This window comes from Eurosta solidaginis, chromosome 4 (genome assembly GCF_040869045.1).
Source record: "Eurosta solidaginis isolate ZX-2024a chromosome 4, ASM4086904v1, whole genome shotgun sequence".
Taxonomy (NCBI): Eukaryota; Metazoa; Arthropoda; class Insecta; order Diptera; family Tephritidae; genus Eurosta; species Eurosta solidaginis.
The window spans coordinates 233,788,042-233,932,220 of NC_090322.1; the positions used below are offsets into that span (position 1 = coordinate 233,788,042).

General features: G+C 37.3%; 2 protein-coding genes, 1 long non-coding RNA gene and 1 pseudogene across 5 annotated transcripts; 3 read left to right on the forward strand and 1 right to left on the reverse strand.

Annotated features, from left to right (window-relative positions):
* Nucleotides 1-1,436: 1,436 nt before the first annotated feature.
* Ypel (Yippee-like) lies at nt 1,437-96,327 on the reverse strand. 3 transcript variants are annotated; one of them, XM_067785037.1, is made up of 4 exons: nt 95,281-96,327; nt 13,034-14,056; nt 12,896-12,958; nt 1,437-9,844 (listed from the first exon to the last, which is right to left on the reverse strand). In XM_067785037.1, exon 4 carries the CDS (start codon nt 9,716-9,718, stop codon nt 9,374-9,376), a length of 345 nt encoding a protein of 114 aa, XP_067641138.1. In that variant the 5' UTR covers nt 9,719-9,844; nt 12,896-12,958; nt 13,034-14,056; nt 95,281-96,327; the 3' UTR covers nt 1,437-9,373. The 3 variants fall into 3 exon arrangements, with proteins under 3 accessions (XP_067641138.1, XP_067641136.1, XP_067641137.1); XM_067785035.1 differs by lacking the exon at nt 12,896-12,958 and having other exon boundaries at nt 95,281-96,326; XM_067785036.1 differs by lacking the exons at nt 12,896-12,958; nt 95,281-96,327 and adding an exon at nt 30,836-31,029.
* On the forward strand, nt 40,267-40,938 carry LOC137249192 (uncharacterized). Its single transcript, XR_010952283.1, has 3 exons — nt 40,267-40,551; nt 40,619-40,778; nt 40,866-40,938. It is a non-coding gene; the product is annotated as an uncharacterized lncRNA (long non-coding RNA).
* A 3,681-nt stretch (nt 96,328-100,008) lies between the features above and the next one.
* On the forward strand, nt 100,009-104,109 carry LOC137249193 (uncharacterized). Its single transcript, XM_067780489.1, has 3 exons — nt 100,009-100,264; nt 100,320-100,861; nt 102,217-104,109. The coding sequence occupies exons 1-3, from the start codon at nt 100,139-100,141 to the stop codon at nt 103,577-103,579; spliced, it is 2,031 nt and encodes a 676-aa protein (XP_067636590.1). The 5' UTR covers nt 100,009-100,138; the 3' UTR covers nt 103,580-104,109.
* Nucleotides 104,110-113,080: 8,971 nt separating this feature from the next.
* LOC137248804 (pickpocket protein 28-like) lies at nt 113,081-114,122 on the forward strand (annotated as a pseudogene).
* Nucleotides 114,123-144,179: the final 30,057 nt, after the last annotated feature.

Sequence of the window (144,179 nt, forward strand, 5' to 3'; positions counted from 1 at the left end):
ACGGCTTTTTTATTGCAGTCAACTTTGAGCTGTCATTTTTTTTTTTCTTTTGCGTTATTTTGCTTATACCGAATCTCGAAAAGTTCGTCCTTTGAAATTGCCATATTTCCTGAAAGCAAACTATTATATGAAAACCTGCATTTTCCTGCAGCTAAGGGTGTACTATTTTAGTTATACGAATTGTAGCAAACAAGTTTAGATAAAAATTAAAGCGGACAAACGCGGATAACGAGATTGCTGGTCTTATGAATTCAAAACATTTCAAAAATTTTAGTTAATTTAACATTATCCCACTATAACTTAAAAAACTAATTCCTGTTCAATTAAAATCACAAAAATGTATATTTACTAAAATTAGCACACCTCAGAAAATAAAAACAATATAATATTTTAGGTATTGAAGTATAACTCACAGCAGGCCAGCAATTTAAACTTTCACATTCAATGGCAAAAATTCGAGTTAAAACTTTTTCTCAATTGATATGCTTCCAAATAAAGCTCCGTTAGTCAATTAAACTTAGTTAAAATTTCCTAGTTTTTTATTTTTTCGCTTAATTACGCATTTGTAAATAGAATTTCAAAAGAATTTTTGAAATTCAATGATATACTTTTTTTAATAAATATTTTCTACAACATGAAAATAATACACTGTGCGGCGATCTTAAAATAATTAAATTAAACAAAATATAATTGAATTAATTAAAAGCCAAGACAAAGTGAACTAATATGAAATAATACTCTGAAGAAATTTTAATGATAAAACTAAAAAAAACACTGTTTAAAGTTCAATTTCCTTATACTTAATATACTAAATTATGACAATTTAAATTAACGCCCGCGGCACTATTTCACTGCGCTCCAAAGCGGTTCATTGTGGTTCTAAAACTTGGAGGGTTTCCGTCTACCCGTGTCTACCTCGTATTAATGTACAGTGTTGGGCAATTGCACGAAATGAATACAAACAAGATAACAAAGTTTGCAGCCCGGACGAAGTTTTACAGTAGCGGTATTCCACCTGGATTGATTTTCTGAGCTTAAGTCGGATGTTTCCTTTTTAATATTTTATGCCAAACAATTTTTTTAAAAACCTTTTTTAATGTTAGATAAATTTTTAAATCCTTAGAAAGTAGATATCAAACTTTTTATTGCTTTCTCACTTTTCCTGCTTTGCACATTTTCTTTTTTTCACATAATTGTTTTAATAAAATTATTTACTGCATCGTTTATGTATGTTGTTCAAAAGCAAAAAAACCAACAATAGACACACAAAATATTTTTCCCATTTAAATCATTTTAATATATTTTAATGATTGCACGTGCCCATATTACAGCCGATTAACGCGCGTTACAGCGCTTACAAATTTCCAATACAATTTAAGCGCTATCAATAGAACAAGTACTACTACTACTAACCATATTTGCGCTCTTTTATAAGAAAAAAAAAAAAAATTTGTAATATGCGCATTTGCTTGATAAAGGCTTTAACGGCACTTTATCAGTGGTTTTTGTTGCTGTTTTTTCTACTACAATTATAACACAATAGAATTTAATTTATTATCATTTTATTTTGTTATTGTTGTTATTATTACAAGAGAACTAACGACGCTTATGATGCGAAATCGTTCTTGGCAGTTCTTATTTTTTTGTTTTTGCTTCTCTATATTTTTTCCACAATTTAAAAGTTTATGTATAGGTACTAAATAAAATTTAGTTACAATTCGTTCGGCTATTACCATTATATTTTTGTTTTAGACTCAACTCAAGCATATTTATCAGCCTGTTCAAAGTTTGCTTACTCTTCTTTAAGGGTCGTTCGAATTGCACTTGATTTCCTTCGTTTACACAATCATTTATCTATGCAACAGGCTGCAACAATACAAACAAGTACAGTAAGGGCGAAATCAATTTTTATGTGGGTATTGGATCATCCCAATTTTATTAAGAGACTGAGGCATAAACCAAAAATTGATTCACCCGTTTTTCGAAGTTAGCCTCCAAATTGGACATTTTAATTTAATATAAGCTGTGTTTTGCAATTTCGAATTCAGATCTTCGCAAATATAAAAAGATATAGGTCTACGATTTTTTTCGGCCTCATATTTATAAACTTGGAATAAAGAAAAAAAAGTTCCAATTTCGAACTTCGAATGCCGATACCTAGCTTTGTAGCCGAACTTGGAAACATAAATTACTTTTTTGCCAAGAGGACGGAGTTATTTTATAACATAGGTCCAGGTTTTTGATAGGGTTTTTCAGTTTGGTCGTTAAAACAAACTTCTGATAACACTACGGACTCATTCAGTCTATGTGAGGTCCTCATGGACCGGCCATTCAACTAACCTACTTTTTTGCACACCCATATTTATTTAGGTTGTTTTAAAACAGTAAAATAATATATTTACAATGACTGTTTTGCAAGGTAATTTCCAAAAATGGCGAATTAACTTCTTTACATGCCCATATTTTTTCTTTTTCGAACTTTGAAAGCCCATATCTACATACGAGTATATTTCTTTTGGAGGTAAACTTCGAATAATGCATAAATAAATTTGGTGCATGCCAATATTTTTTTTAAACAATGTCTCCAATTTCGAACGTAAAAAGCTCATACTTCTTTTAACTAACATAAATACATATATAATATAGTATATCGACTGCTAAGTCCAATATCATCCTATCTCGGGGCAGCTTCGAAAACGCCCTCTTTCAGAAAGATTTGAATAGCTCCCTATTTCAGAATTTGTTTTAAAAACGTCTTATCTCAGATTATTTTTCATAAACGACCCAGCTAATGTCAAAATATTAATTTTGCCTCAGATAGGGTGTTTGTCAAACGATTTCTGAGATAGGGCGGTTTCAAAACTGAAGCCGAGAAAGGGTTATATTCCACGCCGCAGTTGATATATAGTTCCAGTTTCAAACTTCGAAAGTCAATACGTACACATGTCGTAAACTTGTCTTAGAATAAAACAACAACTTTTTGCTTATGTTTCAAACAATGTTCAAAAAAGTTGGTTTGATCCAATACCCAGCCGGATGCCGTTTAGAAAATGATTTATTTCAAGATTTGTTTCAAAAACGCCCGATCTGAGAATTATTTTAGAAGATGACGGCACATCTCAACCAAAACTAGAACTTATATATTGCAGGATGCACTTTAAAAAAAATAAATATAAGGCGCGATAACCTCCGAAGATTTTCCCTACAAATTGGCCGGACGGGACCTACATGTTTTATGCCGACTCCGGACGGCATCTGCAAGGCAGATGAGTTTTCACTGAGAGCTTTTCATGGCAGAAATACACTCGGAGCGCTTGCCAAACATTGCCGAGGGGCGACTCCGCTTAGAAAAAATGTCTTCTAATTGAAAAACCTTATTTCTAAAATTTTGATGTTGCTTAGCCCAGGTTGTGCACCCAGGGCATACGGTGTGGTAGGCGAAGCACGCTACCATCACACCACGGTGGCCGCCAATGGTGGTGGCCAATGATGCACTTTAAGCTACGCAATAAGAATCGATTCGCTTTAAGAATCTACTTTCGAATTTTGATTCAGAATAGATTACATTGCTAAGGCTGACGGCAGAGTGCTCGCTATAAGTTATACTGGGCGAGAAGCAATGCATGTGAAAATAGTTCTAGGATAGCGCGTTTCTCAACCGTAGTGTGAGATAGAAAGTTTCTGGAAAAATTTCTGAGATAAAGTTCTCTTCAAAAAAAATTCTGAAAAGAGAATTTTCGAACTGCCAGCCAAGATAGCCATAAGTAGGCATTTTCATTATTTGGCATACGTATACAATTATCATTTTTTTGTTTTCAGTTATTGTTCGTTCTAAGTGATAATTTCAAAACCGATTTTAACTGTCATTACATTATGCACTTACAAATACATACATACTTAAATACAAACATTAATTATAAGATGTTGCTAATTTTCTCGCTTATCTATTACTAAATACAACGTTTAAAAATTACATATTTAGTACATTTAAGTGTATTCGTATACAATCAAGCAACAAACAAATGTGCTTAATTAAGCAAATGTTACATTCATTAAAAAAAATGCTCTTGTGTTCATAGATTTTTGTATGTATTGAAGTATGTTTCTTGTTATAATCATGTAGCTCGTCATATTAAAATAGATTTGAACTCAATGTGGAATTTTTTAACTACTTAGCTTTGATGTAAATATATAAAGGGAGCTAACTGCTTTGTAGAAACTTGCAAAAAAAATATAAAAACCACAAAGTTTTTCACGATCCTGGATTGATTTCCAGTATAAAATAAATAAAAGGGTGAGCTCCCTTATTGTTTTACAGAAGTGAGAATACAGCAACATTACAGAATGTTTATACAAGTACGATATGTCACAAATAAAAAATATCACCGAAATTATTTTTTATTTCCGAAAATTTCAAAATTCACTTTTCAAGTCTGTTCGTGTAGTTTTTTGTTTCCGATATCGGCGCCAAGAAAAAGTTTCCATGTATGAAAAACGTCATTCGAAATGTTTAAGAATATCAGTAACGCATTCGGTTATGTATCAAAAGTTAAACAAAGTTCTGAGCCTAATCTTTATTGGAACAATAAGGATATTTGTTTACTTAAGTTTTTATTTGGGTCACTCCAAAGCGATTTGAAAGCCATACAGGCATGATTCGCAAGTCGTGTCCGAACATGGGCGAATCGGTTTTCCACATTCTCTGCATAGGGGCTCTTTAAAAAGCCCTTCATTGGGACTTGTTGAAGAATTATTTCAATACGTTTGCCAATTAAGAGGTAGGGAGTCATAGGCGGATTTACCTAATGGCTTTTTGGGCATCAGCCCAGGGCCCCGTAGATGGTAAGGGCCCCAGCCACCAATAAAAATAAAAGACGAATGCCCTACAAGACGCACTGATATTTTACTACCACACTCACATTATTTTACTACTACAAACACTAGACGGCCAGAACCGTTTAAACGGGATTTCCTGATTGGAAACACATATGAACGTCTTTAGAAAATCACGAAAATTCTAATGAACATAAAATTTCTATGTTAGCTTGGCTGACACGAAAAAAAATAAGTCTGTTGTAGATAAGCAGCTGCAGGATCAATCAAAGAAAGGAACAGAGTACTATCATAATGTCATGAAACGGGTTATTGCAGTGATAAAATTTTTGAGTATAAGAGGCTTACTCTTTAGAGGTTCCAAAGAAGTATTTGGTTCACCACGTAATTTCATGGGAGCTCTGGATCTATTGGCAGAGTCTGACCCATTCATTCGGGAACATATTGAACAACGAGAGCTGCGACCGAAATCGACAATATCGTACTTATAAAAAACAGTATATGAGGAAGTTATTGATATTATGGGCAAACAGATAGTGAAACAAATTATAAATGAAATAAATAACGACGATACAAAGTATTATTCAATCGTGATGGATTTAACTCCAGATCTGTCTCACAATGACCAACTTGCTACTGTATTACGATAATGTTTTCAGGGAAATGTGTACGAAAGATGTGTCTCGTTCATCAAAATTAGTAGTCATACTGGTTTACACTTATTTAATATTCTACAAGACTTTTTAGAAAAAAATGGGCTGATACTGGATAATTGTAGGGGACAGTCTTATGACAACGCAGCCAATATGTCGGGTCAGTACAAAGGTGTCCCAGCATTAATTAAACAAAAAAATAAAAGTGCGGATTGTGTACCATGTGCTGCACATTCCCTTAACCTAGTTGGTGAAGAATGTGTTAAAGTTGCAACCGAAATTGTAAATTTTTTCGAGTGGTGCAAAAAATATATGTTTTCTTTTCATCTTCAACCCATAGGTGGGAATTGTTACATCGTGAAATGCAACTAAAATTTACGTTAAAAAGTTTAAGCCAAATGAAATGAAAATGAAGACGAGAAAGCTGATTTCAGAAAAGAGGCACGAAGGTTATTTAATAAACTGTCGAAACTCTCATTTGCAATTTTGATCACATTTTGGGTAGAAATTTTGGAGAGATTTCATGTAGTAAATAAAAAAATACAGAGCCCAGGCTTAAATATTTACGAAGGCAATAAATTGTTTTGTTGAAAGAGTTCGTATACAACGTACGACAGCATTCATATCAGAAGCTAAAAGAGTACGAAGAGAAAGCTAAAAAATTAAGTACTAGTGTGGAAGCAAATTACAGCGACGTTTACAAGAGACAAATTACTTCAAAATTTGGCGATAAGTCTACAGCTGAAGTCTCAGTGTGCGGCGCAGAAAAATTTAAAAGAGACACGCTAAACGTTGCATTGGATAAGCTAATTATGGATTTAAATGAAACTAGTCAAGTCTATGAGACAACCAGCAAAAAATTTAATTTTTTAATGGATTTCCAGAATAAAAACCAGGAAAGCGTGGATCTGGAAAGTGTACGCAATATTGTAAAATATTATTCAGATGACGTAGATGAAAACTTAGTAAATGAATGCATTCAATTAAAAAAACTACAATCTAAATCAGACTACTACACATCTTGCAGTGAAATTTATAAGCTGACTTATGAAAAGTAACTTGTTGGTGTATTTCCTAATTGTTACACCATTTAAAAAATTTTGTTTGACGTTGCCCATCACCAGCTGCGAAGCGGAGCGCTCTTTCTCCAGGATGTCATATATTGAAAATAAGTATAGGATAACAATATCGAACGATCGACTTAATCATTTATCTCTCCTTTCTATAAATTGTGATCTAACAAAGGATTTAGCAGTTGATGAGCAAATAAAGGAATTCGCTGCACGAGAATGCAGAAAGGTTGATTTGTAATTTTATATTCTTTATTGTCATATTTGTTTTGATAAATAAATGTTTTTAATAAGCTGATTTTTTTCTGACAACTATATACTGCATCACCATAGAAAACAGGGCCCCCCGAGTAACATTAGCCCAGGACCCCACAATGTCACGATCCGCCCCTGTAGGGAGTTGTCGAAATAACAAAAAGTGTGGGTAGCAAACCAACTTTTGAAATTCGTAGATCAAATCAAATGAATCGAATTAGTTTAAAGCATACAATCAATGAGTTGCCAATAGATGATGCTGTGATCCGATCAATGTTTTCAATCATGCAAACTTTTCTAGCTCGTACGCTGATCGCAAATTTTAAAACTTGAAATAGTAGTTATGCCTAAAATTAGAAGCACATTGGCGGACCGTGGAAATTATCTCGCAGAATAAAACAGACACAAGGCGGCATGTACCTCTGAGATTTTGACCGCGCTTCTTTAGCGGGACTTACTTGTTCTGATCCCACTAAGAACGGTATCTGCACTAAAGATAAATTTCCGCTCAAAAACTTTTCATGCAGAAGTACATTTGGATTGTTTATCAAAACACTGCCAAGAGACGGCCTTAGAATTTTTTGTTCTGATTGAAGAGCGTTTATCTAAAGATTTTAATGTAACTTTTCCCTGACCTTTAATCCAGGAACCTCTGTTAGGTAGGCGAGCACGCTACCACTACACCAAAGCGGCCGCCATCAGCTTAGTTCGGAATGAAGTGGACAAAAACCGAAACAAATGTATCCATCCAAGAACAACTCAAAGAGCTGTGAATAGTTACGTCTAACACAGTAGCACAAAGCTTCTTATTTTGCAGGCTTTCGAATCACATACATTTCAAATTCCGAAACAAATTTCTTTCGAATCGCATTACATAACAAGGTCCCAGTAATTTAACTTAAATAATATTTCAAACAAAAAAAAAAAAAAAAAAGACCATCTCATTTCAACTGTGTGGGACTATATGTAACTTAACATACAAATTCTGTATCGATTATGTACATAAGCTAACATACATGATTACATGATATTTTGGTGTATTACAAGAACGTTACTTGTGGTATTACAACTGTAAATAATAGTGACTGTATGAATTTTACATAAATAATAATTATTAATAATTGATTTTCAAAGCTTAGAAGTAGAAACACAGATTACTTGATTTGAGAATATTTCGAACTTCAGTTAAAAGCCAAATAGTAAATTCCACTTGCTCCAGTATCACGTATACATCCTTGCATGTAATTACCATATATTGAAATTCAATTGTACCTCGACCTTGATATGTTAGAAAATGTGTTGCTGCATAAACGCCTTACAACTTTCGTTTTCAATTTTTTTTTTTTTTTTTGGTGTAGTTGCATGCACAGCTTACAAAGTGCGCGAAATAAAAAGAAATTCAATAAATTCCAAGGTCGATTGAAAAAAAGTGAAGAGAAGAAATGGCAGTGGCAGTAGCAACAACATCGATTGTTTCCAGGCACTTTCAGCTACCTGTGCTCAACGTTTCGACGCACGCCTTCAAATTGAGGTAATTTTTTTGCGCGCTGAATCAAAAGTTGTCCCTTTTGATACAAAATTGTGTTTGTGTAGCGCAACCAGCACTGCGCTAAATATAACCAAATGCATATAAAAGTTCTAATTTTGAAAATTTTTTGCACGCAGTGGCTTGTTTCCGTTTTAGCTTTTGTTTTCGTTACTTTTTTTTTTTGCTTTTAACAGTAAATATTTATAATTAAATTTTTGACTGCGCGTGCGAGAGGGCTTTTGTAGGTATTTTGGATTTGGTTTGAAAAACATCAATGTAGGCACGCTTTTTTGGCAGAGTAAAGAGAAGAAATTGTGTACATGTATGTATGCGTATGTGTGTTACATTAAAGTGAGGATATTTGCGGTTTATGCGCAAGTGTGTGTGTTGTTTTTTTTCGTAAATTAGCTAAATTACTTTATGTACTTAATGCTTAAAAGAAAGCGCTTTTTTTAACAAAATTGCGTCTTAAACTCATACTTGATTTTAAATTTATTTTTAAAGCATTATTTCGTTTGAATTAAAAATTACTTCATCTTATCAGCTCTGCTCTTTTTTCGTTTTTTTTTCATGTTAATAAATAATTGAGCGCATACCAAAACACAACAACTTATTCTCTCTTTCAGTATCCATATTAGCAATAAATCAAATACATACATCACTACAACGATACAAAAGTTCTTTTCTAATCAATTTCAGTCATGATTTCAACTGCATTCGCCAACTCAAAATTCAACACCATTCCATACACCGTTGCCAAACATCATGATCACCATTTTCTTTACTTCCTCATCTCTTCACTAACATCATTGTTTTTTTTACAGTTGTCAGTATATTAGTATGCGCCCTCTCATCGCCATTACACCACTCACTACTGCTCTGCCTAAGCTTCAACCTTCAACTTCGTCCAACATCTTTCCGACTACATTTATTTTATCATCATACACTTCTTATTTATCGCGTGCATGATCACATCAATACAACCAACTCCCTCTTAGCTGATCTTGTTTTCTCTCTGCTCCTTCTCATATCGTTCAATCCCAGCCATTTTCTTTGATCATATGCGCTAACTCAATTATATATTTTCCCTCTTTATATTTTTGACTTGATTCGTATGCATGCTCGTACTTCCAACCCAATGGCGTTTTACAACATTCGCAATAAATATCGGCCACAGCGTGTAGGCCTGTAAGTAACACTCGCTCTTCTGTACTACCGCATGCTACATTAACTACAGAATTAAATAGATACGCGGGTCCTTGACTACCCTGAAATGATTTGGAGATAAGCTCATCGTGTGAAGCCAAATGCGCACGGCAATGAACACATGAATATGTCCGATTTGTGGACGGTAAATAAGCCTGAAATGTTTTCACCATTTTTTTTTTTGTTTGTATTGCGCGAATCAGGTGCACCTTCCTCTCAATAAGATCGATTGTTTGATTTTTTTATTGATTTCTTGTTGATCTCGTTAAACGTCCCTATTGATATGGTCTCGTCCTTAGCTGTGTTAGAAGAGAAAAAAATTAGTATTAGTATATTAAAGTTGGTCTTCAAATTAGTAGCGATAGAGAGCAAAAGAGTGAGAGTAGGATAAAGCCCTAACGAAACTTGGTTCTACTCAAAAAACTGAATTAATTTGCGAGCTGAGCGAGGTGACGAAGCATTGCCCGAACGTGAACCTGTTTGACCACAGCAATACCCAGGAACTAATATCCACCCTAAGGTGAAGATGTGTAGATGGAGCTGGGATGGTACAACGAAGTTAAACGGACTCCGTGTAATAATCCAGTTAACATAGAATGGCTGAAGGGAGTAGAAGATAGGAGACAAGGCATTATCGCATGAATAGAGGTGACGGATAGAGAGGTGATGACAAGAATATCTAACGACTAGAATCCCTAGTGTGGACGTGAGTATACCGTGCCTGGCTGGACTAAAATATACTTTTCGTAACTCGACCAATCCTCCAAGTTAGCAATGAGGCCGAGAATATGTTCAGAGTTTGGAAAAATATTTTATAGAGATAAGCTTAAAGGACGATATTCATAGCCCGTTCGAAGCAGGGGAAGAAGGTTCGTTTGACGTGGTGCTAATCTAGGATCCAAGGCTGCTAGCCTATTAAAGATTTCTGGCTCAGGGCATATTAATTCGATGTCTACCACGCAAAACCTAAATACAGGGTAAAAGCTGCAATTGCTAAAATAAAACTGCTATTCTCATATATATATATGTATGCCTATTACAGTACAGAGGACCTAGCGGTGGTGGCCATTGATCAAAGAAAGACGCAGGCGCTTATCCTGGCAACGTATTGCTCAAAATTCGAAGACATCACAAGGAGAGTTTAAAAGATGCAGGAACGAAAGCGCAGATGCATTTGTGCAGCACAATGTATGGATAGGGGGCGACACAAAATAGCCAACATCAGTATTGTTTCTTTGAATTGTGATCAAACATTTAGTACTGAATTTGATACCACATTGTGATCTATATATAATATGTATCAAGATATGACTGGTAATCCTCTAAATATCATTCATGTATTAGTCCAAAAACCCTCCTTAAGAGTGCAGAGGAGAGTAAGGCCTTTAGGAATTCGAGAGAAACGGAATGACCAAATTTTAGACATTTGCGTACAGTAAACTGAGCCAACTTAAGAATGTGGCGACCGTTGAAGAGTTGTAGCAGTGCATTAACATCGTGGCCGAGGCTTTATAAGATGCATACGCAGAAGCAAAACAAAGCTACCATGATTGATCAACAGAGCTAGGTACTCTTCGCAAGCAGATGAGGGATAGTTTTAAGCTGGAAGAAGTCGTAGAAGGCGGGGAGTGCTCGGATGAATAAATATAGTGATATGTTGAAAACCCACAAGCAATTAAAAAGGAAAACTTTTGTGATGAAACGTTTATTATGAAAAATACCCTACACAAGGGAAAAGTAGCCCAGGAACTGACAAAGAGGGAGAACGGATGAACGGACGGAACTGGTGGTGCCAAAGTTGGGAACTAATACTAAGACCGAAACTAAGAGGAAACTTTCTCCATGATAAATTACCAGCTCCATATGGTATGGAATATGGTAGCAATGTAGGCAAGAACGATAGTGGCATGGCTCAAGATAATCTTTGAATCATGTTCTGCACTCATACAGAACTGATTGTGTGGTTTTCCTGAAAGAGACGGGAATATCTGTCAAATATACACCAACAGTCCTACTATATTAACAACATTTCTGTTCAAAACCTTTTCTAAGACTACCAGATGTGTATATTAAATCAAGCATAGATGAAAAGCTGTTCTTCTCAAGAATTAACTCGCACCACAAAAGCAATTTGATAGGCACTACGCTGGAGTCTTCTGAAGTTTTCAACAAAGCCTTGATGTATTAAAGAACACCTGGCCTTAACAAGATGAATCAGTTGCTTGATTAGTTAAAAAAGGACAAGCCGCAAGGCGGGGTATTATGATATCTGCTGCCAAATTGGACTTGTCCTTAGCAAGGAGGGATAACCGTGCAGGACAAACACTTTAAAAATATCTAAGAATCAGAAAGGAGGAACAGAAAGTAAGGGCAGTACCACAATTTATGCTTGCAAAAAACATGCTAAGGTCTACATGTCACCTTAATTACGAAACTAGTTGTGTTATGCAAAATATTAATGAATAGTAAAACCACAAGTAAAACTGCAAGCCAGCCCTAACAAAGCAATGTTTCCTATTCTACTCCTCTGAGCCCTTGACCTATTGAGCAAGATCATGCATAAACAAACTGTATGCTTTGGTGCAGTTTGAGCACAGACGGTTCCCCGTTTATTTACAGGACAAAATGAAGCGTGGCCTGAAATGGGATCGACAAACTCAAATTTAGAGGTCGCTCCTGTGGAAGATTCACATTTTTTCCAATTTTGAAATTTTATATAATAGTTTTCCCAAGTTAAAAAAAATAAACGACTGTGAAAAAAAATTAAAATTTGGAATTTGTAATTTAGAGACCTACTGAATCGAATATCATCCTATTTCAGAAAACATTTATTTTAGAATTTATTTCAAAAATGCCCTATTTGAGCTCACATTCAATACATTTGGACATTAGCTGATGCGTTTATGAAAAAAATTCTGAGATTTAACCGATTGCTGAAGCAGCGCGTTTTTGAAACAAATTCTGAAATAGGGCGTTTTCGAAACGGCAGCCGAGATAGAGTGATGAATTCGGTAGAATAACGCTATATTTCAAAAACGCCCCATAAACCCCCCGCATAAACTCAATACATTCTGAAACGGGGCATTCTTCAAACCGATTTCTCAAATAGTTCAAAAGTTTTTTGATATAGGGCGTTTTAAAACGGCAGCCGAGATGGGATGATATTTCACTCAGCAGTCGATTTATAATCCCATCAAAATATTATTTCGTTCCTTGTTTAATTATTTTACACTATAGAACGTTTCATTTAAGTTTCTCTCCCGATATGCGGTAACTTTTAAGCAGTAAAAAAGCTATCCCACTGCAGCGACGTTTAGATTGCATTTTTCGAGCTCATCTGGGGTATTTACCTCTAAATAAACGGAATCTTGAAGTATATCGATAATTCAAGCAAATTAGCCCACGTTCCACTGCTGTTGGGTATGAAAAGTAAGAATAAACAACAATTACGCTCGCTCATCTGTTAAACAAATCATTTTTTAACTTACCAACAAAAGAAATCACACACACGTTCGTTTGCCTTTGTCTTTTTTGTTTTTTTTTCTTTTTCTTTTTGTTTTTTTTCAAAAACAAGATCGCTTTTTAGCTCTATGCTTGAGAGTCTATGGATGCATATGCCACACAGGGCCAAACTCCAACCAACCGCACACTACTTGCAAGAATTAGAGAGCAACACTAGTGAGGCAAAGCAACGACCACAACAACTATTTCAACGCGAGCATTTACTTTAGCCAACTTGCAGCTCACCACAGCTCGACAGTTTAAAAACAACTCCAATGGCATTTACAGAGCGATCGCTTATTTTGGTCTTAATTTTGTTAGGCGTTTTGTGCGCTATGATGGTTTGCTATTTAAGATGGTTTTCTTCTACTTTATTTTTATTTTGTTTCTTCTACACTTTGTGTATGTTATTTGTTTGATTTTTTTATATTTTCAAATCGGCTGTGTTTACTTCGCTCGGTCTATGGGTTTGTCTGTTGTGTTGTTGTGCTGGTTCCAGCTCTTTTTGGTTGATATTTGTTTAATGATTGCTGCTTTTATTGTAGAGTTTTTATATATGTATGTATGTATGTAAGTTGAAGCGCAATACCCTGCGGTCTAATATATCTACGCTCTGATAAATGTTTTTGTTTATTTGCTCCACTTTCCTCACGCTGTGTTTCTACACACCAACAGACCTAAAAATAATACGTCGTAGAGCTGTAGTACAAACAGCACCGATAATAGGCAGTGTTGGGTGGCACACCTCCCGCAAAGGCTTTGTTGTCTGTTGTCGTTTTTTTTTTTTGCGCTGACGCTGAAACGTTATCGCCTAATTGTCTGTCTGTGGACCTCAGCGCTATCAGATTGACTTTGTCACCCAGACACTGACAATATTAAATATAAATATTTTAAATTACGTATTTGATTTGATTTTTGCTTTTTCTTTAGTCTATATATGAACCGATATTGTGGTGAGATCTCTGTTTGTTTTGCCAGTTTTTTTATATGCTGGTAATATATTAAATTTCCTGCAACGCAAATAAGAAAAACGATTACTCATAAATGTATTATATGAAAATAAAATAAATACAATTAATCGTCTAACTAAAACAAACTAATAAAATTAAATGCTGTATGCGTTGCATTTAAATAAGGGTTGTAAGCCCTTTGCAAACTTTGTTTAACTTAACTGTAGTTTACACCAGTTAGACTTGTTTGAGTAGTAAAAAATGATCCCAGTATAGTTTCGAAGTTATCCCGCAATGGTTCCTAAAAGTTTCTGAAATTTTCCTTAAAATAATCCGAGAGTAAGCTGAAAATGATCCCGAAGCATTAGAAAGCATCCCGTTAAGACCAACATTCCCAAAAAGGTCCTGAAACTATCCACAAAGTTATTCCGAAAGTATACTGAGATTGTTTCGAAACAGTGCTGAAAACCATCGGGAATGCTATTGCCAAAACAATTCCCAAAATATCCCGAAATAGTCCCGAATTATCCTGAAACAGTCCCAACAACAATCCCGGAACGATTCGGATATATGTAGTTCCGGCCACGAAATGTAAAAATTATCCCGAAAACAGTCGCAGAAACTGTTCTGAAATAGTGCCAAAATGATTGCGTAAACAATCCGGAACTATACCAAAAATAAAATAGCTAAAAAAAAAATTGTTAGTTATACTAGGTTCAAACACACACCAAATTGGCAATTTATACTATTTGGGCAATTTATTACGCAATTTGTCATATAATAAATTGTAATATTAAATTGCCAATTTAAAAAAAATTGCGTAATAAATTGTTTGAAACTGCAAATGCAACATTGTAAAGTGTGTTTATTGAGTAGATTTAAACGTCAGTTGCGCATGGCTCAACTACATGGTTGGCTCATCTCATCAGCTGATATAATTTTTTTAATTTCACTGGAGTAGGAATTGTCAAAAGAGGATGGCAAACTCAAAATGAAACCAAAACATTGAACACATTTTCTTACAACACACAAAAACTTAAAAGTTTTATGCTTTCATTCCATTCCATTCGCCTAATTCCAACACGCACATTTTGACATTCTGAACAAAGGTATGTTGTTGCTGTAGAGATGAGCCAACCGGCTATCAAATTACTATTGTGTAAGCTAAATTGAGTTGTATGAACACCACTCAATTTAAATTGAAATTGCCTCAATTTATTTTTCTGTTTGAACATAGTATTAAACGGTTTTATTGAAAACAATACTTGCATGAAGTAATAATAATACTAAAAGCTAGAAAATAATTAGGTAGGTCCTGGGTACTAGCATCACACTCCTCATCAATCTAGGGCGTTGATCAGACAATTAAATAAAAGCGTTGGGTGTCAGTCAAGTCAAGCTAAATAAAACCGTTTAACAATACCCAAAAGAGCGGTAGATAGTCTTTTTTATAAAGATAGTTCTATTTAAAAAAAAAAATTGTGTCCCGAAATATTTCCGAAACAGCTCGAACTTAATTCTAAAATAGTCCCAAATTATCTCAAAACAACTTCAACTTTATTCAGAAATAACCACGAAATGATCCAAGATAGCCCTGCTTTCGAAATGATTTCCAAAATAGCTCCAAAAGTATCCAAAATAATAACATAGACCAAATGACCTGAAAAATAAATCCGAAATGATTCTGAAACGGGTTTTATTATTGTATTCGAAAATGATTGCGCAATGAATCGGAAATAGTTCCTAAATGATTTCTTAACTTTCTTGAAAATAACCCAAAAGTTAAAAAACTACCCTGCAGTCAAACCAACTAGATGTATACTAGATGAATACTAGTTTGCCAAAAATTCCAACTAGTATGAGTTCTGTAATTTTTTCATATTAGCAACTGGTATTTTTAACATGGCGATGTCCTACGAAATATCAATTGCCCGTCTCTGCATCAGCATCATACCAATTGACAAACTAGTCATTATATACATCAACATTGTACCAGATGCCATACTAGTCAACATACTCACCAGGCTCATACCAATTAACATACTAGTCAGCCTTTGCGCCAGCATTATACCAGATGGCATACTAGTTACATCAATATCATACCAACTGTAATACTAGTTAGTGTATTCAACATCAACATACCAGTTGGCATACTATTCAGTCTGTGCATCATTGTAATACCAGTTGACTTACTATTCCATATTTGCATCAGCATCCTACTACTTAATACACTAGTCCTAGTTGGGTTGAAAAATTGATAAATTACCTCAAATTCATTTTATTCATTATATTTCATATATATAAAAAGTATGTATATTATACTGGGTCGATTTATCAACCGATATCGCGCCATTGATTTTTACAACAGTTTTTTGAAAAAAAAAAATATTTTTTGGGTTTGGGAAGTGTCACTTCAATACATTATACTTTGGAAAAAATTTTGATAAAATGTACGTATTTTTATATATAAAACCAAAAAAGTAACGGAATAACACATGCCGATTTTGTGATTGATCAGCGGAGCCGGCGGACCATATCCTGTGACGCAATCTCAAGACACAGGGCTAAGTTTATGGGCTCACCATGGCCAGAACATTCCCACATTAAATCCCTCAAGCCAAGAGAACGGCTAGGGTTCATCAAGGAAGTCGGCTTGGATGATGTGCTGTGAAGGAGGTGAGGGCACAATAGACCAATGGCCGCAGTGCAATCTTCAATAAATTATCTATCTATCTAACGTCAAAACAGGCCAAGCTGCACTAGCACCGTCCTATGATTAGTGTTAATGGAGTTCAGAACGGTGGTAGTGATACGCACTTTACGAAAGTCATGCTGATGGCTGGATAACCGAAGAATTTCATTTAATTGAGAGAATCGTAACGGCTTCAAATGTGTTCATTACTGACCATAGGCATAATATCGTTAGGTACTGGCTGGGTTTCCGGTCTTTGGTAGTGGTTTTATCCTTGCCATTCTCCGTTATTCTTAACGCCAAGTAAAAAAAATGTGGTAGGCTGCTGATGCCCTCATGGCCAAGGTGTTTTGACATCGGCATAGGTTATCCGTCTGGGACTATTGATATGGAAGGCTTGGCGTTTTCGATATCTTCTTTAACCTCTGTTGAGGCAACGGTGAGGGTCGACTCGTCATGCTTGTGTTTATGTGCCCGTTGATTTGGACGATATCTAGCATTGTCAATTGAAGTATGGATTGCCAACTGGCACTCGCGCATTTCCTCGAGTCCGACAGACGAAATTCTAGTCGAATAAATTATTCAAATACTAACTACTATGAATAACACCACAAAATCATAGTCAAAGAACCATTCTAAAACTGACTAGTATGATGAACGCCACAAAGTTCTAGTCAAATAACTACCCATACACCAACTAGTATGAATAACCCCACAAAATTCTAGTCAATGAACTAGAATGTTTGCTGACTACTTTGGCTTTTGATTGCAGGGATATATGACCCATACACGAAATATTATTGGTCTAGTTTAAAAATACCCAGATTTATACCAATTAAAAAATTCTTGCTAGACCTCGATTTATGTATATCATCAAAGGCTTCATAGTTTTGGTCATGACGAAAGTTATAACGATTAAAATTAATTTGAAAAAATGTTCCCATGGGGAGAAAATCACCTTTAATAAAAAATATAGCCCGTATATAGTTCATGACTTTTTTCTATCGCCGCCCCAGATTGCAACTGTTTTTTCTGGGAACGTGGCATTGCTCCCTTTTCAAAAACATAAAGCAATTTCATCTGGCAAGATTATTATAAATTTATCATTTTGTGTGCAAAATTTCGTCCGTCTTTCGATAGAGCGACAAAAACGGTTTATTAGAAAGGAACATTTACCAGTGGACTTGGAGCAATTTCCCTTTTCAAAAAAAAAAAGACAGTAGGTTCTTCTGGACCGTAAGCTATATGTATGGGAAATTTTGTAAAAAAAACAAACGTCCAGCTTTTTACGCTTCCACACTTATAACATTTTATTTCTGAAATTAAGAAAATGTAGAGGCTTCACCAGATTTTGTTTATTTTCAAATATCATTCTTCAGTATTTGTTTGTTTTGGAAATGATGTCAGTACCCTCAGCGGAATAGTTAGAGATAAATTAGGAATAGGTCAGGTCAGGTCAGGTTGGGTGGTAGCTTCCCTGATGAGAGGAAGCTCACTTGGACAACATGACGGTCCGTTGTGATACCACATATAATAAACTAAACTAACGGTGACGTAGATATAACTACTTAGAGAATCGTTGGGTAGCAACGATAAAGTTCCGAATGATCCCGATCTCAACCTTGGATAGCTCCTCGGGAGATCCAAGTGAGTCACGACCAAAATACTTTCGCCTAGTTCTGGCAAAAGCTGGGCAGTCAAGCATAAAGTGATTTGGTGATTCCACCTCATCATCCTCCATACAGCTGCAGCAGGATGGAGTTTCCAATATATTGAGACGTACCGCATGGATACCCATGGGACAGTGCCCTGTCAAAACCCCAATGACCATTGATAGGTGAGCCTTAGTGAACCCAATTATTTCAGCAGACCTCCTGCCATCCACTTTCGGCCAGAAAGATCTTGATATCCTACAAGACGTAGTGTCCGCCCAACGTTTGCTGAGCTGACTCGAGGCCCAGCTATGGAAGAGCAATCCACAGGTGGCTAGCGGAATCCCGAAATCCCTACAGCCATCTTCATCCGGTTCAGTTGTACCGATTCGGGCTAAGAGATCCGCTTGACAGTTACCCGGAATATCACTATGGCCCGGGACCCAGATAATATTAATTGTAAAATAATTCGATGCAATCGCAAGTGTGGTCAGGCACTCCCAGACCACCCTCGATCGCACTGTAGTTGAGCTCAAGGCCTTTATAGCCGCTTGGCTATCAGAGTAGATGTTAAATTCCCTAACCGTAGTAGCGCTGGATAGCATTTCATCCACCGCATCCTTAATCGCAGCAACTTCCGCTTGGAATACACTGCAGTGATCAGCCAACTTAAACTTGCGGCTTACATTTAGCTCTTGACAAAAGACCCCCCCCCCCCCCCCCGCCAACCTTTCCGTCCAACTTCGACCCATCCGTGAACAAGTTAACCGGTCCCATGCCCCAGATAATTCCTCTTCTCCACTCCTCCCTCGGGGGAATGACTGGGGTGAAGGTTGTATAGGGAGCGGCCACCGGCATGCAATAGTCCGTCCTGTCCGGGATAAAGTCGAAACTAGTAAGAAGGCTAGAGTGTCCGAAATCAGAAAGCATATAACCCATATCACGAAGCCTGACCAACGACCGGGCCGCGGCTGCCTTTCCCGCAATATCTACTGGATGTATATTCAGCATGACATTCAGTGCCAAGGTAGGTGTTGTTCTCATAGCGCCACTGATAAATTAGGAATAATTTCGTACTGTTTTGGAATTAAATTGGGACTTTGGTACCATTCCCAATATTTCGTAACGCCGATGCTACTTTTAGATTAACTTGGATATCTGTGGGATAAATTCATGTATACTTCAAGCCCATTTCATTGCGGGATTACTGCCCGTCTCGTTTGTTACGATCCGTGATCGAAAACTAGTTTTTAAATCACAATAGCTCTAAATTAGTGAATCGCAGTAATAATATATGCGATATGGGGATAAATCACACTTATAACATCCATAGCTGTATGTCATTATTAAAACAAAGGGCTGACCGTTTCATATCTATCGTTTGAGTGAAAATGGTTTTTGATCCGTGATCGCAAAACACTATATGGACCCAGGTTGTTTTTGTGATTATTTCAGGTTACTTCAAGACAAAAAATTGCACTGAATATGGCATAACGCCGAGCCGTATTGAATCGAAACCAAATTTGACAAGAGATGACTGAAATGTGTTCCAACAAATGAAGATCAAAAAATGGCCAATGAGTTTGGGAACAGAAAAATGTAATTCAAAAAATGTATTTGGGAAGTTCTAATAATTATCAGAAAAGATTAAAGATATTACATATTTATTTTTTTTTAATTCTGAAATCCCCTTGCAGCTGAAAAATATTAAAACAGTAAATAACACCTCTAGGCAGTTGACTCTCTAGTTGCTTCTGGTTTTATACCAGTTGTGAGTTACCTTGTAACTTGTTGGTTTCAGTACATGGTATTCAATGAATCGCGTACAAATAAATTCTGAAACCATATTTATGTATATATTCTTGAACGCTTTTCACTTTGCCGGTATTGTAATTTATGTACTTTTATATATACATTTGTATATGGTATATTGTAATTATTCGATTATAAAGGCTCACATACATACGTACACGGAACAAAGAAGGCAGATATCCAGCAACAGGAATGGTGAGACAAAGTCAGCACAAAGGCTACTTATAAATTAATCAATTGTTTATTTTTTTTTTTTTATATACATTTTCATACTTGATGGGCGCATGTGTGTATAATTGTTTTTGTTTGTTTTTATAATAATGCAGCTGATATAGATTTAAAACAGAAGGCAAACACCAAAATTATTGTGGCTACATTTTTATATGATAAATGAGTTTTCATGAATACTCCATTAATTCCAATCTTACATCATTTTTCTATATTGTTTGGATTGAATCTATAATTTTGTCGCGATACTTTTAAATAAAGTAGGATCCAGCAGTGATTATTGCATAAACAGTTTTACTGGGTAAAAAGTGGAGCGATGGGCAATGGGTATACCTTACGGGTGTGATTCTCGGCATGCGGTTACAGGTACTCGTACCTACTCTAGAGGTTTACGCCGATCACTTTGGCGGCGGCGGCGTGGGCGGCACGCCGGCATACGCCGGTGTTCTGACTTTAAAAGGCTTGATTTTTCTATTTAAAAAAATATTTAGGAAAGGTTTTGGGTAAAAGTCTAGTTAAAGGGTCGACTGCTAATACGCTACCAAAAATATCGAGAGAGGTGTCAAAAGACGCGTATTGACCTCGACAACAATAATCCGAAGGCGGAAAAGAAAAATTGTATCTCTGTTCGGAGATATTTGCAGTTGAAGTTGGCGATTTTCATGTGGTTGTTGTAATGTTGTTGTACCCACAAAAGAAAATTGTGAACAGAAGTGTTTTGCGCGGATATAGTTTTGGTCTCCAAACCGGTGTTGGACCCACCCAGGGAAATTTTTTATAAGTGCGGCCATAGGGCAGGTGTTCTGCGCAAAAATACTATTAATCCCACCCCCCCGTTTCGGAGGGACCTGCGGGTCATTTTTCGGTTTTTCGTTAATATCTTTTGAACGAGTTAAAACTTTTATTTTCCGCCTTCAGATTATTAACACTGATTCAAGACGCATCGTTTGACACCTCTCTCGATATTTTTGGTAGCGTATTAGCAGTCGACCCCTCAACTAGACTTTTACCAGGTTTTGTTTGTATGTATTTAAGGAAATAAACGTTTTTGCCATTTCGGAAAGATCCGGGGTTTTTGCCTCAAAATCTCACAGATCGGTTAAAAATTTTCAGAAGTAGCTCTTTGCGAAGGGATTGTGCCTCGTTCGCTTACTTCAGAGAGGCTTCGAACCTAACCCCGGTCTTTGGAATTGGTACTGCTGCGTTTGCTGAAAAGAAATAGAGATACATAAAATGGTCACACTTTTGTCTGTATAGCTCGTGTAAAGCGTAGTTTCACCTGGGGTTAACTCCTAACAATCGTCGCGAACACAATTTCTTTAAATCATGTGCGAACAGTAGCAATCCCAACCACCAGTCGCTACCACGCCTCCTGACCCTCATACCATATGCCAGCACATCATACCTTCGTCGACGTCACTTTCGTAGAAGCTCTAGGTGTAGCTCCGCGCTATGCTGTCTAGCTACACCAGAGAAACACCTTGAAACGTTAGGGAACGACTATTCGGCCAAGGATGCCGTCCTCGAAATCATAAGCAGTAATAAGTGGATGTCATTGCGTAACTAATGGGTGAAAATCGTATAATCCTCGGCACTTCTCCATAATTAATTAATTAATTTTACAAGGACCCTGGATACAATTTTTAAAATGTGGACCAAAGTTTGCAGACGTTTGTGTTCACAACATTGATTTCAATAGTCTCGGTTAAATCAAAACGATATTTTAGGATGAAAGTCGACCGATTTTAAGTTGAAAGATGTTAACTGCTGTTTACCGGCCTTATGATATAAGAGCTCATTATGGATGGCCGCGTAGCTTCAGTTTTCAGACTTGTTGGACTGTCCACTAAGTTAGGGTAGTAACACACACGGTCATTAGTTCGACTGTCTTGGGAAGGTTTTGCCGCGCCGATATTTTTGACATTCGGTGGCGGCGTGCGAAAAACGACCAAAATCAGCGGCGGCGGCGGCGTTTATCGGCGACGTATATCTCTAACCTAATCGTACCCTACTAGAGGCAATCAGGTCACTGAAACTCAAGCGTGCAGAAGCAACCGATTTGTTATCTCAATGAACTTTTGGAAGAGTTTCCCGAAATGCGATTACAGATTTATAACGTATGCCAATAAGGCTACGCAAACTGATTTTAATAAGCCAAGGTTGAGTGGATAAACTAGGCAATTCAGACGAGATTGTATACTCGTAGGATGTATATCTAATAAAATGATAAGATCTCTCTGCAACATTTAACACCAATAAATGCCTTAAGCTAGAGCCGATGAAGGGTATGTTTCGAATATGGAGAGCTTGCGCTTAATGTACTGACACTTCTGCTCATAATTATAGGAACAAATTTTGAAAGTGTATTCGTAAGCAACAGAGTAATAGAAAAACAGCAAAGGCAATTTGTATTAAATTCCATTAATTAAATCACTTCGATGAATTTCGAGAAAAGTTTAACGAAAATTTTGAAGTTTTTGTGGGACATACTCTGAATTTTTTAGCCCAATCAATTTTAGTCTAACCAAGTACAAGTAATAGTCTCCTAAAATTCGGATTGATTTTGAAAATTTTTTGCTCCACAACAGTTGTAAATTTTTTGTTATATGGAAGAAAATCTGAAACAGCCATCGGAAAAAACCGTTAAAAAAATGGTTTACAAAACTGTATACTTAATCAAAAAAGTTCGAAGAGCTCCAAATAAAAAGTCCGAAGGTTTCGTAAAATCATGTAGAATTTTCGAATTTTTCCGAAAACGGTTTTGAGATGGGTTCGCATAGTTTCATTTACAAAATTCATAAAAGTTTTTTCTTAAAATATCGAGAAAAAAAACTCTAAAATTTATTTAATTGACGAAATTTGAAAAAAAATGCTCCTGTTGGTTGCTGCTGTATATTTATTTATTATAACCCCGGGCCCGGGGTTTCTCAGGGGGCCCGCGATTTAGAGGTACTAAGACATTTCTTTTTAATTCAGGAGTCTTTAGTTGTTCCATGTGCAAATTTTAAGCCGAATTTCAAAAGCAACGAATCTTGATAATGATTTTTGTCTGGGCCTGAGGAGACAATAAAAACATCAAACAAAAATATATGTTTACATGAATCCGAAATCGTAAAGTATTCGTGGCGACACTTATGAAGGTTAATCTTCAAAAAGCCTTCCAACAATACCACCAACTGTGTATCAAAGTCCAGATTATTTAAACGACTTCGATATCGGTACCGTGAATGAGTTTTTGCGATCTGAAGAAGTCAACGAAATAATTCACTTGAAGCGCATTTACGAAGCAAAGTTTGATAAAGGTCTGTCACCATCGGAATTGCTAAATGCCATCTATGTTCAAAATCTGTATACAATTCTCCCCAACATTTGTGTTGCTTTACGTATCTTTTGCACTATACCTGTCACTGTAGCTAGTGCAGAACGTTCCTTCAGCGTCCTTTCAAGAATCAAAAACTTTCATAGATCGTGTTCATCTCAAGAGCGAGTTTCAGGAATTGCCAAGCTTTGTGTTGAATCCGTTTTGGCAAGACAGTTAAATTTTGATATTTTTATAAAAAATGTTGCAGCGAAAAAAGCAAGAAAAGCCATTCTTTGATATCCGAATAATTAAAATTTATAATCATCATTAAATTTATCAGAAATAAATTAAAATATTACCAAATTACTAGAAAAGATTATCTGAAACAATATGTGGCTTTAAAAAGAGAATTTTATTTCTGCGTTACAATATAATAGTATAAATAGTAAATATTCTGTGTTAATTTTATTTTCATCTCTTAGTCCAAAAATCACTTAGTTGATGTGGCAAATATTTGTTTGATGTAATCCATCAATAATGATTTATGAATGAGACGTCATTAATTTAAATTAATCAAATGTATTAGTGGATTTTTTATAGGGGGCCCGTAAATTCTTTCGTCCCGGGCCCGGATTTTCTCTCTACGGCCCTGCATAAGAGTGCCGATATATTGCTGTTTGAATGTTATTGTTTTTGTATTTAATAATCGCATGTACCTAAATTTCAATTTTTTCTTGTCACCCTTATGCTGCTACAATCACAAACATTTTGTAGGCTGTCTTGTTTTGATTTCGAATTCAAAACTCGTTGCGAGCGTTTTCTATTAGCAATATAGGAGTATTACATACGTATATGTTTTTAGCCCATTTTACTCGAGTATAGTACTGTGTAGGCTAGAAGTAGCTCAAAAATGTATCTGAGTTTTTAGAATTTAATGTAAAAACTGTTCAGAATTTTCGTCTATACGCATCTATAGAAAAATTGCATTTTTTTCGTGCTTTCTAGAGTTATTTTCTTCCACCATCTTTTACAAAAAAAAAACTTTTGAAAGTTCTATTTCATTTTCTTAATATTGTATAAATTTTTTAAAAAAGTATTTTCTGTTGTATGTTCGCTATTTCTTAATTAAATGTTTTTAGAAGTCTAAATAAGTATAATCTACGAATAGATCCATTTGTAGTTCTCACCAAAATAATTAAACCGTATGTCTTTATACATATATAGGACATACCCCAGTGAAGTGATAGGTGTCTTCGGGTACACATAAATTGCACATAGAACAGGTTTTGGAAAAAACATTTTTAAAACATCGAGCATAAAGATTTAGCAAGCAATCCCTTGCTCGGAAAATTAGACTTATGGCGTATGTAGAATACTCATCGTTAAAATAGGTAGAGTACATAGGGAGCAAGTCGGAATAAAGATCATGTGATGACTGAAAAGAACTACCGGCATAGAAACTATTTTTGAAACAATTTCTGTAGTAAAATTGGTATGCTCATATTAAGCGATGCGGAAGAAAAGTCAGACAGAGGCACCATATCGACACTTTCATAAACGTTTCTCCACTTTTTGACCCAGTACGACCCTTGTCTCACTGTCTCCTTTGCTACAACTCGGAGCAGTCTATTTGCTGGCCAACTTAAACAGCGCGCAATATAAAGCATGTGAATGCGTAAGGTGTGACTTAATAACGACGATAAACCTGATTCAAGGTGTAACATATAGTTTGGTATATTAGCTGGTAAAAACATTAACTTTTTTAAAAAGAAGCGAACTAGTTTCCCTACGCATTTAAACTTATAAACACCCCAGACTTGCGCACCATAAAACATAATGGACCTACATGCTGCGTCGAAAATTTTCATCTTATTTGAGATACAAATGCTAGGGTTATTTATGTACTTTGACCAGATAGCATTTATCGCTGTTTTAACCTCAGCTAGATTTGTCTCGAGGTGCTTTGTAAAGGATAGTTTGTAATTCAATAGAACTCCCAAATACTTGTAGTGATTTACAATATCAATAAACTCGCTACCAAAAAACCAACGATCAGGTTAACTCTCAAACCCCACTGCGTACTATACACGTAAATCTCATTTATCATTTTCTGTAAGACAGTGACAGAGTCAGCTAAAAGAACGATATCGTCGGCATACATAAGTACTTTCACTGTTGTGTCAGCAATCTTTACACCGCCGGAGAGACTACCACTTAAATCGTTGATGTATAAAGAGAACAGAGTTGGACTCAGCAAACAACCTTGCCGTACACCGTGGTTAACAGTAAGCGGATCTGAAAGCACTCCATCCATCCATACCTGACTGGCTGTTTCCTCATAAATGGAGCGCAAAACCTCTATAATGTGCCTGGAGAGGCCGAGCTGTGCTTCCATTTTAAATTGTGTACCTATTAGTTTGAGCAGGAGTGTATATCTTTTTCTGTGACATATGTCGTTATATTTCGTTATCTATTAATATTTCGTTAATCTTTCAATAGAAGTCATCACCATAATGAAATATAACACTTTAACGCAATAAGTAGAATATCGCAATAGATGAGTTGGAAATTCGTTGTGAAGTGGTCATAAGGTTTTCATCGTTTAAGTCAGTTGAAGTGATAACAGATAAGATAACAACTGTCAGCTTTATTGCATGTAAACTCAATTTCATATTCAGAACGTACGATTTGGGTATATGTACGTACATACTGACTTGAAATTATGAGGGAAAACAAATTCTAAATAACAACGAAAAAGGGAGATATTCAAATTCAGTTAGTTTTTAAGTAGACGTACATATGCATATATGGATTAAGGTATGAATTAATATTATTCTCTGACAGGTTTAGCAATTATAAACAACTTATCTTTACTGATGTACTGACCGAGTCACCTTTCATGTTAAAATCTCATGTTTATAAATTTTTTTAAATTATTACAGTAATTACGTCTCTCACGAACAGTTCTGGTAATTATAATAGAATAACTCCCTTTTTTGACAAGGATGGTCACGATATTGAAATGCACGATGCATGACCATGTGAATAATATTTAGTGGATACAAATATGCCAGGTGATTATATTTGTCTAGTAGATCTTTACGGTTTAAGAATGAATGCATAGAAGATTTTCCACGGGTCACCCCCAAACTGTGAGTTACGGATAAAAAAAGTTTTTTTTGAGTATTGGTTATAAACCGATTCCCGGTTCCTTTCCGGATCTTATCTAAAACTATTTAGAGATTTCCAACGATAGACATGAATATAAAGTGTACATACGTGGAAAGTAACAATATTACCTCTTTTTAAATGTTTTCTGGGTGACACAATGGAACATTTTATAGTTTTTGAAAATGATATGTAATACTGTCTTATTTAATGAAAAACAACAACAAAACTCTTACAACAATAAAGGATAGGGGCGAATATCGGAAATACTTCATATTTTTGGTGTCAAAAGAGAGTGTACAAAGGAACAGGTTGTCAATTTCCAGTACTTTGTGTGTTTTCCATTTACTTCTATTCATTTACTGCGGAGGATGATCTTACTACTTGGGGCGCAATAGAGCATCCGTTCTTTGACAACTTTCGCAGTGATTTCGGGATCACTATCCTGCTAAAACACTCATGATTGATCTAAACTGAACTTTCGGCACTCAATTATTCTTTAACCTGTTCAGAAAGTCAAATTTATTAATGGCGTTTTATTCGGTTGGGTTTGAATGTATGGAATTTTTTCAGTAGAACTTAGCCATGTAGACTGTTTGAATATAATGCAGGCAGCACTGTCTGGCACTTAACGCCAAACCTGATATTTTTGAAATAGCTGGAGTTTTAGCCTGAAGAGTGCAGGACACGAGCACACAACGTACTCGATGGTTTCTCCTGCAACCCGCACTTTTCTCACTCTTGCCTTCTTTTAATCTGGCTCAATCTGATTGGAACCTCTACGGTATAAGTTTCGCCCTTTTTAGCCAGAAAATACCTCGTAAAAATAATTGTTTTTGTTTTACCTTCGTAAATAATAAAATTTGCATTGGCGTATCTGGAGGAGGCGATCAGTTTTCCCATTTTCTGAACAATGAAAGTTCTCCCATTTTAATGAACACAGCTGTTTGTGTAAAGGCAAACACGTATACCCACACGTGAGCTACTTGTTCGAATACTTAACTCAAATACATAACGGTTATCACATGTATGTATATGTAGCAATATAATTAAACGCAATAATAACTGTAAAAGGACAACGGCACAATACATTTGTATTTGAAATGAACAATAAAGAATAACCGATAAACAAAGAAAGAAAATAGTTCGATGAACTCATAACTCTTAACTGGACGTGAAAGAACCCAAATGACTAATGGCCGAGACACAATACAGTTTTTCACATACATAGATACGTTCAACGCAATGCTTTCCAGTAACATCGCCACAATCACACAAGCTCTTGCGTTTGTAAATATGAAGGAACTTCAGACTTGGCAATTGAAGTTTATTTTGCTTTGGCAATTCACATACAAAGTTTTGCGAATCACTGTTATAAACATTCCAATCATACAAGAAATATACTTTCAAACATATTTTGCGTCGTATTCATCTGGTTAGTTGCGGTTTTTCACAGTTAAAATGTTAGAAAAATTACCAACGAGTGGGAAAAATTATTTCACTTGCAAAGTGTGCCAGCACCTTTAGCAAATTATTCTTCTTATGCTTGACTTGCAACAAAAGTTGCAAGTTGGCTACTTTTTCATGTCAGGTGGCGCCAGTGTCGTTCAATCTACCGTTCTCCCAAGAAATACGTGCAATCTACTCATAATGCATAACATTGAGTTAAACGCATCTACATAAATACATATGTATATGAAATAAAATAATTAAAAAAAATTTTTAAGTTAAACGGTTTTATTGAAAAAAATACTTAGAAAATAATTAGGTAGGTCCTAGGTACTAGTCATCACACTCCTCATCAATCTAGGGCGTTGATCAGACAATTAAATAAAAGCGTTGGGCGCGTAAAATTTCTAAAAATGTGAGGCGTAGCATAACCTGATTAAGGTTCAATTGGTCTTGCTCTTATATGACTATCAGTAGAAAATTTGACGCGTTCAACGCTTTTATTTAATTGTCTGATCAACGCCCTAGATTGATGAGGAGTGTGATGGCTAGTACCTAGGACCTACCTAATTATTTTCTAGCTTTTAGTATTATTATTACTTCATGTAAGTATTATTTTCAATAAAACCATTTAACTTAAACAATTTTTTTTAATTATTTTATTTTCAAGTTTTTAGTCTTTATTTAATTGTCCATTATTTCTCATTCTATTTAGTTCATTTAATGCCTCATTATTACAAGGACTCTTTCCTGACAATTTGTTACTATCTAAGTCCTCAATACATAATCCTTCCAAAGACTTTACTCGACTCTGCGCCACGTATGCTTGTCCCTCCTCCAACTCCAAAATATTTTGATGTCACTTCTACCGGACTGTATGTAATATTTGTTCCAAATATGAGCCAAACCGGACATCATAGGTCGCTTTCTATTCATGTATGTATGTATTATGTGTTCCAAATATGGACCAAATCGGACCACAAATACGATTTTTTTTGAATATCTCGAACTTTGTATCACCTAGCGGCAATTTTTTTCATAAGTCGGTTTCTAATCTTGTATGTACTATGTATTCCAAATATGGACCAAATCGGACCACAAATACGTTTTTTTTTAATATCTCGATCTTTGCGCCACCTAGCGACGATTTTTTTCATGGGTCGCTTTCTATTCTTGTATGTACTATGTGTTCCAAATATGAGCCAAATCGGACCACAAAAAGGATTTTTGTGAATATCTGGATCCTTGCGCCAGCTAGCGGCGATTTTTTGACAGGTCGCTTTTTATTCTTGTATGTATTATGTGTTCCAAATATGAGCCAAATCGGACCACAAATACGATTTTTTGAATATCTCGATCCTTGCGCCACCTAGCCGTGATTTTTTTCATAGGTCGCTTCCTATTCTTGTATGTATTATGTGTTCCAAATATGGACCAAATCGGACCACAAATACGACTTTTTTTTAATATCTCGATCGCGCCACCTAGCGGCGATTTTTTTTCATAGGTCGCTTTCTATTCTTGTATGTATTGTGTGTTACAAATATGAGCCAACTCGGACCACAAAGACGATTTTTGTGAATATCTCGATCCTTGCGCCCCCTAGCGGCGATTTTTTCTATTATTGCATTGTCATCGGGTTCTGAACATATTCCAAGTTTCCAGCTTGTAGCTTATCGGGAAGTTACTTAAATTTCAATTACAAAGTTCGTTCACAACGGCCGTGCATGCGGCCTGCCTGTCAAGTCAAGCTAAATAAAACCGTTTAAAAACTGCTTATGTGACGGGGTTTTAATGCAGAATAAAAACATATGTACATACATATATGAGATGAACAAATGGATCAATGGCAAACCGCACACTCATATACACATACAACTTAAAGTTACAGTTAGACACTTTGGCGAGTTGGCAACATCAATTTCCCTTTCCCTAGAAGGAGTGGCGTATGAGTAATAATTAGCCACCAACAGCGCGATAAGAGATTTTCGCAAAGCGCTTGCGAGAGAGAAAAACGCATTTTATGAGTAACTAAAAATAAATAAATAAATGCGATTAGAAAGCGTCTTTTTGCGTTGTTTTATTAAAGTATATAACAAAACGCTTAGCAAGAAGAAGCAAAAGTGCGAAAAAAGAAACGTTTTCAAGAAACTTAAATAAGAAATAAAAATAAATCAAATAAAATGAAAGAAACAAAAATTGTGTACATATTCACAGCTGTTTTTCGCGATTGTAGGTAAAGCAACAAAAAATGGAAAGCAACATACGTCACGAAAGGCACAAAAACACCAAGCTGAGAGCGGAGAAGTAAACGCAGAGAAGGTAAAACAAATGCTGTAAACAAATAAGAAAATAAATATGAAAAGAAATACGCAAAATAACAAAACATTCCAAATACCTACACAAATATTTTTATGTATGTATAATAGAAACACACTTTTTCGCAAAATTTTTTTTTAAAGAAATGCAGCCAAAAATGAAATAAAACTTTTCCACATTAATAAGTCAGCCATTGACTTTGCAGCTAATTTACTTACCAACTTAGGCGAAATTTTATTTTTGAATTTAATATGCTAAAAACTTAAGTAGCGCAGGTAGCTCTCTATATATCTTAATATACATATAATACACATTAGGTATGTATATGTATATGTATGCCACTACCTCGATGGAACAAGCAACACGGGAATCGCAAGTAGCGCACCAAATGAACACGTTTACGATGACAAAGTAAAACACCAACTGTTCTTCCAGCTGCAATTGAAATGCGTTCGGTGCTTGCTGCCGGTTGTTCCGACTGCTTATTGCTGCTTATTCGCTATTGATGATGATAATGATGATGGATGACAACAACACAGTAGCAGCAACAGCGATAAAATAGCATTTTTACACATAGATACACTTTATGGGTATTTCCAGGATTTCTGGCGTGACTTTTATATAACTTTAGGATAAAGTTAATCGGGTTAGAAAGAAAGTAATTCATACAAATTTCTTGTGGGGAAGACTCAGTAGAGAAAATGTCGTAAGCAAATTGAAACGTGACAAATAAAATGAAGTAAAGCCTGTGATTCTGAAACATATAAATCCATGCTCAGTATTGCACTGTAGTACAAGAAAATAAATGAAAAATGTCTCTCCTAGATTGTAGATGCAGCCCAATTCGCCTTCCAATTCGTTACCATAGCATGAATCTTAAAGTTAAAATAATGTCCGTAGGAAATGCCGAATCTGTATTGGTCTCGTTGGAATGGTTTTTCTCATATTGATGAGTTGCGTCTGTAAATATAAATAGATCTTCAGGCTTATCGGTTGAAATTTATTTCGACTTGGCCATTCAAGTGTTTAGCGAATCACGATCTCACTAAACAAGACAAATAATTGCTTACATATTTTGTAAACTATAATCATCATCATTAATTGGCGGTTAACCGCTCAAGCGGTTTCGTACGTTCCGTAACAAGTCACGCCAGCTATGTCTGTTTGCCAATAACTGACGCCAAAGGGGAGCATCAAGGGAGGTCAAGTCTTCCGTCGTATCCACCTTTACCTCAGTTCTTCCGGAGAACTTTTCTCTCGATTACTACAAGAGCAATCTCATCTTCCCCCGATTCCAAACTATGCATCAATACAGGTATGATGAGCGACTTGTATAACGTGATTTTTTTTTCGTCGAGAGGACTTTACTTTTCAATTGCCTACTCAGTCCAAAGTAGCACTTGATGGCAAGAGTTATTCATAGTTTGATTTCCAAACTGCTATTGTTTTTTTTTTTTAATGTTAGGTTAGGTTAGGTTAGAGTGGCTGCCTCCGCTGTCCGAGCGGAGACTCACGTAGGCCGTTGTGGCCCGTTGTGCTATCACGCGGGGGCCCCTATTTCCTGTTACCCTACTTTCGAAGAAGAAGAAAGTTTAGACCCCAGTGAGGCTAAACCAGCGCGTTTGCCTAATGAAACGCAAGATGTCGTTTGGGTTTATAGATTCAAGCTCCGCAAGGCACCCAAAAGAGTGTCTGTGGAGGCATTGGTACCTGGTTTTTGACAGTGCGGGACAGTGGCACAGATAGTGCTCAACGCTTTCTATCTCCTCCTCGTCCCTACAGCTGCGACAGAAGTCATTTGTCTGCAGGCCCATATAGGCACCGTGAGTGCCCATGAGACAGTGACCTGTAAGAAGGCCCACTAGTGGGCTTATAGAGATACGGTTTAACAATATCACCGATCGCGATCTCTTTTCATCCAGCTTAGGCCAGATTTGCTTGGATATACTACATGTAGGTTACCTCGCCCATCTGGCGTTTGCCTGATCCATGAAAAGAGATCGCAGGTTGTATTTGCAAGTGTTTAGAGGAGGGCTGGCCCAACCAGCGGAGGTTATTGTTTGCAAGTTGGTGCTTTCCCTAGCTAGCTCATCCGCGGCGCAGTTTCCTGAGATGTCACAGTGGCCAGGAACCCATATTATGCTTAGGTTGCAATTTTCAGCTAGTATGTTGAGGGTTTCTCTGCACTTCAATGCCACTAGTGACGAGATGTTACTGCATTGCAGGGATTTTATGGCAGCTTGGCTGTCAGAGAAAATTGATATAGAATTGGTCACCTGCAGGTAAGCAAGATGGCGGGCTTCCCAGATAGCTATGAGTTCAGCCTGAAAAACACTGCAGTCATCGGGTAGGCGAAAGCTCTCGCTTAGATTGAGCTTCTCCGAGAATATTCCGCTGCCGACTCTGTTGTTTAGTTTAGAGCAATCTGTAAACACGGAGATTTCGTGTGATCCCGGCTCCACGCAGTTTGTCCACTCGTTCCTCTCTGGGATTCTTGTGGAAAATTTGTTGTCCCAGCAAGGGGGCGATGTTGTATGGTCCAATTTCAATAAGGTTTCGGGGACTTTTTTAATGTTGGTTCCCAAAAAGACGAGATCTCTCACAGGAATGCGTATATTCTTTATTAAATGGCCATAAGTACTTCGCGTTATCCTCACTTACCGCAAGATCCACTATGTTTGCTTCTTTATCTTATCCAGAGAAGGCACAACTCCCAGCGAGTTCCTTAGGATAAATTATATCAATATTATTAGGATACGCCAGTTGTTGTAATCTCTTATAATAGATTGTACCATCAAGGTTCAGTTCTGCTGCTAGAATTATCTTCTCCAGCAGTCGCTTTGTCTGAAGCCTCGGTTAGTTTCGGAGCTGGTGGTATTGCTCAACGTAATTTGGCAGAGCCTTATAAACTTTGCAGGGACCTTAAATTCAGACATAGCAGCTTATTTTCCCGCTGTCAAATGCTGCTTTGAAGTCGACGAAAACATGGTGAGAGTCAATTCTCTTATCATGGCTCTTCTCCTGGATCTGGCATATCGTGAATATTTGCTGGATATATAGATATATTTACCAGGTCTAAAGCCACACTTATAAGGTTTTCCAGAGTTACCGATTCGGGTATCAGGTTCGTCTTCTCCCTCGCTAGCTAGCAATGAGAAGAAGTGTTCGCTACACAACTTAAGCATACTCTGTACGCCTGTTACCAGTTCGCTATTACCATTCCCTCAGGAATCTTCCCCGTACATCATCCACCGGATTTTTCGGTAGAATTTTTGGGCATTATTCCTATCAGCCAGCGTATGAAGCTCCTCGCACTCACGCCGTTCTACTAAACGTTTCTTTCTTCTGAATATACCTCTCTTCTACTTCTTCGCCCCGCGATAACGCTACAATATACCGCGCGTTGCCGCGCCCGTACGCAACGTGGCCCTAAAGGCAGCGTTATTTGCCGAGGAAGCACGACATCTTACCATTTATTTTTTGCGAGCTCGCTGGAAACCAAAGGTGTCAGCAGCGGTGGTACGTAATGAGAGAGAAATATGCTTCCACTGCCCTGTCACATCGTCAGGTCGAGGATTGATCGCCATGAGCAGGTGTGAGAGCCGAGTGTAGTAATCGTCAGCTGTCGTGAACAGCTTTTTGACGGCAAACTTTTGCCACTGCCTGCTCTTTCTTTGATGCATAGAGGCGTGTACGTATTTCGATATTTGGACCTCGTAGAGTAAGCACATCTAGGACACTGGAACAATGTCGTTGAGCCAAGTAGCTTGGTGTATATTTTTATGTTGGAACCTGGTACTGCAGATGACCATGTTTCGCATTCCCGGCTGCTCACATTGATATAGAAACGAGATATTTTTTTGTGATTAATAACTGGGATTGAAATTATAATATATATATATGGAGTTGGAAAGGATTGGGGATTCTAAGGTAGTGAAGGTAAAGTGAAAGAGCGTTAAAGAGTGGTAAATGGAGAACATTTCTTTTAGTAGGAGGTTTTTTCGGTGTTTGTTCTCTCTTTTTATTAATGAGCAGTGAAAATATTTTTGACGTGTAAGCACTTTTACAAACATGTTTGACAGTTTCAGGGAAATATCCATATACATATATGAATGCGTAGGACAAAGCTACAACCAATACAATCTTTCCCAATAAACAAAAGAGGAAAAACAATTCTGAAATGTTTGAGAAAATTACGAACTGATTTACGAACCATTTCGATCCTATTCCGTACATTTTTAAGATGGTTTTAGAGCATATAGGTACATATAAAGTTTTACATATGTAGTTTGTGAAAAAGCATTAATTCCAAGTTAAATATTAACCTAACTTAGTTTGTAATCCGCTCTCAATAATTCGTTTATATGCATTCTGGAGCAACCGTTCTAGAATTGAGATTTTTGTAAGTTAGCACATACTTTTGAAATGTTAATGGATTCAAAATGCTTATTGGGTTAGATTGCGAAGGCCGCAAAATGCAAAGGTAGCATTATAATACTTATGCAGCATATAAAACAACAACTATTGTGCAAGAAAGTTTCATGCAGAGCAGATGTACTCGTATATGTACATGTACACCTACTAAGCAAAACCCAGCAGTAAAGACAGGAGGCATCTGCATAAGAGAAACCAAGAGCCGAATCGTCTAATAGTGTCAACGTCATACTACATGGCACACCGCAGACCTCGCTCGCTGGCCCCAACTACTTAATCCTGAGCGAACTGCTAACTCGCTCTTGCGCAAGGCAATTATGTTTTTTACTCATGACAGATCAACTGTTAGTTTAAAAGATAACTAGCTGCTCTGCAACTGGACCATAGCTGTTAAGTAAAAATTAGAAGCGGTACTGAAAGCTTAACGAGTCAGCCGCCCATCCCCCCAACCACAAAGATTATGAGTCAGCCGTTTTCAGGAGTACCCAACTAAGTATACAGTTTCTGCTATATTTCTAACGTATACCATCCCAACAGACTGCTTGAAATAAATCAGCTCTATAACATACAAACTACTCTCTTTAGGAAACAACTGACAGCACTCAAAGGTGCCTGGAGTAACAGCTGCACGCGAGGCATAACTATAGGCTACTTGAATTTACCTACTTAGTACCTAGGACCTACCTAATTATTTTCTAGCTTTTAGTATTATTATTACTTAATGTAAGTATTGTTTTCAATAAAACCGTTAACTTAAAATTTTTTTTACTTATTTATAATATAAGTGATTTCTATTCCCGTATGTAATATGTGTTCCAAATATGAGCCAAATCGGACCACTACAACGATTTTTTTTAATATCTCGAGCCATGCGCCACCTATCGGATTTTTTTTTATTATTGCATTGTCATAGGGTTCTGAACTATATTCCAAGTTTCAAGCTTGTAGCTCTTATCTGGAAGTTACTTAAACTTCAATTACAAAATTCTGTTCGCTACACAGAGTCAAGCCGTTTAATAAAACCCTTTTTTGGGTAAAACTCGAGTCATTTCGCTAGATATATTAGGCTTTCGTTGGAATGTTCTTCAAACTTATTTTATGCAGCTTCGTGTATAGCTGGAATGCCTAAACGAATAATTGTAAGATGAAATGGAGAATACACATTTGTATATGACAATCCACTTCTACACTTGTGTTATCCAGAGATTGCGCAGCTTGACCAGTACTCCCTTGAAAGAAAGTATCACTGTACCAGTAATAAACTCTTTGCATTTACTAGCAGCTATTTACTTTTTGCATGTATCAAATGTTGCAATGGAGAAGACAGCTGTGGCCAATGTTTTTGTTTGTATCTAAAGAAAATATAGAGTTAACCGACACGACCGGTCCGTAATTGGGATAAGTGTATACAAACACTCCTATATATATGTACATTAAGGTGACCAAGTTTTAACTGGAAGTGACTTCTTACTTGTATTCTTATTCTAACTGCAATTAGCTTTCTTGGCAGGGGGACTTTAGAGGTTGTACAAACTGTATGTTTTGACAAATAATCTCCCTCCAGCGGGTTAGGGGTTAGAATATACCCGCGGAAGGTATGCCTGTCGTAACACTGAGCCAAAAAGTGCATTGTAAAAACAAGAACGCGACATATTAATTCAATAACTTTCAACTTAGGGGAAAAATAATATTGAAATACATTAATTTAACAATTTTCAACTTTTATTTGATTATATTTATTAATTATTTCGAAAATAATATTGAAATAACTTTATTTTAATGTTGCACCATATTATTTTAAGAATTTTTTGATATTGAGTCTAACGCTAAGTTGAAACATTTTTAAATCTATATTGCACAACACTAAATCAATACTGAGACGACATGGATCAATGACGTTAAAATTGCAAAGCATTGAATCAATAAGAAAAATTTTTAAATCAATATGGCAACATTTGAAATCAATCAGCTGAATCGTTCTTTGTTGCAAATTATAACACGTGCTTTTAAAAAATGTCTATTAAATTAAATTTAAGACGGTATTTTATTCACCAAAAATGGTGAAATTGTGAAAATAATGCAACATCAAGGTGAAATTGTTAAAGAATTTGCACTAGAAAATGTGAATTTCAGTGAAAGCTACCAAAATACTGTGTCCATCGATGAAGCCAATGACGAAGAAGATAGAAAAAAGCTGATTGAATGGCTGAAAGATTATGCATTATCAAAAGTAAGTTTATCTATTATTATTAATATTAAAAAATTCTAATTCTAAATATGTATATATAAGTGTAGATGCGTAGGTAACTCTTGAAAGCCTTCAGTATTTAGACAAGGATGACATAAAGGAGGCTATTCCACCGATTGGCCTCCGGGCAAAGTTTCGCAGCAAGCTCATTGCATGGAGAAAGAAAGAGGTAAGAAGTGCTTTGCAGCCTATCTCAAGCATTTTGAAATGATTTTTTCTTTGAAATTATTTTTAGTTTGGTATTGAATATGAAGAAGATTCCTTAAGGTCGGACTTTAGAAAATGGATGAAAGAAAGCAGTCTTAATAGTCCATCTCCAGCGCCATCCCTTCTTCTAGATGTATGCAATGTCCATGACTGTCTTAATAAAGTAATTAAAGCGCAACTTATTGGTAAAAATTTTAATTTTTTTGTCTACTATATTTAGGATTTATCAAGTCTTTTGAATGAAATGGAATCGATCCTATCATAAGCTTTCAGTCAGAAGAATTTGTTGATATTACCAAACAACGCTATTTCTCTAAAATTACTCAAACATACGATATCGACCTGAACAGTCTTTATAGTGGAATGAAATACAAAAAAAATATTATTTGTCCACCAACTTACATAGCAGGGCATTTATGTTATATAAAATAAAAATGTTTTTGTATCAAAATAGCATAGCTTATATTTTATGTCAAGAAGTTTTCATATATAAATTTTGTTCACATTTCCAATCGTATGAAATTGGATCTTTAAAGGAAAGTTTAGAAATAAAAACATTTTCAGAGTTAAATACTTCGCCTCTACATCTATATCCGCTATGCAATGGTAAAACATATGTCAGACAAAAATATATATATAGCACAGTTGTTACTTTGTATTTTCATGAAATCTTTAAAATTTTTGTTCTCTCTTGAAAATTATATTGTGTTTATATTTCACAAGAGTTTGGTAAGTGAAGCTCTTTAAATCGAATAATACGAATAAAAATTGTATATGAATTGTACTGAAGGTTTCGTAAAGTCAGTAAAACCATAAAGGGGCTAGTAAAGGAGGGGGAGAGGTCTACAATTTCGTTATTTAATATTAATAGCGTGCGTTTTTAATTTAATAATGTACGTTTTTAATTTAATAACGTTTTCATTTAATATTAATAATTGGCATTATGAATTTAATATTGCTTCTGTTTTGCGTCAACAATGCTCACTATTAATTTAATAATTCTTTCATATTGATTCAATAAGACGACAAATCAATTCCATAAGAATCAAATATTAAATCAATGCCGAAAAATATTAAATATGTTGAATATTGCGCAACATTAAAATAAAGTTGTTCTATATTGAAATAAGAATTTTCGACATTACTAGACTTTCGTTAATGTTTCTTATTGAATCAATATCGTTTTTTTTTTTTTTGATTTTATGTTGTTTTTTCTCTGGGTGAAGAGGCGACTAAAACACCGGATTCAAGGGGGTTTGTGTAGCGCAGCCCTTTCAGGTTGCCAGTGCAATACATAGTTTCTCCAAACCCAATTGTTCACCTTACCTACACTCAGAGAAAAATTGCATTTTAAAATCAAAAATAAAATTTTTATTTTTAATATGCACGTTTTTAACGAGGACATTATTATTTTAAAAATGAAGATTTTCAAAACAAATCAAAATCTTTTTAAATTAAATATGTCATTTTTAAAATTAAAGTGTATTTTAGATTTTAAAATGTTTCATATTTGAATTAATAATGTTGCATTTTTAATTCTAATATTGACATATTCATTTTAAAAATTGCGTGCGATTACAACGTTCCATACTTGAATCAAAAATGTACCACTTTAGTTCAAACATAAACGTCTTTATTTTAAACATGTTCATATTTAAAAGTATGGCTCATGCATAAGTAAGAAGAAGCAGTTTGCTGAGTTTAGTTGATTTTATTTGCTGTCCGTTCTGACAAAAAATTTATTTTGTGGATTTTGCTTGATATATTGTGAACAAAATGAACAACTCGTTGCAAATTGATGATTTTATTTATAATTTCGAGAACGTGGAATCTGAAGAAGTGTGTACAAATTTAGAAGGAGTAGTTGTTACTACCACACAAATTGTTGACAATCAGGATGAGGAGAAGTTGGTAGAGCTGCTGAAAGAGTTTGATTTGGTCGACGTTTTGCCATTCCTAAAAGGTGAGTAATTACTTAACAAATAAATATTTGTATCGAGCTAATAACTTGCTATTATTACATATATCTGACAACGACCTGCAGCTTCGCAGATAACTTTCAGAAGCCTGCAATTTCTAAAGGCTGCTGACCTACAGGAAGCCATTCCGCCGCTGGGTCTACGTGTAGAGTTTAGAGAGAAATTATTTATTTGGAAGAAAAAAGAGATGCGTATGTACATTGGTAAATTCTTAAAAAATCTTTATCCGTTCACATATTTTATTTTGTTAATAGTATGGAATAGATGATGAAACCATGTCGATGCCAAGCAAAGTAACTGAATGGTTACAAAGTAATAACTTTATGCCGTCAAGTCAATCATCTTCTTCGCCTCACTGTCTCAACAAAGTAAGTTTAATAAATTATTTTCGATCTAAATACCCCTAATAACTATCCTTTCTTGAACAAGGATTTACTAAGTTTACTCCAACAAACTTGCAAGGGGAAGCTTTTATTAGAATCCTACAAAAAAAATCAACATTTGACCAACAGAAACCGTGACGACCTCATAAGCATAGTTATTGACGAAGTTATAGCAAATGACAATATACTAAAAGCCAAGGATTTTGCAAATTTGCTCGAGCAGATTATAAATCTCTTTCCAAACGAAAATGGTGCTCGGGTAATATATTTATTATAAAATTGATTAAAAAATATAACTAATTCTGCCACCTGTTTTTCTAATTTGCCAGGAATACTATTATATTCCGCGCAAGGTTAAAAAATGCACTAGTGGAAAGTTATATGGGAAATATGTTAACCAACGCAGTAAGAAAAGGAAGAGCATGTGCTTTGAGCAAAACACACCATCACCTGCTAGTGATAATACTGGGGCCCCCACCGAAAATGACGAAGTTCCTGAAATTGATGTTACTATATGTAGAGCATTGAAAACATCTCTCAGTAGAAGCATTGCTGATTGGAATGAAGTCAAAGATAAATGGCAAAAAACATTTAACTTGAGACAGAATGACTTAAAAGAACTAACAAATATTGATTTTCTCCAAACCTGGCCGAAATATACTGATTCGCGGGCTCCTGAACTGGTAACTATGAAAATACATACATACATACTTAGTTTGAATTTCCCAGCAACACATCCACACATTGCAGATATACCTTGATTTTAAGATCATGTATCCTGGTAAGGAGAATTGTTTATATTCGAAATGGGAAATTTTTACCGAAAAAATACAACGCTTTTATGAAGTTAATCTACACAACGATTTTTGCAAGCAGCTCTTTTCTCTCGCTAAAGCTTCAACGAAAAAAGGTACATAAACGCTGATCAAGTGTAATGAAACAAAAACAAAACACTACAAAATCCATGCGCTTACGTTAATTTATGTTTTTTTTTTAGATACACAAGACTACATTCTTACAACGCTTCTAAATGGAGTTCTTCCACCTTCGTCGAGGTTTCAAAGTTCGTGAGGGAAAATAAGGAAAAAGGCCACAATAGCAGACGCACAAGAAAGCTTTGGTTTGCTATTAACTTCAATCAACGATTACGAAAGAAAAATTACTGAGTTAATAAGTATGTACTACTCTGTAAGAATGACAATACAGCCTTTCATAATTGTCGAAGGAATAGTTGAGGAAGATATTATAGGATTTTATATATATTTTGATAAAACATTATATAAATTTGAGTCCTTTCTAGAATGTTTAGATATCTGTTTCAAAATCTTTCACACACTTTCTCTAAAATATCCTCAGGCATGTGAAACTTCTTGGACTTTCATACAACACTTTTTTTTTTGAAATTTATACTTCATATGACTGCAAGTCGGCAAACCTGACGTCCCTTTTGAGTTTTATGACAAATAATTAATTCGTTCAAAATGTTTTTTTGCTTTAAGTGTCACAAAAATTTTTCAGAAGCTGACGCCTTAATATGTCATTTTAAAGTATATCATAAGCTTTCTACGAAACTTTTACGACTGCGTTGTAAGCAAGATAACTGCAATCAATTATTCACAAAATTTTCTTCTTTTCGCAATCATTTGCAAAATATTCATACAAAATTTCAAAGCACATCCGCACAAAACGTAGCTCCAACGGAAGATATGTTGTTACCGATTTTAAGTAATAGTTCAAGTACAGAAACGGAAACACAAGATGGTGCTAATTTATCAGTGCAAAATATTGTTAATGAAACTAAAAATCTAAAGAAGGCGCTGTATTTATCTTTAAGTTTGTATGCTCAAAACAATTTGCCACGAAAACAAGTAATCGATATTCAGTCTATGGTATCTTCTCTACTTTCGTCTATATCCTTTATTATACATAATGTATTAAACTCAGAGGCTATTAGTGATATTAATGATGACTTGCAACTACTACTAGAATTTTGTAAAAACCCTTTTCAAGATATAAGCTCTGAGTATAGACTCTTTAAGATATTAAAGGAACTTAACTTATATGAACATCCAAAGACTATCACCATCAAAGAATCTGTTACTGAAACAACAAAATACGGTATCCCAACCTTAGCTCCTAAATCATTCGACATATACATTATGCCATTAAATTTTCAGTTCAAAGCTATTTTTGAGATTCCATGCCTTTTGCAGAGCACATTACAGAATACAGAAAAATACTTAAAAGAAAGTAGTATACAAAACTTTGTCAGCGGCAGAATATTTAAAGCACGAAAAGATAAAATTCAATCTGAATTAGTTATACCATACATTCTTTATTTTGATGATTTCCAAATCAATAATGCTCTCGGCAGTCATACGTACTCGATATGTGGATGTTATTATAGTTTTCCATCAATGCCAAAACACCTGTTGTCCAAACTACAGTACATTTTCCATGGAGCTTTCATTTCAACAAAAATAGTTAAATCCAGCGGTGTTGAGAACTCATTTCTATACCTTGTACATGAGTTAAAGCTCCTTGAAGAAGGTATTGAAATTGTGACGGAAAATGGAAGTAAAAAAGTTCATTTTGTGCTAGGTTTAGTAATAGGAGACAATTTAGCCGTTAATAGCATAATGGGGTTTGTTCAATCATTCAATTCTAAGAGATTCTGTCGTGTTTGCACTAGAACAAAAGACCAAATGAGAAGCGATGTATCAGAGGAGCAAGAAGCTTTGAGAAATGAAGAGAACTATTACAAAGACTTATCAGAAAATAATTATCATGAAACAGGAATAAGGGAAGTTTGCGTTTTTGATAACTTAAAATATTTTAGTGTGACTGAAAATTTTACATTTGATTTAATGCATGATGTTTTCGAAGGAGTTTGCATATATGATGTTTGTAATGTTTTGCTAAATTTGATTAAAGACGAAGTCATAACACTCGATATTATTAACAGTAGAAAACAATTTTTTCAGTTTGGCGAAATAGAAATAGGCAATAAATCTCACCCTTTAGAAGCCGGAAGATTAAGTAATTATAATTTAAAAATGTCCGCATCTGAAGTGGCATGTTTTATTCATTTTTTACCCCTAATGATAGGCGACTTAATACCACGCGATAACGAGCACTGGAAGTTTTTTTTAATTTTAACGCAAATAATAGAATACATATTAAAACCTCAAATAGCTACTGAAGAGCTGGTTGTCTTGGAAGAGCTAATTAAATCGCATCACTCTATTCATATTCGGCTTTTTGGGACATTAAAGCCCAAACATCATTTTCTTGTGCACTACCCCACAGCTATTAAAAACTGCGGACCTCTTAAATATATTTGGAGTATGCGTTTCGAAGCGAAGCATAAAGAAGCTAAAGTATATTTTAACAGCATTACTTCGAGAGTTAATCCTCCATATTCTATAGCAATAAAGTCAAGTATAAAATTTTCTAAATTTTTGTTAGATAATGAAAAATCATTTGAATCAATTATTAGTTATAAAAGCTATGAAATTCTAGATTTAACAAAAGAGGAATTTTTTTTTAAAATAAATATCAATCAACCCATTAATTTTAAAAATGTAATGTTGTTAAATGAAGTACATTATAAAGGCACTTATTATAAAAGCAATTATTATTTATGTTCTCACAATAATTCTGAATTATTCAAAATTAAATCATTTCTGTATCAAAATAATAATCTTTATATTATATGCTATCCTATATATATTAAAAGCTTCGACCAACATTTTCATTCCTATGAAGTTGGCTTGAAAGAAGACGTTTTAAAAGTTATAAATATATCTATGTTTACAAGTCAACCATTACATTTATATTCTATAAATAATGGCAAAACATACGCAAAACCAAAATATCTTTAAACGTTGTATTTATCATGTATTTATTCTGTAACAAAACAATAGACATTTGATGTTTTGATCAGTTTTGATTATCTTAACTTGTTTGAATAATACACATAACTTTATTATATATAAATATATATGTAGCTCATTTCATTTAAATGCCGAATTTAATATGATAAAATTATAATAAGGCATTTTTGATAGTACGATTTTAGATTTAAGTTTTTGATTATAACTAACAATTTTTGTATGGCTTAAAAAAGGTGAATAAATAAAGTGTGGTGAAGTCGAAAAAGTAAAATGTTTCATTATCAAAACGAATACGTGCATTTTTAATTCAACAATTTAGGTATTTGATTCGATATAACTCATATTTGATTTAAATATAAATATTTTTAAATCAAATGCGTTTGTTATTTAAATTAACAAAACCCATGCTTGAATCAAAAAGGAAAATTTTTAAATTAAATGTGATCATTTTTGATTCAAAATCGTGATGTATTTAAAATGAAATTGGAAAATGTTTAAATCAAATATCTTTTTACTTGATTTTACAACTTTATAATGCACATTTTTAAAATAAAAATTTTCATATTTACGTCACTTTTAAATACGTTTTTGCTTGGATTAAGCACGTTTTCATTGATTTTACAATGTTTTTTCCCTGAGTGTATCCGTGGCGAATCCTATTTCATTAACAGTCGAGGCTCTGGCGACCCCGAACTCCTCATGGATCTAGGGGGTGGGAGGGTGGGAGGGCTCAGAAGGTCGCATATGGTCATACCAAATCGTTCCCGAGATGGTTGGGCTTAGTACCGGAACGTAACGGATCTGCATCCGGCAAAGGACCATCAACTCGATAACAGTCCCCAAGGCCTTCGGACTGTGTCCTTATCGCTACAACAACAACAACAACAAAATATCAACTAACTTCCAAACCCGGTTTTTGGCATCATTGAAAGTTTGCATTAAAATAAAATTGTACGCAGAAGCTTTATAGTTATTCAGATAAATAAGAACCTACCTAATGAACGTTAATTTTTGTATTTCCAGTTCAATAGCAGAACTCAGTCCGGAGAACTAGTGGATGGCGCCGAAGAAATAAGTATTTCCATTTACTTATACACTATATATATGTATGCGCATATAAATACGAATTTAGTTGTGTATGTTGGCTCCTCCACCAGCTGACTGATCAGCTGAATTTTTTGGTATACCAAATTCTGGTTTGTCTAGTACATTTCTTTATTTTTTGTCAGCAGTTTATGGCGTCCAAAGAGGAAGGGACTGAAGAAGGAACAGACTAATAGAAAATAGATTTATTTCTAAATTTTATTTACCATATATATTCGTCATTTCAGAAAAAAAGGGAGGCGCGAGAACAGCAGAGACATAGGAGCGAGTTCTTGTAGGGACGAAAATGACAACATGGTTACCAATGCCCGGAGGGTCATGATTTAATGGACCCAACACCTCTCTGACTTTTTGAGCGTAGGCAGTGATGAACACCCATGGAAGTTGATAAACAGGAGCCCGCGATGGATTGAACTAACGACCTGACTATGCTGAGGTATGAATATTAATATACGGCTTTTAAAAAAGCCGAACATGCTAATGGATTGCTTGCAGAACTACTCAAATACGGTGTCGAGGCGTAGATGAAGCGCATGTACCAGCTCCCATACATTATATCGCCAAACGAGTACATGGCTGACGATTGGAATCAAAATGTTTTCCGCACGAAATCGGTATTCTTAGTACCGCATACATGGTCCTGTCATGCACATTGTGCGAAATATTGAAGAGATTAGACAGATTAAACCTTATGAATGCGACTTCATATCTCAGACAGAAGTGTTGCTGTTGTTCTAGCAGTGCTTCGTCCTATCCAATAGGGGCGACCACTCAAAAATTTTTAATCAATATCCTCTAACGAGAGTCCAAGGAAACTTGCATTTTCAACAGGAGTGGACCCGAGTCAGAAGGTTGCTAGAGACGTTGGCTTCACATTACAATTATATATGATATACATTATGTACATATGTCTGGGTTGATTCTGATTAGGTAAGAGTTTCACCTGCTACATTATCTAGATCGAAGTTAAGGTAAAGTAACGCGCATCTCCCTTGGGAGAGTGTTTTCCTCTTCTGTGAGTTTAGGGTATTTATCTTTAAGAACGGTGTTCGCGGGCAATTCCTGGCATAGAGGTCCGACGGCGTTTTGTGGATATAACTAAGGACCTGTTTGTGTTTTTCTTCTACATACCGCTGTGTTCTCAGGTGGTCAGTCAGAGATCCTAAAAACTACTTCGAATTATTCGTAACTTTACGAGGTTTCAGACAGATACGCTCCATTGTCTGATCTCTTAAATTTGATGCTGGAGAAAATAATAATACCAGCAATGGAACTAAATTTTTCTGGAGCCATAGCGTACAATTACTGGTGTATGCTGAAGACCCGAGCAACCTATACGAACTCGCCCTAAGTTGTGTTTACTCTAGGGCTTTTCCCATTCGTCCGAAAAATTCAGTACAAAAATTTCCAACATTTCTTTTTAATTTTTTATTTGGGCAACAATCACTGTCACAAAGAAAAATGGCAGCCTATAAATCCAACGAAGAATTGCGCTTGTCAGCAAACCCCACTATGGACTAAAAAGGCAATTAGAAATTCAAGTCTTCTCTCGTTGAAAAAAAAATTAAGCTGTACAAGTCACTATCAGATGATACAGCTTTGGGAGTGTTCGAGAGAAGTTTTTTGAAACAGTTACGGTCCTTAAAGAGTTGGCGATGACGAGTACAGAAGAAGATTAAATGTTAAGCTGTACTAGATATAGTTCAACGAATCAAGAACAAGCGGCTCTGTTGCCTATGTCATGTTGTGACACGACTCGGTAGGAAGGGCGAAATGAAGAAGGATCAAGGAATCGAATATATATGACAATAAAATCATAGATCTCTAAAGTGGGCTACAGTCTTTCAAGATTAAAATTACTTTAACTGGATATTTATTTTAGTAGCTTTACTGTTCTAAATGCCGGAAATGTTTAAGCATGTAAACTACACTTGCGAATTCCTAAACTTTTCAACAGCAATACAATTGTTCTACATCTAGATAATTTTTTCATTAAAATATGATCAACTTTTTAAACTGCACAACCAAATTTTTTTCACAATTCTAAATCCAATGCATAAAAGCTTTATTCTGCCAATCAAATATTTGTGTAGCCTAGTTGTAGTAATCTTCGAATATTATATTATATTCTTCTTCCGACTTTTTGTTTTTGATTTAATCAGTCGGGTATTCTTCTTAGGGAGCCCTTACTTTATATTAATATCTAGTTTAGCTGTGTTTTTTTTACATCTATAGACGTTTACGCTTAAACTTTATATAGATTGCTAAGAGTTCAACTTTATCTACACTTCTGAAATTACTGAGCAGAAAATTAGTACTCCTAAATTTCAATACGCATTATACTCAGATGCAACTGAAATATGTGTCTATTTGTTACCTCTACAAATGGTGTGTGTCGACTATTCACCGCAACCGATTCAGCTATAGGTTATACCCTATGGCCAAAAGAGGTGTGTGTCTCCGCTTTGCGGTACATGTTCTGTATCTAGTTATTTAACCACTACCGCCATATGGGTCTCCCTAAACATTATCTATGTAAGTGAGGATACGCGTTTTTTTACCCGCAAACGTAGAGGCATATAATAATAATAATAATAATAATAATAATACCCAACGGATTAAACCCTCCAAAGCCCGCCCGACCGGCGCGAGGGGCGCATCCGCATGACGCACGGATTTGTTATTGCCGAGTTGTTGATAGGCGGAGGTTTGTTAAGCGTCGAGATCTAAAACTGCTCAGCTACAGAATAAAAATCATCAGCTGAGTACTATACATAACAGTTAGAAATTGCCTAGAAATTATACATATATATACTACATTGTTAAATAAGTGAACATTTTTAATTTATTTGATTTTTTTTTTTTTTTGTTAAGAGTTAAGATAGGATAAGACAGTTTTCTTTATGGTAAAAAGTGAATCCGTTATATCAAATGAATTAGAATGAGTGTTAAAATCATGACACAAACACCGAAAAGATTCATTTAATTCGAAATTAGTTCTACACTGCCTCAAAAGAAGAGGTTTGTAATGTCTTGACACCCGTGATGGGACGTTGAAATTTACTTCGTTCAAAAGAATTGGACTAGAAATCAGTTCATTCAGGAGTTTAGCCATAAATATAACGCCTAGCATTTCTCTACGACTTGCAAGAGTTGGAAGATTGATAAGCTTTAACCGACTAGTATAAGGTGGAAGATTATACGCAGAGTCCCACTGAAAATTCCTTAAAGAGAAAAGTAGAAATTGCTTTTGTATTGATTCAAGTCTATCTGCACGAACTCGATATTGTGGATTCCAGACTATTGATCCGTATTCTAGTATCGGTCTAACTAAGGTGATGAAAAGGGCTTTAGTTACATAAGGGTCACTAAATTCTTTGGACCACCGTTTCACGTATGAAAGAACACCTCTAGCCTTATTGACAGTAGCATTAATATGAAGGTTGAAACTAAGTTTAGCATCTATCGTGACTCCCAAGTCCTCAAAATAGTTTACTGATAGAAGACAAAAATTATTAATTACGTAAGAGGCTGCTGGCAAAGATCTTCGAGATAGGCACATGAATTTGCATTTATTGAGGTTCAGCGGCATTGAATTTACGTTGCACCAAGTAACTAGGCAGTTTAAATCCCCTTGAAGCAAGGGACGTTCTTCGATAGACGCATAAGACCTAAAAAGTTTTACATCATCAGCATACATTAAGATTTTGGAATATTTTATAGCGGTACAGATATCATTAATAAATAGCAAGAACAGAATTGGACCAAGGTGGCTGCCTTGTGGGACGCCAGAGGGAACATCGATGACATTTGAAAAATTATTTTTAAAAATAACTTTTTGCGTTCGACCGCAGAGATACGACGAGATCCACTGGGTGAGACCAGGTTGGAAGCCAAGCCGATCCAGCTTGTAGATAAGTAAGGAGTGGGATACTTTGTCAAATGCTTTACTGAAATCAGTATAAATAACATCTGTGTGAAGATTTTCTCTAAATCCCTTAGAAACATGAGTTGTGAATTCAAGTAGATTAGTAATGGTAGATTTGCCTTTACAGAATCCGTGTTGCGGTTCTGCAATCAAAGTAGAAATGGAAAATGTTAGCTGATTGGTAACGATAGCTTCAAACAACTTTGGGATGGCCGACAACTTTGCTATTCCTCGATAGTTCTCTACACACGACCTACTACCACTTTTGTGAAGGGGTATGAGAAAAGATTCCTTCCTAGCAGAAGGAAAGACTCCACTTTTTAGGGACATATTGAATAAATCAGTTAGAGGCTGATAAATGTGCTCAGCGCATTTTTTAAGAAAACAAGTGGGAATTAAATCAGGACCGTACTTGTAAGATTCTTTCAAAGACGCTAAATATGAAAAAACTTCATCCGGATATATTTCTGGAATATTAATGGTGTTAAGTGAGTTAAGCTGAAATGGATATTCATTTGAAAAAGTATTAAATTCATTGGAATAGTTGGACTTGAAAAATTGTGCAAAGAAGTTAGCAATATCTTGATCGTCGCTAGACAAATCACCCTGGTATTTTAAAGCAGAGGGAAACCCTTTAACCCTACGTTTAGAGTTCACGAAATTATAGAAAGCTTTCGGATTGCAAGTTATTTTCCTTTTCATCTTACAGATGTACGTATTATAGCACTTTTTGTTTAATTCAAAATATTTATGACGCAAAATAGAGTAATGCAAGTAATCGGAGTGAGAGCCCGACCTTTTGTATAATTTGAAGAAGCGAGATTTTCTGTTTTTTAAGGACTTCAGCTCTTTAGTGAACCATATTTGGACTGATTCGGTAGACACACGTTTTCGCTTAGGTACGTGTTTTTCCAAAATACCGTAAATGGTGGTATAAAAGTCAGAAACATTTTTGTCAATATCAACACCATATTTGGGCCAAGCCACTGTAGATAAAGTTTGATTAAGTTTACTAAAATTAGCCTTCGCGAATTGAAATCTGAAACTAGAGTCGTATTTAGTAGCAATGCTACTCGGAGAATTTCTTTCGAATTCGTATGCTATTTCCAGGGAAGGATGGTAAGGGTCTTCAGGTACAGTAAGAGGTTCACCCCGGCTTAGAGTATATTTTGAAGTATCATCGACAAATACCAAATCAAGGGTCCTCCCGAACATGTTAGGAATTATATTTATCTGTTTAAGGCAAAGTTCAGTTATTTCGGCTAAAAATTCGTTGTTGGACAGGTTAGAAGTAATAGGTACAATATTCTGATCAGATATGGTCCATAATACATGCGGGATATTAAAGTCACCCAGGACTATCATCGAATCAATGGGCTTCATCAATGAATTAACAATTTTGAGCAGGGAAATATGATCCATATACACCGAAGGATCAGAAGATGGTGGGATATAGCAGACCGCGATATAGACACAACCCATTCCGAGATTGATTCTAATGCATTTGAATTCTGTAGAATCAATAATGGGTAAATTAACCTCAGCTGAAGGTACAGAAGAATGTACCGCAAGCAAAACTCCACCTCCAATTCTGTTCAAGCGGTCATTTCTGTATATTTGGTAATCATGGCAAAGAATCTCTGAATTAAATACATGAGGTTTTAGCCAAGTTTCAGTTAAAGCGATAATGTTGTAATTGCAGTTAAACGATTTCAAATACAATTCAGTTAGTTTAGTGTTTAAACCTCTAACATTTTGATAAAACAAATTTAGGACCGATTTAACATTCAGTTTTTTGATGCAATATTGTTATGTGGAAGTGTAGCAAGATTTGAAATATTAGTATTACGCCTACGCTCGAATTCCCGCACAAAAGCACCGGGCGGCCAAAAAGAATTATTTAATATAGTATCAAAATGTTGTGCGGATACATCAATCCTAAAAGACGAAATATCCCTAGGATAGTTAAAATTGAATTTTCGAACTGTCACGTTTTCAAATTTAAGCTTAGCGATGATGTACGACTTTAGGTCCTCTTCTGTGGTGTCTTTATCAAATCTTGACACAAAAACAGATTTTTTAATAGGGACAACAATAAGATTGTTAGACGGCGGTTCGGATTCCGTAGAAGGGTTTTGTGGATCTTGATTATCTTTTGCAGAATATTTTTTAGGCTTTGTTAAAGAAACCTTGGATGAAGATGGCTGAGCTGGTAAGGGATTTGGAGATGCCAGATTTATTAATTCGATAGTTGGGGGTGCTGTAACTACGGGTGGAGGAACTTCAGCAACGGCATTGAGTGTCGGAGCACTTGAGGAGGCATTACAATTTCTATGTTGGTTTACGTTAGTTAAGTCATCCGGATATTTGAAAGACTTAAATAAGTTTTCATACTGGATAAATTTCTTGGACAGTGCGTCAATTTCCCTGCCTATTTCAGAGAACCCATCACGAGCCTGTTTGAAAACTTTGAAAAGATCAATCTCAGTTGGTCTACATTTCAAACAAGCCCAACGAACTCCCTTATCACTATCGTTGAGAGCGTCAACCACTCTTGCTGACAAACCGGCACATTTCATATGGGCGAGCCCATCGCAAAGCCAGCATGTGCATGTAAAAAAACAACACGGCTATTATTACTACCTTATTCATAGTAATTTTTATACTCAGTTGAGCAGAGCTCGCAGAGTATATTAAGTTTGATTGGATAACGGTTGGTTGTACATATATAAAGGAATCGAGATAGATATAGACTTCCATATATCAAAATAATCAGGATCGAAAAAAAATTTGATTGAGCCATGTCCGTCCGTCCGTCCGTCCGTTAACACAATAACTTGAGTAAATTTTGAGGTATCTTGATGAAATTTGGTATGTAGGTTCCTGAGCACTCATCTCAGATCGCTATTTAAAATGAACGATATCGGACTATAACAACGCCCACTTTTTCGATATCGAAAATTTCGAAAAACCGAAAAAGTGCGATAATTCATTACAAAAGACCGATAAAGCGACGAAACTTGGTAGATAAGTTGAACTTATGACGCAAAATAGAAAATTAGTAAAATTTTGGACAATGGGCGTGGCACCGCCCACTTTTAAAAGAAGGTAATTTAAAACTTTTGCAAGCTGTAATTTTGCAGTCGTTGAAGATATCATGATGAAATTTTGCAGGAACGTTACTCTTATTACTATATGTACGCTTAATAAAAATTAGCAAAATCGGAGAAGGACCACGCCCACTTTAAAAAAAAAATTTTTTTTAAAGTAAAATTTTAACAAAAAATTTAATATCTTTACAGTATATAAGTAAATTATGTCAAGATTCAACTCCAGTAATGATATGGTGCAACAAAATACAAAAATAAAAGAAAATTTAAAAATGGGCGTGGCTCCGCCCTTTTTCATTTAATTTGTCTAGGATACTTTTAACGCCATAAGTCGAACAAAAATTAACCAATCCTTTTGAAATTTGGTAGGGGCATAGATTTTATGGCGTTAACTATTTTCTGTGAAAATGGGCGAAATCGGTTGATGCCACGCCCAGTTTTTATACACAGTCGTCCGTCTGTCCTTCCGCATGGCCGTTAACACGATAACTTGAGCAAAAATCGATATATCTTTACTAAACTCAGTTCACGTACTTATCTGAACTCATTTAATCTTGGTATGAAAAATGAACGAAATCCGACTATGACCACGCCCACTTTTTCGATATCGAAAATTACGAAAAATGAAAAAAATGCCATAATTCTATACCAAATACGAAAAAAGGGATGAAATATGGTAAGGTAATTGGATTGTTTTATTGACGCGAAATATAACTTTAGAAAAAACTTTATAAAATGGTTGTGACACCTACCATATCAAGTAGAAGAAAATGAAAAAGTTCTGCAGGGCGAAATAAAAAACCCTTAAAATCTTGGCAGGTATTACATATATAAATAAATTTGCGGTATCCAACAGATGATGTTCTGGGTCACCCTGGTCCACAAATTGGTCGATATCTGGAAAACGCCTTCAAATATACAACTACCACCACTCCCTTTTAAAACTCTCATTAATACCTTTAATTTGATACCCATATCGTACAAACTCATTCTAGAGTCACCCCTGGTCCAACTTTATGGCGATATTTCGAAAAGGCGAACACCTATAGAACGAAGGCCCACTCCCTTTTAAAAATACTCATTAACACCTTTCATTTGATACCCATATCGTACAAACAAAGTCTAGAGTCACCCCTGGTCAAGAAAGGCCCACTCCCTCTTAAAATACTCATTAACTCCTTTCGTTTGATACCCATATTGCACAAACGAATTCTAGAGTCACCCCTGGTCCACCTTTATGGCGATATCTCGAAAAGGGGTCCACCTATAGAACTAAGCCCCACGCCCTTTTAAAATAATCATTAACACCTTTCATTTGATACCCATATCATACAAACAAATTCTAAAGTCACCCCTGGTCCACCTTTATGGCGATATCTCGAAAAGGCGAACACCTATAAAACGAAGGCCCACTCCCTTTTAAAAATACTCATTAACACCTTTCATTTGATACCCATATCGTACAAACAAAGTCTAGAGTCACCCCTGGTCCACCTTTATTGCGATACCTCGAAAATGCATCCACCTATAGAACTAAGGCCCACTCCCTCTTAAAATACTCATTAACTCCTTTCGTTTGATACCCATATTGCACAAACGAATTCTAGAGTCACCCCTGGCCCACCTTTATGGCGATATCTCGAAACGGCGTCCACCTATAGAACTAAGGCCCACTCCCTTTTAAAATACTCATTAACACCTTTCGTTTGATGCCCATATTGTGCAAACAAATTCTAGGGTCACCCCTGGTCCACCTTTATGGCGATATCTCGAAACGGCGTCCACCTATGGAACTAAGGATTACTCCCTTTTAAAATGCTCATTAACACCTTTCATTTGATACCCATATCGTACAAACGCATTCTAGAGTCACCCCTGGTCCACCTTTACGGCGATATCTCGAAAAGGCGTCCATCTATAGAACTTAGGTCCACGCCCTTTTAAAATACTCATTAATACCCATATCGTACAAACGCATTCTAGAGTCAACCCTGATCCACCTTTATGGCTATATCCCTAAATGGCGTCCACCTATAGAACTATGGCCCACTCCCTCATAAAATACTCTTTAATGCCTTTCATTTGATACACATGTCATACAAACACATTCCAGGGTTTCCCTCGGTTCATTTTCCTACATGGTTATTTTCCCTTATGTTGTCACCATAGCTCTCAACTGAGTATGTAATGTTCGGTTACACCCGAACTTAACCTTCCTTACTTGTTTTAAGTTAATATCTCGTAAACTCTATATTTATAGGGTTTTTGGTATTATGAGGAAAAACCCCTCATCAGTAAAGTTATATTTTCTCGTCTCCATTCTTAACGATCTCTCTGATATCATTGATGTATGCGATATGGCTGTAATATTGACGATATTGCGAGTGACCGTTCATGATCCATTCTTAAAAATATGTTTCGAGTAAAAACCTATTGTGGTTCCTAAAGAAGTTATAACGTAATACTACGAATTTTATAAAAACAATTTAAGGAAGGGCAGACTTATTTAAAGTATATGTATTTGTATTTCAGAAAATCTACTTTTCGCTAGAAAAATAATAAAATTGACACAGCAGGTCATTACCAAGAGTGCAACAACATCAATCCCAATATAAGTTATACAGAAATGGTGGTTAATAGCATAATTTCAAGCGACGAGACAACAAAGCTAGCAAACAATAACCACGGCAACATTCAGACAATAATAAGAAAGCATACTCAGATACAAATACATATGTATGTTGGTAATTCTGTGGTGTGGTTGAATTGCGCACGCAATTGCATATATAGACTTTATGTAGGTAAATAGTATTCACTCTACAGCTGAGTAGTTGATAAATGTTTGTGAATATAAATTTTAAGGAGATTTTAATATTTTTATATCTATTGTAAGATTTAGGCCGAGGTCCTGGGTCAATTTATTTCGTGGGGTGGCAAGTAAAAATCATTAAGTACAATTTTAACAAATGGTCTTTGCATAAAATTTATTATTTTTCATTGACCTTCAAATTCATTTTAAATGTACTTACATCGTGGTTAGATACGCATTGTCGAATATTCTTTCCAAGATTTACAGAAAAGGTGTTTTTCTGAACAATGCCGGAGCTTTCAACAATGTCTCGAGAGCGAAGAAAGCCTCTGCGACATTGTACGCATGCAAAAAGAAGCTAGGAAGCAGCAAAACCCCAAACTCTATCATTGGGTATTTACGGCAATTGTCAAACAGACACTTTACTATGGGGTCCTTCTTTGGTGGACACCCACACAATAAAGTACGTATACCAAAAAACTAGAGGGGATATGCAGAGTCTCAATATTAGCATAACGGGAGCCTTAAAAACTATCCCGACAGCAGCATTGCATGCCATTCTACACATCCCGCCTGCATACCTAACGACCAGAAATATCGCGTTAGCAACGGCAACAAGGCTTAAGGCCTCGGGGCAGCTTAAGTACAGACCTTATGGCTACAGCAGTATAGCGCAATCTAATATCGGGCAAACGGAATATGTGCTCTCGTGTCTGAGCTTCAAAAGAGTTCTGGGGCCAAAATTAAGCCGGAGGGTTGGCGCCAGGGTGCAGAAATGGCAGAACATACAATACACGTGTATTAACCTGGGTCGATTTGTATGGACGAAAGTTAACCTATATCGCGCCATCGATTTTTCGATAGGATTTGGGCTCAGGAAAAAATGTTCCACTACGCATACCCAAAAAATAATAATTTTCGAGCCTGCAAAAAAAATGCAATTTTTCGACCAAAACACCCCAAAATCCAAAAAATATATGTTTTTTTTTTCAAAAAACTGTTATCGCCAACGTTTTTACAACGGTTTTTTGAACAAAACAAAAACTATTTTTTGGGCTTTGGGACGTGTTTTGGTCGAAAAATTTACCCTTTCGCCATTTTTTTTTTGCAGGCTCGAAAATAAATTTTTTGGGTATGCGTAGTGGAACTTTTTTTCCTGAGCCCAAATCCTATCGAAAAATCAATGGCGCGATGTAGGTTAATAAACCGACCCAGTCTAACGTGTATACTGATGGGTCAAAACTAACCGAAGGGGTCGGTATGCCGTTTACTGTGCCGATCCAGAAATAAGTATGTCCTACAGGCTGCGAGATAACTGCAGCTTCTTTCAGGTGGAAATTATAGCCGTGTAGAAAGCAGCAGACATTCTGGATGAAGAGTGCTTAATCTGCAGTCGCGTCAATACACATATATATTGATAGTCAGGCGGCGATTAAGGCAATAATTTCACACAGTACTTCATCAAGAAGTGTCCTGAAAAGAAGCATTGGAAAAACTTCGCTCAGGCCGGACCATTGTTATTATTAGCCGTGTTTTTTTACACACGCGTATACGTTTACGTTTGCGCGTAAAAAAACGCTTATCCTCGCTTAGATAATGCTTAGGAGACGCATCTAGCGGCAGTGGTTAAATGACTAGCTACATCACAGGGTATACCGAAAAGCGGAGACACAACCCTCTGATGGCCATAGGGTATAACATAAAGCTGAATCGGTTGCGATGAATTGTGGACATACATAGAATATATAGAATTAGTGTAGAGGGTGAAACATAAACACATTTTTCAGTTACATCTGAGTATAATGCATATTGAAATTTAGTAGGACAAATTTTATGCGCAGCAATTTCAGAGGTGTATTTAAAGTTTGTCGCTTAGCAGTCCATATAAAATTTAAGCGTAAACGTATATAGAAGTAAGAAAAACACAGCTATTATTATTGGTAGGTCTGGAAGCACTGCGACCTTTGTGCAGATCTATTGTGCAAGACCTTTCAGCCTAATTTTGTATCTGGAGGCTCTTGATGTATCTAAGTACCTCAGGCTTTTTACTCCATATCACATAGGGATTAAGAGTTCCACCAGATCAGATGGATTTATACATCTATACTGGAATTCCCGGTTATAAATGGATAGAAGGTAACGAAAAGGCCAATGAGTTAGAGAAGGAGGGTGCATCACTCGCTTCATCGACGGTAAACGTCCCAATCCGTTTGGGCGAAATCAAAAGAAGACAGGATTATATGATCCACCAAGCAGGAAAGGCGTGGACAGAAGCGCGGAACTGCAAAATTTCTAATATCATGTGGAAATCCCACGATATTAGACACGCAAAGTGACTGATATCTCTGAAGAGAGAAGACTTAAGACTGACAATTGGCATACTAACTGGACATTGCCGTTTGGCGTGACATGCTTATAAGGTAGGCCTCGTCAATAACATCAGGTATAGGAAGTGCGAGCTGCAGTGTTCGTATCATACGCTCACCAAGTCAAGGCTCGAGTAATTAGGGGCGGCAGTGTTGCCAGGTCTCGAGGCAGCAATTAATATAGGTCCTAGAAAACTTCTAGTATTTGCAAAGAAGACGGAATAATTATATAACATAAGTCGGGCAGCTGATTGGGGTTCTTACGTTTGCGATTTTTATTTAGACCAATTTGAAGCTATACGGTTTGCTGGGTAGAGCTTTCATGGTCGTTTTAAATAAGTGCACTTTGTTGTTTTTGTGTTACTTTGACGCGTTTCGACGCTTACTGCGTCATCCTCAGAAAGATTGATTATTTAACTAATTATAATATCACAGTGTAAATACAAACAAACATATTTACATATTATTAATTAGCACTGATTTGCGATTGTCTCTTCGCTCTTTATACGTTTGATCGTCAATTAAATTCTGGTAATACTATGGACACATTCGGTCTATGTGAGGTCTAATTAACCGGCCAGTTCCACCTAACCTAACCTACGGAAAAGGATACATCCGGGAACCACCCACTCAGTGTAGAGATAGCACCTACAGTGCCGGAATATATATTCTCAAGACGTTTACATTTTTAGCGAAATTTTTTTAAATTCTGAGTTTAGTGATACATAATAAAGGGATGCCGGTTAAATATTTAGTACGAGACAGTCTATTGCCGTCTTTCAGTGAGTTCACAGCTCCGGCTCACGCTCAATTCTCACGGGAATGCTCTGGATCATTGAGAGACTTGAGAAGCAGATGTGAAATTTTCGCACAGGTGAAATGTGATAAGCAGATGTCGCCGCTGTTTTTCATTTAACTCATACGGCGAAAGGCTAAGCAGCGACATCTATTTTTGAAAAAGTAGGTATATTAAAGGTCGCGTTGCCAACCTAAAAAGAAGTAATTAACAAATTATCTGGCTCACAAATTGAACCAGACTTCTATCTGGATTTATATGGCTCAAATCGTTGTTGTTGCATTTACATGCAAAATTTATCTGGCTCAGGATTTTGCCACCGGATGATAGCTATTTATGCATATACAAATGAATTCGTTGATGTCGATCAGACAATGGTGACTGCATCAGACCATACAGAAAAACATGTGGTTTGCCAGCGCTTCGCCGCCGTCTCATTACAGCTGGTGATTGCTTGAGATCAGCTGGTTATTCCCGCGTGCAATGCACGCTAAATATAACCAGTCGGAAATTTTAATGTACCTATATCATACACAAAATGCTGTTTTTCTTTTCTAGTCAAATAACTGAGGCTTAATAGATAGACGTAATATGTGATATAGAAATGAGAGTGTTAACATTTTCAGCTTAGAAATTCGACGGGGAATCACTCTAGCCAACTTGTACTACTTTGAATTGAAAGTCAATAATAATCTTATTCAACAAAAGTAACTTTCTGTTAGTCTCTCATCTTATCTGTCCGGTATTATGGCTCGAAAATATAGACGATGGCGAAAGAATGAATTGAAGTGGTCAAACGAAAATTTTTGGGAAGATTTATGGTCCCTGCCCGTGCTGACGAGGTGTAATGATGATATGTATGAGCTTTGGGCATAAGAATATAATGCAGCTCTCCTAAAGCACTTTATATCCGATCTATTTCCGATTGGGTAGCTTCACATTTGAATTTAAGTACAACAGGGTGGGTAAATATCTATGAAGATTTTTTCGACAGAGTATCTAAAAGATTCGTATTTTACATAAAAATTATAACAAAAACATTCACTTCAGCATGACTATAAGGTAAATTCAAATCTGTATCATTTGAAACAAGTAAGGTACGCTAAGTTCGGGTGTAACAGAACAATACATGCTCAGGATTGTATCGGCCATGCTAAACCATCCAAAGCAGTGGGCTCAGACGGCATAACCATGTCGATGCTTAAAAGCCTAGGGAAAGAGGGTTTCAAATATTTAGCACATGTCTTCAACCTGTCTCTTTCCACCTTTGTCATTACCGAAAAATGGAAAATGGTCAAGGTGGTCCCGCTGCTAAAGCCTGGGAAACCAGCTAACATAGGAGAGTCATATCGCCCGATATCTCTCCTATCGCCAGTAGCCAAGACGCTTGAAGCCATTTTGCTCCCCTACTTCAAAGCAAATTTGCAGCTAGCCTGTCACCAGTGTGGCTTTAGAAAACTCCATAGCAACACCACTGCGCTAAATGCCATTAGCACCCAGATAAATTGCGGTTTAAATCAAAACACCCACCATAGAACAGTACTCGTTGCGCTAGACCTATCAAAAGCTTTTGATACGATCAACCATGGCACGTTACTGCAAGACCTGGAAGGGTCTACCCTTGCCCCATGTCTTAAAAGGTGGACCGCAAATTATCTGGGTGGTCTGCAGGCATCGGTGCAATTTAGAAACGAACATCAAAAACAAGAAGAATTAAACAAGCGGTGCCACAGGGTGGTGTCCTATTCCCACTTTTGTTTAACTTCTACATATCAAAGCTACATTCGCCCCCATAAGGAGTTACTATCGTTTCCTATGCCGATGACTGCACAATACCGGCAACAGGCACAGGCCGACAGATCGATGAGCTTTGCAACAAAATAAACGGCTTATCTCCAGTTTTTTTCACCTCGCGAAACCTGACATTATCACCCACTAAATTCTCCGCGAACTTATTTACAACATGGACATCCCAAATGTCGGCCATTTTAAACATCCACGTCAATGGCACCACGCTACCGACTGTCCTACACCCCAAAATCTTGGGTGTGACGTTTGATCAGGATCTACATTTTGGTGAGCATGCAGCTGCAATTGTACCGAAAATTCAAAGCCGTAATAAAATCCTCAAATCTCTTGCTGGCAGTACTTGGGGAAAAGACAAAGAAACGCTCATTACCACTTACAAAGCAATTGGCCAGCCGATTGCATGCTACGCGTCCCCTATATGGTCGCCAAGCCTAAAAACTACTCACTGGAAGAAGCTACAGGCCTGCCAAAATACTGCTCTCAGAACCGCAACGAGCTGTCTTCTTATGTCCCCAGGACACCTTCTACATAATGGGGCGAGAATACTCCCCATCAGGGAGAGAAATGAGATGCTAACCAACAGTTCCTGTAGAATACCCAGAAACCTGGGCATCCCAACAGACATCTGATTGATGAGCCAACACCCCCCAGGGGCTTACGCAGTCATCTGGAGGAAATACGGCACCTGAGAACTCAGCCGTATGAAGCCAGAAAACACAAGCAGGTCCTAAGTGAACTCCACAAACAGGCGTCGGACCTTTATGCCAGGAATTGCCCGGTGAATCCAGTACTCAAAGAACAGTACCCAAAACTTGCGGAAGAGGAACGCACACTCCCCAGGGAAACGCGAGTCACTCTAGCTCAACTTCGATCTGGATACTGTACCAGGTTAAACTCTTACCTATCCAGAACAACCCCGACATACAAAATGTATACCCTGCTTGTAATGTGTCCCCACATGACACCAACCATCTCTTTAATTGTAACGTGGAACAAACGCCTCTAACAACCCTCTCAAAATGGTCCACCCCTGTTGAAACAGTAAGTTTCTTTGGACTCCCGTTAGAGGAAAATTTGTGATCGGTCGCACCTAGTGGATGGGGCGAATCACTGCTATAATACCAACAACAACATACTCAGCTGAGAGTTTTGGAGACAAATGTTGGAGTTGAATGTTGACATAATTTATTTATATACTGCAAAGATATTCAATTTTTTGTTAAAATTTGACTTGCAAATTTTTTTTTTTAAAGTGGGCGTGTTCGTCATCATATTTTCCTAATTTTTATGTAGAACACATACAGTAATAGGAGTAACGTTCCTGCCAAATTTCATCATGGTATCTTCAAGGACTGCCAAATTACAGCTTGCAAAACTTTTAAATTACCTTCTTTTAAAAATGGGCAGTACCACACCCATTGTCCAAACTTTAGCTAATTTTATATTCTGCATCATAAGGTCAACCCGCCTACCAAGTTTCATTGCTTTATCCGTCTTTGGTAATTAATTATCGTACTTTTTCGATATCGAAAAATAGACGTGTTATAGTCCGTTTTCGTTCATTTTAAATAGCGATTTGAGATGAGTGCCCAGGAACGTACATGCCACATTTCATTAAGATACCTCAAAATTTACTCAAGTTATCGTGTTCACGGGCAGACGGACGGACAGACGGACATGGCTAAATGAATTTAATTTTTCGCCTAGATCATTTTGATATATAGAAGTCTATATCTATCTCGGCGGCCACCGTGGTGTGATGGTAGCGTGCTCCGACTACCACACCGAATGCCCTGGGTTCACATCCCGAGCAAAGCAACATCAAAATTTTAGAAATAAGGTTTTTCAATTAGGAGACAATTTTTCTAAGCGGGCTCGCCCATCGGCAGTGTTTGGCAAGCACTCCGAGTGTATTTCTGCCATGAAAAGCTTTCAGTGAAAACTCATCTGCCTCGCAGATGCCGTTCGGAGTCGGCTTAAAAGAAGTAGGTTCCGTCCCGCCAATTTCTAGGAAAAATTAAAAAGGAGCACGACGCAAATTGGAAGAGAAGCTCGGCCTAAAATCTCTTCGGAGATTATCGCGTCTTACATTTTATTTTTTTATATCTATCTCGATTAGTTTATGTCGTTGCGGGGTACCGTTATGTGAACAAAATTAATATACCTAGTGAGCTCTGCTGAGCTGAGTATAAAAATAGCTAAGGTAAGCTAATTTTAATTTTTGAATTTTATCAGCGTACCCGGCAAACTGCGTTCATTGCGTATTTCAAAAGGAAGTTGCTATTCGTTCGAAAATACTTTTTTTTCGTGCGGAATGAAGAAAAACAGCTTAAAATTAAATAAACTGGATTTTTTTACTGAATTTTCCACACGAAAAGTATCAGCCAAATCTCACCCCTTCCCTATAGCAAGATACAAAAGTATGTATGCAGTTTTACAGATTAACCTTATTTAGTTATTAACAGAAATCCGGTGCCACACCTCCTTATAAACTCATATCGAAATAATTTTTAGTCCATCACCATCTTTGGAAAGTTTTCAGGGGCTTAGAGAACGAGCTGACATATTCCACAATGCGTCAGTTTAATACACTTTCTCCATAAACCAGTTATAACGCCTTTACCCTGTATTTCTGTTAACTTCTTTCTCTTCTTCTACTTGTAGCAATAGAGACATCCTCTGAAGGTTTTGGGGATTTTTATCGTTGGTCATTTGCCGGATATAGACCCGGTAACTTTCGGAAACTAGGACCATTGAGATACTTGCCCGACCATTTTGCTGTGATTTAAAATATTTGTTTCTTGACCCACTTTATCATTTCTCTCATCTATTGTGGTCGTAATCATGCACCGTGTGTGTGGTGATTCTACCTATAGATGTAAAAAAACAATGTCCTTTTTTGTCAGATTGACGTTAATCGCATTCATGTAAATGGATGATGCATGGCGACTGTCTCTGTCATGTCTTATGATGCTCCGTCCATTTCTAGTTTATTGGAATTTTTATTAGCGTAAATTTTAATGTAACCTGATAAGCAAATACGTTTGATGGTCCCTAAGTTTGGAAGGCTTGAGAGGATGTTAATCAGGGCTGAGTTAGTCTGGGATAGCAGCGTTTGGGAAATGAATGAAGAGTGCGACTTTCAGCTCTTCGGAGGAAACCTTTGCACCAACACCCCAGTTCATCGTGAACCTGAGCTTTACAATGAGTAAAATCTGTTTTTAAATTTCTTCTAACAGTTCAATGTTGCCAAAAGATACGTCAGTTGTAGCATCCACACCAGAGGAAAATTTGGTGCTTTGTTATTGGCCATCACTGTATGTAGTCCTGACGACTGCAATAAGCGCACGCACATAAAATCTCTATTAATTATACCTTTCATGAAAATAAAATGATCTATTAAGTTTGTCACGAATCTCAAAATTGCAAGTCCTTAAGGGAGAAGGGTTAGGTATACGGAATCGATCAGGTTGACAATATGGTTTGATTTAGCCATGTCCGTCTGTCTGTCTGTCTATTGAACGCAAGCTAGTCCCTCACTTTTAACGAAATTTTGCTACAATTTGATGAGCGGGTATATTTAGGTGTCCGATTAGACATTTTCTTTTGTTATATTTTTTTTTTATTTTCGGTAGTATATATAGTATATACCCCATACAATGGACAATAGATCTGCACAAAGGTCGCAGTGCTTCCATGCCTAGTAATAATAATATACCCCATACAACAAAATGTTCAGATAGAATGTTTTCGAAATTTCTGCCACATTTTCACAACTATCAGCTTCAAATTTCTCCAAATGGTTACGTATACGGCATACAGAGCATATCTTACAAACATGTAAACAGCAGCTAAAAGCGAAGAGAACCACACTACAGATATACATGAACATACATATATAGCCAATAAGAGATACATACATATATAAGAAATAACTAGCAAATTTTCGAGATGGCTGTTCGCGAAAAGTCTACACCCTGGGAGAAATAGCTGAACGAGGCGAGGCAGTGCAGTCGAAGCGATGGTCAATCGGTTTGATTTTAAACGTTGTAACTGAAGTACGCGAGTAATTTAAGTGTGAAATACTGCTACCATAATAGTGTTGCAAAGAAAAAACATTTTGCTATACTGAATATTTGAGGTATTTACTCGACACTTCAGCGATTGGAATGATCACTGAAGGCGAAGAATAATCAAGAATTTCTCAAAATTCGAATTGGATAAAATTATTGCTCAGCTCCATTGATGAAAGGTATAAAGTCTTCGGCAAAGCCGAAAATAGTCCCGTCCTTACTTATTATACTAAGTTGAGCAGAGCTCACAGAGTATATTAACTTTGATTGGATAACGGTTGGTTGTACAGGTATAAAGGAATCGAGATAGATGTAGACTTCCATATATCAAAATCATCAGTATCAAAAAAAACTTTGATTGAGCCATGTCCGTCCGTCCGTCCGTCCGTTAACACGATAACTTGAGTAAATTTTGAGGTATCTTGATGAAATTTGGTATGTAGGTTCGTGGGCACTCATCTCAGATCGCTATATAAAATGAACGATATCGGACTATAACCACGCCCACTTTTTCGATATCGAAAATTTCGAAAAATCAAAAAATTGCGACAATTCATTACCAAAGACGGTTAAAGCGATGAAACTTGGTAGGTGAGTTAACCTTATGACGCGGAATATAAAATTAGTAAAATTTTGGACAATAGGCGTGGCACCGCCCACTTTTAAAAGAGGATAATTTAAAAGTTTTGCAAGCTGTAATTTGGCAGTCGTTTAAGATATCGTGATGAAATTTGGCAACGTTACTCCTACTACTACATGTATGCTTAATAAAAGTTAGCAAAATCGGAGACCGACCACGCCCACTTTTAAAAAAAAATTTTTTTAAGTTAAATTAAAAAAAAAAAAAAGAGTTAATATCTTTACAGTATATAAGTAAATTATGTCAACATTCAACTCCAGTAATGATATGGTGCAACAAAATACAAAAATAAAAGACAATTTCAAAATGGGCGTGGCTCCGCCCTTTTTCATTTAATTTGTCTAGGATACTTTTAATGCCATAAGTCGAACAAAAATTTACCAATCCTTGTGAAATTTGGTAGGAGCTTAGATTCTAGGACGATAACTGTTTTCTGTGAAAAAGGGCGAAATCGGTTGAAGCCACGCCTAGTTTTTATACACAGTCGACCGTCTGTTCTTCCGCTCGGCCGTTAACACGATAACTTGAACAAAAATCGATATATCTTTACTAAACTCAGTTCACGTAATTATCTGAACTCACCTTGCCGAAATTGCCGAAATCCGACTATGACCACGCCCTCTTTTTCGATATCGAAAATAACGAAAAATTAACAAAATGCCATAATTCTATACCAAATACGAAAAAAGGGATGAAACATGGTAATTGGATTGGTTTATTGACGCAAAATATAACTTTAGAAAAAAACTTTGTAAAATGGGTGTGACACCTACCATATTAAGTAGAAGCAAATGCAGGGCGGAATCAAAAGCCCTTGGAATCTTGGCAGGAAAACTGTTCGTGATATTACATATATAAATAAACTAGCAGACCCGTCAGACGTTGTTCTGCCGTAAATTTGGTCTATCTGCATACATTTTAATAAGCTTTTTCCGTCTAAATCTGCCCCCCCCCTCACTTTTTCTTAATCCTTTTATTCACTCCTCCCTCCGTCTTTTCACTTCCTCTATCTCTATCTTCGTTTTGCCAGGTTGATGCGACTAAATCGAATATCACAATGAAAATTACTTTAAAGCTCTCAGCAACAGCTTCCATTTGATATCCATATTACACACACATTCTAAGGGTATCCGGGTCCAGGTTTTGGCCTATAGCTTGAGACCCTAGTCACCCAGCGGTATTAAAATTACTCTGTACTAAAGCACTCATCAACAGCTTCAATTTGATACCCATAATGTAAAGACACATCCTAGTGTTACCCTGATCCACGTTTTGGCCTATATCTCGAGGCGCTTCACAAATAGGTATGAAAACTACCCTGTACGAAAGTACTCATCAACAGCTTTCATTTGTTATCCGTATTGTATAAACACTTTCTAGGGGTACCCGCGTCCACGTTTTCGTTTATAGCTCGAGACCCTAGTTACCCGCGGGTACGAAAAATACCCCGTATCAAAGTACTCATAAACAGCTTCCACTTGATACCCATATTGTACAAACATATCCCAGGATTACCCAGGTCCACGTTTTGATCTCAAGACCCTAGCCAGAACGGGATAAAAATTATCCTATGTCTGTCTCCTGGTGCCAAGCTACCCCTCCACCAATTTTCAGCCAAATATGTTCATCCGTTCCTTCCTCTTCAATCACTTTTTATCTATTAAAAAAAGCGCATCAAAACCCGTTACGTATTTTTAAAGGTTTAAGTATTCAAAGGGACATTGTGACAGAAAAAGATACTTTGTTTTATACTATGTAGTGATGTACATCCATACATACCTATAAACCTACGCCCGAAGTTAAATAACGCAGCGAATGCTATATATGGACGTATGTATGTGTCGCATCATGCCTCACTCAAAAGCAATTAGCGCGCACAGTTCACAGCGAACAACCACGCACACGCATTTTTTGGTAAACATGTTACTTTTGTTTAAACAATTTGGCTGATATAAGAAAGGAATCAGGTATTTTTTTTTGATGCAGATCGAAGGTAAATATTTCAAAGTTTTACTGAAAAGTAGAATTTTTCAAATCCAACCTTCCGTTTATGAGTTATAGCTGTGTAAACAAAAATTTTATGATTTTTTACTACATTTTGGCAATTTGCCACGCCCCTTAATATATACCTTCAAATTATGTTAACTGTACCATCTCACGTAGCTAAGCTTTCAAATGCAAAAAACCGTTTTAAAATCGGAGCATTCTGTGTGAATTTATGTGCATACATGGCATTTAGCGACTTTATTTTATAAGATTTATAGATATAGAATATAGATATAGATTAGCGGTACCCGACAGATGATGGTCTGGGTCACCATGGTCCACATTTTGGTCGATATCTCGAAAACGCAATCACATATACAACTACCACTACTCCCTTTTAAAACCCTCATTAATACCTTTAATTTGATACCCATATCCTACAAACACATTATACAGTGAACCCTGGTCCACCTTTATGGCGATATCTCGAAAAGGCGTCCACCTATAGAACTAAGGCCCACTCCCTTTTAAAATACTCGTTATCACCTTTCGTTTGATACCCATAATGTACAAACGCATTCTAGAGTCAACCCTGGTCCACCTTTATAACGATATCCCGAAAAGGCGTCCACCTATAGAACTAATACACACTCCCTTTTAAAATACTCATTAACACCTTTCATTTGATACCCATATCGTACAAACAAATTCTAGAGTCACCCCTGGTCCACCTTTATGGCGATATCTCGAAAAGGCGTCCACCTATAGAACTAAGGCCCATTCCCTTTAAAAATACTCAATAACACCTTCCATTTGATACACATGTCAAACAAACACATTCCAGGGTTACCCTAGGTTCATTTTCCTACATGGTGATTTTCCCTTATTTTGTCTACATAGCTCTCAACTGAGTATGTAATGTTCGGTTACACCCGAACTTAGCCTTCCTTACTTGTTTTTCAATTACATTTATTATTATAAATTTTATGTTATGTAACTGTTTTTATATCAATGAAGCACTAAAGGAATCGATTGACGATTATAGAAAAAAGTCATTAAAATTCCACACCATTAGGGTTAAACAGCATATATGTAGATTAGTATGTACCTAAAATTGTGCATAAAAGGGAACCAATTGCAAAGCGAGCAGCGGGGCATTCATATGGCTGCCTTTAAACTGGTATAAAGTATGAATGTTGAAGATTCGAGTTCAATACTCAGCTCCCGAGAAGGTAGCTGATGAAGAAGTGAATGAAATTCAGAAACATGCCCTAGTGACCATCGCTGTTTGTAAATTGCGCATTTTTTCTCTAATATCAGTAACAAAACAATTGTATAAAGCAACATTAGCAAGTCTCGCTAATTAAATACAGATGATACACTTTCATATTGCACTTATATAATGTTATTATTCCTAATTCAAAAGATAAATAAAGACCAAAACTTTTGTTTAATATATAAATAAATAGGTGTTTCCCATTAAAAGCGTTTCACACTTTGTTCTATGGCGTTGATTGCTACTTTCATCGTCATAGCCTTCACACATTGGGCATTTGTTTGTAAGTTCCGGATTTGTTGATTTCAACTTTTCTTTGTTATTAACTTCTGGTGTGGGCATGCCGATGACCATTGCTTGGGTAGTGATGAAGGCTATTGGCCTTAGCGAAGGATGTACGCGAAATGGTCGTTGCAATTGTGCTTTGCGATTTTTTTATTGGCCAATGGAATGTACGTAAGTACTTTATGTACACTTACGGTCAAAAAAAAAGCCGAGGAAACTGTTTTCCCTGTTACGGCGTTTCTACAGTCACTACAGCTGCGAACGAAACTTTTTAGATATTGTGGTTAATATCGATATTTCCTTAACTAAGTAATTATGTGGTATTTTACGGCGAGAAAGTTAGAAAATCCCTAGCAGTTTTCGTAAAATCAACTATATTTCATATATGTAATAATTTGATCATTGAAGAAAAAATTAATATATTTGTCTAAAAAGAACAAATCATGCAAAATATGGAAAGCATCAGCGGAGAACATTATAATGAATTATTCCTAAGAAGATTCTGGGACGAAATATATTGAATAGGTGAATTTATTCACACGTTATTAAAGTGGACGACCACGAAAGGCCACTGAACGAGTTAATAGGAATATCGTCAGGATAGCTCCTTTGAATACATTTAAAATTGTTCCAGAAACTTTCGCGGAATTGAAGTATGGTATAAACACGAAAACTATAATATTGTTGGTCCGCCGTCACTTGAGCTAAAATAATTAGATGGTCCCTGGCTAGAATAAAACCAGATTCTTAGCACAAAAATACTTCCTCCCTACTAAGCTGGTTCTGCTAAAAATGAAACTGGCCTCGGAGTGACTGGGGACGAGTCATATTCGCAGAATAGCGCAAAATAAATAAATTTAATTCAGTGTTGTAATGCGTGGTTAGCCCCAAAAATACCAAAATATGGATTCGCAGCTGCGTTCAGATGACTGTGCTCGACTAACCCCAAATTCTGGGTGAGATGCCGTCTTGAATGCTGTCAATGTAGACGGCGGAGTTAGTTTAACTCCCCATTAACAAAATCTAACTAACTCTCACGGTTTTTAATGCGTTCCACTCCATTATATACGGAGAATCCTTCACTTTTGCTTTAACGCAGTTTTGACTCAATCTTCCTGATTTTTGGGACTTACTACGCATCGCGAACCCTAACTGAATAAAACTTATTTTGCACTCATAAGAAAACATGAATCTGAGCAATCGTTCCCTGTCCAATTTATGTTTTTGTAATACCAGTTAGCGTGCGGGATCGTGGGCCATCAAATTATTTTTTCTCCAGACACTGTGCCGTTGGCTATTGTACTTTTCATGTTTATATTATCCCTCAATTCCGCGGAAGTTTCTGGAGTAGTTTTAAAAGTATTAAGAAGAGCCATGATGACGATATTCCTATCAACGCGTACATTGGGGGTTCGTGGTCGTCCACTTCGAAAATGTGAGGATAAAGTCACCTATTCAATATATTTCGTCAATAATCTTTTTAAGGATATTGCATTGTGATGTACTCCTCCTACGATTTCCAAAGTTTGCATGATTTGTCTTTCGTAGACAATTATGTTAATTTTTTCTTCAAGGATAAAACTATTACTTTTATGAAACATTTTTGCTTTTACTCAAACTGCTAGGAACTTTCTAGCTTTTTCGCTTTAAGACATCACCTAATGAGTTAAGGAATTCTCGATGTTAATCACAATAACTAAAAAGTTTCGTTACGTAGCTGCAATGACTGTAGAAACGATGTAAATGGGGAACACATTGTCGTCGGCTTTTTTTATGACCGTAAGTGTAGGTACATATATGACGATGAGAAGCGAAGTCAACGCACTCTACTACATCATTTGTATATGCTGACAACAAATTAGTCTTTGTCAGAAGCTATTCATTTTGAAAACGAAGGAAAATGGGCACAAAAACTTTTAATGCACATAAAGGATGTAACAACAGTCACTAAATGGAATATAAGAGCTGCAGTGATTAAAACTTCAATTTTTATTGGACCAAACTAACCAGAACCAGAAGCAGACCAACTGAAATGAGCTCTCTCGTTTTTATCAATTTGATTTGAGTGTGATAGTTTTTTAAATGAAGCTTATGCTTAATTACGTATGTGTTAATTCGTTTACGTTTAATCAGCGTTTATTAAATACGAACTGGCTTTACTTATTTGCTTATTATTGGAGCTTTGGATACGTACACTAGCGAGCTAAAAAAATTGTACCCACATTTTTATTAGCTTTGTTTGCAAATTATGATTAGTTATCTGTATTTAATAGCAGCTCTGTTTTTTTTTTACATGTATATACTAGGCCGGGTCGATTTGTGGGGAGGCAAAAAAATCGCCCATTGCTCTGTGAAAATCATATTCTAGAGATCAAAATAAGAAACTTTGCCGAAGGAAACATACCTCTAAAATGAATTCTGATGTCCCCCCCTTTGGGTCGTAGGGGCAAATTTTGAAAAATCCCACTTTGAAATGCCTATGTTTTTTCTTTTTGGAGTTTATTTTTCTCTTTAGAAATTTATTTTATCAGAACATATGTAAATGAAAAAATGAATTTAACTTAGTAATAGAAAATAAATTAAAAAGAATTATTAGAAATTAGCGTTTTTACAACCCCCTTTTAAAACCAAGGCATCACTGTGATGCATTTGCATGTCGTAAACATAGTTGTGTGGGTTTTTTATTCAACCGTTTTAAAAAATGAAGGTATCACTGTGACACAATTGCAGATCGTAAAATTGCTTGTGTTGTTTTTTTTAAGCCACCACAAGACACAGCAGGTAGAATTGAAATTGCCCCTACCCAAAAGTTCGACCCAAAGGGGGGGACATCAGAATTCGTTTTAGAGGTATGGTTCCTTCGGCAAAGTTTCTTATTTTGATCCCTAGAATATGATTTTCACAGAGCAATGAGCGATTTTTAAATCGACCCGCCCTAGTATATACATATGCGCTTAAACTTTATGTGGACTGCTCAGTGCATAAATTTATCTACACTTAAAAGCAGAAGAAACTGCCGCAGGCCTTCAATAGTTTCCGCAAGATGGGGCTCTTAAACACTATCTAAGTAATGATAAGTTTTTTTTTTCCCGGAAAATTGGCCTGGCTACATTTGAAAAATATAATCAAAGCACTTCTAAATATTCCCTCTGAATTTCGGCCTCGCGTATTTTATTTATTCGCGCGGATAAATACCTGCAATTTTTTGTCCTAGGGAGAACTATATTTGGGGAATAGGAATTTCGAATTGTCGAAGTCAGCTATTTTGCCAAATGACATTTTCTTCCGCATTTCTATATTTGCTTATGAAATTCAAAAGTTTACAATTGTGATGAATTTGTAATAAAATATAAACAATGCCCAATTTGATTTGTTATTAGACGAAATGAGTAATGAATTGGTGCCACAGCCAATATCAACAGTGGAGCATAAGAAGAAAGCTGCGCGATAAACCATTTTACTGGCGGCCATGACATAAGTCTTGTAAAAAAATACTTAAACAATTTCTGGATGGCTTTTCATCAAATTTACTAAGAGCTCCGTCTGTTGCTTGTTTATATACTTTTCGACTTAAAATAAAGAGCTTTGTGGTAGAATTTTTATATATCCTTTAACACAAATTTGTACAAATTAAAAAAAAAAAACAATTTATTTAAACTTTTTTGCTGCGTTCCCTCCAATTTAACTACAGTGAAAATTCCTTAAAATTTACAGCGAAATCTTCCTTTCAATCACATTCATAAAACCTGTTTTCTTCCCTCGACCGGTTTTCCTTTTTTCGGAAATGGACATAATAAGAGGAATGAAAAAGTTTATTTTTTCTTCAGAATACGAGGAATCGGAGAAGGGAAAAAACTCGCAAGGAATTTTTGTATAGAATTATGCTAAACAAAATACATCCCATTAACATCCTTCTCTACCCTACGCCTAGAAGAATTTTTCGCATATAATTTGTAATTTTCAAACTATTTTTTCACTCGCTACTGTAAGTACCACGCTTTCAATACTTGGGCTAATGATTGATGTGATGATTAAATTAAAATTAAATATTAATAAATAAATTCAGCTACGCTCCTGAAGAAGCTAATACTGTTTTCACACAGAAACTTAATGATCTCATTTCACCTTCTAATGAAATCGTAAATTGTTTGCTTTCACACAGAAGTAACTGTTCGATTAGTATGAAGGATGAAATGTCAAGCGAATAAAATGACAATGCTATATGACAGACAATCATGGCGGAACGATACAAGGTGGCAGCATGGTGACATACCTACATACATAAATAAGAATTCCATGTACTTTGTTTTTGTAAATTCGATGGACAAATGTCAAAATCGTACTGCGCCGGAAGTTGATGTATCAAATCAAATAAAACAAGTAAGAACGGGACTGTCTTTGGCTGTGCCGAAGACTTCATACCTTTCATGAATGGGGCTGAACAATAATCTTATCCCGTTCGTAATCTCCGAATAATCGGATGTATAAGATAAGAAATATATAGTGAACAGATCTACATACCTTAACGATTTTTAAGATAAATATAAAATAAAAAACAGGTAGGTACTTTGTGTGAGAATGCAAAGTTTCAGGTTTTTTGTGGTCTGCGTGTAAAAACTGTGATTACGAATCACGTATTTCAACAATATATGACGTAAACGTAACTATTTGATGAAATTTGATGAATTCTGAAGCTTCTTGCCTTAAAAAGGGGGCAAAAATTAGAGTTTATATGGGGTATATAATATATATACCACCGATCTCTATGATTTTTTCAGACAACAATATATGCTATATACGTAAGCATTTTGTGAAATTTGAAGCTTCTAGCTGTTAAAACGGGGCAGAAATTGCGCAAAGTTTCTTATCTGAACAATCGGTTCTATGAGATATATACTATGTATACCACCGATTTCAATGATGTTTTCAGACATCAATATATGCTATACACGTAAGCATTTGGTGAAATTTGAAGCTTCTAGCTTAAAATGGGGCCGAAATCGTAAAAAAAATATATATATACTATATATATATACTATATATACCATCATATATATATTATATATATCACCGATCTCTATGATTTTTTGACACAACAATACATACTATATACGTAAGCAATCGGTGAAATTTGAAGCTTATAGCTGTTAAAATGGGGTAGAAATTGCGAAAAGTTTCTTATCTGAACAATCGGTTGTATGAGATATATACTATATATACAACCGATCTCTATGATATTTTCAGACAACAATATATGCTATATACGTAAGCAATCAGTGAAATTTGAAGCTTATAGCTGTTAAAATGGGGTAGAAATTGCGAAAAGTTTCTTATCTGAACAATCCGTTGTATGAGATATATACTATATATACAACCGATCTCTATGATTTTTTCAGACAACAATATATGCTATATACGTAAGCAATCGGTGAAATTTGAAGCTTATATCTGTAAAAATGGGGTAGAAATTGCGAAAAGCTTCTTATCTGAACAACCGGTTGTATGAGATATATACTATATATACAACCGATCTCTATGATTTTTCCAGACAACAATATATGCTATATACGTAAGTATTCGGTGAAATTTGAAGCTTCTAGCTGTTAAAATGGGGCTAAAATTATACATATATATATACTATATATATATACTATATATACCACCATATATACACTATATATACCACCGATCTTTATGATTTTTTTAGACAACAATATATGCTATATACGTAAGCATTCGTTGAAATTTGAAGCCTCTAGCTCTTAAAATAGGGCAGTAATTACGAAAAGTTCCTTATCTGAACAATCGGTTGTGGGGGATTTATACTATATATACGACCGATCTCATCAATTTTTTCAGGCAACAATATGTGCAATATACGAAAGTATATGGTGAAGTTTGAAGCTTCAATCTGTTAAATTGTGTAAGATATTACAAAAATCCTCTTTTTCTGAAAAATCGGTTGTATGGAGGATATATGCTATAGTGGTCCGATCGGGTCGGTTCCGACAAATGTCTAATCGGACACCCAACTACACCCGCTCACCAAATTTTATCAAGATATCTCAAAAATTGAGGGACTAGTTTGCATACAAACAGACAGACGGACAGACGGACAGACGGACATGGCTAAATCAACTCAGCTCTTCAACCTGATTATTTCGGTATACTTAATGGTGAGTCTATCTATTTTCCTTTAGAACTTAAAATTTTCGGTTTCGTGACGAAATTAATATACCATTTCATTTTCATGAAAGGTATAAAAATAGGTAGGTAATCTGTGTGAGGATGCAAAGCTTCACGTTTTTTGTGGTCTGCATGTAAAAACTATGACTACGAATCACGTATTTCAAAAATATATGACGTAAACGTAACTATTTGATGAAATTTGATGAAGTTTGAAGCTTCTAGCTGTAAAAATGGGGCAAAAATGACAGTTTATATGAAGTATATAATATATATACCACCGATCCCTATGATTTTTTCAGACAACAATATATGCTATATACGTAAGCATTTTGTGAAATTTGAAGCTTCTAGCTGTTAAAACGGGGCAGAAATTGCGCAAAGTTTCTTATCTGAACAATCGGTTGTATGAGATATATACTATATATACAACCGATCTCTATGATTTTTTTAGACAACAATATATGCTATATACGTAAGCATTCGTTGAAATTTGAAGCCTCTAGCTCTTAAAATAGGGCAGTAATTACGAAAAGTTCCTTATCTGAACAATCGGTTGTGGGGGATATATACTATATATACGACCGATCTCATCAATTTTTTCAGGCAACAATATGTGCAATATACGAAAGTATATGGTGAAGTTTGAAGCTTCAATCTGTTAAATTGTGTAAGATATTACAAAAATCCTCTTTTTCTGAAAAATCGGTTGTATGGAGGATATATGCTATAGTGGTCCGATCCGGTCGGTTCCGACAAATGTCTAATCGGACACCCAAATACACCCGCTCACCAAATTTTATCAAGACATCTCAAAAATTGAGGGACTAGTTTGCATACAAACAGACAGACGGACAGACGGACAGACGGACATGGCTAAATCAACTCAGCTCTTCAACCTGATTATTTCGGTATACTTAATGGTGGGTCTATCTATTTTCCTTTAAGGACTTACAATTTTCGGTTTCGTGACGAAATTAATATACCATTTCATTTTCATGAAAGGTATAAAAAGGTTATAATCAGCTGTTCGATGCGGCCACCTTGTATCGTTCCGCCAATGACATTTACTTTGACAAATGACATTTTTAAGCACTGAACACACCAAAAACTAAGAAACTGAACGCTCCCAACATAGTTGCATTGTGCTTTTGACTTCATTAGGCATTCGATTAGCTACTAATGAAATAATTATAGATTCGAATTTTGTAGGAAATATTGAGCTCAATAAGCGTCTTAATGTAGAAAACTGCCTTTATTATTCAATAAGCCGTCTGTGGGAAAACAGTATAAGGTGCTAAGCGAAACGTCGAGCCGTAATAGTGGAGTTTAATTCAACTTTCCACAAGGCAAATAATGGTCAAAAAGCCTATTTCTACTGTTGATGTGATGTTCAGCTGATTAAAGGTGTTTTTCCAATTATTATTGCGCATTAAAATACTGCTTGGGTTCAATGAGGCGTCACTAGCATGCTTGTGAAAATTAAGTATAAGCAAAAGACTACAGTACTCGTACTCTGATTGCTGGGTACTGTACTTAATTGTATATGCTTATTAAGAAGTTCTGGTGAAAATAATAAACACAAGGCGCGATATACCTCTGAGGGGATTTAGGCCAAGTTTTATGCCGACTTCGAACGGCATATCCAAGCAGATGAATTTTAACTGAGAAGCTTTTCATGGCGGAAACACATTCGGAGCGTTTGCTAAACAAAAATTAGTTTCTAAAGATTTGATGTTGCTTTTCCGGGGTCTGAATTCGGGAGCTTCGTTGTAGTAGGCGTAGCACGCTACCACACCGCGGCCGCCAAAATTTTGATATATTTCACCAAAAAAACAGAACTCTGTAGTTCTTTCAAATTCGAGGTGCATGTACTTTGCAGTTAACTTTTGAGTATGTACATACATACTTAAGAGCGGATAATTATTTGGTCATTTTAGATTATACTCGATACTTTAAAGGCCTGGGTTCTAGTAGGGTGTCAAATTGGGCGCATGAATAATTAGAAATACGATTTGTGACAGTTAGAGATGAAGCGGTCAAGTTTAAACATGGCAAAATATAGCTTCTCGAACCCACTTGCCAACCTCACCTACACGTGGCGAATCCTGTTACTTTAACAGTCGAGACTCTGGCGACCCCACGTTCCTCAGGGAGCTAGGGGGTAGGCCAAGATGGCCTTGAAGGTTTCATGTGGTCATACTAAATCGATCCCTAGATGGCCGGGCTGGTGCCTTAATTATGCTTGTTACCGGAACGTACCGGCAAAGGACCATCAACATAGATAACACTCCCCAAAGCCTTCGGGGAGTGTCGTTATCGCTACAACAACAACAACAACGGGGGCATGCTCAATTTTCTTAGGCGTGAATCTTTTTTGTTGTTGTGTTATGTTATATTATGTGACACGATGTTATGTTAAGCTTTATGTTTTGTTTTGTTGTGATATGTTTTGCTTCTTAATTTTGTGTTTCGTTGATAAGCTTATGTTATTTTATGTTAAGGTATACTATGTTAAAAATATATGAACATTTAGTCAAATTCTCATCTTTTACACAATCAGATTATTATCACTTAGATTCACAAAGCTTCCAGAATGCCTGCACCAAGTTAAAAATACGTCACCATTAACCTGCACCTTACAATCACTTCATCTATACACTCACATTGAAACCAGAGCACAATTGATGATAAATAGCTAAAAACAACAACCTACCAACGCTATCAACTTGACATCGATCCAGTTAAAACCATTTTAAAATCCCCAAAAACTTAATGGATACTGCAAGCAATCGACGCTTTAGTAAGTATAAATGGAGATGCATTTTTATTATTTTGTTGCTTGTTATCCTGCAATAGACGAAAGGACCTTGAAAACAGCTGCAAAATGGAATGCAACAATACAAGGATACTAACTCACTACAGTTGTTGTAGTCCTAGATAGCTTCTGGTGTCACTGCAGCTCAATAATGCAATTGGGGCAAGGTCGTAGAGTGACCTTGTGCCTGAATAGACTAAAAAGACGCGTTAAATACCAAACAAAAAATTCCAAATGTCAAATCACAGCAATTGAGATTTATAATAAAGTTTTCGTACACTGACCTCAGTTATTAATCATATTTCAAATTTTTTGCATAGAACAGACGTTATTATTGAAAAGGCAAAAAGTTCTTCAATTTCATATATTTTTAATATTCTGAGCACGACTTCCGGCCTCGCAGTACAAGCCAAATTTAAAACCACATATGTATGTAGATACATATCTATATAGGTGTAGTTCTTAAATAACTCGTTCACATGTGTGTGAGTATAGGGTAAGTATGCTATTGATCGGATATCAATAGCGACCGAGTTGTTTGTAATTTTTTCAAATAATCAAAATTCTTTAAAAGCTCATTACCCATATAAACAAGCACGCACCTCAGATTTTATAACAGAAAAAAATTTGGAGGGTTTGCCAAAATACTAACGAGCCGCAACGCTTTTTCATAAAACGTTTTCTGTTTGATATAACTTACTGTGAAATCCAAAGAAACGAAAATTTGACAACTATGATGCAAGCCCTCAGCACCGCATAGAACCGCTTCCCAATGCAGTCGGTTCTATGTAACGAAGCGACATGGGATTTTTCCCGACCAAGGACTGTCATTTCAGTGTAACCCCATTTAATTTGTTGTAAATTGTCATCCTCCCAGCCGCTCCTCGCAGCGGGACTGCGCCATACTCTCCTGCTCCGGGAAGGTATCGAACCCAATCCGAATGGTATTTTCGGCAACAGTCGTGTTGGTCAGGGAAGCAGACTCTTAGTCCCTACCACCTTTTACACCGTTTGCCAGCACAGAATATATATGGTGCCACTTTCCTAGGTGTTCTGGTCTGCGCGACGGAATCCCCCCGACGGGCTTCATTGCGCCATGCTGCCAGGCCGCAAACCCAAATACACCGGGTACCCCAATTCTTACCCAGGGACGTCCCGTCCCAGGGCCACAACAGCAATTGCGTCCTAGCCTTTCAAAACCCAGGCGTAGTCACCCGTCACTTCCTCCTAGAGTGACGACGCACTTCCCCGCTGCACTTCAGAATTCTGCAGTTAAACTGTAATGGATTAACTGGCAAGATCACGGAGATAGTCGATTTCATGAAGCGGCACAACATCCGCATTGCTGCGATTCATGAGACTAAACTCACAGCAAGATTTGCTCTGCAGACCTGTTCTGGGTTTAATCAGACCAATTCTAAATATTCGCGCGGAATTTTGTTCTCGCGGATTTTTTTATTCCCGCGGAAAAACTGCTCCAATTCTTTTCTCCTAGGGTGAAGAATAATTGGGGAATAGTAATTTCGAATTTTCGAAGTCAGCTGTTTTGTCAATTGAAATTTCGTTGCGTATTTCTTATTTTGTTTAAAAAATTGAAAAGTTTAATTATTGTTGCGAATTTGTTTGAAATTAAGAAATAAGGTATAAACAATGCACATTATTGTATTTCATGTGGTATTCACTGAAATGAGTAATGAATTGGTGCCACAGCAACATCAACAGAGGAGCATAAGAAGAAGAAGATGGCGGGATAACACAGATCCGCCGGAGTTGCCTGCTTTCATTCTGCAAAGCAATTTTCTGGCGGCCAAGTTGAGTTGAGCTCTTCCGTTGCTTATGATATATTTTTCGACTTAAAATAAAGAATATTGTGGTTGTTGTTGTTGTATTAACAGTGAGAATATTGTGGTAGAATGCAAATACATATTTTAGAACAAATTTGTACAAAGAAGAAATTTCCTTTAACAAATTTGATGCATTCCCTTTCATTTAACTAGTGAAAAAACTCCTATGAAATGGCAGAGAAATCTCCCTCTCCCTCACATTCATAATACCTACTTTTCTCCAATAACCGGTTTCCGCTTTTTCGAAACTTGTTCAGAATAGGAGGAAAGGGAGAAGTTAAAAAACTCACAAGGAATTTTTATTTAGAATACGAGGAATGGGAGAAAAAAGAAGGGAAAAAACTCGCACGGAATTTTCGTTTAGAATTGGAATGTCCACAGAAAAGATCGCGAAAGCGGAACCCCCCAGCGGGATAAGGGGTTAGAATATACCCGCGGTAGGTATGCCTGTTGTAAGAGGCGACTAAAATACCAGATTCAAGGGGTTGTGTAGCGCAACCTTTTCAGGTTGCCAGCGCAATATATAGCTTCTCCAAACCCAATTTTCAACCTCATCTATCCGTGGCGACTCCTGTTTCACTCACAGACGAGGCTCTGGCGACCCCAAGCTCCTCCGGAGCGTACCGGATCTGTATCCGGCAAAGGACCATCACATCAATAACGCTCCCCAAAGCCTTCGGGGAGTAACCTTATCGCTACAACAACAACAACAAAAACAGAGCGGAAATGGAGGCGGTCTCGCGTTTATCATACACCACTCAGTGCAATATCATATATTTGATCCCGACATCGGCCGCAGGGACAATGTCCTAGAACGTCACGACTTATCTGTCCGGTCAGGCGATGTAAACCTAGAAATCATCAACATCTACATCTCTCCTGCCACCTGTTGCCCAGTGGATACCGCCCTAATATTAGCGCCTTACTCACTGCCGATAATCGCATTATCTTAGGCGGTTTCAATGTCCATCACGACCTATGGCGTTAAAACTTGCAGGCGGACAGCAGGGGTGCACAATAAACGGAGTTCCTGTTGAATACCCAGAAACCTGGGCATTCCAACAGACATCTGATTGACGAGCCAACACCGCCTGGGGGCTTAAGGCGTCATCTCCGTAAGCATTATGAGGAAATACGGCACCTGAGAACACAGCCATATGAAGCCAAAAAACATAAGCAGGTCCTCAGTGAACTCCACAAACAGGCGTCGGACCTCTATGTCAGGAATTGCCCGGTGAATCCTGTACAGAACAATACCCCAAACTTGCAGAAGAGGAACGCACACTCCCTAGGGAAACGCGAGTCACTCTAGCTCAACTTCGATCTGGATACTGTAACAGGTTAAACTCTTACCTATCCAGAATCAACCCCGACATACAAAATGTATGCCCTGCTTGCAATGTGTCCCCACATGACACCAACCATCTCTTCAATTGTAATGTGGAACCAACGCCTCTACAACCCCTCTCATTATTGTCCACCCCTGTTGAAACAGCAAGTTTCCTTGGACTCCCGTTAGAGGATATTGATGACAATTTGTGATCGGTCACACCTATTAGATGGGGCGAAACACTGCTACAACAACAACAACAATAACCGCATAGAACGGAAATTAAGTTATTAATGCTAACCAAAAAAAATACTTTTTCACTATTTTTTGCGGTTTCCGAGCAAAGTTTTTTCAGTGTGAGGCATGGTACGCTCTTTTTGCACAAACTTATTTGCCCGAAGTTTTTTTATATCCCGAAACAGAGACACAGGTTAAACACTGTGTCTTTCCGGTATTTCAGTACGCAATACCAATGTGTATGAGCAGGGGAAGCTGTATTCTCGTTTCATTCATATAGACTTGTATCACAGTCCCACCTTATAGTTTTTTCTCAAAGCTTATCTGCTTTAGGATATCATCCCTTGTTCGTTGAGAGATTGGGATTTTTACCCTTTATATTTTGAGTAGCTCTATATATTTATATTTTGATCTACTGTTTTGTGAATTACATATGACTTTGACTTTGTGTGCTTTCCATTTGCATTTATTACGTATTGTTTACGACGTGGCATGGAACTAACGATCATTGCTATCACCTCCTGTACAATTGTTTGCCATTACCCCAAAATAGCGGCTTTAAGCATATCTTACTACTATGGTCCTTTTTTGGGTTGTTCTCCCATAGATGGTCGATGGCTTGATGTGCATTGACTGCGAAGGGTGATCCTCCTGCTTGGGGCGTGAAAAACACCCATAGTTTGTCCAAAATTAATTTTTGGGTACTCAATTATTATTTATAATTTATTCATGGAGCTTTCTATGGAAATAAAATTCGAACACCACCTAAACACCCCACACCATTACATAACCGCTACATGTTTTACTGTGGATATATTGCTTTTCGACAATTGTCTTATTTAATGCTTTTGTTTTTGATTTTTTCTACCCTGACACCTAAAGCTTCCTTTCGTTGCTGAAAGCAAATCCTTAAAGAAGATCTGTTTACACTACTTTTATTGAAAAGTTTAAGCGTTTTATTTGGTTGTGTTTGGATTATAGTTCAGATGCGTATAATATTTCTGGTAAATTTTTCGACAATTTCACAGCACTTTGCGAAGGATTTTTCATAACATTTCGCTCAACTGACCTTATTTTAGCACCACTTAATCGGTGTGGTCTGTAATTTGGAACGACTTTCTAATTTTCCTTGTTTTTTAAACGGTTTTATTTAGCTTGAGTTGACAGGCCGCATGGCCGCATGCACGGCTGCACGGCCGTTGTGAACGAATCTTGTAATTGAAATTTAAGTAGCTTCCCGATAAGCTACAAGCATAAAACTTGGAATATAGTTCAGAACCCGATGGCAATGCAATAATAAGAAAAAAATCGCCGCTAGGTGACGCATGGATCGAGATATTCGCAAAAATCGTATTTGTGGACCGATTTGGCTCATATTTGGAACACTTAATACATACAAGAATAGAAATCGACCTGTGAAAGAAAATCGCCGCTAGGTGGCGCATGGATCGAGATATTCACAAAAATCGTATTTGTGGCCCGATTTGGCTAATATTTGGAACACTAAATACATACAAGAATTGAAAGCGACCTATCAAAAAAAATAGCCGCTAGGTGGCGGAAGAATCGAGATATTCACAAAAATCATATTTGTGGTCCGATTTTGCCCATATTTGGAACACATAATACATAGATACATGAATAGAAAGCGACCTATGATGCACGATTTGGCTCATATTTGGAACAAATATTGCATACAGTCCGGTAGAAGTGACATCAAAATATTTTGGAGTTGGAGGAGGGACAAGCATACGTGGCGCAGAGTCGAGTAAAGTCTTTGGAAGGATTATGTATTGAGGACTTAGGTTGTAACAAATTGTCAGGAAAGAGTCCTTGTAATAATGAGTCACTAAATGAACTAAATATAATGATAGATTTTTAGAAATTTCACGCGCCCAACGCTTTTATTTAATTGTCTGATCAACGCCATAGATTGATAAGGAGTGTGATGACTAGTACCTAGGACCTACCTAATTATTTTCTAGCTTTTCGTATTATTATTACTTCATGTAAGTATTGTTTTCAATAAAACCGTTTAACTTAAAAAAAATTTTTTAATTATTTTATTTTATACCCAGCTGTACTTGTACACAGTGTATTATTACTTTGATTGGATAACGGTTGGTTGAACAGGTATAAAGGAATCGAGATAGATAATATCTATATTATAGACTTCCATATATCAAAATCATCAGTATCGAAAAAAAATTTGATTGTGCTATGTCCGTCCGTCCGTCCGTCCGTAAACACGATAACTTGAGTAAATATTGAGATATCTTCACAAAATTTACACGAGCTTATCTGGACCCAGGATAGATTGGTATTGAAAATGAGCGAAATCGGATGATAACCACGTCCACTTTTTATATACATATATCGTTAGCTTAATGTGAAAATGTGCTAAATCACTTTTTTGAAAATTTTTATATTAATGCAGTTTTAAAACTGAATTCAAAATACATCGATCACAAGAAAAATAATTTTAATTTTTAATTTTTACGTGCTGTTTGCAATGATGTGTAAATGTGCTAAGTCGTCAACTGTTCAAAAAAAATGTGCTAAGTCAACGAGTCAATAATATCAATCTAAATGACTAGTCATTTCTTCGTGCGCGCATTTTATTTACTTACTTAATTCATTCAGTATAAAAGTACATGCTTTGTTGTTGTTGTTGTATTTACGATAAAGACAGTCCCGAAGGCTTTGGGCCGATGTTGATGGTCCTTTGCCGCATATAGATCCGGTACGTTCGGTTAACAAAGCACTATTAAGGTACTAGTCCGACCATCGCGGGAACGATTTATATGACCACATTAAACCTTCTAGGCCATCCCGTCCTCCCCACCCCCTAGTGCCATGAGGAAGTTGGGGTTGCCAGAGCTTCAGCTGTAAATGAAACAGAATTCGCCACGGGTAGGTGAGGTTGGCAATTGGGTTGGAGAAGCTATATATTGCCCTGGGAAACCCTTGAGAGGGTTGCCTACACAACCTCTTGAAATTAAATTCACCCAATTGAGACATACCTTTGGTGTTTGATAAATGCTTTGCGCTGACCATAATCTACTTCAATTCTTACATGTCGATAACTACATGCTTTGTTACAGTCTAGTTAAAAATAGAAAACAATTCAAGCTTAAACTTATAAAAGCTGTTATTAAAATTAAGAACACTACTGAATCGATTTGCTAGATGGATATTCCTAGTTATAGGTTCATTCATAGCATAATTCGTTTTATTAGTACTAACGTTTATTACATTACTAGCCTTTACCCGCGGCCCCGTCCGAAAGGAGAAAATAAAATATATGTCCCATTCACGTTAGCCTGCTTATCAAGTTATCTGTTTAAAAATTATTTTTGTCTAATGTATTTTATTTTTGTAATTTAGTAAAAAAAAAGAACTAAATTAGAAGATAAGCTGAAAGGTGCGCTTTCATGAATAGTACAATGCAGTTTTCTCGAATTAAAAAAAAATACATTTTGTTTTTAAATTAAATTAACTGATATTAGAGGGGTGAAAGAATTACTTACTACTCATAGAACAAAGGAGTGAAACTACAATTAGCTAAAACCAAAGAGAATTTTTTAGATGAAAATAGTGTTGCTTTTTCGGGTATTTAGTTGGTTAAAATATTACAAAAAGTGTAATTATAGTTATAACAGTTCGTTACACGATTCATTTAAAAGACTCAAAAATAGAACGAAAAAGCTTTGTTAGATTGAAGATAAAACATACCGAATTACGAATAACTAGCAGCAAATCCACGGCCATAAAAGCTCATAATTTAAAAAGGCATGTGTGCTAAACTATCGGTTGCGAAGAGACCTAAAGTGATCCCGGAAGGGTCCCAAGGTGATACTAAAATTTCCAAACAGATCCCGAAAATCATTCAGAAATTAACCAGGAGGGGTCCCAAAATGATCCCTAAGTAGTCCCGAAAAATTCCTGAAATGACCCTGACGGGATCCCGAAAACCATCCAGAATTGATCTCTGAAGGGTCCGCAAATGATTCCGAAATAGTCCAGAAAAAGTCCCGAAAAAACTCCGACGGAATCCCGGACAGATCCCGAATATCATACAGAAATTATCCCGCAAGCATCCCAAAATGATCCCGAAATAATCCAGAAAAAAGTCCCGAAAACGTCCCGAAATAACTCCGACGGGATCCCGGACAGATCCCGAAAATGCCCCAGAAATTATCCCGGAGGGGTCCCAAAATGATCCTGACGGGATCCTATAGGGATTCCGAAAATTATCAAGAAATTATCCCTGAAGTATCTATCTTGAAATGATCCCGAAATACTCCCAAAAAAGTCCCGAAATGTTTTTGACGGAACCCGATATAACCCTGAAAAAGTTCCGAAAGTACGCTGACGGGATTCCGTATGGATCCCGAATAACATCCAGAAATAATGCCGGAAGGATCTCCAAATGATCTCGAAATAGTCCCGAAAAGTCCCCATTTGACCCCGACGGGATCACGAAACCCATTCATGAATCTGGAGAGATCCACAAATGATTCCGGAAAAGTCCAGAAATAATTCCGACGGGATCCCGGACGAATCCCGAAAATCATTCAGAAATTATCCCGAAATGGTCCCAAAATGATCCCAAAATAGTCCCGAAAAATTCCCGAAATAACTCCGACGGGATCCCGGACAGATCCCGAAAATCATGCAGAAATTAACAAGGAGGGGTCCCAAAATGATTCCGAAATAGTCCCGAAAAAGTCCCGAAATGACACTGACGGGATCCCGGACGGATCCCGAAAACCATCCAGAATTGATCTCTGAAGGGTTGGAAAATGATTCCGAAATAGTCCCGAAAAAGTCCCGAAATTACGCTGACGGGATCACGGACAGATCCCGAAAATGCCCCAGAAATTATCCCGGAGGGGTCCCAAAATGATCTGACGGGATCCTATAGGGATTCCGAAAATTATCAAGAAATTATCCCTGAAGTATCTATCTTGAAATGATCCCGAAATACTCCCAAAAAAGTCCCGAAATGTTTTTGACGGAACCCGATATAACCCTGAAAAAGTTCCGAAAGTACGCTGACGGGATTCCGTATGGATCCCGAATAACATCCAGAAATAATGCCGGAAGGATCTCCAAATGATCTCGAAATAGTCCCGAAAAGTCCCCATTTGACCCTGACGGGATCACGAAACCCATTCATGAATCTGGAGAGATCCACAAATGATTCCGGAAAAGTCCAGAAATAATTCCGACGGGATCCCGGACGAATCCCGAAAATCATTCAGAAATTATCCCGAAATGGTCCCAAAATGATCCCAAAATAGTCCCGAAATAACTCCGACGGGATCCCGGACAGATCCCGAAAATCATGCAGAAATTAACAAAGAGGGGTCCCAAAATGATTCCGAAATAGTCCCGAAAAAGTCCCGAAATGACACTGACGGGATCCCGGACGGATCCCGAAAACCATCCAGAATTGATCTCTGAAGGGTTGGAAAATGATTCCGAAATAGTCCCGAAAAAGTCCCGAAATTACGCTGACGGGATCACGGGCGGATTCCGAAACCCATCCAGAAACGATGTCGAGAGTGTCCCCAAATGATCCCGAAATAATACAGAAAAAGTAACGAAATGACCCCTAAAGGGTTCCCAAATGATCCCGAAATAGTCCCGAAATAACTCCGACGGGATCCCGGACAGATCCCGAAAATCATGCAGAAATTATCAAGGAGGGGTCCCAAAATGATTCCGAAATAGTCCCGAAATGACACTGACGGGATCCCGGACAGATCCCGAAAACCATCCATAATTGATCTCTAAAGGGGCCGCAAATTATCCCAAAATAGTCCAGAAAAAATACCGAAAAAACCCCGACGGGATCCCGGACAGATCCCGAAACCCATCCAGAAATTATCCCAAAATGATCCCGAAATACAGCTGACTTCGAAAATTCGAAATTCCTATTCCCCAATTACTCTTCTCCCTAGGAGAAAAGAATTGGAGGAATATTTCCGCGGGAATAAAAAAATCCGCGAGAATATTTAGAATTGGTCGAATATATATTAGATAGATAGGCAAGCATGAGTGAGATTCAAGTTGTTCTGCCATGCAAAGCCTGAAGACCAAGCAATTTGCACCTGCTGGTATATGATGGGAGGCCGTCTGTCCAGTGAAGCATACGTAAAGCAATTTTTGTAAAAAATGTTTGAACTCTCTCAATTTTATAGGAGTTATATTCGTAGAAAGGATTATATATTATTGAGCAATATTCAAGACGACTTCTGACCAAGGATATATAAAGTGCCTTCAACGTCATAGGGTCCTTAAATCACTGGTGTTACGTCTACTGAACCCAACCATTGAAACAACGAAGTCAATGGTACTAGAAAAAGAGAGTTTAGAGTTAAAAATTACACTCAAGTCTTTACTCTCTTGACAACGATTAAGAGCAGCAGTCCACAACGATGGGACATCCTCAAAAAAATGTACCGAGCTCTCTTCATAGTCTTTCAGACAAAAGCCAAATTTGACTGCGCAAGCATACGGAGATGTTACCGGCATTCTCAAGTACATCAACAAGTTCGAATGTATCTGGCTGTCCTAAATTTGGTTCCAAATACTGACTACCATTAATGGAAGAAACGTGGTCCTCTAAGCTATAGACGCCACCATAGATGTTGAGGCCCGACATTCAGATGCCTTATTAGCTGATTTGAAGTTGATCAGGAACTAATCGGAAACAATTTTAAACGAATGCAAAACAGTTGTTATTCAATTGAACATCTCGCCAAAGATTCCGGACATTCGAAAGAGAAAACCCAAAAGACGTTCTGAAGATAATTTAAATGAGATGATTACGGATGATTCAGAGTGTGATTTTAAAAACAATACATTTCTGGTGATCTTTGACTCGGTAATCACTGGCATTACTGAGCAATTTGCAGCTATGAGAAATTTGAACGAGACGTTTTTCTTTTTGTGAACGCAGCAAAATTTGTCGAAAAATACAAGTCGGACATTTCTCAAAGCTTAGAATGCGAAATAATTCACTTGAAACACATTGGAATTGCTAAATGCCACTCTGTAGCTAGTGCAGAACGTTCTTCCAGCGTCCTTGCAAGAATCAAAAACTTTCATATATCGTGTTCATCTCAAGAGCGGGTTTCAGGAATTGCCACGCTTTGTGTTGAATCCGTTTTGGCAAGACAGTTAAATTTTGATATTATAATAAAAAATTTTGCAGCGAAATAAGCAAGAAAAGCTACTCTTTAATGCCAGAACCTTCTATATTGAATAATTAAAATTTATAATCATCATTAAATTTATCAGAAATGTATTAAAATGTTACCAAATAACTAGAAAACATTATTTGAAACAATATGTGGCTGTTAAAAGAGAATTTTATTTCTACGTTACAATAAAATAGTATAAATACTAAATATTCTGTGTTAATTTTATTTTCAGCTCTTAGTCCAAAAATCATTTAGTTGATGTGAGAAAAAAATTGTTTTTTTTTTATGTAATCCATCAATAATGATTCATGAATGAGACGTCATTAATTCAAATTAATCAAATGTATTAGTGGAGTTTTATAGGGGGCCCACAAATTGTTTAGTCCCGGGCCCGGATTTTCTCTCTACGGCCCTGCCCATGAGTTACGCAATAATAACCACTTCCACTGCTTATGATTTTGAGGGCGGCATTCTTGGCCGAATAGTTACTCCCTAACGTTTCAAGGTGTTTCTCTGGTAGTGCTCGGCAGTATAGCGCGACAAAAAAAAACCATTAGAAAGTCTTCGGAGCTATACATACATAGTTTCTAGTGATGTTCACGAAGGTATGAGTTGGAAGCCGAAGTCCTATAGCTTCTGTCTTGGCATGTTGTATGAGGGTCAGGAGGCATGGTAGCGACTGGTGGTGGACAGGATAGAAGGTCGCATGTGGTCATAACAAATCGTTCCCGAGATGGTCGGGCTTGGTACCGGATCGTACCGGATCTGCATCCCGCGAAGGACCATCACATCGATAACACACCCCAAAGCCTTCGGGAAGCAACCTTTTCGCTACAACAACAACCTTATGGGAGTGTCCTTTTCGCTACAACAACAACAACCAAGGTTAGATTCGAAGCCTCCCTGGAGTAAGTGAATGAAGGACAGTCCCTCCGCAAGGAGCTGCTCTTGAAATTTTTTGAACGATCCCCGAGACTTTGAGGCAAAAACCCGGATCTTTACGAAATCGCCAAAACGCTGATTCTCTTAAATACATACAAAAAAAACCTTTCCTAAATATTATTTTTTTAAATAGAAAAAAGCTTTTTAAAGCAAGAACACCGGCGTACACCGACGCGCCGCCCACGCAGCCGCCGTCGGTATATAATACTGCCTACGCCGCCGCCGCCGATATAGTGATCGGCGCAAACCTCTAATATGTATGTATATGTATTACTAGCTATACCCGGCGTACGTTGTAACGCCCGAGATAGAATGAGTGTTGCGTTATTTTTTCTGTTTTGTTTGTTGATAATTTATTTTATTGTTCTGTAAATTGAATTGAATTTTGTACGTATATTTGGTGAAATTTTAGTTTAAAACATTTTATTATTGCATCTTATTGTAATTCATATGGGTACACAATATTTTTGGTTTTTCCGTTCGGTCCTGCAACAGTAAGCGATTGTCCTTGTGCTTTGTTGATTGTAATTGCAAACGCAAGGCGTACAGGAAATAATAATAGCTTAAAATTGAATGGCAAATCCGTCGGAATCATTGGGATCCGTGGTATGAGCACATCTTCACCTTTGCTTTTACCGCTGAAGATTGTTGGTTCGATTACATTCGACATAAATTTTTTAACACAAAGTCTGGTTCCATTGCACGATTTCGGTGGGTATAAATTCCGAAGAAGCATGGTTGGTGAGCCAATTTTCAAAGTTAATATATGCGCAGGCGTTCCAGGTGATTGTAAAGAGTTTAGAAATTCAATTGGATAATTCACAATTTGATCTTCATCTTTAACTGTATCGATCGATTTATATTTCGTCACTTCACCAGAAATTTGGTTTTGAATGCGAACATTGATTTTGTATACATGATCGTTTTTGGGAGCTAAGATTGCTCGTTTGCATAGCCAAAAAAAATTTTATTTTAAATTCTTAATTCTGAAATATGAAAAACCTCCGTCTTGATCAAAGGAACCTATACCCAAAATTTGGTGATGATTGAAGTGTGGGAAATACGTTTCCATAGGGAACACGCACACATAATTTGATTTTTATAGAAGATGTAGATAGACTGAAACAAATTTTTTTAACGGCAGCAGATTACTAAACGTCCTGGGAAACCAGCTAACGTAGGTGAGTCATATCGTCCGATATCTCTCCTATCGCCAGTGGCAAAGACGCTTGAAGCTATTTTGCTCCCTTATTTCCAAGCACATTTGCAGCTAGCCCCTCATCAGCATGGCTTCAGAAAACTCTATAGCACTACCTCCGCGCTAAATGTCATTAGCACCCAGATAAATTGCGGTTTGAATCAATACCCCCACCATAGAACAGTACTCGTAGCGCTAGACCTATCAAAAGCCTTTGATACGGTCAACCATGGCTCATTACTGCAAGACCTGGAAGGGTCTACCCTTCCCCCATGTCTTAAAAGGTGGACCGCAAATTATCTGGGTGATCGGCAGGCATCGGTGCAATTCAGAAACGAGACATCAAAACCAAGGAGAATTAAACAAGGGGTGCCACAGGGTGGTGTTCACTTTTGTTTAATTTCTACATATCTAAGCTACCTTCACCACCGGAAGGAGTCACAATCGTTTCCTACGCCGATGACTGCACAATAATGGCCACAGGCCCAGGCCCAGAGATCGATGAGCTATGCAATAAAATAAACGGCTATCTCCCTGATCTCTCCAGTTTTTTCGCCTCGCGAAACCTGGCATTGTCACCGACTAAATCTTCCGCGACCTTATTTACAACATGGACGCCCCAAATGTCGACCATATTGAACATCCACGTCGATGGCACTACGCTACCGACTGTCCTACACCCCAAAATCTTGGGTGTGACGTTTGATCAGGATCTACATTTTGGTGCGCACGCAACCGCAATTGTTCCGAGAATTCAGAGCCGTAATAAAATCCTCAAATCCCTTGCTGTCAGTACCTGGGGAAAAGATAAAGAAACGCTCATGACCACATACAAAGCAATTAGCCAGCCGATTACGTGCTACGCGACACCCATATGGTCGCCAAGCCTAAAAACTACCCACTGGAAGAAACTACAGGCCTGCCAAAATACTGCTCTCAGAATCGCCACGGGCTGTCTTCTTATGTCCCCAGAACACCATCTGCATAATGAGGCGAGAATACTCCCCATCAGGGAAAGAAATGAGATGCTGACCAAACAGTTTCTGTTGAATACCCAGAAACCTGGGCATCCTAAGGAGTCATCTCCGTAAGCATTTTGAGGAAATACGGCACCTGAGAACCCAGCCGTATGAAGCGAAAAACACAAGCAGGTCCTTGGTGAACTCCATAGACAGGCGTCGGACGTTTATGTCGGGAATTGCCCGGTGAATCCAGTACTTGAAGAAAAATATCCAGATCTCGCGGAAGAGGAACGCATACTCCCCAAGGAAACGCGTGTCACTCTTGCTCAACTTCATTCTGGATACTGTAACAGGTTAAACTCTTACCTATCCAGAATCAACCCCGACATACAAAATGTATGCCCCGCTTGCAATGTGTCCCCACATGACACCAACCATCTCTTTAATTGTAATGTGGAACCAACGCCTCTAACACCCCTTTCCTTATGGTCCACCCCTGTTGAAACGGCAAGTTTCCTTGGACTCCCGTTAGAGGATATTGATGACAATTTGTGATCGGTCGCGGCTATTAGGTGGGGCGAGCATTGCTACAACAACAACAACTAAACGTCCAAAAGGAAAAACAGCCAAACTCAACAATGCAGTCAAACTTTAGTGTTAAAATAACCTAAGTTTGTACGGCAGCCATAGTTCTGAAAAATCTCATTGCAGGGAAGGTGCCACGCTCCTTTTTCCAAATTTCAAATTTTGCAGGAGGTATTAGAACTAAACGTCATATAGCTCTATACCAATTTTCATTATCCTACCATTACTACATCCAGAGATATGCAGTATGATATATTCCATTTGTATGGGAGGTGCCACGCCCCCTATTTCCTAATTCGAAATTTTCTTGTTGGTGTTAGGGATTGACCTCATATAACTCCTTACTGAATTTCAATGTTCTGACATGTATACCTTCAGAGTTATGCAGTACCAAAGATTCCATTTGTATGGGAGATGCCACGCCACTTTTATATATCGAAATTGTGTTTAGCCTAAAACATTCGCGTTGATCGGAGGAACCTATAGACAAAATTTGGTGATGATTGAAGTGTGGGAAATACGTTTCCATAGCGAACATACACACACACAGAATTTGATTTTTATATATATAGATGTAGATAGACTGAAGCTAAACAATTTTGCCAAACTATGCAGTCAAACTTTAGTGCTAAAATAACCTAAGTTTGTACGGCAGCCATAGTTCTGAAAAATCTCATTGTAGGGAAGGTGCCACGCTCCTTTTTCCAAATTCTAAATTTTACAGGAGGTATTAGGACTTAACGTCATATAGCTCTATACCAATTTTCATTATCCTACCATTACTACATCCAGAGATAAGCAGTATGATATATTCCATTTGTATGGGAGGTGCCACGCCCCCTTTTTCCTAATTCGAAATTTTCTTGTTGGTGTTAGGGATTGACCTCATATAACTCCTTACTGAATTTCAATGTTCTGGCATGTATACCTTCAAAGTTATGCAGTACCAAAGATTCCATTTTTATGGGAGGTGCCACGCCCCCTTTTTCCCAATTCCGCATTTTCTTGGTGGTATTAGGGATTGACCTCATATAACTTCTTACTGAATTTCAATGTTCTGGCATGTATACCTTCAAAGTTATGCAGTACCAAAGATTCCATTTGTATGGGAGGTGCCACGCCCCTTTTATATTTCGAAATTATTTTTAGCCTAAAACCTTCCCGTTGATCGAAGGAACCTACATATATTCAAAATTTGGTGATGATTGAAGTGTGGGAAATATGTTTCCATAGCAAACACACACCCAGAATTTGATTTTTATATATATAGATTTGTATGGGAGGTGCCACGCCCCCTTTTTCCCAATTCCATATTTTCTTGGTGGTTAGGGATTGACCTCATGTTGTTGTTGTAGCAATGTTTCGCCCCACCTAATAGCTGCGACCGATCATAAATTGTCATCAATATCCTCTAACGGGAGTCCAAGGAAACTTGCTGGGGTGGACCATAACGAAAGGGGTGTTAGAGGCGTTGGTTCCACATTACAATTAAAGAGATGGTTGGTGTCATGTGGGGACACATTGCAAGCGAGGCATACATTTTGTATGTCGGGGTTGATGATGGATATGTAAGAGTTTAACCTGTTACAGTATCCAGAACGAAGTTGAGCCAGAGGGACTCGCGTTTCGCTGGGGAGTATGCGTTTCTCTTCCGCAAGTTTGGGTACTGTTCCCTGAGTACTGGGTTCACCGGGCAATTCCCGGCATAAAGGTCCGACGCCTGTTTGTGGAGTTCACCAATGACCTGCTTGTGTTTTCTTTGCTTTATACGGCTGAGTTCTCAGGTGCCGTATTTCCTCAAAATGCTTATGGAGATGACTCTTTAAGTCCCTAGGCGGTGTTGGCTCATCAATCAGATGTCTGTTGGCATGCCCAGGTTTCTGGGTATTCAACAGGAACTGTTTGGTTAGCATCTCATTCCTCTCCCTGATGGGGAGTATTCTCGCCTCATTATGTAGATGGTGTTCTGGGGACATAAGAAGACAGCCCGGAGCGGTTCTGAGCGCAGTATTTTGGCAGGTCTGTAGCTTCTTTCAGTGGGTTGTGTTTAGGCTTGGCGACCATATAGGGGACGCGTAGCACGCAAACGGCTGGCCAATTGCTTTGTATGTGGTAATGAGCGTTTCTTTGACTTTTCTCTCTGTATACCTTCAAAGTTATGCAGTACCAAAGATTCCATTTGTATGGGAGGTACCACGCCCCTTTTATATATCGAAATTATTTTTAGCCTAAAACCTTCCCGTTGATCGAAAGAACTTATAACCAAAATTTGGTGATGATTGAAGTGTGGGAAATACGTTTCCATAGCGAATACACACACACACAGAATTTGATTTATATATATATAGATTGCGCACCCTTGTAACACCCTTAAGCACACAAAACAAACAACCACAGCATTTGAAGTGTACATCTGGGTATGTAATGTTCGGTTTCACCCGAACTTAGACTTCCTTCTTTTTTTCTTTGTCTTTAATATTTCTTACAGTCACGTAACTTCTATAATATTAATATCTCTAATTCGGTGCAAGGTTTTTCCTTTCTAATAATATTTGATTACAAACGCGCGAATGTCGATAGAGGTTTTTTTCTATGCAAAAAATGTTCTTCTACCAATATAACTACAGATCGCGACTACCCTAACACTTTTAATAGTTCATTAAGCCTCCTGCCACCCAAAGTGTTATGGATATGACGGCTTCTGTCGTTGCAAACACATGAACTTCAATTTGTACACTTTCTTCTGAATAAACATATGAAGTCCTTTTTGTATGATTTTTGGGTTAAGGTATAAAACAGAGGTCGACTGCTCATATGCGTCCAACATTATCGGGAGAGATGTCAAACGACACGTCATGACAGCAGTATTATTAATCCGAAGGAGGAAAATAAAAAGCTTAACTCGTTCAAAAGATATTAACGAAAAACCAAAAAAATTATCCTCCGAAAACCAGTGGTGAAAATCATAGTTTTTTGCACAGAACCCCTTTCTGCCTTGGAGACCTTCGGTCCCGCTTATCAATAGTTACCCTGTCCGGTGCCCCAATGGGGTGAGATCAAAGTTAAATATGAGCACAATCCCGTCGTACACAAAGCTTTTTACTGAGTACAACAACGTCATGAAAGTTGCTAATTTTAACTGCAAATATCTCCGTACAGAGGAAAAATGTTTCCGGACAGAAAAAAAATTTATTTTCCGCCTTTAGATTATTACTTTCGAGGTCAATATACGCGCCGTTTGACCTCTCCTGATATTTGTAGACGCGTATTAGCATTCGACCCATGTTACCTCCAAAAAATATATCCATTGTGTCGCCTGGAAAACCCTTAATAGAGCTTACATTGTTAAAGTAGACGGGTGTACACATTCTTTTGACACTGATTGTATTTCCTTTTTATTTTGGGAAAAGGTAGTATTTAAAAAAAAACGTCTTTTTATAAAATTAACGTTGTCCTCCACCAATCCATTTTAATTCAAGCTTTTTAATGCAAGTTAAACTGCTTTAAAATTATTTTAACTCGCTGCATTAAAAGTTTTAAATATTATTTGTTGTGCCTGTTTAGTGTTACATTTAAAAATAAAATAAATTTAAGGCGCGATAACCTCCGAAGAGATCTAAGGCCGAGCTTCTCTTCCAATTTGCGTCGTGCTCCTCTTGATTTTCCCTACAAATTGACCGGACGGGACCTACATGTTTTATGCCGACTCCGAACGGCATCTGCAAGGCAGATGAGTTTTCACTGAGAGCTTTTCATGGCAGAAATACACCCGGAGCGCTTGCCAAACACTGCCGAGGGGCGACCCCGCTTAGAAAAATTTTCTTCTAATTGAAAAACCTTATTTCTAAAATTTTGATGTTGCTTTGCCCGGGAGTTGAACCCAGGGCATACGGTGTGATAGGCGGAGCACGCTACCACCACACCACGGTGGCCGCCAGTGTGACATTTACTCTATTAATATTCTATGCACATGTACCTATATACGTATTAGCTACAAAATAATAAGGATCGAACTTACCAGTGGCCTGTGGTTATTGAGTGATTTTTAAATAGCCAGTTGACCACAGTTCCTTTGGTCAGCTGATGACAATGTCAACCCAGTACTTGGAGCGTTAATTTAATTAGAAGGCATGTATGCGTATGAATTGCAAATTGATGTCTACCTGTTCTCACTAATTACATATATATATAATATGTACCCTCATACAATACTAAACAAATGCTTCCAACTGACAAATATAGGAAACCCCAGCAGAAGCCATTCTGGTTAGAGATCAATAACCAATAGTTCCAGCGACTTGATTTGCATTGCAGTCTGATTGATTTGGTTATGTCAGATTTTATTTCGCTTTGTTTTTATTGGATGCACTTGCATATGTAGTATAACTTCCCTATCCTATGCATGCACTTCTTCGCTTTCTACTTCTGTTTAAATTGCAATTTGGCCAAGAATTTATCACAAATAATTCGTTCAATATTTCCGTTTTATAATTAGCCAAATTTTCGACGTTTGATTTGGGTTCACTTCGATTTAAAAAATGAAGACAGTAATTCGCTTGACATAATTTTTTCAACGAAACGATGTGTCCCTTATGGCGCAGTTACTTTGTTTCCAGATTTTTCATATGCTTACTCAAGTTGTTTCTACCGATTTTTTCTATTCATTCGCTCATCGATTTCACATTATTTTTTCATTCGTCTTTTTGCACTTGGTTTAACATTTATTTGCATTAAGCTGTAAAATTTATTATGCGTACAAATCAGCGTTTAATATTGCGACACAAATCTAAAACTACGAAATGAATAAAACAACGGTACTAGACTTGGCCTAAATTATTTTCCTGATTATTTAACGCAATCAATTCACTTGTAGTCGCTCATCAAAATATGCCCACCCACGAGTCTTTTTACAAATGTTTACATACTCAATAAACCTTTTCATTTGTTGCTATTCTGCTTTTAAATACACTCGTTTGTATGTGTGCAAATTTTGCTGCTCTGACGTCGAATTTAGTTATGTTGATTTTAGGATTTATTATCCTCAAATTATCTATATTTATTTTTCCACTGTTTATTTATTCTGTGTGTGATAAACAAAAAAGAAATTGGAAGAGATAATAAAAACAGCTGTTCGTAGCCCAGAGTTGAGTGAAATCTATTACAATTAATCTTATCTTATTCAACTATATCAGGTTGGCTCATCTGTAAAGCAACAAAATATAGCTGGAGACATTGGTGCTTTATCGGTATCCGTATCGGTAACCTTTTAACAGCTGATTCGACCAATATTATGAGAATCAATGCAATCGATTATTGGTGCCGCTAAGGTCGTAACCGTATCGTAGCCAACCAATTGGGTTTTGGTTTACCGTCGTAACGATAAACAGCTGATTACGTTAGGGATACGGATACAGCGATACGACATACGGCACCAATGACTCCGGCATATGTCTGTTCAAATTGTCAAAACTGTGTATTGGTGTTGGTGCGAATGGTATGGAATGGAAACGTAAAACTTAGCAGTTTTTGTATGTGTAAGTAAAATGTTGCCAATGAAATCAGCTGATGAGATGAGCTAACATAATTAAACCATGCGTTTGGGTGTGGGTATGAAACTCAAAAAGAGACATCCTAACGCCATAGTGTTTTTGTTGTAGCGATTAGGTTGCTCTCCGAAGGCTTTGGGGAGTGTTATCGATGTGATGGTCCTTTGCCGGATACAGATCCGTTACGCTCCGGTAACACAGCACCATTAAGGTACTAGCCCGACCAACTTCGGGAACGATTTATATGGACACATTAAACCTCAGGTCATCCCTCCCTCCCAACCCCCAAAGTTCCATGAGGAGCTTGGGTCGCCAGAGCCTCGGCTGTTAATGAAACAGGATTCGCCACGGATAAGCGAGGTTGACAATTAGGTTTGTAGAAGCTATATATTGCGCTGGCAACCTGAAAGGATTGCTCTACACAATCCTTGATTCTGGTATTTTAGTCGCCTCTTACGACAAGCATAACTACCGCGGGTATATTCTGACCCCCTAACCCGCCCGCTGGGTCCTAACGCCATAATCGTAACCATATCTCCATTTGCCGTCATCCAGTGAGCTTTAAAGCTCCGGCTCACGCTCAATTCTCACGGGAATGCTCTGGATCATTGAGAGAATTGAGACCATAACACCATAACACCATAACCTTAAACATCTGACATTTTCTTAAAAATTAGGAAAACGCAAAAAATTACACACATATTCCACAAACAATAAGTCCCTTAGTCAAAACGTATCCAAAACAACACAAATAAAATATACAAAAAGTTAATAAATTCACCAACTCAAATATTTTTAGACATATTCCACAAAAAATAAGTCTCTTAGTCATAACGTATCCAAAACAATGAATAAAATCTACAAAAAGTTATTAAATTCACCATCTCAAATATTTTTAGATTATGGATATGGCGAGCAACCAAAAACCAATAGCAATTGTCCCTTTGATGCCGAACACATGTATTTGAATGGAAGCGACAAAGTATGAAATTTTCGTGTAGGTAAGCATACAGCAATGTTGGTCATTGATCGTACGTACGCTAGAAAAAAAGGAAGAACAAGATGTTTGTTTACATTTTTTTGTAGGCAAATTTGTGTAATTAGTTAAAAAACGGTACTTTAGTATAAATGTGCGTGAAAGGTATATTACCAAAGCGAAAAAGAGTATTAAACACCACAACAGCTTGGTTAGACAGTGTTGAAGCGTTTAAAAGGCTAAAAAGTATTGGAAACTAGAAATCACCCTTTTCTCTAGTCCGCGGTGGTTTAAAATTGCCATTCAAATTTTCAAAGGCACGGGGATATAAACAACGTTTAATACCTATTTTCCTTTGGTTTTGGGGACGGATATAGCTGCAGAAATTTAATTTTTTATTTTTTTCAATAATTGTTTGCTTTTTGTAGCTATATGAAAAGTGGAAAACGTCAACGGTGATACCAGTGGAAAAAGTTAAAAAGACAGTAAAACCTGAAGAACTTAGACCCATAAACACGCTGCCTAGTGATTGTAAAATACTTGAAGCTTATGTTAAGAACCAGTTAACGAAATACCTTGAAGATAATAATATACTAGCCCACCAGCAGTCAGGCTTTAGAAAGAAACATTCATGTGAGACAGCTCTTAATTTGGTGATACATGACTGGAAAGAAGAGTTAAATAAAAAAAAAGTGGTTGTTTCAGTCTTCCTAGACCTCAAACGAGCTTTTGAAACAGTGGATAGGGAGATCTTAATCAAAAAAATGGAACGTATTGGTATAACTGGTATAGAACTTGACTGGTTTCGCAGCTATTTGAAGCAGAGGAGACAGAAAACGGTTATAAATACCGTGATGTCTGATGAATTAGAAGTACCCATAGGGTTACCACAAGGCTCAGTTTTGGCACCGATACTGTTCTTAATTTATATTAATGATATAGTTAACGCTATTGAAGGTTGTGAAATTAAACTATTCGCTGATGATGCATTAATAATGATTAGTGAGAATAATATTAATTCTGCACTTTCTAAAATACAACATGAACTGAATAACCTGTAGAAATGGTTGTGCGGAAATAGACTGAAACTTAATATAAATAATACGAAATTTATGATAATAACAAGGAGGAACGTTAATGAGGATATAATTGGTTTAAAAATAAATGATGAAAGCATACAAAAAGTTGACAGTATAAAATATTTGGGAATTATAATTGATAACAAACTCAAGTTTGAAGAACATATAAACTACACAGTCCAGAAAATTGCGAAAAAAATTGGGGTTATGCAGAGAACATCCAAATATATTCAAAAAAAGTACAAAATAATTATATATAAGTCCATTATAGAACCGCACTTTGTAAACTGCCCATCTATTCTATTCATTGTGTCAGACAAAGAAATAGATAAACTTCAAAAGATGCAAAACAGATGTATGAGATTTATTCTTAAAAAACCTAGAGATACTCGTACGGCTGATATGCTGAGAAGTTTGAACTGGTTAAGTGTAAAGCAAAAGATTTTTTTTCACGCTATGAAGTTTATATTTAATATTAAAAGTGAAAATGTACCTGAATATCTAAGTAAAAACGTAGTATTAGTTAAGCAAACACATAACATTAATACAAGGAATAAACACAATTTCAAACTGCCTTTATTCAGAACTGAAATAGATCAGCAAAATATTTTTTATAAAGGTCTAAAAAGTTTCAATGAACTGCCTATAGATATAAAAAGTTGTAATGAAATCGGGGCTTTTAAAGCAAAACTTTATGAATATTGTAAAACCTTAGCAATAAGATAGTAAATTGTAATATAATTTAATTTATGAATTAGGCTTTTTTGCCGTAATAAATAAATGAAATGAAATGAAATGAAATATCTTGTACGCGTCTATGACGCGTAGCCTCGTGTGCACCTTGCCTTAATCGATTACATTGATATCCATAAAGTTGGTTCGATCTGCTGTTTTATCTGGTTATGGATAAGTCGCCATTAGTTGGCCCTTAATAAGGTAATAACGGAGCTCTTGTTTCTTGTATTTACATTTACATAGGCAATATAACAGAGCTCTTGCATTTACATAGGCAGGCAATAATGTTAAATTTTCTCGCCGTGTGGCAGCACTGCGTTTTTGTCTTTCTCCTTTTCCTTTATCTTCGTTTGTGGATCAGATCTATTACAAATATTATTTTTCCTTTTGCTTTGCATGTCATTCTGTTTTGAAAATGCATTTCAACTTATCAATGTGTTTTTGCTTACATTGTACATGTATCAAAAAATATACAAGGAAAAGCGGGAAGTCTAAAAGTATATTTAATTAACACCGCAACCGAGGGAAGACTATGTAATAATGTCCTTACAAGATTTTAATTCATTTCATAATGGCAGCGGTGGTGGAATTACGAGTTACAGAAAGTCCAATGAAGAAATGGATAACATTTTTGAAGAAATCGAGGAGCTTCTGAAACACAACGAGGTATTCAATCCATATCCCTAATAATTTGATGACATTTTTCCTTTATATTATTTAGGGCTTAGAAATTCCTGCGAAAGCAGCCACAACAGCCCCACGGAAAACACCGCTTGCTAACTTCGTAAATTCCAACAATGCTACGGATGCTGCAAATTTTGACTTTCTGCCAGCGTGCGACAACGAAGCATTTCTCATATCGTCGGATACGCAAGTGTTACCAGAGGAAGAACTTTCTTTATACTCGGTAAATCAAAATGAGCTGCAGCCTGTTAATGCGCCGTTTATGGTGCCTGGCATTTACAAAAAGATAGCAAATGCGCCGTTAACTTCAAGTGATTGTAACAAGAAAAATGCTGCCACAGAAGCAACTAATGTATTCTTCACAACAAAGCGAGCTAAAGGAAAAATCATTTCCAGAAATCAGTTTGAAAATTGTTCCGGTGCAGAAGAATCCAAAGAGCAGTACGGGAACAGTGAACAAGAAAATTGTATGGCAGATGCCAACAGCAAAGGCATTGAGATTTCATCTTCCGATATTCTATTAAAATTAGCTTCCAGTATACTAAAGTCAGCGCCAAATGATCAATTAGAGATCGATAGGTAAATATTAAGGTTATATTGGGGGTTGTTGTTGTTGTGTTAACATTGCTTCGCCCCATTCAATGGACACGACCACTCATAAATTGTCATCAAAGTCCTTTAACGGGAGTCCAAAGAAACTGACAGTTTTAGCAGGGGCGAACCATAGGGAGATTGGCGTTAGAGGAGTAGGTTCCACACTACAATTTAAATGATGGTAGATGTCATGTGGGGACACATCGCATGAAGGACATTCATTACGTTTGTCGAGGTTGATGCTGGACAAGTAAGAGTTTAACCTATTTCAGTATACAGAACGAAGATAGGCCAGGGTACATCACGTTGTTGTTGTTGTAGCGATAAGGACACCCCGAAGGCCTTGGAGAGTGTTATCGATGTTGATGGTCCTTTGCCGGATATAGATCCTGCACGTTCCGGTAACAAAGCACCATTAACACGTCTCCCTTGGTAGTGTGTTTTCTTCTTCTGCAAGAGTAGGATATTGTATATTAATAACAGGGTGCACGGGGCGCGTGTGGCTCTTTGCTTAGAGCCAGTATGTATGCCTGGCTGGATCAAACGGCTGTCTTGGTAGGCGCGGGATCTCGTTGGTGTTATTGTTGTATTAACGATAAAGACACTCCCCGAAAGTTATGGGGAGTGTTATCGATGTTGATGGTCCTTTGCCGGATATAGATCCGGTACGTTCCGGTAAAAAAGCACCGATAAGGTACTAGCCCGACCATCTCGGGAACGATTTATATGACCACATTAAACATTCTAGGCCATCCGGCACTCCCCACCCCCTAGTTCCATGAGGATTTCGGGGTCGCCAGAGGCTCGACTGTTAATGAAACAGGATTCGCCACGGATAAGTGAGGTTGGCAATTGGGTTGGAGAAGCTATATATTGCGCTATTTTAGTCACCTCTTACGACAGGAATACCTACCGCGGGTATATTCTAAGCCCCCTAATCCGCTGGGGGCGCCGCATCTCATCATAGTACTTATGAAGATGTTCGCTTAACAGTTATGTCGTTGTTGTTGTAGCAGTGTGTGATCAGTTATCCCCCAGCCGGTTAAATGGATTGAAAATTCTTGACGCAAGTCATGTCTGTTATAAGAGGCGACTTAAATTAACAGACTCAAAGGATCGAAGAGACAAAAATTGTTCCCGTGCAGTCGGCGAAGTACCGGCGCGTATCGGATTGATATACTGAAAAGGACTACTCACATCAGCAACATTTCCTTAACCTTCGGGGAGTGCTTTTTAGGTTTTACCAACAACAACTTACTATCAGAGGCCATGGGCTATCTTTAAAGATTCATAATGTAATATGCTAGTACTCTATGAAACTAATGCCACATTTTTTGTAGGAACAAAAACGAAGTAAAGCGCACACAGCCCAACAGCAGTAGAAGAATAATATATCATCTACTAGGTCCAGAAGATGTGGATCTTGACGACTATCCACCAAACACAACTGCTAGTGAGTATATATCGTTAATACAACAACAGCAGGATATACATCGACCATTCAAGCTGAAAAGAGGCAGACCCAGAAAGCTACCAATGGAAAATGCCAATGAACAAATACCGCCCTCTTTGCCTAAAAAAATTAAAGTCGAACAAAACGCTAAAGAAGCAAAACAAACCGAAGCTAATGATAATTTTCAGCGGCCATTATTACGTACACGTTCGGGCCGCGTGGTGAAATCAGTTAAGCCGCAAACCCATGATGTTAGTAGCGATGGAACACAACTTTTGGAATTAGATCCTACAAAGGATTTGATCGAGGATGCGAAAGATAAGGACTTCTCAGTGCAAATTAAAGAAGATCCTCCGTTATCTACTTCTAGCGCAACAGAAATAGTAAATAAAAGACGAGTTCCACCTGAATCTATATGTCCAAAATGTGGTAAAATATTTTTAGGACGCCGTTTAAAACGGCATTTTACACAGCATCCCGATCATATGCTAGCTAGTATTACTGAACAGCAGCCACCTGTGCAAGAGTCGTCACGGCAGCAAGTTGGTGCGGACATTGAAAATCCTAACGAAGAAATTACACTATTTCATTTTCTTATATCAAAGTTAAAAAATCCACTACTTAACGAAGATCAACGTGCTGATCTTTTCCTAAATGAATTAAATGATCTCATCGAACAACTACAGCTACGAAATACACGTCTAATACGTAATACCTCGGGTTTACACTTTGTTAGTGCACGTACAGCACGTGTGCTGGGAATACCTGAAGGTCAGTATGCACTCGATATGTCTGCCATAGAAACTGATGCGCCTTTGATGGACAATATGGAGCAACATTCGTACAATGGTGAAGAACAAAAACGACAACGACTTATTGCAACAAATGTAAACACACCCAGTATTGACTATAACGCTATCAGCTTGGATAATACGCTAACTGATGAGGCAGCACAAAAGTTAAATTTATCTGCTGGTGGAAAATTATTACCACCATCTGAGGAGAGTCTTCTTCGCGCTGTTGATGATTTAGTGCATGATGGCATAACTAAATTGGTTGATGCAAATCTACTGCAACCGCCACGTGCTGCAGTACAATCATCAGTTGCATCGAGTCTAGTATCGTCACACTATGACCACGTGAGCGATAATGCAGTGGAAGCGTTAACTATAAAAGAAAATAATATAACTCAAGAAGGAGCGCCGATATTAGGATTAGCAGTGGACTTTTTTCAATTCAAGAATAACTGAATGACCCTGCGTTTGAACTAGGGTGGTATCGTGTGATAGGGTCACGGATGGAAAACCATTTTCACTCGAATAAGTATGAAACTGTCAGGCCTTTAATAAAAATACTGATCAATTATGAATCTAGTTAGTACGCCCTGTCTAATGTGATTTAAAAAATTACTTTGGATCTCGGACCGTAAAATACGATACTGGCCCTCGGCCCGTATTACGTGTTATGATCCGTGATCGAAACGAATTTTTTAAATCACAATAGCTCTAAAATAGTAGGTCGGATTAATGGCATATACCTACTAGTGACAAATAGTAATCGTTAGATCCATAACTTATGCATTGATCGTAACACGTGTCCATTGAGGTAAAATAACATGCGTTCCCACGGTTGAAGTGATATTTAAAAAGGATTGAAATAATTTCTACCTATAAATATTTGTTGCAAGATATTGATTTACATATGTATATTCGTTGATTTATGAAAGCTGTATTTGTATGTATTATGCGACAATAAAGTTGTGTATTTAATTATTAAATAATGCCATGCTTCATTCCTTCATTGTTTGGCGCTTGGCCGAAAGCTTTTCCTTTACTCATATGCCTTGGCCTGGCTAGCGAGGTCACTGGATTTTTTCCAGCTGGATTATATCGCTGGATACCATTTAATGATGATGATGGCTAAACTACATATATCGATTTCTAACCAAAGCTTCTATAAGGACCAACTTAATAAGGTCCCTGCGGTGCAGGGTGATTTCTTGTCCCCACTTTTGTTTAACTTTTTCATATCGAAGCTCTCTTGCCCACCCACGTCGATGATTGCTCGATAATGGTCGCAGGTTCTGGCCCATCCATTGGTAAAATATGCTATACAATTAACGATTATTTCCCTTGTCCTTCCAATTTATTCCCCTAGAGAAATTTGGCACTGCCACCTATCAAAGTCACAGCGACCTTATTTACATTGGGGACGTGGCAAGTGTCGGAATTATTAGACATCAACGACGATGACTTTACCGACTGTAATACACCTTAAACTACCAGGTGTGACTTTCGATCATGACCAAGTTCAGATGCGTAACAAAATCGTCCAGGCCCTCGCCGGCAGCACTTGGGGCAAATACAAAGAAACGCTTATAGCCACTTATAAAGCGATTGGCCGGCAGCTTGTATGCTACGCGTCCCCAATATTGTCGCCGACTGAACGAAAAGACATGTTAAAGCACCGCGCTCAACCATCTAAACAGTACGGCGAAAATACTCACCCATGAAGGAGAGATTGGAAATGCTCAACACACAGTTTCTGCTAAATACCTGGAAATCAGGGCATCCCATAGACATCTGGTTCAAGAGGCCCCACCTCCCAGGAACTTAAGAGGTCATCTCCGCCAGCACTATGAAGCTATCCGCCACTCAAGAAGTCAGGCCAGTTATTTTGCCAAAAATTTACCGGTGAACTCCGCTCTCAAAGGGAAATACCCTAAACTGCTACAACACCAACTAAACTGAACTGCTGACAACATTTTATTACTTTAGTTTATGCTGAGCATTTTCCACGCTGTGCTAAAGTTGTGTAGGAGTATAAGGAGACATCTGTTAAAGTGGCACAAAACAGGGATTCAAGTGGTTATGTAGCGCAATATTTTCAAAGGGGTCTTCCAACCTGAGTGTGGCGAGACTTGTTTATTTAGCAGGCGAGGTGACCCCAAGTTCCTCACGAAAGCAGTGGGTGCAGTGGGTTAGATGACCTAGAAGATTCAACGAGATCATTTCAATTCATTGCCGGGAAGGTCGGTTTAGTATCAATATCCGGCAAAGGACCATCAACATCAATAAATCCCCAACAACTTTGGGGAATCTATTAACCTCTACAATAAGAAAAAGAAGAAGGGCATCCCAGCAAATAACTGCTTGACACTAAGGCAGTCGGTTCTATGTACCGGAGCGACTCGGGATTTTTCCCGACCAAGGACTGTCATTTCAGTGTGACCCCATTTAATTTGTTGCGTCCCTCCCACAAATTGTCATCCTCCCAGCAGCTCCTTGCTGCAGGACTGCTCCATATTCTCATTCTCCGGGAAGGCATCGAATCCAATCCGGGTCCGCCTCCTGACCCCTGTCCTGAGAAATGGTTTTGCTGCGTCTGCCGGAAAAGAATCTTTTTAGGACGCTCATGCTCTGTTCAGTGTGTCTCGTGTAAGGGATAGTTGCATCGGACAAGTTGTTCTGGGCTTGATCCCAAAACCCGACGTCCACGTAACTTTTATAAATCTTTTGTGGCTCCTTGCTGTTCACGCCCAAGGGCGTCCCGTAGTCTACGCCAAAGCATCCCCCCCCCCCCCCCCCCCCCCCCCGCTACCTTCCAACAGCCCCGCTGCTCAGCAAGCCACAACAGGTACCCGCTGCTGCTCGCGCCCCACGGCGCCAACAACTCAAACAGTTGCTACCACTCATAACTACTACCTTCGTAGTAGAGTCGGTGGCAATGCTGAGCATCAGCCCCTGGCCCCTGTCTTCTCCCCCCCTCTTTTCCGGCAGCAATCGTGTAGGTCAGGGAAACAGACTCTTAGTCCCTACCTCCGTTTGCACCGTTTGCCAGCACAGAATATACAGGTTTGCGACTTCCGTTCAATGCAGCTCCTGCCTTGCGTGGTGCCACTTGCCTAGATGTTCTGGTCTCCGCGACGGGTTTCATCGCGCCATGTTGTCATTTCGCAAACCCAAATCATCCGGGTACCCCAATGTTTGCCCAAGAACGCCCAGTCCCAGGGCCACCACAGCAATTGCGTCCTGGCCTTCCACAACCCAGGCGTAGTCACCCGTCACTTACGACCAGAGTGGCGGCGTCTCTCCTTATGCACTTCAGAATTCTGCAGTTAAACTGTAATGGACTAACTGGGAAGATTACGGAGATAGTCGATATCATGAAGCGGCACAACATCCGCATTGCTGCGATTCAAGAGACTACACTCACAGCAAGATCTGCATTGCAGACCTGCTCTGGGTATAATGTCCACAGGAAAGACACCGAGAGCGGAAATGGAGGCGGCCTCGCGTTTATCATACACCACTCTGTGCAATATTATATATTTGATCCTGGCATCGACCGCAGGGACAATGTCTTAGAACGTCAAGGCCTATCTGTCCGGTCAGGCGATGCAAACCTAGAAATCATCAACATCTACATCCCTCCTGCCCCCTGTTGCCCCAGTGGATACCGCCCTAATATCAGAGCCTTACTCACTGGCAACAATCGCATTATCTTAGGCGATTTCAATGCCCATCACGATTTATGGCATTCAAATGTGCGGGCGGACAGTAGGGGTGAGATGTTGGCGGATCAAATAGAAGAAACGACGTTCTGCACAATAAACGGAGACTCGAAAACTGCGTCAACTGGCAGCCGATGGTAACATTGGAATCCGACCACCTGCCCATACTTATTTCGCTTGAGCGTACCGCCGACTTCATCGTCACCGAAAAACGCACTTTCATAAACTTCAAAAAAGGAAAGTGGGATGAATGTAAATCTTTTACAGACAACCGCTTTGCTGCCCTCCTTATCCCGACTGATGCTCGCCAAGGGGAGCGTGCCTTCCGTAAGGTCATTGAATCCGCCTCGGCACGTTTCATTCCCGCCGGGAGAATTCCCGAAATCCGGCTCACTTCCCGGCGGAGGCCGCAAACTTAGCGAGAGAACATGACCTTATAAGACAGCTTGATCCAGGTGACCCCCAAATAAGGGATATAAACCAACGCATCAGATTGTGGACGAACACAAGCGGGCGAAATGGGAGGAGCACCTAAGAGGTTGTAACCTCTCTATCGGTGTGGGTAAACTTTGGTCCACCGTAAAGTCCCTATCAAATCCTACTAAGCACAAAGACAAAGTTTCCATCGCCTTTGGCGACAAAGTGCTGCCGGATGCGAAAAAATGCGCGAGCGCTTTCTGCCGACAATATATAATGCATCCTACGGTCGATAAAGATAGACGGAAAGCCAATAGACACGCACATAAACACAAATTCAGCGCGTCACCAATCACCATCACCGCTAAAGAGGTTGAGGACGCCAGTGGTCGCGCTAGACCATCCAAAGCAGTGGGCCCAGACGGCATAGCCATGCCGATGCTTAAAAGCCTAGGGAAAGAGGGTTTCAAATATTTAGCGCATGTCTTCAATCTGTCTCTTTCCACCTTTGTGATACCCGAGAAATGGAAAATGGCCAAGGTGGTCCCGCTACTAAAGCCTGGGAAACCAGCTAACATAGGTGAGTCGTATCGTCCGATATCTCCTATCGCCAGTAGCAAAAACGCTTGAAGCCATTTTGCTCCCTTATTTCCAAGCAAATTTGCAGCTAGCCTCTCATCAGCATGGCTTCAGAAAACTCCATAGCACTACCAGCGCGCTAAATGCCATTAGCACCCAGATAAATTGCGGTTTAAATCAATACCCCCACCATAGAACAGTACTCGTAGCGCTAGATCTATCAAAAGCTTTTGATACGGTCAACCATGGCTCGTTACTGCAAGACCTGGAAGGGTCTACCCATGTCTTAAAAGGTGGACCGCAAATTATCTGGGTGGTCGGCAGGCATCGGTGCAATTTAGAAACGAAACATCAAAACCAAGGAGAATTAAACAAGGGGTGCCACAGGGTGGTGTCCTATCCCCACTTTTGTTTAATTTCTACATATCTAAGCTACCTTCACCACCGGAAGGAGTCACAATCGTTTCCTACGCCGATGACTGCACAATGGCTACAGGCCCAGGCCCAAAGATCAATGCCCTATGCAATAAAATAAACGGCTACCTCCCTGATCTCTCCAGTTTTTTCGCCTCGCGAAACCTGGCATTATCAACGACTAAATCTTCCGTGACCTTATTTACAACATGGACGTCCCAAATGTCGACCATTTTGAACATCCACGTCGATGGCACTACGCTACCGACTGTCCTACACCCCAAAATCTTGGGTGTGACGTTTGATCAGGATCTACATTTTGGTGAGCACGCAGCCGAAATTGTTCCGAGAATTCAGAGCCGTAACAAAATCCTCAAATCCCTCGCTGGCAGTACCTGGGGAAAAGATAAAGAAACGCTCATGATTACATACAAAGCAATTAGACAGCCGATTGCATGCTACGCGTCCCCTATATGGTCGCCAAGCTTAAAAACTACTCACTGGAAGAAGCTACAGGCCCGCCAAAATACTGTTCTCAGAATCGCCACGGGCTGTCTTCTTATGTACCCAGAACACCATCTGCATAATGAGGCGAGAATACTCCCCATCAGGGAGAGAAATGAGATTCTGACCAAACAGTTCCTGTTGAATACCCAGAAACCTGAGCATCCCAACAGACATTTGATTGATGAACCAGCACCGCCTAGGGGCTTAAGGAGTCATCTCCATAAGCATTTTGAGGAAATACGGCACCTGAGAACCCAGCCGTATGAAGCGAAAAAACACAAGCAGGTCCTTGGTGAACTCCATAAACAGGCGTCGGACCTTTATGCCGGGAATTGCCCGGTGAATCCAGTACTTAAAGAAAAGTATCCAAGACTTGCGGAAGAGGAACGCATACTCCCCAGGGAAACGCGAGTCACTCTTGCTCAACTTCGTTCTGGATACTGTAACAGGTTAAACTCTTACCTATCCAGAATCGCCCCCACATACAAGATGTATGCCCCTCTTGCAATGTGTCCCCACATGACACCAACCATCTCTTTAATTGTAATGTGGAGCCAACGCCTCTAACACCCGTTTCCTTATGGTCCACCCCTGTTGAAACGGCAAGTTTCCTTGGACTCCCGTTAGAGGATATTGATGACAATTTGTGATCGGTCGCGGCTGTTAGGTGGGGCGAAGCATTGCTACAACAACAACAACAAGGTAAGATTCTGCTTCTTAGAACTGACCCGTTTAACTTGAAAAACCACGTCCTCTGCTTATGCCACACAAAGGCGGTACACTGCTTTGCTATCTCATGCCCGGTGAACCCCGATATCGAAGTCAAATACCCACTCACCTCTTTCAGAAAAGGAAAAGGAATTTCCCGGGGAATCGCGAGTAATTGTGGCTGAAAATTTGCAATGAAAATCATGGTTAATGGCCTTTCTTATTACATTATACGGAAGATGTGTGTATTTGAGTTTAGAATTTTTTCTGGTGCGTAAAATGGATGCCACATTCATCAGTCCAAGAACTATCCCAAACCCTTGGAACTCCATCCACTATTGGGCGTTGATGCATTGTGGCGTCATATTTTGTCAAGAACTGTAACCCACTGGATAAATGGCCTCCTTGATTGTATTTGTAATAAGCGTCATTTAATCGAAATGATTTACGTATGTACTTTCTGACATTGGTTTGCTTGCCGCGACAAGCAGGAACGCGAAAAGGGTTTAATGAATTATTTGTTTATCTAATCACTGGCGGCCGCCGTGGTGTGATGGTAGCGTCCCCCGCCTATCACTGGGTTCACGCCCCGGGCAAAGCAACATCAAAATTTTAGAAACAACTTTTTTCAATTAGAAGAAAATTTTTCGAAGCGGGGTCGCCCCTCGGCAGTGTTTGGTAAGCACTCCGAGTGTATTTCTGCCATGAAAAGCTCTCAGCGAAAACCCATCTGCCTTGCAGATGCCGTTCGGAGTCGGCATAAAACAAGTAGGTCGTCCACCCCCCCCCCCCCTCCCCCCGCCAATTTGTAGGAAAAATTAAACGGAGCACGACGCAAATAGCAAGAGAAGCTCGGCCTTAAATCTCTCGGAGGTTATCGCGCCTTTCATTTATTTATTTTATTTAATTACTTAAATTAAGCTTGTTTAAGCAATGTCCAGTGGTGCGGTAAGTAAAACAAAAAAAGTTGCATCAAATCAGGGGCGTAGAAAAGTTCCACCAAGAGCGGTGGAATTCCGTACATTTTTAAAACTACATTTTAGCCATTTGATCGGACGCTTCTAACCTCAATGAGCGTTTAAGTTCACTTTGACGAGGCGACCTTTTCTTCTGCCTTGCTAGCGAGGCCAGGAGATAACTAACGAGGAATAGAGGGAAGGGCAATCCCTCGCAGGAGTGGGAATACTTTTCCAGCGGTAAATTAGGGATAAGAAATAATTTGACTAAAGTTAAGTCGCCCTCGGTACATACAGCAGCGAACAAGAAAGTAGCAGAGTCAATTTTTATACTCAGTTGAGCAGAGCTCACAGAGTACAAAAATTTTTGAATATAAAGATATTGCATGCGCGAACTTCGGTGGAAAGCAGCGGGGCGTAACAAAATTCTAGTAGGTCACTTTCACCACACCAAAAACTTTAACACAATTTTTAACATAATTTAAGCACAGAAATACACTGATTGGAGTTTTAGTGAGTAAAAGTTAAAATTCTGAACACATTAGCTGAATAAAAAGTGTACAAATAATTATTAAATAACAAATACAGACAGTTGGTAGTTTAACAAATTCTGCTGTGGTAAGTGGTGAATGTGACCTACTAGAATTTTGTAAAGCTTGCCTCACACGATTTTTCGTCTATGCAATGTCTCTATATTATATCGTTTCTGCAGAGTATATTAACTTTGATTGGATAACGGTTGGTTGTACAGGTATAAAGGAATCGAACCATGTCCGTCCGTCCGTCCGTTAATACGATAACTTGAATAGATTTTGAGGTATACTGATGAAATTTGGTATGTAGGTTTCTGGGCACTCATCTCAGATCGCTATTTAAAATGAACTATATCGGACTATAACCACGCCCACTTTTTCGATATCGAAAATTCCGAAAAACCGAAAAAGTGCGATAATTCATTACCAAAGACGGATAAAGCGATGAAACTTGGTAGGCGAGTTGAACTTATGACGCAGAATAGAAAATTGATAAAATTTTGGACAATGGGCGTGGCACCGCCCACTTTTAAAAGAAGGAAATTTAAAAGTTTTGAAATCTGTAATTTTGCAGTCGTTGAAGATATCATGATGAAATTTGGCAGGAACGTTACTCCTATTACTATATGTATGCTTAAAAAAAATTAGCAAAATCAGAGAACGACCACGCCCGCTTAAAAAAAAATTTTTTAAAGTCAAATTTTAACAAAAAATTTAATATCTTTACAGTATGTAAGTAAATTATGTCAACATTCAACTCCAGTAATGATATGGTGCAACAAAATACAAAAATAAAAGGAAATTTCAAAATGGGCGCGGCTCCCCCTTCTTCATTTAATTTTTCTAAGATACTTTTAATGCCATAAGTCGAACAAAAATTTACCAATCCTTGTGAAATTTGGTAGGAGCTTAGACTGTAGGACGATAACTTTTTTCTGTGAAAAAGGGCGAAATCGGTTGAAGCCACGCCCAGTTTTTATACACAGTCGACCGTCTGTCCTTCCGCTCGGCCGTTAACACGATAACTTGAGCAAAAATCGATATATCTTTACTAAACTCAGTTCACATACTTATCTGAACTCACTTTGTATTGGTATAAAAAATGGCCGAAATCCGACTATGACCACGCCCACTTTTTCGATGTCGAAAATTACGAAAAATTAAAAAAATTGCATAATTCTATACCAAATACGAAAAAAGGGATGAAACATGGCAATTGGATTGGTTTATTGACGCAAAATATAACTTTAGAAAAAACTTTGTAAAATGGGTGTGACACCTACCATATTAAGTCGAAGAAAATGAAAAAGTTCTGCAGGGCGAAAACAAAAGCCCTTGAAATCTTGGCAGGGATACTGTTCGTGGTATTATATATATAAATAAATTAGCGGTACACGACAGATGATGTTCTGGGTCACCCTGGTCCACATTTTGGTCGATATCTCGAAAACGCCTTTACATATACAACTACCGCCACTCCCTTTTAAAACCCTCATTAATACCTTTAACTTGATACCCATATCGTACAAACGCATTTTAGAGTCATCCCTGGTCCACCTTTATGGCGATATCTCGAAAAGGGGTCCACCTATAGAACTAAGGCCCATTCCCTTTTAAAATACTCATTAACACCTTTCATTTGATACCCATATCGTACAAACAAATTTTAGAGTCACCCCTGGTTCACATTTATGGCGATATCTCGAAAAGGCGTCCACCTATAGAACTAAGGCCCACTCCCTTTTAAAATACTCATTAACACCTTTCATTTGATACAAATATCGTTCAAACAAATTCTAGAGTCAGCCCTGGTCCACCTTTATGGCGATATCCCTAAATGGCGTTCACCTATAGAACTATGGCCCACTCCCTCTTAAAATACGTTTTAATACTTTCCATACACATGTCATACAAAACACACTCCAGGGTTACCCTAGGTTCATTTTCCTACATGGTGATTTTCCCTTATTTTGTCTGCATAGCTTTCAGCTGAGTATGTAATGTTCGGTTACACCCGAACTTAGCCTTCCTTACTTGTTTTATGTTAATTTTATCAGGTCCTAATGCGTATAACTTTATCCTCTAATAGAAGTCCCAAAAATCGAGCAATGCTGAAGCTACTTTGTAAAAATGATTCGCCCGACGAGGCAGGGATGATAAGCTCAAATTGGAGTAACATGGAAAGTATCATAATAAATGTAAGTATATTACATAAGTTCTTGGAGAATTCTGTACACTTTACTACAACTAATACATTTCTCAGATATCACAACCTTGTCAGGATATGATGGTAGCTTGCCGATTTGCTGCCAGTGATTACGATTGTAGTAAATATTTTATACCCATCATCACAGATAAATGATTATGCTGCGTTTTCAATATGCTGCATCCAAAGTTTATGTTTAGTAAGCAGTAAGTATGCTATGCGACTGAAAAGTTTCCAATAGTAAAATGAAAAAATTTACCTTCGCTGCACTTTAACCCACAGCATTCCACTTACCATGCGTAATATTATACCACCGCTGGACTATCAGCCAAGTGATTGGTATGCTGAGCGTGGTTATCCAGACGAATTACCTAAAAAATACTATCCACGTCGTATAGCAGGTACGGGGGAATCATTGGGTCTTTCTATCACACTCGATGTGGAAGCCGACAAGTATTATTTTTCTTCGACAAATAGTGTTGGATTAAAAATTTCACTGCACAGTCCAAATGAATCACCCAACGTACACGAGACTGGCGTACTAATTGCTCCCGGAGAGGAGACCAAAGTTCGTGTACGCCCCGACAAGACTGAAATAACACAAAAGCTACATATAGGCGTTGCCTATTTCACGATGAACGGAAATTACTATATTTTTCACATTATACCCAACGTTATTGTGAAATGGAATGCATCGCTGAGATGTTGCTGAAACATTGTGGATGCATCACGTTTTATATGCTAAAGATCGACAAGAATGCGAAAATTTGTAATATAACCGCAATGCATTGTGTAGAGATGGTACGTTTGCGTAAGGATGCATCCATCGGTTCGTGCTTCGATGCATGTTGGCCGCGTTGCTATGATTTGACATTTTTGGTTGATGTCTTTGCTATACCGCTATCGAGTGAAGAATTTTTTATTGCAACCGACCGCGTACAACGTTACAATAAGGCTTAAGCTGGAGACATTGGTGCTTTATCGGTAACCGTATCGGTAACCTTTTAACAGCTGATTCGACCAACCTTATGAGAATCAATGCAATCGATTATTGGTGCCGCTAAGGTCGTAACCGTATCGTAGCCAACCAATTGGGTTTTGGTTTACCGTCGTAACGATAAACAGCTGATTACGTTAGGGATACGGATACAGCGATACGACATACGGCACCAATGACTCCGGCTTTACGCAAAGCAAAATATTGCCGTGGTCAATATGTATTTTAAGGAATACTAATTTCGTAGCAGCATACAGACGGATTTTATTGGTACTACAGATATTTTGTGTAAGTTTCAGAATCGTAATCGTATATCGTGGTCTTATTCGTATTGTTGTTGTTGTTGTAGCGATAAGGACACTCCCCGAAGGTCTTGGGTAGTACAGTACGTCTGGTAACAAGTATAATTAAGGTACCAGCCCGACCATCTCGGAAATGATTTGGTATGACCACATTAAAACTTCATGCCATCCCGCCCTCCCACCTCCTAGATCCGGGGTCACCAGAGCCTCGGCTGTTAAAGAAACAGTATTCGCCACGGGCAGGTGAGGTTGATAATTGGGTTGGAGAACCTATATATTGCGTTGGGAAACCCTTGAAAGGGTTGCGCTACTCAACCCATTGAATCAATTTAGTATTTTAGTCACCTCTTACGACAGGCATACCTGCCGCGGGTATATACGATGGCCCCTATCCCGCCGGGGTTCTTATTCGTATTCGTTTTCGTTCGTAAATTTTCTTCAATAAAGTCCAAGTGGGGCAGAAAGCACACAGTTTCAGGCATATAGGAGCAGAGTAAAATGGATTTTCGATGCGCTAGGTATATCACCGCCCCATGAAAATAAGTTCGCAACTCCAACTAGGTATGGAAATTAAATTATCGATAAGGTTAGGTTAGGCTGGGTGGTAGCTGTCCTCGTAGGGGAAGCTCACTTGGACAGCATGAAATTCCGTTGTGATGCTACATAAAATAACGGTGACGTAGCTATAGCTACTTAGAGAATCGTTACGTAGCAACGATATTTTTCCAATGATGCCAATATCAACCTTGGATAAATCTTCCGAAGGTCCAAGAAATTCGCTACCGAATTACTTTCGCCTATTTCTGGCAAAAGATGGGCAATCAAGCATAAAGTTACTCGATGGATTCCCATTGGACAGTACCCTATCAAAACCCCAATGACCATTAATAGATGAGCCTTAGTGAACCCAATCATTTCGGCGGACCTCCTGTCATCCACTCCCGGCCAAAAGGATCTTGCTACTCTGCTAGAGATGGTGTCCGCCCAAAGATTGCGCCGCTGACTCGAGGCCCATCTATGCAGGAGCAGACCACAGGTGCCCAGCGGGATCCCGAAATTCCTGAAGCCATATTGTATTGATGCGGGCTAAGATATTCGCCTGGAAGATTTGTTTTCAATATGGCCCGGGACCCAGGTAATCTTAATCATAAAATAGATCGAAGCAATCGAAAGCGAGGTCAGGCACTCCCAGACCACCCTCCATCGCATTATAGTTGAACACAAGGCTTTGATAGCCGCTTGGCTATCAGGGTAAATGCTAAATTCCTTAACCGTAATAGCACTGGAAAGCATTTCATCCACTGCTTGGAAGACGCTACAGTGATCAGTCAACTTAAGGAGCTCCCTCGATACTAAAACACTCGATATATGTATAAAAAGGGAAGGCGGGATTGTAATCCAAGCTAAGTCATGTTGTTTTGTTGCTTATGAGCGTGTTAGGGGAGTGAGCAGTCATTTGCCTGATATAAAAGCGGCACTATTTTTTACTGGCACGTTCTTTTACTAAGCCAAATGCCTTGAAAGCAATTTTTTTGACCCCTCGAATCTTCGGGTCTGTGGATTTTTTTTCGAACACTGTAAGTCCCTTCCTTAATCCGCATGGGTCAAACCGTGGTTTACACTACAACTGCTGACTAGTGAGACGAACCATCTATTGGAGATTGCACAATCATAGATAGGTTTATTATTTTAGTATCATCCACTTTTTCGGTGCTCTGCTAGGTGGGCGAAGCACTGCGAATTGTCTCATCTATCTCGCGCTAGAAGTGTCTAGAGTGGAGAGTTATTAAAAGTATTTCCCACACAATTGGAGGATAGATAGACAGACGGTATCATAACTAAGACATAAATACGGTATACGTGGATTTAGTTGGTGACAAAGTTGAACTTCATAAAGTAAAAATGCTGGAGAGTGATAAGGGCAAATTCAAAAGATGTTGCTAAGCCTAACGATCACACAGGTAGTTTGCGGACACCATCCCGCATTGTCGACAATTTCGATCAAATTCCCAATGGAGAGTGCCATGATTGACTTTCAGTGGACAAAAACTGTTCTCGCCGCGCAGTCCGCTACAACCCAAAATGTTTAGGGCCTATTTTAAGAACTTTAAACAAGCCAGTGCCAGGTCTTTCCGTATCAGCATAGATATATCATTATCTTCAATACATTTCTTGCACATTTACCTTCTTCCTTCTAGCCGCCTGATAATTCGAGCCTAACTTTGTCGTCTTAAAGAGATAGTAAAAACTACCTGCAGAATGGGCTCGCTTCTTGTTTTCACATTTTTATTCGTATTTCTAATTCAAATCGGAAAGAAAGAAAATGTGACTTATAAAAAAGCACCTGTGATTTAATAAGAACCGCCTGTGACTTAAAAAGAAGTTCACCTGGCTAACTTTGTCCTCTTAAAGAGAGAGTATAAACTACTTGCAGAATGGGTTCGCTTCTTGTTTTCACATTTTTATTCGTATTTCTAATTCATGTCGGAAAGAAAGAAAATGTGACGCACCTGTGATTTAATGAGAACTGCCTGTGACTTAATAAGAAGTTCACCTTTAAGTGCCCTAATCTAGAATAAATCGTCAATAGATAATCTGCGCGTTTACATATGTTCCATCCTTAGGAACTATATTAGTTTTCTGTCAATTTTTCACGCTTCTCTTTTATTTTGTGCTTCCAATTAGAGATTACACTCTAGAGGTAAAACTTTTTCAATGAAAAAAAATTCCGCATCTCTACAATTTTGTCATAATTACAGATTATCGAAAGGAAAAATTTATAGGAAATCTAGTTATATAATTAACGATTAGTAGTAAGGTTAAGTTAAATATGTAAACTAGGCCTTAAAGAAAATAATGGAAAAATCCAGAAACTGTTATAATGCTGACATACGAATGTCTTTATCAGACACTAAACTTAAGTCTTGCAAACTTAAGGCATATCTTTTAAAACTCTCCACGATATAAGTTGCAGCTGAGCCCCGAAGCTAAATGGAATAAGCTTGAGGATATGTAGATTTCCGAAAACTTGATATTCCAATGTAACAAATTGTGTAACTATGGTAATTCTCTGTGCCTATTCGAGATGTATCACAATATGGATATGACCGTGGTAATTTCGTTACATTGAGCTTACCTTCCAAGGCCTACCAAAGCTTTAACTTAATCGTTTACTATTGTTTATTCGCTTTCGCATTTGCTTTCCTATTCACATTCATTATCCTTGTCCGAAATCATGTGTATGCATTGGAAATTATGATTCTTACCAGAAAGTTCAATTATTTCATAACTATTTTATTATCTGTTACAGCTGCTGTTGGTGGATTGAGGGGCTATTTCTCGGCTTTAGTTTTATCTCCATAGTTGAAATAGTCTATTATGCTATCATACATCCCATCCGCACTTTATTAGAGTTCGAATGTTCGAATAAGTCAACTGCTTTCGTTGAGGAGAAGCTGATGATTTGTGATGGCACAACATCTTTATGTCGTCAATGGACAACGGTACAACGATATAAAGATTACGAAAATATTTACGAATACGAACATTTTATTGCAAAGCAAATAAAGCAAGGAAGCCATAGTCAGGATACATTCGTTTGAGTAGTAGTGCCGTTAAAACTATAGCGGAAGCGGTCAAAATGGAGCAAGAGCTAACTAAATTGAATTAGAGAAAAAAACAGCATTAAGAATAACCAAGAATGTATTTTAGAAATATGGAATGAGATGCGCACAACTTTCATTAAAACTACTCTACATCCTTAATATGCACTTGAGTCCTTTTATTGCGCACATTACAGCCTTATAAGGCTTAAATTATATAGAAAAGTATAATGGTTCTTCTACTTATTTAAGTATAGTACTTATGAAGGTATGTGAATTTATGAGATTGTAACATTAAGGTGAATCAACATTTCGGAATAACTTGGGGCACTTTTCGCGATAACCTCGGATTCATTTTCGGATAACTCCCGTATTTTTTACGGGGCCATGCCGTGTCCAATGCAGGACAATTTCGTAATAATTTTGATTGTTTGGGAAGCATTCCGAGACTACTTCGTTAGCATTTTGTGATTATATTGGTATTAGATTAGAGCTATTTTGGGATTGCTTTTTTCTTATCTTGAATATAGCGCGGAATCATTCCGAGACTATCTCTGGATCATTATGTAACAATTTTCGCGAAAGTTTCGGACTATTAATGGACTCTTTAACTGGACAATTTCCAAGTTCTTTCGGACTTATTCGGGACCATATCAAGATCATTTCGATATTTTCTCAAGATCATTTCTGGACGCTTTTTACCTCTGCAAACAGATAAATTTTCGCTGAGAAGCTTTTCGTGGCAGAAATACACTCGAAGTGTTTGCCAAACCACAGCCGATGGTCGATCCAGCTTAGAATATTTCTTTTTCTAGTTGAAATTTTGTTTTTCGAAACGTTTTGATGTTTCTTCTCTCGGGCGTTGAACCAAGGAACTTCGTTGTAGTACAGAAGCATGCCAGAACACCACGGCGGTCGATTTTCGGTATAACTATAGAAATATTTTGGAATTGTGTTTGGAAAGTTTTCGGGAGTATATCGGTACAGTTTCGAATTTGTTTTCATTCAATTCGGAATTGTTTTCGGAATCATTTCGAGACTTTACAGACTGTTGCCATCGATATCACTTTGGAATGGTTTTCCAGGATCACTGGGGCCATTTTAGATAATTTCGGACTATACTTAGGTTGTTTTGGAGTTGTTTTTGGGGTTAAGTGCTCCCACGAAGATAGTTATGCATGATTTCGGTAGAGCTTCGGTACTATTTCCAAACAGTTTTGGGATTGTGTTCGGAATAATAACAATATTGTGTTTTGGAAATAATTCAGAATCATATCGGCACTCTTTTCAGGATGATGGCGAGTACTTCCGAGAGGTGTTTCAAATTATTTTGGAACATTTTTAGGACTGTTTCCGAATTGTTTTAGAAATCATTTCGACACATGACTGACTACGCCAGGATAACTTCGGAATGGCTTTAAGGCTAACTAAAGGATATTCCGGGATTGTTTAAAGAAGTGTTGATATATCATTTCGGAAACATTCGAAATTGTTGTCAGGTTCATATCGGTACTATACTGAAAAAATTTCTTATCATATTACCAGTCTTGGGCATGATTTTGAGATGTCGGAACTGTTTCGGGAGTATTACTGACTGGTATTCCTTTTGGAAACAGTTATTTTTTTATTATTATTACAGTTATTTTTCGGAATAATAACAATATTGTGTTTTGGAAATAATTCAGAATCACTCTTTTCAGGATGATGGCGAGTACCCCCGAGATGTATATGAAATTATTTTTGAACATTTTTAGGATTGTTTTCGAATTGTTACAGAAATCATTTCGACACATGACTGACTATGCCAGGATAACTTTGGAATGGCTTTAAGGCTAACTAAAGGATATTCCGGGATTGTTATATATCATTTCGGAAACATTCGAAATTGTTGTCAAGTTCATATCGGTACTATACTGGAAAAATTTCTTATCATATTGCGAGTCTTGAGCATGATTTTGAGATGTCGGAACTGTTTCGGGAGTATTACTGACTGGTATTCCTTTTGAAAAAAGTTATTTTTTTTATTATTATTACAATTATTTTTCGGAATAATAACAATATTGTGTTTTGGAAATAATTCAGAATCATATCTGCACTCTTTTCAGGATGATGGCGAGTACTTCCGAGATGTGTTTCAAATTATTTTGGAACATTTTTAAGATTGTTTCCGACTTGTTTTAGAAATCATTTCGACACATGACTGACTACGCCAGGATAACTTCGGGATGGCTTTAAGGCTAACTAAAGGATATTCCGATATTGTTTAAAGAAGTGTTGATATATCATTTCGGAAACATTCGAAATTGTTGTCAGGTTCATATCGGTACTATACTGAAAAAATTTCTTATCATATTACCAGTCTTGGGCATGATTTTGAGATGTCGGAACTGTTTCGGGAGTATTACTGACTGGTATTCCTTTTGGAAACAGTTATTTTTTTATTATTATTACAGTTATTTTTCGGAATAATAACAATATTGTGTTTAGGAAATAAATCAGAATCACTCTTTTCAGGATGATGGCGAGTACCCCCGAGATGTATATGAAATTATTTTGGAACATTTTTAGGATTGTTTTCGAATTGTTACAGAAATCATTTCGACACATGACTGACTATGCCAGGATAACTTCGGAATGGCTTTAAGGCTAACTAAAGGATATTCTGGGATTGTTATATATCATTTCGGAAACATTCGAAATTGTTGTCAAGTTCATATCGGTACTATACTGAAAAAATTTCTTATCATATTGCGAGTCTTTGGCATGATTTTGAGATGTCGGAACTGTTTCGGGAGTATTACTGACTGGTATTCCTTTTGAAAATAGTTATTTTTTTATTATTATTACAATTATTTTTCGGAATAATAACAACATTGTGTTTTGGAAATAAATCAGAATCACTCTTTTCAGGATGATGGCGAGTACCCCCGAGATGTATATGAAATTATTTTGGAACATTTTTAGGATTGTTTCCGACTTGTTTTAGAAATCATTTCGACACATGACTGACTATGCCAGGATAACTTCGGGATGGCTTTAAGGCTAACTAAAGGATATTCCGAGATTGTTTAAAGAAGTGTTGACATATCATTTCGGAAACATTCGAAATTGTTGTCAGGTTCATATCGGTACTATACTGAAAAAATTTCTTATCATATTACCAGTCTTGGGCATAATTTTGAGATGTCGGAACTGTTTCGGGAGTATTACTGACTGGTATTCCTTTTGGAAACAGTTATTTTTTTATTATTATTACAGTTATTTTTCGGAATAATAACAATATTGTGTTTTGGAAATAATTCAGAATCACTCTTTTCAGGATGATGGAGAGTACCCCCGAGATGTATATGAAATTATTTTTGAACATTTTTAGGATTGTTTTCGAATTGTTACAGAAATCATTTCGACACATGACTGACTATGCCAGGATAACTTCGGAATGGCTTTAAGGCTAACTAAAGGATATTCCGGGATTGTTATATATCATTTCGGAAACATTCGAAATTGTTGTCAAGTTCATATCGGTACTATACTGAAAAAATTTCTTATCATATAGCGAGTCTTGGGCATGATTTTGAGATGTCGGAACTGTCTCGGGAGTATTACTGACTGGTATTCCTTTTGAAAAAAGTTATTTTTTTATTATTATTACAATTATTTTTCGGAATAATAACAATATTGTGTTTTGGAAATAATTCAGAATCATATCGGCACTCTTTTCAGGATGATGGCGAGTACTTCCGAGATGTGTTTCAAATTATTTTGGAACATTTTTAGGATTGTTTCCGACTTGTTTTAGAAATCATTTCGACACATGACTGACTACGCCAGGATAACTTCGGGATGGCTTTAAGGCTAACTAAAGGATATTCCGGGATTGTTTAAAGAAGTGTTGATATATCATTTCGGAAACATTCGAAATTGTTGTCAGGTTCATATCGGTACTATACTGAAAAAAATTTCTTATCATATTACCAGTCTTGGGCATGATTTTGAGATGTCGGAACTGTTTCGGGAGTATTACTGACTGGTATTCCTTTTGGAAACAGTTATTTTTTTATTATTTTTACAATTATTTTTCGGAATAATAACAATATTGTGTTTTGGAAATAATTCAGAATCATATCGGCACTCTTTTCAGGATGATGGCGAGTACTCCTGAGATGTGTTTCAAATTATTTTGGAACATTTTTAGGATTGTTTCCGAATTGTTTTAGAAATCACTTCGACACATGACTGACTACGCCAGGATAACTTCGGGATGGCTTTAAGGCTAACTAAAGGATATTCCGAGATTGTTTAAAGAAGTGTTGACATATCATTTCGGAAACATTCGAAATTGTTGTCAGGTTCATATCGGTACTATACTGAAAAAATTTCTTATCATATTACCAGTCTTGGGCTTGATTTTGAGATGTCGGAACTGTTTCGGGAGTATTACTGACTGGTATTCCTTTTGGAAAAAGTTATTTTTTTATTATTATTACAATTATTTTTCGGAATAATAACAATATTGTGTTTTGGAAATAATTCAGAATCATATCGGCACTCTTTTCAGGATGATGGCGAGTACTTCCGAGATGTGTTTCAAATTATTTTGGAACATTTTTAGGATTGTTTCCGACTTGTTTTAGAAATCATTTCGACACATGACTGACTACGCCAGGATAACTTCGGGATGGCTTTAAGGCTAACTAAAGGATATTCCGGGATTGTTTAAAGAATTGTTGATATATCATTTCGGAAACATTCGAAATTGTTGTCAGGTTCATATCGGTACTATACTGAAAAAAATGTCTTATCATATTGCGAGTCTTGAGCATGATTTTGAGACGTCAGAACTGTTTCGGGAGTATTACTGACTGGTATTCCTTTTGGAAACAGTTATTTCTTTTTTAAACTCTAATACACCTTTTCGCCTTTGAAATTTCTTCCTCAAACGAAGAACCTTTCTAAAAACAAGAAAATTTGGCCCCGCATCGTGTTATACGAGCACGTATCGAAAACCAGTTTCACCCAGTTTCACGATTAATCGGAGCTGTCAAAAGACTCGTCAAAATGATAATAAGTTATGGATCTAAAGAGTACTGTTGGCCACCATTTCACATATTTCCCCAATCCGATTGCTCATTTCAGAGCTATTGGGGTCTAAAAAATTTATTTCTATCATGGATCGTATAACGGGATACAGGGCTCGTTTTATAAACACAGAAAATTTCATCATTACTAAAAAATTCCTATAGGAAAAAAGTTTCTATGACGCAAAACCAACTCAATTTTCCACGTTCTGAGAAATCATTGTTTTACATGTAGGTTTTTTTTCTTAGCGTGGAAGCCAACCTCTCCTTTAGATGACTTCAAAGAAATATTTTACAAGTTTAACTTGATCCACCTTAATGTTAGTAATGTGTACATGTATGAAGTTTTAACACTTTCTAGTAAAAATTGTAGTGCAATTTTGGCGTAATTAATAATTTAGCTTTATATTCTTTTCACGAAGAAATCAATCAACCAGTTTACTTCTAAGATTCGATCATTAACAGTGACGCCCCATAGAACCGCTCTTAAAACGAAAAATAAAAACTTGATAATGCCCTCAAAAGCATCATTGAGATGGAAACAAATTAAGTTGATGGGTGCAAAAAATTTGAAGGAATATTGTGATAATACTACTATTCATGGTCTTAAGTATATGGCGGATTGTAAGCTGTTTGTGCTTGAAAGGTAAAGTTATAAAAATTCTTGCTATTTTTTTGGTACAGAATTTTCAGTATGAATAGAGGTGCTGAAAATTATGTACAAAAATTTCGTAATATTTTTTTCTGCTGTTTTTTTTCCTACTACTAAATAATCAAATTGTTTGCAAATTAAGTAAATTTTTCATAAAAAAATTATTTTGCATGCATTTAATACCGTGTTTTATTTCCGCTAACTTTTTAGAACATTTTTCACCATATCCTTCGTATGCATGGTATTGGCAACAACCTTTTATGTTTATAAACATTATGAACAGTGGTTGGATACGCCAGCAATAATAAGTTTAAGTTCGAATCCGACATGGATAACTCAAGATCCATTTCCGGCTGTAACCATTTGTAATATGAATCAGGCATACAAACAAAAATCTGAACAATATTCGGTGTAAGTTATTAAGTGTTGTTACATAACTTTGTGCAGCTACGTAGTACTTAATCGTCTAATTTTTCTATACACTTTCTTGTATTCTTTTTCCTAAAGCTATTCAGTAGAATATGCCATGATACAAATGATTTGTCAACGTCAAGCCAATGCCACCATTGCAAGTTCTATTAAGGATTGGAATAATTTACCCGATTTTATTAGACACGTATGATATGATTTTGAATTATACTATCTTACGCTTGCTTTTCTATGGAAAAAGGAAAAATTCTGGCAAATGAGATTAACTGGAGCATTTCATATGTCAAATACATAAGGAAGCTGCAGAAGGATCTAGCTAAAAAAAGTTAAATGTTCTGGAATTTAATGACGGTTGGGTTTTCAATTCAATCTCAGCAACTGTTTAGGTTATAGTCTCGGGTTCGTTTTGGTTTTGGTTGTGGTTTCTTCCAAGTTCAGTTCCAGCTTCAGTTTTGTATCCTTTTGCTCTAGTTTCAAATCGATATTTTCAAAAGTTCTAATAGAAAAGTGTAGATAACAAAAGCTACAAATACACATGCACACATACATAGCCCTGCAAAAAATGCGATTAGTCTAGGATGAATCAAGGATGAGTCGCAAAGGAGTATGAGACCAATGCCAGTTTTGATCTCTTTGTATGAGTTGAACTACTTCCTTTTGTTTAAGCATGTCCTATGAAGAGACTTATTGTACCCATTTATACCCGAAAGGGATCGACAGGACCATATGAGAACATATGAAGACTGGTTCCCTTTTCGGTTTAATAAAGACTCAAATAGGGTCCAATGGAATTTTCTGCCATGAAAAACTTAGGCGAAGGGTTTGCCCTTCCTAATATTCTTCGAAAATTTAAGCCTAACTCCGGCATAGTCATAAGGTTCGGTATAGGGCTCCGAACTGTACCCGAAATGGACTAACGGGGATCAATTATGCCCAAATGTGTCATAGCATGACTTTGACATTCCACAATTTCTTCTTCTAAAACTTTTTCACATTTTTCCCGAAGGCATCATAAGGTTGCTAAGTGTTGATGCAGCATGTTGCTAAATATTTGTTTAGTATTTTCTTTTAAAAAAGGTATATGGTCAAGGTGTAAGTATGAAATGTTTAACGTTATTTAAGGAGCAATATTGTCTAGGACACTACAGTTGTAACTTTTCTAGATTTTGTACATGTATTGTATATTCAAAGACTTCTTGTGACTCTTTAGTCATTATGTGCAAATATAAAAGAACTAAACTACATATACAAGGGCCGTTTTCTGAAAAATATCACGTTTCCCTTTGATAAGAACAAGTTGTAATATTGTTGTACTGTGATATTTATAACAAAGTATTTATGCTGTTAAACTTCTTCGACAGATATCGCAACCATGCAGTGAAATGTTGGTCAACTGTAAATTTGGTGGAGTTAATTATGAATGTAACGAAATTTTCCGACCCCTAGTGACGAATGGCGGTTTATGCTGTGTTTTCAATATGGCTCATACGAAATTCATTGTTAAAAAGTATGTTTCCATCATAGTTGGGCACAGCGCACTAAATTTTTGTTGTCAAATGAAAATGAAAAATTTAATAGTAGTGGAAAAATTTGAGGTACTTAATTGTAGTGTGACTATGACTTCGATTTGGTCATGCACTATGCCCAACTATGAGTTTCACGAGTTCAACAAAGTGGCTATTCGTCCGTTTAAAGATTGTTTTTATATTCAAAGCAAAGCACAGAATATATTAATAATATCAGCGAATGGTGGTATATATAAACTTCAATATGGATAATTTTTAATGATTGCCTTTTAAGCCGTGAAAAATGTGAAAGATATACTTAAGCTCTGAGAACCAAATTTTATGACGATTTTCTGTTTTATCAAAGGTAAAAAAATATATACATGCATCGAAGCAGCTAGGAGAAATTTATTTACACATTACGTGTTCGAATGTGATCTGTCACACCCGTAACAAGCTCAAACGATCTTATATTTTTTTCTTTGTAGAGTATACAAGTTAGGTTAGATAACAAACTGCATCTAAGTTTCTCATTAAAAGATATGGTAATGTCAACTCTGAAAATATTTTTATAGATTGTCTGAAATTGGAAAGTGAAATTATCCACTTGCACGGCTTGGTGATGACTTAGTCCCACCCGTCACTATTGTTATACGGTAATTGTTCGTGTCAATTATAGACCTACATTTTGTATTTTTTAGTTGGTATGAAACAATATTTGCCTTTATGCGATACAATTTCAAGACTTCTTAAATTACCACGCCCACTTTTTATAATTTTGAAAAGCAGCACACTCAGAAAAAATACTTACATAAAATGAGGTAACATTTCCTAAAAAATTTCTTTTAATTCAGGAACATTTCAATGTAATGAACAAGAATTACTTATTGTGGGTTAAAAGTTTTCATCAATTTAAGGAAAAATTGTTCTTATTTTTTTTCAATCAAGAATACTTGATATATTCGTATTGAAAATGAGCGAAATCGGATTATAACCTCGCCAACTTTTTATATATATAACATTTTGGAAAACACAAAAAACCTGATTATTTAGTAAATAATACACCCAGAATGTTGAAATTTGACGTGCGGACTGATATTGAGACTCTTGGTAAAAATTTGAAATTTTTTTAAAATGGGCGTGGCACCGCCCACGTGTGATAAAATAAATTTTACAAATATTATTAATCATAAATCAAAAATCGTTAAACCTATCGTAACAAATATCGGCAGAGAAGTTGCCTTAACTATAAGAAATGCGTTGGAAAAAAATTAACGAAATCGGTTAAGGACCACACCCACTTTTATATAAAAGATTTTTAAAAGAGTCGTGGACGAATAAAATAAGCTATATCTTTGCATAAATGAGCTTTATATCAATGGTATTTCATTTCCCAAGTGGATTTATAACAGTAAATAGGAAAAACTTCCAATTTAAAAAATGGGCGTGGCACCGACCCGTTTATGACTAAGCAATTTTCTATGTTTCGGGAGCCATAACTCGAAGAAAAAAAAGTTTATTCAGAATAGATCCATATGTATATGGGGTATTCCATCCCATTTCGACCAATTTTGAACCCGACCCCTTTAGAATTCGCTGAAAGTTTTTCTTCTTTTTCTAGCTTACGAAAGACGTTTTTCAGAATTTTTTCAAATTTTTTCATCCAACTCAAAAAAAGTTATGAATTTTTAAAAAAACACCGTTTTTGTTTTCAAAATGCTATAACTTTTTCAAAAATTGACCATTTGGGATATTTTTTTTTTTAATTTGTTTTTAAATGTACTTTTCGGAAAAAAAGTTTTTTTTTAATTTTTCAGTTTTTTGAATTTCGCCATTTTTTTTTTCTCATAAAAAACTTCAATCAATTCTGCAATCATCCCCACTAATCCCGGAGGGGCAATTTTTTTATATTTTTTTTATTTAATTGAAAAAAAAAAATTTCAAAAATAAAAATTTTTTTTTATCAATTTTATTTATATTACAAAAAATGTAATAATTTTTAAGTATTCTTTTCTTTATATATTATGGTAATCTACGATTTAAATAACCAGGATTATTTACTGACACAGTAAACATGTAAGTTTTAATCGTAGATTACCATAATATATAAAGAAAAGAATACTTAAAAATCATTTTCTTACATTTTTTGTTATACAAATAAAATTGATAAAAAAATTTTTATTTTTGAAAATTTTTTTTTCAATTAAATGAAAAAAAAAAAATATAAAAAAAATCGGCCCACTCCGGGATTAGTGGAGATGATTGCAGAATTGATTAAAGTTTTTTATGAGAAAAAAAAAAAAAAAAATGGCGAAATTCGAAAAATCTCGAAAAACTGAAAAAGTAAAAAAAAAACTAAAAATTTTTTTGTATTTTTTCCGAAAAGTACATTTAAAAACAAATTACAAAAAAAAATCCCAAACGGTCAATTTTTGAAAAAGTTATAGCATTTTGAAAACAAAAACGGTGTTTTTTAAAAATTCATAACTTTTTTTTGAGTTGGATGAAAAAATTTGAAAAAATTCTGAAAAACGTCTTTCGTAAGCTAGAAAAAGAAGAAAAACTGTCAGCCAATCAAGCAGGAGTTTTAAGGAATCTTTTTTGAGTGCAGAAACGTTATTATCCTATTAATAATGCAGTTCAAATAAATTTTAAGTTTTTAAACAAAACAACTAACATCTTTATGTAACTAGCAGACGCGGCAGACATTGTTCTGCCCTAATTATGGTCTATCTGCATAACTTTTAAGAAGTTTTTACCCCTGACTCTCCCTCCCCCTCTCTGCCCCTTTTCCTTATCCTTTTATTCACTGCTGCCTCTGCCTTTCTCTTTCACTGCTTCTCTTTCTCCCTCTACGTTTTTCCCCCACTTCTTTTCCGCTCCATCTATTCCTATCTTCATCTATTCCTATCTTCCATCTCTTTCTCCATTCCCTCTTTTCTCTTGTTCTTCTTATTCCACTCCATCCCTTATTCCCAGTCCTAGTCTCAGTTTAAGTCTCAGCCCAAGTCCAAGTTCAGTGCAAGTCCCAGTCCCGTTCCCAGTTCCAGCTCCTGTTCCAGTCCAAGTCCCACACCCAGTCGTTCCACGGTTCATTTCCCGAAAATAAAAGTGTCGTAAATTAGAATATAGGCAAAGGTAAAGAGTTTTTCGCTCCGTACGAACTATGCTCGTACTTTAAGGAATATTCTATAAAAAAAACAAAGAATTGACGAAATCGGGCCAACCGTTCTCGAGTTTTGCACATATTCAGCGACTAATTTTTATATTATATGTAGGTATTTTTACAGGGATCAAAGAGGCATATACACAATAGGCAATATCTTTTCGAACTTTAGTCTATGAAATTTTACTTACAAAATGTTATTAAAACAAAAAGAACTGGAAAAATTTAAAATATTTCAAAATGGGCGTCGCACATTTTGAGAGTCATAACTGGAAGAAGGATTGAACTATTGTGAAAAAAATCAGCGTACGTGTTTCTTATGAAAAATAAGAAACAATAACAGCACGGAATGAAAAAAAAAATTTTATAAAACGGAAATATCTTCATATTGAACTTTCTGGACGAGTAGCGACAACCAAATCTTTAACATGTCGAGCACAAACAGAAATTTTAGCCAACTAAAACAAATTTAAAGTGCCATGACATAGTTCCAAATGGCAAAAGTCTAAGGAAAAAAGTTGACATTAGCTGTGTTTTTTTTTACATATATGTATATATATAGGCACTTAAAATTTAAATGGATTGCTAAGTATATAACTTTATCTACACTTAAGAAGTTATTGCGCATAAAATTAGTACTAATAAAATAATTAAAACAAGAAAATTTAGTTAAACGGTTTTATTGAAAACAATACTTGCATTAAGTAACAATAATACTATAAGTTAGAAAATAATTATGTAGGTTCTAGGTACTAGTCATCACACTCCTCAGCAATCTAGGGCGTTTATCAGACAATTAAATAAAAGCATTGGACGCGTCAAATTTCTATTGATAGTCATATATAAGACCAACTGAACCTTGATCAGGTTATGCTACGCCTCATATTTTTAGAAATTTCACGCGCCCAACTCCTTTGTTTAATTGTCTGATCAACGCCCTAGATTGCTGAGGAGTGTGATGACTAGTACCTAGGACCTACCTAATTATTTCTTGCTTTTAGTATTATTATTACTTAATGTAAGTATTATTTTCAATAAAACCGTTTAAATTAAATTATTTTTTTAATTATTATTTTATTTTTTTCAAGTTTTTAGTCTTTATTTAATTGCCTTTTATTTCTCATTCTATTTAGTTAATTTAATAACTCATTATTACAAGGACTCTTTCCTGGCAATTTGTTAAAATCTAAATCTTCAATACATAATCCTTCCAAAGACTTTACCACAACTACGATTTTTTTTTAATATTTCGATCCATGCGCCACCTATCGTAGTTTTTTCCTTATAATTGCATTGTCATCGGGTTCTGAACTATGTTCCAAGTTTCAAGCTTGTAGCTTATCGGGAAGTTACTTAAATTTTAATTACAAAATTCGTAAACAACGGCCGTCCGCTTGGCCGGCCGCTACACAGAGTCAAGCTAAATAAAACCGTTTCCACTATTCAATTTCTATATGCGTTATACACTATGACCTAAAAGGTCTGTCTCCACTATCTCTTCATACACTACTACTATGAGTAATTCTCCTTAAGACTTTTTTTAGTTGCAAATGTAGATGTATATACATGTAAAAAAGACCGCTGTTAAGTAGCTATACAAGAGGTGAGATAATGCCAACTTTTTTTCTTGGAATTTTGCCCCTAGGAAACATGAAGCGACACCTTGAAATCTTTCTCCTGTAAAATTTAATTTTTGTTGCTTACACTAAAGTTGCTGTTGGGCTCGATGTCACATACATTTCTGTTTAAATAACAATTTAATTTATTTGAATGCATGAAATCTAGGCCTTTACCTTGTGACAAATGTAAAAAACCGAACGGCACCGAATATGTTTATTGGAGTTCAGAAGCTGGCTATAAAGATGAGTTACCTAAAAGCTTTATACCAATGACCGCAGCGGGTACTGGTGAATCTTTAGGACTCTCCATCACGTTAGATGTTGAACAACATCATTATTATTGCAGCTCCACGAATAGTGTTGGCTTCAAAATGCTACTACACAATCCACTCGATATACCCAATATGAGAGATAATGGAGTAGTCATAGCGCCAGGTTATGAAACTAAAGTACGAGTTGAGGCTGTAAAATATGAAACAGTACAATCGTTACGTTCATTGCATGTGAAATTACGCCATTGTGTTTTTCAAGATGAATCGAAATTGAGAAAATTCTGGGTTTACACTCAACGTAATTGTGAATATGAATGTTTGAGCTATTTGTTTTTGCAATATTGTCGTTGTGTACCACATTATATGAGTATGATATTTTCAAATAAAACAATTTGTAGTATTTATGAGGCATCATGTGTAGAGCGAGTACGATATGAAGCAATGATCATTATGGATGCCAATGATCAAAGTTGTCCAGCTCGTTGTATGATGGGTTGCTATGATCTGGGCTATATACCGAACATCTATCGCACAAAGCTGGCTCATACAGGATTTATGAGTGTTGGTATTAAGAATGTGAGTAATGCTTATGTGGAGGAAAATATTGCGAGAATACATATTTACTTTGAGGGGCATTGGTATCGCAGCGTTATACAATCGGAATATATTGGAATGACACATTTCTTATGTAAGTTGGACAAAATGTATACCGCTCAAAGTTTTGTATCTTCGGCTTTTATTATTGTTTCTAAACTGAATTTGTTTCTTATTTTTCTTTGTACAGCTAGTGTTGGCGGCATAATCTCACTGTTCCTTGGCTTCAGTTTTATTTCTGTGTCTGAAATAATTTACTATATGATATTGAAACCCATTCGTATCTTAATTGTAACACAATGGGCAAGATATGGGCAAAGCGCTAAGCCACAGCAGCAAAATGCTTTAAAAATATATACATTGCCAGAAAAGGGGTCAAGTTTTTCAGATGATAAACATCAATTTAACAATCTGCTAATTACAAAAAATGAACATCTAAAATGAAATAAGTATTTTTTTCAAAGATGGAACATTTCATGGAAGCCTAATGTGCAGTACACACCTTAAACATACGCATTCAAAGATATATTAAAATTTCTAATCAGTGTAAATGTATGTTATATGCACTTATATATCAAACTATTAAACTAGGTATTGTCTTACCCCACGTACTATATTTTCTAAAATATATGTTGGAATAACCAGAAGAACGGTATAGTATTATTTACTAGAAAATCTAAGGTCTAATCTAATCTAATTACTGCATAAAATATCTAAGAATTATGCTAGATAGTGTCAGCCGACATGGCAACTCTAACTAAGTAAAAGACGATTTGAAGAGAGAAATGAAATGAGCGAGACGAAGCAGTCTGTCTCGAACCTTCAGAACGAAACGTCGTATTTAACACAATCATAATTCGCTTATAATACATTAAAGTGTATATTCATTATTTCTAATAATAATACTTTCTTCATTTAACATTAAATAAACTAGCGTGCGTCTAATTAATTATTCGGAACTCTGACAAACGTAAGTAAATATGCCATCGTGATAATAGTAAATGTTCGTGGAAACTCCATGTAGAAAAGAGAGCGAAGAAAGCATTCGCGGCACTGTATGCATGCAAGAAGATGCTATAATATATATGGGGGCTATCGTTCACCCTTCCTCATTGCAAACATACGGCACTTGTTAAGTCCATTCTTCACTATGGGGTCCTTATTTGGTGGATATCCACACAAAAAAAAGTACGTATACCAAGCAACTAGTGGGGCTAAGCAGATAATCAATGATTAGCATAACCTGAGGCCTAAAAAATACTCCGAGAGCAGCATTGCATGCCTACAAACCTAATGGCCAAGCATATAGCCTGAAAAACTGCAACAAGGCTTGAGGGTTCGGGACAGCTTGGGTGCAGGCCGTATGGCCATAATAGTGCAGCGCCAACTAACATAAAGAGATCTTGGAGTCACAAAAGAGTTGTATGTTTGGCACGAGAGTACATAAATGGCAGAAAATACTACACATGTGTATACGTATGGTTCCATATTAGGAAGGGATCTGACTTTTACTGTGTCAGTCCAGAAACAAGTAGATCGTTCAGGCTGCCAGATTACTGTATTGCCTTTAAGGCGGAGCCAGAAGAAAGCAGCAAGAAATCTGCTGGATGCGTGTTTAAGCTGCAGTCACGTCAATATATTGTTACGAATATTAGCAACACTAAGGGGTACTGTCATCTCTAAGCCGATGCTAAGAGTGACGTGAATGCACATCAATAATTCAATCATTATGGCTACACATATGTACGTACACGCAGCAGAGAAGCAACGCACAAACACATGCAGATATCTTATCTGAGATATGCAATTATAATTGTGGAAGTGTCGCTCACAAACACACGCGCATATGAGAGCTATACACGTACATCTGTAGTTATAATTATAACAGATAACCAACTAGTAGATTCTAGAACAGAAGTGCCTAGAAGATGCAACGAGGGAATCAAAGAGTATTAAAGGCCTCAACAATAGAGGCGCTACAATCAGTTTCGATTAAGCACGCTATCTGTCGAGCAATAGCAGTATTATTTTGAAAATCAGTTGTAGCGTTATTGTGAAGTACTTTAATAAAGGCCATTTTGCATTATTGAAGAGTGGAGTTATTTATTCAACAGTTTAGTGATTCGAACTTAGCGGAAGGTTGCAAATAAGAGGATTTGCAAGTAAGTTCGTTACAATTGGTGTCAGAAGTGGGATTGTTGAATATATTCCGAAGATTGGGAATACAACTTGGACATGGCAAAGTTGAGTGAATTGAGGATCCAGCAACTGAAAAAGGAGTTGGAGAACCGTGGTTTGAATACCACCGGCAACAAGATCGAACTTCAAGCACGGCTACGAGAGGTAATGGAGTCGCAAGATATTGATGTGGACGAGTATGTCTTTTATCATGATGGGGACGAGACAACAACAAAAATTGAAGGGAAAAACGAAACATCGTAGACAGTTACGAGCATAGACTTGAACATGATTTTGGCTGGAATATCTGCAAAAACATCGACAGTAACATAAATGTCGTCGCAAATGTCAGAAATGTCGACACAAATAACATCCAAGATGGAAACTCAGCTGGAAGAACAGAAAACGTATATGGAGTCCCAAGAGAAACGAATAACATCAAAGATGGAAACACAACTGAAAGAACAAGAGGCACGCATAACAGTACAACTCGAAGCGCAAGAGGCGCGTATATCATCAAAACTCGAAGCGCGTATGGACGAGAAAATAACGCAGTTTGAGGAAAATATCGAAGCCGAGGTGGATGCTTTGAGAGGTCGTATACAAGAGTTGCAATTAAATCGCCCAGCTGTTTCAGCAAGCAATCCAATGGTAAAAACACCATCTTTTGACGGTTCTGTTCCTTTCCAGGTCTTTAAGCTACAGTTTGAGAAGACCGCAGCAGTGAACAACTGGAATGCTGAAGATAAAGTTGCAGCTCTATTCGTAGCATTGAAGGGGACAGCAGCCGAAATCCTACAGATGATTCCCGAAGGAGAGCGGAACAACTATGAAGCATTGATGGCCGCTGTCGAGAGACGATAGGGATCTGAGCATAGGAGACAGATATACCAAATGGAGTTACTGAACCGCTTCCAGAAGCCTGGTGAGACATTGCAAGAGTTTGCCTCGGATGTTGAAAGGCTGGCACATTTAGCGAATGCGGACGCACCCGTGGAATACACTGAAAGGGTAAAGATTCAGAGCTTTATAAATGGCATACGAGACGTCGAAACAAAGCGAGCTACATACGCAAACCCAAAGCCAACATTCGCAGAAACGGTATCAAAGCTCTGATTCAGGAAACAGCGTCGATTCTGTGTAAGCCAGTTTTCAAAGCACGCCGTGTGGAAGTAGAAAGGCCAGAGTGGGTAGAAGCACTATTGGAGGCGCTGAAAGGATCGCAAATGCGGAGTGAAAAAGTTATCAAATGCTTCAAATGCGGGAAGCCCGGTCTCATTGCGATATTGATCCTAGTAGTTTCAACAGCATGGGTGGTCTTAATAACAAAGCTGGGGGGATGAGCAAGAGCGAGTAAGATGTAGAGATCGAGAGCTAGCTCCAACTATTGAATTTCCTGTGATATCTGTGTCGCAAATTGGTAGAAAATCAAGCAGTCTTACCGTCAGAGGGAATGTGGATGACAAAGAACGTGTACTGACTGTAGATACGGGCGCATCTCATTCCTTGATTCGATCTGATTTGGTCTACAGGAGAGTAAAGTTATTACCTGGAGCAAGGTTGCGTACAGTCACTGGCGAGTATAACCAAGTCCGGGAAGAAGTGATCTGTGATGTCTTAATTGGGAAGGTCATGATTTTACACAAATTCGTTGTGGCAAAAATCGTTGATGAAGTCATATTGGGGGTGGATTTCTTAGTTGACTATGACATCAGGATCGATATGCAGAGAAGGATTATGCAGTATAAGAACCAGGATGTGCCACTTAACTTCAGTTTGGAAAAAGGGTTTAGCAGTAAGCGAGTGCTGGTGGAGGAGATTCGACAGAGACCACGAAAGTCAAAGAAAGTAGATCGAGCAAAGGTTGATCGAACAAATGGGCCAAACAAATCAAAAACAGGTACGATGAGAACAATAATTCGGAAGGTTTCTTGGCGGGAGATTTGGTACTGTTATACAACCCTCACCGGCGGAAAGGTGTTCCATCCAAGATTCGGTGCAGTTGAGAAGGCCCGTACAAAGTTGTGAAGAAGATCAGTGATACCATCTACCGCATACAAATCATTGGGAAACCACGGAGTAGAAGAGTGGTACATTTGGAGATGCTAGCGTCGTTTAGATCGGGAGGGTCAGACTTAGGTGGAGGGCAGTGTTACGAATATTAGCAACACTAAGGGGTACTATCATCTCTAAGCCGATGCTAATGCACATCAATAATTCAATCATTAAATCTACACATATGTACGTACACGCAGCAGAGAAGCAACGCTCAAACACATGCAGATATCTTATCTGAGATATGCAATTATAATTGTGGAAGTGCCGCTCACAAACACACGCACATATGAGAGCTACACACGTACATCTTTAGTTATAAATATAACAGATAACCAACTAATAGATTCTAGAACAGAAGCGCCTAGAAGATGCAACGAGGAAATCAAAGAGTATAAAAGGCCTCAACAATAGAGGCGCTATAATCAGTTTCGATTAAGCACGCTATCTGTTGAGCAATAGCAGTATTATTTTGAAAATCAGTTGTAGTATTATTGTGAAGTACTTTAATAAAGTCCATTTTGCATTATTGAAGAGTGGAGTTATTTATTCAACAGTTTAGTGATTCGAACTTAGCAGAAGGTTGCAAATGAGAGGATTTGCAAATCCTTCGTTACAATATATATATGTTGGTAGTCAGGCGGCTCAGTGAGAAGTGTCCTGGAATCCAAACAAGCATTGGAGAGACGTCGGTAAGACCGAATCTTACATATATCCAGTATATCCCTATCATAATGGTATAGAAGGTAATGACAAGGCCAATGAGTTGGTAAAGGAGGACACTGCTCTCCATGAATCGACGATAGACGTCCGAATCAGGGAGTAATCAAAAGGAAACAGTAGTGGCATATAATCCATTAAGCTGGAGAGGGGTAGGAATACACGCGGGCTGTAAGATTTCTAAGATCATGTGAAAACTTTGCAACGTCATATTTATAAAGTTGATCATATTTCGAAAGAGTGAGGACTTAAGGCTCATGATACAAACTGGAAACTGCCGTCACATGCATTTAAATAAAGCTTCGTCAGTAGCAGCATGATGTAGAAAATGTGAGCTACGAGAAAAACTGGTGGAGCATGTGTCGTGTTCGTATCCTGCGCTCGCGAGGTCAAGGCTACAGTTACTAGAGGCGGAAGAGTTGGCAGATCTCGAGGCAGCTATTAGGCTAGTTTCTAAAAAACTTGTAGTATTTTCCAGGAGAAGGGAAGAACGGAACGGAGGATTTATTATAGGTGAAACTCGAAGTGTAAATATATGTACAGTGGTATGTTTAGAAAACAAGTGTTTTTAAGTTATCTAGGAATCTATATATTAACAAGCTAAAAAATTTCCATACAAGCAATTGACAGGCATACTTAGCATACGTAAAATCATATAAAAGTTATATGAATCGATTCATATTGATCAGCCGCAGTGCATAGGCCTATTTTTGTTAACAAATATTACTCTATTTGTTTATAAATAATAGAAAAAGTTTTTTGTAAATTCGAAAATATGTGCAACTATCGAAATTGCCATCTGTAGGATCCATTATGTTCACAAACCCCCCAGAGTACAAAGCTCCAAATGCTGCATTGTCGCGTTGCTCAAATGTTTCATCTCTACATATGTATATATTCGTACCCGCCAAACGGTGAGAGAACTAATGCTTCACTTATTTTCAGTTGAAATAAAATATTGTTTCCCATTGTTGCCACTTACCTATATTGGTCTGTACCAAAATCCTTAAAAAATTGTTCTAAAATAATTGTTAGCGCACAAAAAAACTTTAAAGAGAAGTAATAACTTAACCGGCCTATTTTTTTGGACAAATTTTACTTACACGTAAAAGCATAGGTCTTTATTTAACAGATTCTTTGTTTTTCATTTTAGTTGCTTAAAAAAAAATGAAATCAGAAATAATGAGTCAACTTTTGTTCATACTCACTTAATTTATTTATTTATAACAATTAATTGCAAATTTGACCCAAATGTTTTTTGCATTTCCAGATTTTATGCTCATTTTAGATATAGCACGTCTTATAGTGAACAAAAAATAAATAAATTTGCTACAAAGATATTATATTAAAATTTGTATATTGTCTTTTATGCTAATTTATTTTGATATTTCTTATTTTATTTTATTATACTATCTTTTATTTCAACTTAGTTTATTATTATTTAAATACAACTTGATTGAATCGGAAAATTTCACGTTGTATATTAAACGAAAAAAACGACCCAAAAATGTTTTCGAATTTAGGTCGAAATATTGCATAGGCCGTATATTACTCTACTATCTATATATTAATACGCTAACCAAATTTCCATACAATCAATTGACAGGATGTGTCGCATACTTGGCATACGTAAAATCATATAAAAGTTATATGAATCGATTCGTATTGATCAGCCGCAGTGCATATGCCTATTTTTGTTAACAAATATTACTCTATTTGTTTATAACAACAACAAAAGTTTTTTGTAAATCCAATAATCTCTCCAAAAATGGATATTTACTTTCTTGCACAAAAGCGCGCAATCTTTGGACAAATTATGTAAGGGCTCTAAGACAGAAACCTACAAAAGCGTACGAGCTACACGGTGAAAGATTAAAACATGATTTCCCATTGTTGCCACTTACCTATAATAGCCTCTACCAAAATCCTAAAAAATTGTTCCAAAATAATTTGTAGCGTACCAAAAAATCTTAAATAGAATTAATTTTTGACCGGCCCATTTTTTGTGGCAAATTTCACTTACACGTAAATACATAAGTCTTTATTTAACAGATTCTTTGTTTTTTATTTTAGTTGTTTTCAAAAAAACATGAAATCGCAAGTAATGAGTTAACTTTTGCTGAAATTTAACTAATTTATTTATAAAAATTAATGGCAAATTTGCCCGAAAATGTTTTTGCATTTGCAGATTTAATCCTCATTTTAGATAAAGTACGTCTTATACTGAACAAAAAAAAGTTACAAAAATATAACATTAAATTTTTTATATTGCCTTTTATGCTAATTTATTTTATTTCCTCTTTTAAATTAGTGTATTTAGCGACCTTTTTGATTTAAACAATTATTTATTTTTCCGGCTTTAGGTCAATGTTAAATAAAACACAAACCATATGTGTTTTATTTAACATTGGCCTAAAGCCGGAAAAATAAATAATTGTTTATTTCCTCTTTTATTTTATTATATATTCTCTTATTTCAAATGGGTTTATTATTATTTAAATGCAACTTGACTGAATCGGAAAGTTTCACGTTGTATATTAAACGAAACAAAAAAAAAAACGTCCAAACAACGTTTTTGATTTTAGATCAAAGCGGCAACCGGCATCATAGCGGCCGTATTGCATAGGCAGTATATTATCCACTATCTATATATTACTAGCAGACTCGGCAGACGTTGTTCTGCCTTAAATTTGGCCTATCTGCATACATTTTAATAAGCTTTTTCCGTCTAACTCTGCCCTACCCCTCTACACTTTTTCCTAATCTTTTTATTCACTCCTCCCTCCGTCTTTTCGCTTAATCTCCATCTTCGTCTCATTCTATCTCTTTCTCAGTCTCCTTCCCTTTTTCTCTTCTCTCAAGATTTTCTCTTCTTCTTCATCTCTTATTGCCAGTGTATTTTGTTCCAGTCCCACTCCGAGTCTCAGTCTCAGTCCCAGTCCTAGTCCTAATCCCAGTCCCAGTCCTTCTCTGGTATACTTCCCGGAAAAAAGCATCGTAAATACTAATATAGGCAAATATATATACCAAATTTCAGTCAAATCGAATAGGACGTATGTAAATAGGTATGTGGGTATTATTAATTCATGTCTTTATTTCGGCTTCGCATGCATATTTATCAGTTTTGCCAGGTTGATGCGACTAAATCGAATATAACAATGAAAATTACTTTAAAGCTCTCAGCAACAGCTTTCATTTGATATCCATAATACACACACATTCTAGGGGTATCCAGGTCCATGTTTTGGCCTATATCTCGAGACCATAGTCACTCAGCGGTGTAAAACTTACTCTGCATTATAGCACACATCAACAGCTTCAATTTGATACCCATAATATAAAAACACATTCTTGGTGTATCCGGATCCATGTTTTGGCCTATATCTCGAGACCGTAGTCACCGAGCAGTGTAAAACTTACTCTGTACTAAAGCATACATCAACAGCTTCAATTTGATATCCATAATGTAAAAACATATTCTATGTGTATCCGGGTCCACGTTTTGGGCTATATATCGAGACCCTAGCCTCCCAGTTGCATGAAAATTATCCTGTACTATAGCAAACAGCTTTGATTTGATATCCATACTGTGTAGACACATTCTAGCGGTACCCGGGTCCACGTTTTGGGCTATATCTCGAGACCCTAGCCTCCCAGTTGTATGAAAATTTCATGGCAATCTTTCTCTCCGTTCTCGAGTTATGGTGTGACAATCAAAATATACACTTCTTTTTATATATATAGATAGGGGAAGCAAATTATGCATTATGGAGTAAACACTACAGGCATAGGTATATGTGCGAAAAACAATAGTTAGTATACATTGACAAGACAAAATTCTACTAATTTACAAAACTCAACTAAATCGCATTACGAATATTATATTTTAAAATAAACCGGTTTTTGGTTCACTTCCCAGAAGAAAAATTGTTGTTTAGAAGAAAAATTATTGTTATTTTAATCCAGGCATAACGCTATTTACATATCAAATTTCAAGCAAATCGAGCCATATATACGATAGTTTAGAATAAATCGGTCCCTGGTCCACTTCCCGGAAGAGAAATTATCCGACATTTTATTCTATATATAACGCTACCCACATACCAAATTTCAGGCAAATCGAGCCATATATACGATAGTTTAGAATAAATCGGTCCCTGGTCCACTTCCCGGGAAAAAAATTATCCTACATTGTATTCTAGATATAACGCTACCTACATACCAAATTTCAGACAAATCGAGCCATATATACGACAGTTTAGAATAAATCGGTCCCTGGTCTACTTCCCGAAAGAACAATTATCCGACATTTTATTCTAGATATAACGCTACCTACATACCAAATTTCAGGCAAATCGAGCCATATATACGATAGTTTAGAATAAATCGGTCCCTGGTCTACTTCCCGGAAGAGAAATTATTCGACATTTTATTCTAAATATAACGCTACCCACATACCAAATTTCAGGCAAATCGAGCCATATATACAATAGTTTAGAATAAATCGGTCCCTGGTCCACTTCCCGGAAAAAAAAATTATCCTACATTGTATCCTAGATATAACGCTACCTACATACCAAATTTCAGGCAAATCGAGCCATATATACGATAGTTTAGAATAAATCGGTCCCTGGTCCACTTCCCGGAAGAGAAATTATCCGACATTTTATTCTATATATAACGCTACCTACGTACCAAATTTCAGACAAATCGAGCCATATATACGATAGTTTAGAATAAATCGGTCCCTGGTCCACTTCCCTGAAAAAAACCTTTTCGCAAACACTTCTCGGGTTCCTACTAAGTTATCTTAAAAATTTCATGGCAATCTTTCTATCCGTTCTCGAGTTATGGAGTGACAATCAAAATGTACACGTCTTTTTATATATATAGATTAGTCTAACTTTGTTGGATTATATATCCATTAATCGGATGCTTAGATCCCATAACCCTAATTTGTTTATGTCGCTTAAAGTTATGAAATTAAATTTATTTTAGTAATATGTTTGCGTGAATAAGTTCAATGTTTTTGTTTGTTTTTCTTTTCTTTCTAATTTATTTTGCTTTTTTATATCTTAGTATTATATCGTTCACAGACGATATTTTATGGTAGGTATGGTCATATATATTCATGAAAAGGAGTGTTTACAAATTTAATACAAATTAATTACGTACATAGATCACAATGGAAATCCCAACATTAAGTATCCGAACATTATAATCTTCATATTTCCACTAGCGTTGCTAAATGTCCCGTATTGGCCGGGACATCTCGTATTTTTCACAAATTTTAAAGTGTCCCGCCGGTAAATGCTATAGCCCCCTTTACTGAGGTAGGTAGGTTGAACTGGCCGGTCCATGAGGACCTCACATAGACTGATTGAGTCCGTAGTGTTACCAGAAGTTTGTTTTAACGACCAAACTGAAAAACCATATCAAAAACCAGGACCTTTGTTATAAAATAACTCCGTCCTCTTGGCAAATACTAGAAGCTTCCTAGGACTTAAGCCACTTGCTGCTTCTAGATCTGACAGCTGTATCCCTCCTAATAGCTGGATTCTTAGCCTGGCAAGTGCAGGGCACGAGCACAGAACGTGCTCGATCGTTTCCTCCTCCAACCCGCACTTCCTACACCTGCTATCACTGACCAAGCCTAATTTAAAGGCATGTGACGCCAGAAGGCAGTGTCCAGTCAGAATACCCGTCATGAGTCTACAGTCCTCTCTTTTTAATGATAGAAGCAACTGTGTTAGTCTAAGGTTGTAAGACCTACACATAATCTTCGACACTTTACAGCCCCGCGCTTGAACCCACGCCTTTTCTGCTTGGTGAATCATGTGCACCTCTCGCCTTCGCTTAATCTCGCCCAATCTAATTGGGACGTCTACGGAGCAAGCTTCAAGGGATGCGACCTTTTTAGCTAATTCGACCGCTTTTTCATTCCCATCTATTCCCATATGCCCTGGGACCCAATATAGATGTATGCTTCTCCCTGTCCCGATTCTCTCCAGAGACTGCTTACACTCTAACACGCATTTAGATGCTGTGCTATGCGAGATTATTGCCTTAATTGCTGCTTGACTGTCAATATAAAAGTTAACACGGTTGCAGCTTAAGCTATTCTCTTCCAGGGTTTCTACTGCTTTGGTTACGGCTAATATTTCCGCTTGGAAAACGCTACAGTAAAACGACCGCCCAACTTGAGACTTGTAGCATGGCCGGGAATATACCATCTGGGCCCGGCGATTTAAACTTAGAAAACGTCTTCACTGCCCACTCGATCTTGGTATCGGTCACCAAGCCCGGCACCACTAGCTCCGTGATCGAAGTGTGAGTGATGTCTGCTGGTTCTTCTAAACCGTCTCCCGATGAGAAATGTGTATCGAGAAGCACCTCAAGGGATTCCTCACTATCACGTGACCATTCCCCGTTCTCTTTCTTTATTAGTCCCTGGACTATGTTTCCCTTTGCTAGGACTTTTTTCAACCGTGCTGTTTCACTGGAGCACTCTATGTCCGTACAGAAACTTTTCCATGAGTTTCTCTTCGCCCTGGTAATTTCACGCTTGTAGATCCTCAGTAGATCCCTGTACTCATCCCGACACGCTTCGCTTTCCACGGTCTTTGCGAGTTTAAACATTTCTTTTACCTGTCTTCTTAGAAGACTCAGCTCATTGCTCCACCATGGCGGCTTTGCTTTTCCTCTGAATCTTCTTAGAGGGCAAGCTTTGTTATACGCAGTCATAAGCGTCCTTGTTAGGAATTCATTCGACTCCTCCAGTTCCTCTACATTAGCAACCTCTTTGGGTTGTCCCAGTTTCGTTTCTACATGTTTCTGGAATTTAGTCCAATTCGTTGCCCTAGGGTTTCTAAAGGTTCCTCCCTTCTCTACCCTCTTTAGTGGGATGCTGAAGCTTATATACGCATGGTCGGCGAAGGATGGTCTATCGAGAACCATCCAATCATATCTTGATATATCACGCTCGGAGCTCAATGTAATATCCAGAACATTGCTGGATGTTGGACCAATGTATGTAGGAACATTTCCCCTGTTGGCTATCTGCAAATTGGTTTGCAGGATGTAACAAAATAGAGATTCGCCTCTCTCGTTCGTATCTGCTCCTCCCCACGCATTGTGGTACGCATTTGCATCTGCGCCTATGACCAACCGCCCTTTGCGCCCTTCCTCCTGTACTAGCCTTTTGCACTCCATCGGTGGAACCTCCGCAGCATGGGCCATGTAGCAGGACGCCCGGATAAATGCCTGCTTATTCTTTTGCTCAACGGCCACCGCTACGAGATCTTCGGTGGTGTAATTAGGCAGCATATATGAATGCAGCTGTTTCCTTACCATTACTACAGCTCGCACCCCTCCTTCCGTTTGTGCGTAGTAAACGCCAAACCCGCGCGCGCTAAGTCCAGAAACCTTTCCTCCCGATGAGAGCCACGGCTCTTGGATCAGCGCCACGTCAAACGAACCCTCCTCAAGGGTTAGGAGGAGTTCGCTCGACGCCACTTTACTGTGTTGGAGGTATATCTGTAGGACTCGCAGCACCATTGGGCTGTTTGTCCCCCTCCAGCACCTTCGTCTTGACGTCGTCGTCCTCCTCTTGCCCTTTTGGTTTAGAGTATTCGAGGCCCCCTTCATCCCCTCGTGAATGTTGTGCCGTTTAGCGGTTGGTCCTCTTCTAGCACGTTCGTGGTGACGTCGGGGACCTCCACCTGTCTTTTTTCCCTTAGGCTTCTGAGGTCCTTTTCGACTTCGCCCACTTCCAGCGTGTTAGGATTTTTATCCTCGGGACTTCTTTTCCTGAGTCGCATGTAAATTTTGCCAGTGCCAAAGGACATT

Excerpts from the sequence above, each read along its gene's own strand:
- Ypel (XM_067785037.1), bottom strand. The coding sequence starts at position 9,718 with ATGGTGAAAACATTTCAGGCTTATTTACCGTCCACAAATCGGACATAT.
- LOC137249193 (XM_067780489.1), top strand. The coding sequence starts at position 100,139 with ATGTCCTTACAAGATTTTAATTCATTTCATAATGGCAGCGGTGGTGGA. Across the intron at positions 100,265-100,319 it reads AGCTTCTGAAACACAACGAG|GGCTTAGAAATTCCTGCGAA; the intron begins GTATTCAATCCA and ends TATATTATTTAG. Across the intron at positions 100,862-102,216 it reads GATCAATTAGAGATCGATAG|GAACAAAAACGAAGTAAAGC; the intron begins GTAAATATTAAG and ends CATTTTTTGTAG.